General features: G+C 32.4%; 11 protein-coding genes across 32 annotated transcripts; 5 read left to right on the top strand and 6 right to left on the bottom strand.

The window, feature by feature from the left end:
* Window positions 1-41,862: 41,862 nt before the first annotated feature.
* On the bottom strand, window positions 41,863-57,115 carry LOC148614529 (mitochondrial tRNA methylthiotransferase CDK5RAP1-like). Its single transcript, XM_088588675.1, has 12 exons — window positions 56,765-57,115; window positions 53,707-53,810; window positions 52,818-52,953; window positions 51,801-51,929; window positions 50,459-50,540; window positions 49,280-49,400; window positions 48,350-48,580; window positions 47,019-47,172; window positions 44,488-44,618; window positions 43,299-43,448; window positions 42,612-42,749; window positions 41,863-42,099 (listed from the first exon to the last, which is right to left on the bottom strand). The coding sequence occupies exons 1-12, from the start codon at window positions 57,081-57,083 to the stop codon at window positions 41,980-41,982; spliced, it is 1,815 nt and encodes a 604-aa protein (XP_088444801.1). The 5' UTR covers window positions 57,084-57,115; the 3' UTR covers window positions 41,863-41,979.
* A 107-nt stretch (window positions 57,116-57,222) lies between these two features.
* LOC148614528 (threonylcarbamoyl-AMP synthase-like) lies at window positions 57,223-62,768 on the top strand. Its single transcript, XM_088588676.1, has 5 exons — window positions 57,223-57,419; window positions 58,688-58,883; window positions 59,945-60,179; window positions 60,414-60,550; window positions 61,660-62,768. Exons 1-5 carry the CDS (start codon window positions 57,323-57,325, stop codon window positions 61,721-61,723), a joined length of 729 nt encoding a protein of 242 aa, XP_088444802.1. The 5' UTR covers window positions 57,223-57,322; the 3' UTR covers window positions 61,724-62,768.
* A 1,458-nt stretch (window positions 62,769-64,226) lies between these two features.
* On the bottom strand, window positions 64,227-66,924 carry LOC148614527 (transmembrane protein 35B-like). Its single transcript, XM_088588677.1, has 3 exons — window positions 66,768-66,924; window positions 65,119-65,236; window positions 64,227-64,639 (listed from the first exon to the last, which is right to left on the bottom strand). Exons 1-3 carry the CDS (start codon window positions 66,848-66,850, stop codon window positions 64,331-64,333), a joined length of 510 nt encoding a protein of 169 aa, XP_088444803.1. The 5' UTR covers window positions 66,851-66,924; the 3' UTR covers window positions 64,227-64,330.
* A 4,212-nt stretch (window positions 66,925-71,136) lies between these two features.
* Window positions 71,137-75,187, top strand: LOC148614526 (baculoviral IAP repeat-containing protein 7-B-like). Of its 2 annotated transcripts, none has more exons than XM_088588645.1 (5): window positions 71,137-71,293; window positions 71,508-72,040; window positions 73,293-73,538; window positions 74,290-74,373; window positions 74,820-75,187. In XM_088588645.1, the coding sequence occupies exons 2-5, from the start codon at window positions 71,521-71,523 to the stop codon at window positions 75,098-75,100; spliced, it is 1,131 nt and encodes a 376-aa protein (XP_088444771.1). In that variant the 5' UTR covers window positions 71,137-71,293; window positions 71,508-71,520; the 3' UTR covers window positions 75,101-75,187. The 2 variants fall into 2 exon arrangements, with proteins under 2 accessions (XP_088444771.1, XP_088444770.1); XM_088588644.1 differs by having other exon boundaries at window positions 74,817-75,187.
* Window positions 75,188-75,330: 143 nt separating this feature from the next.
* Window positions 75,331-98,048, top strand: LOC148614525 (baculoviral IAP repeat-containing protein 7-B-like). Of its 9 annotated transcripts, none has more exons than XM_088588652.1 (6): window positions 75,331-76,824; window positions 81,623-81,679; window positions 85,205-85,721; window positions 88,708-88,953; window positions 90,943-91,053; window positions 94,394-98,048. In XM_088588652.1, the coding sequence occupies exons 3-6, from the start codon at window positions 85,223-85,225 to the stop codon at window positions 94,654-94,656; spliced, it is 1,119 nt and encodes a 372-aa protein (XP_088444778.1). In that variant the 5' UTR covers window positions 75,331-76,824; window positions 81,623-81,679; window positions 85,205-85,222; the 3' UTR covers window positions 94,657-98,048. The 9 variants fall into 9 exon arrangements, with proteins under 9 accessions (XP_088444778.1, XP_088444773.1, XP_088444772.1 ...); XM_088588647.1 differs by lacking the exon at window positions 81,623-81,679 and adding an exon at window positions 77,484-77,554; XM_088588654.1 differs by lacking the exon at window positions 75,331-76,824 and adding an exon at window positions 76,843-77,053.
* Window positions 98,039-106,152, bottom strand: LOC148614524 (uncharacterized). Its single transcript, XM_088588674.1, has 2 exons — window positions 105,982-106,152; window positions 98,039-99,231 (listed from the first exon to the last, which is right to left on the bottom strand). The coding sequence occupies exon 2, from the start codon at window positions 98,973-98,975 to the stop codon at window positions 98,589-98,591; it is 387 nt and encodes a 128-aa protein (XP_088444800.1). The 5' UTR covers window positions 98,976-99,231; window positions 105,982-106,152; the 3' UTR covers window positions 98,039-98,588.
* Window positions 106,153-106,210: 58 nt separating this feature from the next.
* On the top strand, window positions 106,211-109,826 carry LOC148614523 (uncharacterized). The gene is made up of 3 exons (XM_088588670.1): window positions 106,211-106,533; window positions 107,345-107,518; window positions 108,340-109,826. The coding sequence occupies exons 1-3, from the start codon at window positions 106,311-106,313 to the stop codon at window positions 108,531-108,533; spliced, it is 591 nt and encodes a 196-aa protein (XP_088444796.1). The 5' UTR covers window positions 106,211-106,310; the 3' UTR covers window positions 108,534-109,826.
* Window positions 109,827-110,048: 222 nt separating this feature from the next.
* On the bottom strand, window positions 110,049-118,956 carry LOC148614522 (baculoviral IAP repeat-containing protein 7-B-like). Of its 3 annotated transcripts, none has more exons than XM_088588667.1 (2): window positions 118,841-118,956; window positions 110,049-114,755 (listed from the first exon to the last, which is right to left on the bottom strand). In XM_088588667.1, the coding sequence occupies exon 2, from the start codon at window positions 114,734-114,736 to the stop codon at window positions 114,026-114,028; it is 711 nt and encodes a 236-aa protein (XP_088444793.1). In that variant the 5' UTR covers window positions 114,737-114,755; window positions 118,841-118,956; the 3' UTR covers window positions 110,049-114,025. The 3 variants fall into 3 exon arrangements, with proteins under 3 accessions (XP_088444793.1, XP_088444795.1, XP_088444792.1); XM_088588669.1 differs by lacking the exon at window positions 118,841-118,956 and adding an exon at window positions 118,020-118,621; XM_088588666.1 differs by lacking the exon at window positions 118,841-118,956 and adding an exon at window positions 118,577-118,621.
* A 1,021-nt stretch (window positions 118,957-119,977) lies between these two features.
* On the top strand, window positions 119,978-126,760 carry LOC148614521 (uncharacterized). Of its 2 annotated transcripts, none has more exons than XM_088588657.1 (5): window positions 119,978-121,824; window positions 122,116-122,212; window positions 122,828-122,854; window positions 122,890-122,937; window positions 124,232-124,329. In XM_088588657.1, the coding sequence occupies exons 1-5, from the start codon at window positions 121,807-121,809 to the stop codon at window positions 124,270-124,272; spliced, it is 231 nt and encodes a 76-aa protein (XP_088444783.1). In that variant the 5' UTR covers window positions 119,978-121,806; the 3' UTR covers window positions 124,273-124,329. The 2 variants fall into 2 exon arrangements, with proteins under 2 accessions (XP_088444783.1, XP_088444782.1); XM_088588656.1 differs by lacking the exons at window positions 119,978-121,824; window positions 122,116-122,212; window positions 122,828-122,854 and adding exons at window positions 124,808-124,863; window positions 125,083-125,461; window positions 126,020-126,760 and having other exon boundaries at window positions 122,895-122,937.
* On the bottom strand, window positions 125,455-128,231 carry LOC148614520 (uncharacterized). 3 transcript variants are annotated; one of them, XM_088588672.1, is made up of 4 exons: window positions 127,868-128,231; window positions 127,099-127,220; window positions 126,683-126,724; window positions 125,455-125,751 (listed from the first exon to the last, which is right to left on the bottom strand). In XM_088588672.1, exons 1-4 carry the CDS (start codon window positions 128,094-128,096, stop codon window positions 125,737-125,739), a joined length of 408 nt encoding a protein of 135 aa, XP_088444798.1. In that variant the 5' UTR covers window positions 128,097-128,231; the 3' UTR covers window positions 125,455-125,736. The 3 variants fall into 3 exon arrangements, with proteins under 3 accessions (XP_088444798.1, XP_088444797.1, XP_088444799.1); XM_088588671.1 differs by lacking the exon at window positions 125,455-125,751 and having other exon boundaries at window positions 126,587-126,724; XM_088588673.1 differs by lacking the exon at window positions 125,455-125,751 and having other exon boundaries at window positions 126,587-126,724; window positions 127,886-128,231.
* Window positions 128,209-135,539, bottom strand: LOC148614519 (uncharacterized). 8 transcript variants are annotated; one of them, XM_088588659.1, is made up of 8 exons: window positions 135,068-135,534; window positions 131,991-132,053; window positions 131,216-131,297; window positions 130,754-130,852; window positions 130,376-130,447; window positions 129,985-130,068; window positions 129,346-129,424; window positions 128,209-128,489 (listed from the first exon to the last, which is right to left on the bottom strand). In XM_088588659.1, the coding sequence occupies exons 1-8, from the start codon at window positions 135,116-135,118 to the stop codon at window positions 128,354-128,356; spliced, it is 666 nt and encodes a 221-aa protein (XP_088444785.1). In that variant the 5' UTR covers window positions 135,119-135,534; the 3' UTR covers window positions 128,209-128,353. The 8 variants fall into 8 exon arrangements, with proteins under 8 accessions (XP_088444785.1, XP_088444784.1, XP_088444788.1 ...); XM_088588658.1 differs by having other exon boundaries at window positions 130,328-130,447; window positions 135,068-135,529; XM_088588662.1 differs by lacking the exon at window positions 130,754-130,852 and having other exon boundaries at window positions 135,068-135,539.
* Between the last annotated feature and the right edge of the window lie 8,640 nt (window positions 135,540-144,179).

Below are 144,179 nucleotides of genomic sequence, written 5' to 3'. Positions count from 1 at the left end.
AAGTGTTGAACTGTGGGTGAACAGAATACGCTTTGACAACGACTTATGGGATGTTGTAGTACTATTGACAAATATATATTTTATTGTATGTGCATTTTATATTATTATTTAAACACTTTATTGCTCACCTTATATCGTATTTCCATATTACAATCTATAGAGCTATATCATATACCCTATACGACATCGGAACACATCTGAAGTACAGATAAATACTTAACACGAAATACCAATATCTATATCACCATATTAAATCCTTGCTAGTGACCTTTGGGTGATATTATGATCTATGAATTAAAACAGATTTTGACTTGTAATACCAGTTTTTAGAAAATAAAAAATGAATATTAAGTCGATGTTTTAAATATCATTTGATTTAGATTGTCCACCATGTGAAGTGTCAAGGAAAGGGAAGACCAAAGTTTAAAGACAAAATTCAAAAGCAAAGAATCTAATGACAGAATAAAGCGTAATATATCATAAATAGAAATAGAAAAATACAAGCTTAAAAAACAAAGATTCTTAACAGAAGTTGAAGAAGGGATTCTAATTACAATAGAATTTAAACATAATTTAGGAAATCCAAAACCACCCTTAAAATCGATCAGGTCAAAAGGAAATGTCTCATTCATTCATTGTACCATAAAAGTCTGGAAAACAAGAAACTGAAAAAACGTAGAAAATACCACAGCAATAAACGCATATGAATTTGATTTTGTGAATCGTTTTGATTAAAAGTCTTAGACAATGACAATAACACAATTTTATTTTGTTGACTTTCAGCATACAATGAATATTGAAAACTTCTTCCTTCGTGCACGTCAACGTATGTCAAATTCTGAGATTTGTATATTTTTGAAACCCAGGATTGAATATAAAATGTTTTAAGCTAGGGTTAAAAATTCTACTTTGTGCATGTGGCTATAGATATGTAATTCACAGTTTTTGTCTTTTGTGGAACGAAGCCATACTACAATTTTTTTTCAAGTTAATTCCGAAAAAAAAATTGTGGAAAATATTCGAACATTACTTTTGTTTTGTTACTTCTCATAGACACCAAAAGAGGCTGAAAAAACTTCAGAAAGTTTGGAATAGTAATCAAGGCAACCAAGTTTATAGAGGTAATCAAAAGAATGTAATCCAGGGACAAATACCAGACATGGACAACAGACATACACAACAAAGAACATAAAGTTACTAAAATCATACATACAAAGTAACAAAAGCAAATGAGCAACTCGGACTACACAAAAACTTGGAGCACAGACCAGGTGCACCGGTAGGGTAAGCATCCTCTGCTTTTCTAAAAACACCCGCCGAGTTGCTCATAAAAAGTCAAGTCCGAGGTAGACAAACGAGGAAAGGAAAACTATGACCCATTGGAGCTATACCTTTCAAAAGGAGCAAGAGATAATACATAGAGAAGCCGCGCATTTTTTGTATGGTCATGTGCAAATTGTTAAAGGTAAAACAGTAAATGAATAACTCATAAAACACTTTTGTCATGTCTGGTGTTTGTTTTCCAATCTGTATTTTATTTTGATTTTGATTGAAGAGAGCTTGGTTCATTCAATTCAAAGCTATAATTATTTCTATTAAAAAAATGTTTTATTATCCCAAATAAATAAATATATCAATTCATATGATAGCATAAAAGTAAAAACATGTTTTAAGACGGAAAGAGGATATTTTATGGAAAATAGTTTATAGGGTATGATATTGTAAAATGGGTGATGGTTTAAATCGGTATTTTATACAATCTAAGACTATGTTTTGGTAATTGATCAATCAAAATTATCCTTTGGTGTGCTTGCTCGTTCATTATCAAAACCAGAAGTTAGAAAGATTGTTGGCATTATAAATAAATGTGCTGGTAAATATACTGGTAAAATAATCGTTTTTTCTTCTGTTGTAATTATTACCCCATTATTCAATTATATGTACATCGTTGGGCTATTTCGTATTGATAGCAAAATTAGTATACTCAGCATATAAATCAACATTTATTGCTAGATATTAAGATGTATTTTTTTTAAATATGAATAAAAAATAAATGAGGACCTGAAGTCGAACCTTGTGGAACCGCATAATGTAGACTTTTTAATCTGACTGTATGAATTAGATAAGCATAATTTTATCACCTACATGTTAATATTTATTTTTCTGTATTAGTTAAGTAATATTAAGCAAATCATGTTTCTTAAAAGCAGAATATAGTTCCGATCGTTTCGTCCATATACAACCACTCAGAAAATATGCTTGTAAGGAATGTACTTGTCCAAAACCCGACTGTAGAATATTGTGAATTTTTGTCTTTCAATATAATATAAAACTTACATTTCCAAATCTTGTTTTTGGGGAACAAAGTAACGAAATTGGATATTATTTGGTAGAAACCTCTTTTTTGTTGATCTGTTTTCTTTTTGACATTTTTCAATTTTCAAAAAATACACTTCTATTGATTAAACTGCCAAAGAAGGGACAATAGCAATGGCAGTAAATCTCGAAACCTTTGGTATGATTTCATCCAACCAATACGAATTATCAATATTGAAAAGTTATTTATAGCCTTCAAACGGTCGGCATTCCAATGAAAACAAATTGTGCTCCTTTACTTGCTGACCTATTCCTTCACTCTTATGAGGCTGACTTTATAGCTGATCTGATCAGAAAGAAAGAAGATCGTTTGGCTAGATTCTTTAATCTCAGTTTCCGCTATATAGATGACGTATTATCTTTAAACAATTGTAATTTCGGGGATTTGATAGATCGCATCTACTCAAAAGAACTTGAGATAAAGGATACTACAGACACTGTGAAGTCAGCCTCATATCTTGACCTACACTTAGAAATCGATGGTAAAGGAAAACTATTGACCAAACTTTACGACAAACGTGATGACTTTTCATTCAAAATTGTCAACATTCCTTTCATCTGTGGCAACAACCCTTCGGCTCCTGCGTATGGAGTGTTCATATCACAACTCATACGTTATGCCAGAGATTGCTGAAACTACGCAGACTTTTTGTTTCGCGCTAAAACTCTAACAAATAGGCTTCTGGAACAGAATTATGTTGCTACAATATTGAAGTCATCACTACAGAGATTTTTTGGTCGTCATCATGAACTCGTGGATCGTTATGGTGTATCCATCAGCACCATGAAAACTGATTTATTCAACGGGTCATAGTTTTCCTTTCCTCGTTTGTCTACACCGGACTTGAATTTTTATGAGCAACTCGGCGGGTGTTTCTATAAAAGCAGAGGACGCTTACCCTACCGGTGCACCTGGTCCATGCTCCCAGTTTTAAGTCTTAGAGTCCAAGTTGCTCATTTACTTTTGTTACTTTTTATGTATGATTTTAGTTACTTTATGTTCTTTGATGTGTATGTCTGTTGTCCATGTCTGGTCTTTGTCCCTGGATTACATTCTTTTGATTATCGCTATAGCCTTGGTTCCCTTGATCACTCCTACTCATACAAACGTCTTGGGCTTTATGACATTTTCCGATACATTGCATCCATTTTTTAACCAAAAATAAGTTATTGCAGTACATTTTGACTACGAATGTCAAGGCTAAACCAAGTGACTGGTCTTGTCAACATTGTCCATTCAAATGGGGTCTTTCCGGGATGTTTAAATATCGTAGAAAAAACGAATATCCCGGTAAAGTCCCTGATACTGGTCCTAAATACAGTGAATTAAACTTGTAACTTCAATTTTTTTGTAGATGCTCCGGAATATTCAAGTAAATTGAACAAAAACGAGAATGATAAGGCCTTGAATCGCTGTCGAACAAGTGTAAACTATGAGGCCTTAAATTTTGAAACTTATAGAGTTTTAACAACCTAAATAAGATTCAATGCTATATCAGTCTTCCAAAGATCTAAAATTCCTCGAGAATCCATACTAACAAGACCAGAACCTTCTGATATTTCACAGTCTGGACATAAATTAAACAAGTGCTATTCCCTAAATGAAAATCATGTGAAAACATCAAATTTCTTTATTTTTACTAAAATAACCTTATTTTACATATAAGCATTGGAAGAAGAAAATTGAAATTGTTTCTTTTTTGTAGATCCGTTTTTATCTATATTAGTAACTTGATTAAAGTCTGAATTATGTGACCTTTTTATAGAAAAACATGTGTTTTCCAAATAATAATTCATTTCTGTCAAACTATAAAGGTGTTCTAAGATAGAAAATGTCTCTGAAACTAAATAAAAATAGCTTTTGAGATAAAATGAAAGGTCAAGGACAAAAGAAAAATCCGTATCACAAGTTTAGACCTTTAATGACATGGAATGACATATATAGTAGTAGCACGAAATATATTTGCTACGTTAGTACCCGTGGCAATGGTTTTCAACCTTAGATATCGGTATTTGCGACTCTGGTTTTAACTCCTTTGGTCTTGACATGACGTGGATTTTGTGTCCGCTTTTTTATCATTTCTAATACTATTCGAGATCATCTTACGTAAGTTTTTTATGGTGTTCGTCCATACTCCGAGGTTTGAGGGGAGCCTGGTTTGATTATTACTTTATTTCATTGTAAATGTTAAAGTAGTTATTTCATTTCTTTGTTGTGTGTGTCTATTTTCACTTTTAGTATTTATCATTGGAATATATTCTTTTGATTTTCGTTTGAATCTTTGTTCCTTTAATTACTCATTCAAATCTAAGTTTTTACCAGGTTCGATTATTTTTTAAAAATTTTCTCAGATTTTAGTTGTTGCAAACTCATGAAATATTCATATTCTTTTGCAAAATGAAACATGATATATATTAATTATAAAGCAGCTGAAAGTGAATTGTGGCCTCTTGTGTCAAATATGTCGTATTTTATTTAACTGATCTAAAAACACCGTCTCTCGGTTATCAGGGGTCATTTTATACAATGCAGTAGCCACGTTTTCTTCAATGTTGAGTATATAAAAAGAAGAAAATGGTTGTATAAAAATGTAATACCTGCAAAAACTTAAGAAAGGCCAACGTCAACGTCCTGATCGATTGTAAAGGAAAATATCATTTAATGTGATAATTTTTTTCTGCAAATACATGAGTTTGATAAAGAAAAATATTCATTTGATACTAGTAACTTCGTGTTATTCAGAAAACAGTGGCACATCGTCTACGAACAATATATTTAGCAAATACACGTCATGTGGAGATGTCGATAGATTTTTTGCTGCAATCCTGCCCCCTTTTTCAAAAGCCAATAAAAAGGCGGGAAAGTACTAAATTAAACATAATCTAAAACTATTCAACATCACACAACTAAGATTGTAGCACTGTGAACAAATTTACAAAAACTTAAGTTTATAATATATCACCTGACATAAGTTATGAAAAAATATTTTTCGTATTTATTTTAGTTATAACAGCTTATTATATGTTAAAGGGCAAGTTAGTGTTCAATGATAGAAATTTATACGGTAACCTTTTATTGCTAATTCTGTAAAACATTTTTAGAGATTATATTGGTTCATTATTAGAAGGAAGAGACATGTTTTACATTAACGGTTCTCCGCCAAAATTCCAGAAAAAATTTTTGCTTTCCGTTTTTGTTATCGTCACAAGTTTTGTTTTTACTTTGTGTCGAATGTAGCATCAATATTTAAAATCATTAGGCACATTTTTCCAACTCAAAGTAAATAATATCGCTTATACTTGAAAAAAACTATGATATTTTCATCAATATTGACAATACTTACAATCACAAATTTGTGTATAAAACAGTTTTGTTTTCAAAACCTTATCGGGTATATATTTATAACATCACAATATATATTCTCATATGATCTTTGATAAATTAATGGTTTTGGCTAATATTTTTACACTGATTAATAAAAATAGGAAGATCCTATTGTCATTTTCTTCGCTCCATTAAATCCATATTTGAAAATGGTCTATGTATCTTGATATAGGTCGTGAGAAAGCTTTTAAACTAATTCTGAATACATAAACCGATGATGAATCATTTGCGAAGTGTGTCTCTTATTCCTGTGTCTGAATGTGAAAAGGGAAAAAAATTTAATTACACTCCATTTCAATAGCATTGACTTTAGTTTCCCAATGGCTAACTACTCTTTTTGATGTAATAGCATTACAGCTGCTGCCGAATTTACACCTTATAAAAACATACGCTTTGCTAGAAATGACCACTAGGCCAGTTTACTTTATAGAGAGCACAGCAGTTCATGCAAAGGCTATGGGTCAAGGATATCTTGCTTGCTCTAAACTGAAGTTACCATGATCTTATTTTCCAATACAGCGTGTTTGTTTCTAATATGAAAAGGAAGGATCTGCTTACTCTAGTGTTAGTGTAATTTTATTATGTTCATTTTACTGTGTGTAATTTGTGTTCGTGCTTTGCAATTTGTTTTCTTCGTCAAACGTCTTTAGGTGGCTCTACTATTGTTTTATCTACGGATTCCCCTTGACTGTGTTGCCTACGATGAGCTACTTTATTTTCTGTGTTGCACTGAAATTACTCTTTATAAATTAAAGATTAACCGTTGAACTATTCCTTGCTAATTTGATTGTTTATATCTGGTATCATGAATCGTATGAGTCGTATTTCTTCATAAATCTGTCGAATATTTCTGAACACTGAAACTTATGTAGTAATGTTTGATATAGATTTTTTTTTAATTTTAGTATTCCTACTAAAAAACTCAGTGATCATTCTGACCGAAATAATCTAGTAAAGATTTGTGTAGTCTTGTACAGGGACCGTGATTTAATTGAACATTAATAGAATAAAAAATTTCAAAATTTCCGGCTTCCAAATTTTGTTGAAGAAAATTAAAGTTATTGATATTTTCATTTCTGCATTTTAATTATCTGTTTTTTTCTGCGTTTCGAAACGCAACACTGAATTGTCAAAACCATTTTCAAGCATCTATACTGCTTTATTAAAGTACTCGATCCATCAACAAAATGGAGAACGATACCTCTGCAAAAAATAAAGTAACACTTCACAAGATCTACAATTTTATTACAGCCTCCTTTTATAAATCAATTTGCGTCATGAAATAAGCACATGCTACCATATACAGACTTCAACTACAATAAAATCATTAGGATACAAATAAAAAACCTGCATCTTTTGTATGATTCATTAACCTTTTTTTCATGAGATCCGATTTAAGTGTCATTTTTTTTATTTTATTATTTTTTTTTGTACAAATGACTCCACCCAAAAATTCTTTGCGAAGACTGATTCATGGTTACCGTACATCAAGTACCTATAGAATTTGCACAATTTAAGGTTTTTTTTTGTATCCATTAACCTTGTTATTCCTTTACATCACTATACAAGATATTGTCTCAATTGTGGTTTCTAAATTAAAACACATTTTTTCTGGTCTTGGTGTTTGTGATATATTTTACTTATTTTTCTACGCCTTACAGTATTAGTGTATATTATTTATATAGGAACCTTTTGTACTTGAAATGAAATTACACAGGATTTATCGTTTTGTATACAACATACAACAAGCATGCAGGTACAGATGCGTATCATCCGCTTTCTTGTCACTGCTCACTGCATTGGAATGAATGTCAAAACCCGGAATATTTCGTCACCATAACCCGGTTTTCTATTACTTTACGTCACGTCATTTACAATGTTGTAATTTTTATAAATAATAATGTTATAACCTGGTCCATGCTTCTAGTTTTTAGTGGAGTCCGAGTTGCTCATTTACTTTTGTTCATTGTATTTATTATTTTAGTTACTTTATGTTCTTTGTTGTGTTTGTCTGCTCCCACTTCTGGCCTTTGTCCCTAGATTACATTCTTTTGATTTCTACTAGAATTTTGGTTCCCTTGATTACTCTTTCATCTTGAACTTGGCACATATTTCACACAGGTCAAGATCAATTTTGAAGGGCAACTTGTCAAGTAAGTTTTTAGTTATTTCTTCAATACTTTTTACCCTTGACGAAGGCCATCAGACCGAAAATTTGGGATCATTTTCTTATTTTGTTTACGTTTTATTTATATTATATTTGTATTTAGTTCATTTTCACCTTTTGAACGTGGTTCTTGTTCACTTATTCAATATATCTTTTTTTAAAAAATACTTTATTTCATCACTTTTCTCATTGTAATATATTTGGCAACATGCTTCAACAACTGAAGTATTTCAACCATTGAAGCCTATTGTATCAAGACAATTTTTGACGAAATGTATAGTTTGTTGAAACATGTGGCCAATACATCTTGAACGTAAAACCACTTGTAAACCGATGAATTTTGTAATGCAATACTTTATGACGTCATTTTGACATATACAATGTAAATATTGTAACAGCTCGTGAATCTGTTTTTATAACAAAAATATACCAATCACCTTTTTAGTTGGTAAGCTTATTTTCTTCAGTAAATGATACCACCGGTAATTGGTTTAAACGGATATATCCTTTTGATAATGTTTGTCTTTTTTATCATTCATATCTAGATTTTATCTATAAATCTAGTAGTAGTCTTTGAAAGAATCATGCAAATTCTGTAATATGTGATACACCCAAAAAGACTACACATTTCTATTCTTGTAAATAAGTTGCTTTATAGGCCTATATGATGAAATTTATAATTAATCATTCAAATCTATATGCTTTTAGAAGATAATCCGTATTGAAAATCTAATTGTTTCTGTTGTATTTTAGTGTAATTGACAGAGTTATCTTCCTTACTTTTGAATTCTACAGTACAGTATATATAATTTTATCTCCTACGAACAAGGGTTGTATGAAAAGCCACTTGTTAATTTCTGTTAACTATAAAATTTTAAACAAAATATGAAAAAAAATAATTCTTATCTGGAGTGCTATTTTATTAGTTATATATAAGCATGAATTAAGTTAAATCTAGCTCTTATGTTTAGGAATTTAAAATATCTATTGAGATCGTCTAGCTCCTACATCTATAGTAAATCATGTTTCAATGGGCGGTCTCCTTTATCTTATATTTTTGGTTATTTCAGTTACATAATATGAAAATAAAAATGGCGTTGAGTTATGAGTTGTGGTCCAAACGAATCCCTTTTTGTCGCAAAAGAAAATCGCCAATTGAAACATGATTTACTATAGATATAGGAGCTAGAGGATCGCAATATATATTTTACAATATACATTATCATTATAATACTAAGATATTTGTATAGAGTAATCAAGGGAACCAAGGTTATAGCGATAATCAAGAGAATGTAATCCAGGGACAAAGGTCAGACATGGAAAACGGACATACACAACAAAGAACTAAAATCATAAATACAAAGTAATAATAGCAAATGAACATCTCGGACTCCACTAAAAATTGGGAACATGGACCAGGTGCACCGGTAGGGTAAGGATCCTATGCTTTTCTAGAACATCCACCGAGTTGCTCATACAAAGTCAAGTCCGTGGTTGACGAAAGAATAAAGGAAAACTATGACACGTTGAACAAATCAGTTTTCATAGCGCATATGGATACACCGTAACGATCCACGAGTTCATGATGACGACCATAAAACTTCTGTAGTGATGACTTCAATCTTGTAGCAACATAACCCTGTTCTAGAAGCGATACAAAAAGACTGCGTAGTTTCGGCAAGGCCTGGCATAACGTACGAGTTGTAGATGTGATATGAATACTCCATACGCAGGTGCTGATGAGATGTTGCCACAGATGAAAGGAAAGTTTGTAATTCTGAATGAAAAGTCATCACGTTTGTCGTAAAGTGTGGTCAAATGTTTTCCTTTACCATAGCTTTTTAAGTGTAGGTCAAGATAGGATTGTTTGTTTGTTTGTTTGTTGGGGTTTAAACGTCCGCGCAGCAATATTCAGACGATGAACATGAAATTGATGATAAAATGAACATGAAATGATGAAATGAAAAAGGGATGGGACACAAGACAATGGGGTCGACAAATTTTGATTGCCTCTGGAATTAGGGAGAGGTGGGTAGGTTCGGGCAATTTAGCCTCCTGTGGCGGAGCCCTATGGTAAGTAGAGGAGCACAATTTGTGTTCATTGGAATGCAAACTGTTTGTTGAAAAACGCGTCCACCACACTAGACGAATATGTTGTCAATTAACAAATTCCAGCATTTTGTAAACATCTTCTTCTGCATATTTGGAAGATGATTTGGAATTATTTCTTACAAACTATGAGGAATCTCTACCAAGAACTATATATTTGTATCTAGGTGTACATCTTTTTTTGGAAAAACAACGCAGTATAATGTTTTTGTGCAAAGACAGTATTTTAACTGAGTGTGGGGAATAGAAGTATACAGCGTTGAAAAACCATAGTAAATATCGGTGAATTTAAAAATATCCAATTATTATTATAATGATAATATACATATATTGTGAATATCGACATTATTACCATGGAGGAGTAGATGTGCATTTTAATACTTGATCCGATAAAAGATAAAACTATATTCAATGCTCTTAAAAGCACTATTGCCCTTAATTAAAGCATTCCAGATGTATGTTAAATAAAAAATAATTCTGCTTCACTTTTGCTTATATTGCACCTCACTGCGTACAGAAATTGTCGTCTTGTTATTTCTGCAGACATCGGCTGGTTGTATTTCTCAAACAGAAATGCTTCTTTTTCAACTTTTTCACGTGGACGAACGGGTGATCTTCAAGCATGTACATGTATATGACACGCGAAATTAATCAAAACCCTGTTACATGTAATGTTGGGAACAAATGAATGTTTTCAATTCTGTCAGTGTTGATAGACCATCAACATCCCTAAAAAGGGCTTGGGTTAGTTTTCAATGTATTTAGTTCATTGATAAGTGCTCTTGAATAATGCAAATAATGTAATTTAAATTAGCCAGGAATCGATTATGTTGACTGTTTGGAAAACACTAGGAAAATACGTGTTATAACATGAAATTTTAAACAATACGAACTATCCTCTGATAAATTAATAATTATAGATTCTTGAGAAAAAGAAACATAAAGAAATAAAATTTAAACAAAAAGAAACAGAACATAAAAGTATTTAAGGGTCAGACTCAAACTAAAACATCTTCTAAGACAATGTTTGCAAAGTACAACTGTCAAGTCAGATGGGCTACGAACACTCCATAACAAGAGTGTCGTGAAAGGCTACTTTCTGTTTTTGTGTTGATGAATTTAACTAAAAAGTTATGTTTTCACATAAAAGCACTTTACCAACCATCTTGCGCTTTCAGACGATCTACGTTCTTTGAATCACAGAAAGTAAAAACAGTATAACGTAACGCTTGAAAACGGTGCTTCTTTGGCAATTTCAAACTCAAAGTATTTAATTTTGAGCAAAAATATCGTAATTGATTTTCGATGACTTTTATTGCTATTTTTTATTTTCCATATTTCTGATTTTTTTCACAAATGTGCATCTTTGAAAATAATACAGACTTTTTTTCTGCAGATTCTTGTGGATTTTTTGGACATTTGATTTTTTTTTAATTTGCCAGAGTTGTGGTCAGAATCCTAGCGGAAATGGCCTATGTCTTTCGTCGGACATTAAAAGCTGCAGTACGACAATAGTGTCCTGTAGTATCGATTGCACTCACTCGGACATTAGAGTCCCATAACTCATGTAAAATTTCTTTTACTCAAATGACAGTATGATAAGGTTACGTTGAAAAAAAATTTTTATTGTGCCTTGTAAGAAAGAAAATCAGTTTCTTCTTCTTCTTCTTCTTCTTCTTCTTCTTCTTCTTCTTCTTCTTCTTTTTATTAGTCGTGTGTGTAAATTTTGAAAGAGCAGACGGATAAAAATGGCGTGATTCGGTGACTGAAAGACTTCAAAATTACAAGAACCGTATTGACATTACATGTATATGGTGTTTATTTGTATACTTTAATATGATGTCGTACCAGCAGACAAAGCCCAACCCAACATTGTTTTTGTCTGCAAAACGTTTTATTTCCAATGTTTATTATCAGAGGTAGACGTAGAAAATAATAGCAGTGATAAGACCTATACTGCTACCACTCTCTCCAAAGAAGAGATTGTGGAAAACCATAAATCTGTGCTATCCTCTTTTGGTCTCTCTACCAAGGACGATGATTGTGATTTACCGTCTATGTACTGGATTCCTAAACTTCAAAAGAATCCATACAAACAACGTTTCATAGCTGGATCTGCAAAATGTATCACCAAACCTCTTTCAAAACTTTTAACTTCTATACCCACAACTGTCAAAGAGGGTCTGCAGTCCTACCACAACACTTGTTACTCCCGTAGTGGTATTAATTCAATGTGGATCCTGAAAAATTTGAAATATCTTTAGGAGACAATCAGTTCAAGACTATTATCTGAATATAAAAGCATTAAAACCTATGATTTTTCAACATTGTATACTTCTATTCCCGCCCGGTTGTTAAAAGAATAGGCCTGCAGCAGCGCTAAGCTTGTCGTAAAAGGCAACTAAATAGTGCTCAGAACCCTAGCCGGGGGTTAGGGCGCTCTGCTCACAGAGCAACTGGGATGTGTGTCCCAGGTGGTGGAATGGGGTACCCCTGGCGTGTTACATGCTGGGGTTGTCAGGCTATAATACGGAAAACCTGACGCAAACCATAGTGGTGCACCGTGTTGGGAAAGATGGCACGTTCCTCGCACGTTAAAGAACCCTACTTTGGTATTCTCCCGGAGTAGGAACCATAGGGCTCCGCCACAGAAGGCTAAATTGCCCGACCCTACCCACCTCTCCCCATTTCCAGTCGCAATCAAAATTTGTCGACCCCATTGTCCTTGTGTCCCATCCCTTTTTCATTTCATCATCATTTCATGTTTATGTTATCAACAATTTCATGTTCATCGTCTGAATATAGCTGAAATATTGCTGCTCGGACGTTAAACCCCAACAAACAAAAACAAACAAACTTCTTTTCCCCATACTCAGTTAAAATCAGTAAAAAAAAGATGTACACCTAGATACAAATATATAGTTCTTGGTAGAGATTCCTCATACTTTGTAAGAAATAATTCCAAATCATCTTCCAAATATACAGAGGAAGATGTTTACAAAATGCTGGAATTTTTAATCGACAACATATTTGTCCAGTGTGGTGGACGTGTTTTTCAACAAACGGTCGGCATTCCAATGGGAACAAATTGTGCTCCTTTACTTGCTGACCTATTCCGTCACTCTTATGAGGCTGACTTTATAGCTTATCTGATCAGAAAGAAAGAATATCGTTTGGCTACATCCTTTAATCTCAGTTTCCGCTATATAGATGACGTATTATCTTTAAAAAATCCTAATTTTGGGGATTTGATACATCGCATCTACCCAAAAGAACTTGAAATAAAGGATACTACAGACACTGTGAAGTCAGCCTCATATCTTGACCTACACTTAGAAATCGATGGTAAAGGAAAACTATTGACCAAACTTCACGACAAACGTGATGACTTTTCATTCAGAATTGTCAACTTTCCTTTCATCTGTGGCAACATCCCTTCGGCTCCTGCGTATGGAGTGTTCATATCACAACTCATACGTTATGCCAGAGCTTGCCGAAACCTCGCAGACTTTGTGTATCGCGCTAAAACTCTAACAAATAGGCTTCTGGAACAGGATTATGTTGCTACAAGATTGAAGTCATCACTACAGAAGTTTTATGGTCGTCATCATGAACTCGTGGATCGTTATGGTGTATCCATCGGCACCATGAAAACTGATTTATTTTTTATGGGTCATAGTTTTCCTTTCCTCGTTTGTCTACACCGGACTTGACTTTTTATGAGCAACTCGGCGGGTGTTTCTATAAAAGCAGAGGACGCTTACCCTACCGGTGCACCTGGTCCATGCTCCCAGTTTTTAATGGAGTCCGAGTTGCTCATTTACTTTTGTTACTTTGTATGTATGATTTTAGTTACTTTATGTTCTTTGTTGTGTATGTCTGTTTTCCATGTCTGGTCTTTGTCCTTGGAATACATTATTTTGATTACCGCGATAACCTTGGTTCCCTTAATTACTCTAGCATATAATGTGAAAGTACTATTGTTCGTGGGGTACTAATATTCGTGGTTTTCGAGGGTAGGCAAAACCACAAAATTTGGTTCCTAACGAAACGGAAATTTTTATTGATGCGTATACTGAGAACTACAAAACCACGAATTCAAATATCTACTAACTTGTGTTTCTTCCCTAATCCACGAAAATTGGTATCTACGAATTTAAGAGCTTTCAAAGTAAAAAGCTTTTAATGTTAGAAATAATAAAAGAAAAGAAACAAAATAAATTGCTGTACTACTAAAAACAGATGAACACACAAAAAGCTAACAGGACTGCAATGAAAATTACAAAATGAGGAGGAATAATAAAGTGTTAAGTGAGGAGAATTTAAGGAGAAAACACGGTCCGAAATTTAAAAATAAAATGACCAACAGAGAAAGGAAATAATGATAATACAAAAACAATCTTCACAAAAACATAGAAACGAACATTGAATATACTAAAAACATGGGAAAAATCAGGCGATCCAAAATGATGGATAGTTCTGGTTTTTTTTGGTTTTTTTTTTTTGGTTGTTTTTTTTTTTTTTTTTTGCAAGTCAACCGCCGTTGGAGGTTGTTTGTAATGTTACGGAAAAGAAGTCAATAGATTATGGCAACGATCGCAGGCGAATTTGTGATTGGCAAAGTGAAAATCAAACAAGTAAACGATTTAAGCAGAAATTGCCCCCATGTTTTTGTTCAAAAGTAAAGGTTAGAGTAATGTGCATATTCTTTGTGATAGTTTGAGGAAGTGATTAAACCCTAAAATGGATTGTTTTCCATTTACTTTTTCTAATCTTACCTGGTTCGTCCTCTGAGGCTGGGTACGAACCAATAATGGAAGATGACACAGATTTATGTGGAAAGAACCATATAGTGGAATGAATATTGTGAATTTGTCAGAGACAACAACTTTACTTGAATGACAAATGTCAGCTCAAGACAATCAGGCTTATCAGATAAATGAAATTGTCAACATAGGGGGAGCTAAATTTTAAGAATAGATCTCTTTTCGCACTTGTGCTGTAGAAAGGTTTGGATGAAGTCTGTCCCGTATGAGTGTATAACAGGCTCGACAAGAAAAGTTCTTCATAATGCCTATTCTTGAAGCAATTATTCAACTAAGTGGACAATTTAAATATATTATCTGCCACAAAAGTTCGACACAGTGATATTTTTATTATGTGTATTCTGATGAGACTTCTTGTGACTCCGCCTTGCAAAATGTGTTATGGAGCTACGTTATTGTAGCTTGCAATATGCTGCTATCGTTGCAGGACATGCTAACCCTTATGAAGCACCTTACGTCACTGCCTGTTTTTATGTGTACAAGAGTCTTAAGATCGTCTATTCTTCATGTTTTACGTGTGGGCCATGTATGTTGCTAGCTTTTGATTCTCTTAATATTCTTATATTGTTGGAGCCTTGCTGGATTTTTGCCTATCTATAATAGAAAAAAATAAATTATTTGACAAAAAGTTAAATACAGTGATATTTCCTTTTTGTCTGTTTTGATGTGAATTGATAGTAACTTTCTTAAAAAAAAAAAACAGCGTCTCCACCTTTATTAAGGTACAATCTTACCTAAAAATAAGCATCAAATAGATAAAAGTTTACATTTTAGTTTATTGACCCCAAGTCACAGGAATTGACGTCAGGGGGAAATTACTTCCTTGTGAGGTCGTAAATGTACGGCAGAATTAATTAAAATATGTTATAGTAATGGTCACTGTTTCACTATATCAAAGTAATGATATCGTCAATATTAATTTCCCCGACAATCACCGAAGCCCTGTAATTTTCTCAAGATATGTATTCAGCGTCTTCGCTGGGAGAAGCAGGTCTTTACTCTTTAGAGCTTGAAGTAATTTTTTTTTTTTCGCTGATTTAAAGCATTCTTTAAAAATCAATTTCAGTTATCATACAGTTTTTAAAAAGTAAAGAAATGTTAAATTTAGTATTTCAATAATAAATTGTAAAAATTTTGTTTTGTGTTTTCAATGTGAAGATTGAATTTTTCGCTATCAATACCTGACTCACTTAAGAAATCGCGTCAATACCCTATGATATATTTTGTGATCTACATGCGTAATGATACGAGATTGTAAACGGTGTTTTACTGCAGACAGTATGCTATAAGCGTGAAGATAAGATATCGACACTGTATCTAATATGTCTCTAAAATCAGAAACAACGTAAAATATGCTAACATCATCTCTGATAAGATAATGGTTAATGAAGAATATAGAATGATTAGTAAGCCTAATTGAGACTACTGAATTCACTGGCATATTTAATACGCATTTCCTTTTGTCTCTCTTTGTGATCGCTTTTTTTTATTCTTTTTGGGGGAGTGTTTTTTTGTTTTTTGTTTTTTTGCTTTTTTTTAATTTGGCTTTGTTTATTTTCTTTGTGAGTTTTGTTTTTTCGTTTTTTTATCTTTGTTATGAGACAGTATGGCTAACCGATAACATTGCCAGTTTTTATAACTTCTTTACCTTTTAGAGTTAAAAATATACATTTTCTTTAATTCCTTGTAAGACTTTAAGCTTTCTGTTTTCATTTTGTTGCCATGTTCAGCATATGATTGTATCCAGCATTGAACTACGTTTAGCAAGTTAGTACCTTCGTGCAGAAGTACAAATATTCGTGTGACATTAATTTGCAATAGTAGTTGACTCAAGCTGTGCCTGCTAATGCTCTTTCATCAATGTAAGTCTTGCCGAAACTAGGCAGACTTTTTGTATCGCGCTAGAACTCTATCAAATAGGCATCTGGAACAGGGTTATGTTGCTACAAGATTGAAGTAATCACTACAGAAGTTTTATGTTCGTCATCATGAACTCGTGGATCGTTATGGTGTATCCATCTGCACCATGAAAAATGATTTATTCAACGGGTCATAGTTTTCATTTCCTCGTTTGTCTACCCCGGACTTGACTTTTTATGAGGAACTCGGTGGTTGTTTCTATAAAAGCAGAGGACGCTTACCCGATGTCTGGTCTTTGTCCCTGGATTACATTATTTTGATTACCGCTATAACCTTGGTTCCTTTGATTACTCTTGGTAACCTTATTGAATATTAATATGATTTTAGCCATAACGATTAATTATCAAAAAAAATATTTCAATGCCTTACCTTACTATTATTAAAACATTAAAAAAAAACTACACGGTGAATTTTTTCTGAAAATTTTTTTATTGACTTGCATATGAATAGTCCATGTAATCAGTTTTGTACGAAAATTGAATTATGAATTTTATGAATACAGTTTGGCCAATGGTTCAGATTTAAAAAAAAAAAAAAAAGCAATAGTTTACTCTTCATTGTTCAAAATTTGCACGGTGAATTTTCTTAAAACTTTGACAAATTATAGCCCAGGTCTACTACCGTAAATTGTACTTTTGTTTTTGCGTTTTTTATATTAAGTTGGGTGCTAATTTTCGGGTAAATATTATTTTAGAACGTAGGAACGAAAAACATAATTTCACGAAATTGTTTACATATAGTTTGGTTAATAGGTTCGTTTTCTAGGTTTAACCTCAAGCCATTACATATTAAAGATAAACAGTTCAGTTCAGACTGACGTATATATCTTATTATCCCAGAAGGTCGGTCGTCAATGAACCTATCCTACAAATGTCACATACTTAATTAAATCTACTAGTTAAGGAGGGCGTCTTAGTTTAAACTGTTAAAATGAGAACATTTTTTATTATAAATATATTCTCGTTCAATTGAGTTTCTCACTTGCAATTACCCACAAATAATTCAAGTAGAAAATTTGTCTGAAATATTTAATCAAGATCAGTAGACTTTGCTTGCACGTTCCACTTTGTTCATTAGTGGCAACAATTTGTTTCAAATTCACGCCAATAGCTACAAAGTCATTGGGACTTTTGTTTCATTTGACAGAGCTTACTTTTTTTCCAATCGAAATCACCATCCATTTCGATCAGAGATACTTAGCAGCAAATAGAATTATGAAATGGCGTCGGTGACCTGCTTTCTATTGGCTTTCTTATCATGAAGACATGTGTCCTTATAGTTAAGTGTATTCAACATATATATTATTGACTTGATCAAATGTAAAGAAACAGAATTGTATTAATATACAAATATAACAAATGGTGTCTGGAGCAGTATTTGATTTGCCTGTTTAATTAATATTGGCCAATGTACACAAAAGTAACGTCATATTGCTTTTTTACGAAGGAACACCGTTTTCTCACTCAAGATTAAGTATATTTTTTACTGGTTATCCGCTCTAAACTATGTGTATAATGTCAATTATATATTTGTCCTGTAAGAATGTGCAAGATGAAAGTTTCTTTATGAAAAAAAAAACCTTTTGATAAATAAAATTTTCGATTCATTCTAACGAATGTGGTTCATTGCCTCCAATTTACCACATAATACTGAAATGGCAAATAAGTCTAACATTTCTAGTTCAATAACCTATGTCGTAGTGTTCTGTCTTATTTTTATGTGACACGTTTAAGGAAGCACGAATAATGATAAAATTGACTTATTACACATGAAATGTTACAGTTTCGTCTATACGCTACATTTACTCTTTGATAACTGAACACGGTTCATAAAGAATCATATTAGATTTCAAAGCTGATAATTTACTTGAGAAAAAATATTACATTTGTATCATTTGTTGACTACGTTGTTTGGTAAATTACGAAATTAACTTTCCATCAAAATGTCTCTTTGAAAAATGTTAGTCAGCTAAGTACTTTTAAGGCGAGATTGAAATTTTTGCTATCCTTGCTTTTTAAAATGTGTTGTGATGTGGTGCAATTGTGTTACAAATTAACATAAACTATTAATTTAAACCTTTCAATGTACACATAAGGAAACAGATACGAGGAATAGAATATTGTGCGCATATGTTTCTATTTGCCCATTTGTTTGGATAGGATAATGCACTAGCAACCTTTTCGGCAAAAATGAATCAATCTTGATACTGAATTTATGCAAACGTAGGAAAGCAAGTGAAAATGAGGGGAGTAGTTCTACTAGACAACCTTGCAATACAAAAAAAAATCGAAATTTTTACACACACACACACACACACACACACACAAACACACAAACACATACACATATAATAAACCAGATAAAACTACCTTAGTAAAATCATGGGATGAAAAGATTCTTTTTATCATTAATAGTTACCATATCGTTCGTTGTACCAATATAGCTAAACATACACCGTTTGGATACATCGAATTTATAATATGCGAGGGTGCTTGGAGTATTCCAATTATTTTTCGTACTAAAAGTTGGTTAAAACTTCAGTGGTAATCATATCATATCCTGTTGATAAAGGTTAACCTAACTCCTACAAATGCCTTTAGTATAATTTTCTTTATGCTTTACGATGCTTTCACAGGCACAATTATGTGTCGTTTTTATTTACAATGAACATGTATATATGTTTTGCTATCAGCTTTTATGCATTTTGTATGCTAATATTGTCGATGATATCTTTTTTTTCATTTATTTATGGGAAAATCCATGTATCTAAATCGCTTACTACTAACATCTGGTATAAGGAATGATAATTGTTAGCTTTTAAACTGTTATAAGGAAATGTTGGTATTTAGATTTTCTTGCATAATTATTATTAGTGATATTTTGATTATATTGAGGATTTTTTACTCGAAGCAGAAATGATTTATTGATTTCTTGTCTCTGACGATATAACAGCTTCAAATACCATTAAAAGTAGTAAAGAAGTAGTTACATCCGAATACTGGTTAATTTAGTAAAAAAAAAACCCAAAAAACAAGTATTTTTTAATTGTATTTTCAATTCATATACATTACTTTTATAACTTAGTAAAATAATAGCAAGTCTGGGCATCGGAAACCACTATCATTCAACATTACATTAAATCACTTACGATCCCAACAGTAGAACTTGTTATTATAGTGAATGGCGCCATGTTTCTAGTTTTACGTATAAAGTTGAAATTATTTCCATCAGAGTTAATGATTTATGATAGCAAGGTAACCATTTTTATTTATATCATGTCCAACTTTGGCTTTGAAAATCATTGGTAGGTGTTGATAGAAGAGATTTATGTTGTTATCTTTGTTGGACTGGAGAAACATAAAAAAATAAGATTTAATAGCGGAAAGATTGCAAACTATATTTTAGGCCATTGGGAAATAAGGCGCTATATTCAGTAATTTCAAATCTCAAATCTTGCTTACCTTACCCGTTCAAAAATTAGTATTTGTATCCGCCAATTATTTGTGTTTTCTCTTTTTTTCCTTGAAGATATGAAACATAATTCTTCAAAACAAGTAAGAAGACATGATCTGGGCTAGTAAATATCAAAATTTGATAGCCAGATGCTAAAACAACTTGAATAATTCTACAAATAAAAACGATATTGACCATCATAGTCCACGGACCAGATAACAAACCCCTCTTCTCTCCCCCCCCCCTCCCCCATCCCGGACACATTTTTGCAGACCTATATAAGTTGATAGATATGTACATAAGAAACTTAAATACGCATGTTTGCCAAAAAAGGAAGTGCAGCGAGCGTTGCCATGGATACCGGGGTCTTAAAGTAAGCCACAAGATCATTTAAAAATATTCGTCATTTTGCTTGCACAGAAGTAAACAAATTCTTCTTCTGAATACAAATGTCATCAAGTTAAAGCAAATCAATTCATCTTTACTGTTTGGATATAAAAACATGCTACCGTTTTGAAAAAAATGGAATGAAATTCAAAATTTTAACCCCCACCCTCCTCCCTTCAAAATCGATTAGTAGTGACCAAACAGTTCGTTTATTTGGCTAACATATGCTAAAATTGAACAAAAGTGAATAGTTGTGATACATTAAGGTCATAACAAAATGTTTGAAAGGCAGAAAATGTCTTATTATCGTTAAAAAAAATATTTGTGCCCATAAAAACTGCAAAAATAGGCAATTTTCAGATTCTTAAAATTTTGCGGTTAAATGGTTCATTTTCTTTGATATGCCGCCTACTGTGTTTGATACATTGCATCTAGCCCAAAGATAAAGGATTCGACTTTTTATGAGGAACTCGGCGGGTGTTTCTAGAAAAGCAGAGGACGCTTACGCTACCGGTGCACCTGGTCCATGCTCCCAGTTTATAGTGGAGTCCAAGTTGCTCATTTGCTTTTGTTACTTTGTATGTATGATTTTAGTTGCTTTATATTCTTTTGTTGTGTATGTCTGTTTTCCATGTCTGGTCTTTGTCCCTGGATTACATTCTTTTGATTACCGGTATCATCTTGGTTTCTTTAATTACTCTCTCATAAACAAGTATATTATGATATAACATTCCATATTTCATCACCCATTTTTATAAATATTTAACGATAACATTATGTTTTCCATGCCTGGTCTTTGTCCCTGGATTACATTCTTTTGATTACCGCTATAACCTTGGTTCCCTTGATTACTATTTCGACACTATATGATTGATTATCACAAATATACATACCAATGTAATCCAACTCCTTTATTAAAGGTTTTTAGCATTTTCTGTATAGTAAGCAGAAACTTTAGTATTTACCATTAGGTACTTAATATTTTCGGTTTTTAAGGAATTTCTCATTGGATGGGCAATGTTGGATTTTATAAATTTTCAAAATTTTCTTCAAACTAGAATGTCTTCGTTGGCTAACAGATTTTAAAGTATATAATTGAGACAATATTATTAATAACATCAGGCTCCTATAAAAAGCATCTGCAATTGATTGTGAATACTCGGAAATATCTTTTAAAAATACATATAAGAAGAGAGAACTTATGTTAAAATCCTATAATTAGTGACAATTTTGTTTTGTATCCATCTATTGCAACTTAAAAATCCATTTATCTCTATCAATGATAATGAAACCAGTTTCCGTCTTAAATTATAACATTTACCATACATAGCAAAAATCCTTTTTTTTCTTTTGACACAAGTATTCCAAATTCTTGTTTAATGTGACATATTTAAAAATATAATATCCGCTAAATGAGTTGAACCTTTTCTACTGACACTCACCTGAATTACTGTCTAAATGATGAAAATTAAAAATACCTGGATAGTCCTATAAGACACATTTATAACTTTGACTAGTCATCATATCCTTTTTTTCAGTGAAAACCACAAAATTTTAAAACAAAACAATTTAGTATTAACATTTCATTAACTTATTTTACGTTATTATCAAAATATCCAGACTTCATCGCAAAAAGTTTCATTTTATATCAATTTAGCTGCTTAAAGAATATCAAAAAAAAGTGGCCCAACACTTAGCCTTCTGAATCGCATAAAACTAATCTTCACTTCTTTTCCACAAGGCTGATTCCAAATTAGAATATGTAGTCATCCTTTTTAGATATAAAACCTTAAAGCAAGTTTTGGTTGATTTCTGCGTTGCCAATTGATAAAGCAGCTGTACAACTATTTGATTTTTTTTATCATGACTGCAAAACGTATTATTTCATTTTAAAAAAATTGATGTAACAAAAGGTTTTACCGTTTGATATTCAGTTTGATATTGAAACGTTTGAATGTCGAATATCGAACATCGAATATCCAACGTATTTGATCTCGGTATATTCTTCTGACTTCTGGTGTGCACACTAAACTGTAATCGAAAAGAAGCAATTACGTTTCTTAGTTGAAAACAAAAATTATAATATTCAAATTAAATCTCTGATTTTTTTCAATTATCTAAATAGTGTTCATCTTAAAGACACAATTTGGCAAAAGTAATTTGCCCTTCTAACAAATTGAAAACAAACTAAAATGGGGAATATTGTAATAACTTAAAATAATTGATAACATCACAAATCGAAATTCAAAGGAATAAAAGTGAAAACTTAATAGTCGTAAGAATATATCATCTATTTCAGGCAACATTTACCTGCAATTGTGAATGAACCAAATATTTGAAACACAACATAACTAAATAAGCTGTTTATCAATACTAGCAAACTACAATGTTGAGTAATACTTATTTGTTCAATAACTTGGTATAGCAGTTTGTTAGAGAGAGTAATTAAGGAAACCAAGGTTATAACGATAATCAAAAGAATGTAATCCGGGGACAAAGACCAGGCATGGGAAACAGACATACACAACAAAGAACATAAAGTAACTAAAATCATACAAACAAATTAACAAAAGTGAATGAGCAACTCGGACTCCACTAAAAACTGGGAGCATGGACCAGGTGCACCGTATCATTTCAGTACAAGCTCAAAATATGTAGGCATTGAATTACATTTAACCATAACACAATGAAAACCAACAGACATACTCCGTTTATTGTAGTGTGTAATATAAAAATAAAATGTTGTTTTAAACATAAATGTGAGATTTATTTTGGCTGTAAATATTTGCTGGACTATTTTATATTAGTTTCAAATGCTTTTGATTAGAGGAGATTAAAATGTTCTAAATATAACAATATCTTTTAGTTGATCTTTCTCTTATTAAAGTTATATCAGTTATATCTATGCAAACAAGAAAGATTTTGTTTCTAGGAAACCATGCGTTGAAATTATGCTTTCCTGCAAATATCGTTGGGATGGGAGTGGGGGTGTCGGTGTTTGCTCTCTGGTGATGATCTTCGAGTAATGGAAATTTTTAGGAAGACCTAAGCTGGGATTAATCTTAATCTTAATCTTAAACTATTTTCACTTTGGTAGGAAGCTAAACGCTTTCAAATAAATTATTTCAAAGTATTCAAGTACTTACTACAGCTCGAAGATGTCAAATACATTGTATTTGAATTTCAATCTTTGCTACAATCGCACAGTAAACCAGACTGTGTGTAGAAAATTGCAAAGGGAACAATATGTTTCAGATTTTTTTGTTGGTCAGCAAATATATGCATTATGTAGAATGCTTAAAAGTAATTTGATTGTTCCTGGATGTATTTGTGTTAATGTCACTTTTTTCGCACCCTCTTTATTACATGTTTGTACACTATGAAATATATAGTTCGTCCTAATACAATAATGAACACAAATATTTCGTCCATCTATATTTCCTATACTAAATGCAAGTTTATCCTAAATCTTGTTTACAATAATGGAACTCCAAAATCGCATTTCAAAGTAACGTTTCGCATTTTTGTAAGTTCAAGGAAGATTCGGTTAATGAAGTTTTTTATTCGTGTGCAGTAATTCTTCATCAGGATTTTTCTTTATATCATTTTAAAGTAGTCTGTTACAACTTCTTTCCTGTGTTCTGCTGTGAATAACAAAGTTCAATTATTAATGATATAACCAGTACCGATTAAGTTGTAGACAAATAAAGATGTTCACTAAACTGAGTATTGCCAAAGAAGTTAGTCAACTTATCTTCATGTTGTTAGTATAAGAATTTTAGGTGGTTACATCTTTGATATGATGGATCAATTTGGAAAATGTCTTATTAATACTACTAGCCTATACATTATATCAAGTTTTAAAACATTTCATCAATCAATATCAAAGTGGACAATGCAGATTGTCCATTTTCTGTTACAACAGTAAAAATGTCCAATTATGTATGTGGAAAATAATCATTTCAACTATATATTATCTGAAAACTGAGTATTTCGTACACTTTAGATGGATGTCATTATTTCATAAAATGACCCTTGAACTATTTTGGTTATGGCCCGTTTAGATGGCTACCATAATGACCATAATGATTCCGCAAATCTTAGAGTTGCCATATTACACAACATGTTCAGAAACCTTAAAACTACCCATAATACCTGCTTTTACGAGACTTTCCAATAAAACATCACAGAAGGCCAGACCGATATGTTTTTTTTTTATTTTTTGCAAAGCTGTTTACAAAGTATTTTCATAACTTGGTTTTTGGACGAATAAATAGCAGTATCATAATTATATAAAATTAACAATATTCGACAAGCCTACTAATTATTCTATTATGTTTTAAAAAGATAAGCTTATTGTTTATGTCTCCCATTTATTGTATTGATATATTTTTAAAAGGATCGGGGATTTATTTTAGGAACTAATTACAATACTTTTGCGTTCAGTTGGAAAACAAAATAGGTAAGACCATCCTAATTTCTTTAGTATCATTACATAACAATTATATGAAAATTGTTGCTCAATATCATATAACATTAGCAAAATTCGATTAAAATGTTGTGATCAAAAGGTAGTATTTTACATGCAGTCATAAAAGATTGGTAATCAATCATAATACAGTTCATAAATGGCTGAACTTGAACACTGTTTCCATCTGCATTGATAAGTTACTTCCCTTTAATGTCTTTTGTCTATAAAATGAAACTAGCATATCATACAAAAAAAATTAATAAGGCTTTACCTATGAAAGACGGAGCAATTAGTACCTAAATAGCGGCTTTGTTGCGATGGTTTGGGTGATGTCGACTAATAGAAATAAGACTTTCTAGAACACTCGAATAACCCACGTCATTTCCGACAGAACAGTTTTTAGCCGAAGCACGCAAAAAAATTGAAACACATTAAACACCTGAGCTTCATACAATAATGTAGCTCCTGTGACGTACTCTGGTACAACTTATCGGTGATGGATTTGGCTTCGATTTGTGTGATTGTTATTTTTTATTTTATGTGTCTGACTTCCTGTATAAATTAGACATCGCTGACACTTTGTCTCTTTAAATTGTGTTTATTCTAATGTTTACCACAAACATGATCAAATAACAAATAGACAAAGCCGTGGCATAAGTGATACAAATAAAGATTTTTTATTTGACATGATATACTACTGTATTAGACACCATATGTTACACAGATATTATGGACATTCCCTACGGTATAAATATTGTGAAAACTATTATTGGCCTGAATGAAACAACAGATTATTTTACTGGATTATTTTTTTATAAATTGTGGACCATAGTAAATGAATTAAAACTAAAATACCCAATCGCTTGATCACCCAAAAGAGTAATCAAGGGAACCAAGCAAAAATATATTTCAACAACGACTAGATACGGAAAAACGACATAGGCAACATAAAACTTGAAATAACCAAAATAACACATACAAAAAGATAATGTAAACGAGCAACCCGGACTCCATTAAAAACCTTGGGGTATGGACCAGGTGCGCCGGTAGGATAAGCGTTTTTGTCTGCTTTTCTAGAAACACCAGATGACGAATTTATTATTTTTGTCCCTTGTTTCCTTTTCTATAACCAGACATGACATACTGGGTAAACAACTCAGTTGAGGCTAACAAGACAGACGATCTTACCCATTTGCGGCATATGTTCCATGTTTTAAATACTGTGAAAGTACTATTGTTCGTGGGGTACCAATTTTTGTGGTTTTCATGGGTAGTCCAAACCATTAAATTTGGTTTCCAACGAAAAGGAAATTTTCATTGATGTGGATACTGATAACTGCAAAACCACGAATTCAAGAATCCACGAACGTGAGTTTCTTCCCTAATCCACGAAAAAATTGGTATTCACGAATTGAAGAACTTTCAAAGTATATAGAAGAGTCCAATCAACTTTCCTTATACTGGTTAATTTCAGTTACATCGTATACAAATTATGATATCAAGGAGATAGAGATTTAAACGTTCTTTCGATATAAATTGATTTGACTGATGGAATTTTAAATGACCTTCCAATTGATTAATTAAAATATATCCATGTAATTTTGACTAAATGATGGCAAAATTTAAGCAGGAAGGGCGGAAAATATCGGACAATGAGTCAGCTACTAACTATTAAAAATATATTGTTTTTTGTTTTCGAATTTAGCAAAAGAAACAGGATAATTGATTTTGGTCTCATACCTAAGCAAAATCTCTTTTTGGTGTATTGTATAAATTGCCTAAAAGGTAGGGGATTAGTACTAATGTGACAGAGGTGTACAGCGAGAATATTCCTCTGCAATGTTCGCAATGATAGCATTGCTGTCAAGTAATTTCTATTACAAGAACGTAGTGCGTTAATCTCCTTAATATTTTGGGTTGTTTATCATCTTGAAACACTTTGTTTTGTTTTGTTTTTTTTTCATGATGATTTAAGATCATTTAAGATGATGATTTACACTAAAATTTAATGCTGACCTCTTTGTCCCTATTGAATATCATTGTATCTGTTGACTAGGTATCAGATATCATGCAACGATTGATATAGTCAATCGTAAATCGCTCTTTAGAATTTGCAATTAATTATACAAATATCTATATATATATGAATATTTATAAGGCAGTAAAAGTTGTACAATTCGGTTAGTATAACAAACTAATCCTGCAGGAACACGATAATAGTGCACGTGTCTAGACAATCGAGAAACTTATTAAATATGTGTACTTAAATAGCATTTTATCAAAGCAAGTGTGAATTCATGATACAAAACAGGCATCCTTTTTTGCATAATTGCCAGGCTTTTTTCTGTAAGCCACTTCGATTATCACTTGTCACCTGAAAACACAAAAACCAAAGACACATAAAATTACAAATTGATCTCTGCTTCTTCTCCATGTTTCGTTGATATTGCTTTATCGAATCTTACTATATTCATATGATTTATATAAATCAATTATGTATCTAAAACCAATTAAGAGTCTATTGTGTTAATTTAATGACCTAATGGTTGTAAACTAACTCAATGGCATTGGTTACACCATGTTACACTTACACTCCAACGTTTCTGCATGAGCAGCGTATTCGTCACGGTTAAAAACACTCTACTTTATACTCCATAATCATTGTTAATTTGTTGGAATTATCAATATTGTTAAATCATTAGTCTATACTCTCCTTCAACCTTTGGACGAACATTTACTTTAAAGTAAGAGTTTTGCTCTTTTGCAGTCACAGCATGGCTTTGAGGATATCCTGACAAATTGTACAATTCCCCATGAACATTTCGTAACAGTTTTTATCGACATACGATTCGAAACTGAAATGCTCCTTTACACTGTATTACCTCATAAGGTGTGTCAGAAAATTCAAGTTTCCACTCCATGGCTTCCTGCTCTGGTTTAGCAGCTTTAGCGAATTGTTCTATTGAAATTGGGTTTTCAAGAAGCTGCCATTTAATACTTTCCTCGGCATTATCATCCATATAGAGAAAGTGTTCCTTGACAAAGTCAACTGGCTATGTGAGAAAATAAAAGTCAGTAAATCTTTCTATAACTCTGCGACCATGGTTTCCAACTAGGAAACCAGAACCCCAAGTTGACTCTACAAGCTGCCATTTGTCTTCAAGGTAAACAGCATTCCACGCATGGTCTGTTTGATGGTGGAATGAAATAACATTCCCTGGTTGATGACCAACTCCTTTCAAATATCCATTAATTTTCTTACATTTTACGTCCACAGCACCGAAAAATACTGTTCTATAAGGAGCAAAATTTGTGTTTCTCATTCATTATCAAAGAACTGGGATTGAAATGAAAATTGATAGGACACAATGACGAAAACAATTCGCATTAGTGGAAGTAATGAGAAGTAAATTGTAATACACGAATAAAATTTAGGATAAAAAGGATATAAAAATATTTGGCAGCTGTTTAGGTTGGTATGTCAAAAATTTAATTGAAATGGAATTATAACTGATTCAGGGATTTATTTCGCGTAGAGCTTAATCAAAATGAAACACATTTAAGAGACATATTCCCATATGGAATAAAAGATAAATATATTATACATTGTATATTTTTCACATGCAGTTTTCAGTTTTTATACTTTGACATATATGTAGCATCAATAAGGATTGTATTAATGTGTCAATATTTATTTTAGAGAGAAAAATAGTAATGACCTATTTTAATTTTGACAGTTTTTGTTGTTGTGATTTTGTTTTTGTTTTTTATTTTTGTTTGTTTGTTTGTTTGTTTGGATTTTTTGGGGTTTTTTTGGTTTAGTTTTTAGTTTTTTTTTGTTTTTATATTTTTTGTTTTGTTTTGTTTTTGTTTTTGTTTTTTGTTTTTGTTTTTATTTTTTTGTTTTTTGCTTTTTGGTTTTTTTGGGGGGTTTTTTGTTGTTGTTTTGTTGAGAAGTCGCAATATTTAATCATTTTGTAATTTATTGGTGAACTCTGAGCTTAAAAGTGTTTTTTTTAGATAACTCACATGCATAACCTGTAAAATAATGTAGCAAACCTATCACAAACGGATTTCTTTGATTTAAGAACGTCCTGGGGATCACTAGATGTAAAGATCCCACCTAATAGTATGTCAATGTCATAGCTGAAATGTTAGTTTCTTGAATATTAATAATTTAACGTAGCGGATGAGAAACTCAACAGTAATCATTCATCATATTTCAAATTTAAATTAGGGCAATATGTCAAATTTAGTTGATGCCTGTCAATTCTCTGCAGGAGGTAAACTGTACTTCAATATAAGCATGTATTAAATGTATTGATACAAAGCAGTGTTTTGTTTTGTTTTGTTTTGTTTAGGTTTTGTTGGGGTTTTTTTCTGGATTTGTTTTATATGGTTTTAGTTTTTAAAGAAAAATACATCTGTAAAATAAGTCAGAATTAGTTTACACAGTAGATTTATATCTATGTTTTTAACTCAAACAGGCATTTACAATGTTTCGAATTATTGGATTCTTACTAATTTATCTTAACTATTGTGCACAAAAACCAGAGAAATTGTTTGAACTTTATAGAAATTTCACAGTGGTCTTTTATGATGATTAAACATTTATAAATTCAAACATATATCGCCCTGGCTTTATCAACATCATCCTTTGGTGGTCTGATTAGATATTCTGCAAGGCTCTCCACTGATACTTCAACATCTTTTGGAGTCTATAGAATGTTGGTATTTTAAAAGATTTGAGAAGTAACATCCCTAATATATTTCAATAAAAAAGAGAATGTTCCTTATAATTGAAGTGTAATAACAAAATTACCGAACGGATGAAATCTTTGTCAGAATTTAAATGGAATAATCTAAGAGGAAAGTCCGTATAACAAATGGCAATAGCCAGGCATAAATAAGAAGGTTTGAAGACCATCGCAATGGTCCTGACTTTGTACAGGCATTTCAAAATGAAAGGTGGGTTGAATCAGGTTTTATAACGCGCTACACCTCTCGCTTCCATTACGGTTCATTATTTCCGGTATATAATGCCGAATATCTAAAGGAACAATACTTAACACCGAGGTATTGCGTAAAATCAGAACTATAAATTCTTCTTTTTTCAGTTTCTCTGGAAAGCTTTTTGCAATGGCTATAATAATAAATATCATTTTGTGATTACAATCCATATCAAATTTGGTACTAATAACTTGAACATAAATAAACTTCTGTACAATTTGTATATTTGGAAAGAGATTTTGTAGTAAATGCTGCAAAAGAAAAATGGCATGGAATGTTTTCATTTATATAACTTGCTCATATTGTTTGATTTTGAATGACTCATCTTTAATACAAAGATGGTACTACGAGCTGTTACAATAACTTAACATCTTTGTACCTTCATCAGCTTATAGACATGACTATGTAAGAAAAAGATACCAATTATACAAAAACAGAATCAGTAATGTATGCCGTAACAGATTAGTTATATTTAATTCACTATATGATTAAAAAGTTTCCTTTGAACAACACTGTAATTTAAGACTTCAACATGTTTTGAATTTAAGTTGAAATATACTTTTTTGAATAAATACTTGTCATTGGACGGTTATGAAAATTCGAGAAAAAAAACGAATTAATGTACAACATTGGTTTATCCTTCATAGGCGAAATTATACCTTTCGAGCATGGTTGTCGATACTCCCGAAATCCCTCTTCCTCTCTTGTATTGATAAAGTCGAACTTCCACACCCCATATGTTGCTTTTATGCTACAATTCAATGCCAAATGAATATATCCCATATTCATACGTGACTTTTTGAAGTTCTGTATTTTGTACTTTGGTAATCTTTGATTTTCCTTTTATTTGTCTTGACTACTTTATCTTAACTTCCTGTTTAAATTATATAAATAGAAGAAATGACTTGGAATATTTGTAGTATGTCATAACCTATAAGTCATAATATATATATACATGTATTGAATAATCATACAAACGTGTTTTAAAATATTGAAACAAATGCGCGTGCTCGGCGATAATTTTTTTGTAATACCGCGTGTTAATTACATATTTTCTTACGTTTCTATTGTCTAGATACCAATTTTAAGTTTCTGTTGTGGTTTAATGATACTGTTCTACAAACTTTTCTGCTTTAGGGTAACAGCGTCATATTTTTTAATATCGCATTATTTTTTTAAGTAAGCATTTTGATATTTGTTTCAAAAACCTCGTTTACGTAGCCACATTTTATAGCTTCTGTGTTCCTTTATCTATGTGTTGAAAGGAAATGCTTTTTTTATAATGATTAAAATCCATAATAGATATTATTTGTTTGCATGGAAAACAGACATACACAAAAAAGAACATAAAGTAACTAAAATTGTACATACAAAGTAACAAAAGCAAATGAGCAACTCGGACTCCACTAAAAACTTGGAGCAAGGACTAGGTGCACTGGTAGGGTAAGCCTTCTCTGCTTTTCTAGAAACACCCGCTGAGTTGCTCATAAAAAGTCCGGTGTAGACAAACGAGGAACGGAAAACTATGACCCGTTGAATAAATCAGTTTTCATGGTGCAGATGGATACACCATAACGATCCACGAGTTCATGGTGACGACGATAAAATTTCTGTAGTGATGACTTCAATTTTGTAGCAACATAACCCTGTTCCAGAAGCCTATTTGTTAGAGTTCTAGTGCGATACAAAAGTCTGCGTAGTTTCGGCAAGTTCTGGCATGACGTATGAGAACACTCCATACGCAGGTGCCGAAGGATGTTGCCACAAATGAAAGGAAAGTTGACAATTTCGAATGAAAGTCACGTTTGTCGTAAAGTTTGGTCAATAGTTTTCCTTTACCATCGATTTCTAACTGTAGGTCAAGGTATGAGGCTGACTTCACACTGTCTGTAGTATCCTTTATCTCAAATCCCAGAAATTAGGATTGTTTAAAGATAATACGTCATTTATATAGCGGAAACTGAGATTAAAGGGTCTAGCCAAACGATAGTCTTTCTTGCTCTATAAAATATGCTATAGCAACAAATAGTAAAATGCACAATGTAGAACTATTTTTGTTCTGGGGCAAGTACCTACAGCAATTTGGTTGGTAGAAATAAAATGCAAACAGAAAAAACACTAAAATTACTATGAATTGATATTGTAAGATTGTACATATTAAGCTGATGTGTGCACTTTAAACGGGGAACTACATGTCATAATTTTTTTTTCTTTTTTTTTTTGTGTCTGCACTTTAAAAGTCTTCATCTACTCATCTAGTAAGTACCAGATGTGATTTGCTTTTCTTAAATAATGGCTTTACACTTTACATCTATCACATGTCTGTAATTAGTTCCTTGATTGTCGAGACAACATTACTGCAAATCGCATATAAAAATATCTTATTCAGATACATTTCATTCTTCACGATCACTTCTTTTTTTCAGAAATTATAATTTCTCATACACGAATTAATTGTTATATAAAGTACAGCATTTTATTGTTCTTTATTTTAGACAGTATTGGAATCTGGATTTTGACTTTCAAAAATTCTTGGATTTTGAAAAGCATGTTATATAAAATGAATGAGGCACTTAATTTGTTCAACCAAAACATTATATCTTTGACCATGACTTTATAATTTACTTTTTATAGGTTTGTTGAAATATATCTTTTTATTGTCTCTGCTAGTCTTAAATTTAGATTGACAGCAAAAACTTCCTCAAGATATATGAAAATAGATAATTCAGAATGACTTTTTAGCATTTTTATTCATACTAATCAAGTGTATAGGACAAAAATGGTATCAAAAATTTATAAATTTTTGCTTTATTTAAAAAAAGACTCTTTTTCTAACAACTTCATTTCATAACAATAATTTGTACAAATGTTTTCACTTTTCTCTAACATATTTCAATCCATAACTGATGCTACATGAAACAACAGACTAAAACAGTTTGCCGACTAGCCGGCCGTTTATGATAGAAACACTCGAAACGCTTGAATATTCTCTTATTTTTACCTTAAAACACTGTAAAAAGTAAGAAAAATGTACATTTACATCAAGTATACAGTGTACTTTTAGTAATGTTGTCATGTTTCTATGTAGTATTTTCAAGTTCAATTTGCAGTTACATGGGTTCTCGCCGTGGTCGTATCTAGAATATCTAATCTATAAAATGAAATTTGAGTTTGATTTTTTCTGAAATACTTTAAACAGCGTGGTTCTATTAAATATGTATATTTCTTCTTCTAGAAAAAAAAACATTCATGATTACTTTGCTTTAGTCAATTTATACCGTCCGTCATGCCCCTGGTGTAACACATTTATAGAATATATAATTCTAAGTCATTAAATATCCAACAGTAAATAAATGTAAACAAAAAAGTATATACTTTACATTTAAGTATCAGTCCATATAAAATTCAGACACTGGATATGGTAAGGTGATTCATGGTGTATATAAACCCATGGATCAGATGATGCTTTTTTTTTGTCTACATTTGCTATATTTCAATGTGACAATAGTCCTTTCTGTATTTAGGTCAGTATTTTGCAGAAAACTACACTTTAACCTCCAACTAAAATCTACCAAATCAAACCTAATCAAGAACGATAACTCTTATAAATTGCTAATTTCATGCACAATCTATATAATTTTTATCTCAAAAGCGCAACAACCAAATTAAAAACTAAGACTGGTTATGTGATCAGTAACTGTGTCTGAACAAGAAATAAAACTGAATTTGTTGGTTTTTGACATACATGAATCACCTCCTGTCTGATTTTTAGAAAGACTGATACTTAATAGGATAAGCATTTTATAATTGTCACTAAAGATTATTTTAGAACAGTTTTTGGACTAAAATAAACATACTGACATGTGCTCATAAAGCAGAAGGTCAATTATGTGCATGTTAAAAACGATATCTAAAAAGAACATGTAGAAATAACTGTTAATTGTCTCAGATATTTCTATATTAAAATTTACTGCAAAAATTATATCAGCATATTCACAACCGTACCACAGATGGAGTGTGAATAAAGTTTCTTCAGTATTATTATAAGGGTTAAGTGAGAAAATAGCAAAGATTGAATCGTAGCTAGACTTGGTTACCAGTTGCAAAACTAAACATTTTGTCAGTTAGAGTGAGGTATTGAAAATGGCTTTAGAACTTCTTCGAAAGCAGATCAAATATTGACCAAGAATGTGCAATCCTACTTGCGTCGCCTTTTTACCATGTGATAGGAGATAGTCAATAAATTCCAGAAATATTATGTAGTGTTTCGTCCGGAGACGGGCTTTGTATAAGCTATGCTTGTTTCCTTGTGTTATTACTATTATGTTTTGTAATTTATTGTAATAAAACTATCTCTGAATAAAATATATTTAAACCAAAAAAGAGGAGGTAAGTATTAGGCCCGCCTAAAAAGACATCTTTAATGCTTAAGTTATTCTATGACTGACAAAATATGTTGTTTTTTTGGGGGGGAAACAGTCAACCAAGTTTGTATCGTGGAAGATATATCTTAAGCCTTCCTTACAAATTGTTGTTGAGGTGTATTTTCTATATGAATAAGCTGTTTTAATGTTAAAATATATATGATAAACAAATAGTTGGAGAAGATACTATACTCACTTTTAAAAATATAGAAAGCCTTTCAGGAAAGTAGATTTTTTTGTATTTTGGCTACTCTGAAATGTGTCAGGTGAATTATCCTTGTCGCCGGAAAATAATATCATCGCTTCGGCTATATCTCTTGCCTCTCGATATTTTGGTTTTTATTTTCCACCGAGAACAGTACATCAACAGAAAACATCAACTGATCTAATTATATCAAGTCGACAACTCTGAAGTGAATCAAATCTTTGATGAATATTTTCATTAAACAAATTGCCTAATTGTTGAAGGTGACCTTATTAATTCCATCTATTTAAATGTATTAACTGTGTTCGTAGAAATAATGCATAAAAACAGAAGGGTGCAATATTTTGTATTAATCACTGGGTGAAAGCAACGTCTCTAAGAGACCACAAACTCTTTACCAATTACGTGAACTGAAATAGTTCAAAAACAGTTATTAACACAGCTGTAACTACCGAAAATATTAATATTAAGCTTAATTTACAAAACTGATGCAATGTGTCAAATCTTCCCAAAAAAATACCTAGTTCTCGTTCAGATCACTGCGAAAGTTAAAATGTGAAGTTTTTGATGAGGCTAAAGTTGAAGATAACACGTCTTGAATACTGTGCCAAGGAAAATCTCCGTCGCACATACAAAAAAAGAACAAAGTCGTCCAATCGCTGTTATACAAAATGACATGGGTAGGTTATGCCTGAACCGGGAAAATGGAACTAAATAGCAAGGGCAAGACAAAAGAAAAAAGTTGCGAAGATTCTAATTGACTTGTAAATGCCCTGGTATAATTACAAATGCTAGTAAGCTTAAAAAAGTCCTTGTGAAAAACATAGACGTCCTTCTGGCTGCAGAATATAATGTTGTTTGCAATTTTTAAAATACGTTATGACATATACACAAAACGACTTATGGTTGGGGAAAAGGAAAATGCATGTATATTCATTGAATGAAAAAATGACAAACGAGAACTGCGGCTATTCATAAGATTAAGCGAGTAATGGTATAAGCACTGCACGTGGTTTATACTACTTTATTGTAGTTGTTGTCATTAGATGGTGTGTTTAGACCGGGACATGGAATGTGAAACGCTATTTACTTTTGGTAGGATGCATTACAGTGATTTTGTCTTCCAACAACAGTGTTAAGTAACTTCCATAAGGAAAATAGCGAATTTGCAATTGGCCTATTATAAGCCTTCGACATATTGCCTACTTTGAAAGGTTGTGTTCAATTTTTAAAACATCAAGTAAGCAAACTTTCACTGAATATTATACATGCTAATGGAACAGTGTGCGGAGTATTTGAAAGATTGGTTTGTGCCATACATTGTCGAAGAGATAATCACAGTTTCTTTTGATAACAGGGCATGATTGTCAAGCTTTGACGAACCATAAGTTTCCCAAGGATTTCTAAATTCAGCAGTTTTCCATGTATTGTATTGACTTAAAAAAAAACTCGTTTATTTTTTTGCAACCTTACATAATCACTGAATTTATTTCAAATTACTGTTTGATTCAAAGAACACTTGCATGATTTGTCTCATTTGTTTTCAATTTTGTGAGATTACTTTTTGGAGACTACAAACCAGATATAGACAAGTAGGTGTAATATGTCGAATTTAATTGTTAGGTTGAAACTGGATGACCTACAAGGTTACACCATAGAAAGAAACCAATGCACTGATCTCAAACCTGTCCAATATTTTAGGACATTTACAAATATGTAAACACAGGACGTTTTGACACAATTATTTTTATAAAACTTGCAAAGACATTTAATTGATACCTGCCTTAAAATCATAACTATGCTTGTTTAAATCATACTACAGAAAAAAAGATTTATATTAATTTGGTCAAATGTATGGAATGAGTGAAAAAAAGAGATTATTTTGAGAAGCTTATAACCAAAACAAACGAAAGAGAAAGTGAGCATGTAATAATTTAGGAATTAGAAAGACTAATTGTAAAACAAGTTTTTAGTGGTGATTAAGGAGCAATCATTTGATTTTAGTGCTATTGTCAAATCTATAATAAAAAGCAGGACGATAGTGTTTGTGGAAAAAAATCCAGGATAAATAATTGGGTAAAACAAAAAGGAAGACTGTAAGTGGTAGAAAAAAGTCAGGATTGGTTAAAAAAAATCAAAGGATTGCTTCCTAACATGCTTGAATATTGGATCTATTGTTTAAATTGTCGATATAATGTTACTTTTACTGCAACGCTGACTTTTAAAGATACTAACGGTTCCGAAACACTTTCCACTGTTCATAAAAATTGTGATCCTTTCGCTATCTGCTAGTAAATTATCAAATACAATCATGTAAACTGCAAATGTCATTACAGTAACTATAGATACTTTTATATTGAACTTGGAAGTACCACACACAATAGGCATTTACTTAAATTTTTCACTCCTGTAAGGCAGAGATGATTCACAACTTACTCCAAAAAAAGGAAACACAAAACAAAACATATCCTTTAATCTCAGCTTCCTGTGTATAAAATATACTAAATCATTCTTCATTTCATTTATCTATAAGAGCTTGAGATATCGGACTCTACAAAAACGCAGAAGTCTACCTCTTATGTTTACCGACACAGAAGCTAAACTATAAGGCAAAGGCAATGACTTCGATTTTCTCTTGTCAACTGGTAGCACTCTAACTGCGCCAGTGTTTGAAAATATTTGTTCTCACTTAAGAGACAACAAAATTCCTATTTTTATTGTGCGAGATTTCCTTTTCTTACCCACGGTTTGAGACAGAACACGTACGTTTTCCATTAAAAAAAATTGAATGAGGAACTGATTCTAGCGGTAATGAAAAAACATGTTATCCAGGGACAAATACCAGACATGGAAAACGATCACACACAACAAAGGACATAAAATAACCAAAATCATGCATACAAAGTAACAAAAGTTAATGAGCAACTCGGACTCTACTAAAAACTGGGAGCATGGACCAGGTGCACCTGTAGGGTAAGCGTCCTTTGCTTTTCTAGACACACCCGCTGAGATGATCATAAAATGTCAAGTCTATGGTAGACGAAAGAGGAAAGAAAAACTATGACACGTTGAACAAAGAGTTTATTACCGATCATATCTTATCAATATCGAACATGTGACTGAACCTTCGTTTAAAAAAATAATTCTGTCGAGATCGAATAATCATTTCTTGCATTTTGCTGATACTGTTTTGACGTGACATTAATTTTACACCCTGGTCGTAAGTTTTCATTATGATAAATATCTATAATCTGTCATAGGTGTTATTTCTATTTGAACGGACGACCTTCCAACGGGTAAATATGATGAGTGTCACATGAAGTGAGATACCTACTCTTCCGAAGCACGTTCGTTTTCCCTCTGATTGTCAGTCGTGTTCGTAATATTCGTTCCTGTGTGTTATTTGACTCGTCCATTGCCTGCTTTCTTACCCTCGTTTTACATACTGGTACTCAACTTTTGTATGTTAGTTTTGTTTCGTGTGTATTTCCCGTATAGTAAGTACAGTACAGCAATTACTTTTGTTGCATGTTTCTTGCATAACTCTTCGTATTCCAGCTCCAATGCACTAGTTGTCAATCATTTTGATGTCAAATCATAAACTGACAATAACATTATGCAATTTTAATTGAATATCGTTAATGATACCAATAGTTTAGTACAATATGAGCAAATCTGATAGTCGAAAATTGGACCTATAGAGTGATACTCGCAGCTAGGCTTGAAATTCTGTTGCCATCTTTGAAATACACAAGACATTTCAAAAATAACAAATCTTTACCGGTTATTTTTTTTCCATTACCACCATCCAAAAATACGGTTTGTACGGAAAATAATTTGCCTTTGACCTGCAGACAAAGGTCACAAAACAAATTATTTACATTAGGTACATCATAACACGTACTTCTATGTGTTAGTGTCTGGTTGCTCCATTTACCGAAATATAAAATGCAGTTACAAATCCTGGTTTTCGGCTAACACCTTTCTGATTCGCTACATCGAAGTTTTTATCTATCAGAGCTAAAACGTCATTAAGTTTTTATATAATCCCGTCTCCATCTGTTCAATAAGTATGTCAGCATTTTGAAATATAGGACTTTAAATCATCCCATCATCAATACTTCATTACTGCAAATGCGCTTAACATTTTTCAAGATTCGTTCGATGAGCAGCTGAAACTTCAGTTGAAATTCGATTTGAAAAAAATGAAATCACTCCTTTGTCTATCGGAGTGCTAGTTCTAAAGCTAATTGATGTCCTGTACTGTTTTATCAAAATCCATATTTCTCAAACAGAAATCATGCCGAGCCGTCAAAACAAATATTTTTAAGAATGTCAGTGTGTCAAATTTAAAAAAAAACAGATGAACTTTACTCGACAATGCCCACGCCTTCTTGTACTCTAATGCTTTTAAAAGTAATTCATATATCTGTAAAAGAGTACAAACAAATGACTACATACTATTATGAAAATCTCTATATTTAGCACTATTAAAAAGCAATGACACCTAGGATTCATAATTTAGTGGTACATTATTTGAGTCAACAAAAGGACATTAACTAGGATTACTTTGAACACATTCACAATACAATACCCTACTACTGTTTTAAATGGATCAACACATATATTTTCTAAAATTTCCAATTAAAACTTAAATGTATTAAAAAAACCCAAACTTATTCATATCAAATACATAAAAACATATGAACGAATGTTTAGCAGGACAGAATTGGAATCTCATACTGGCATTAAAAACACTGGCATACTAAAAGAAAAAACAATAAGAAACTTCGTACCAATTTTGTATCCGTAACTACTCAAAAAATCAAAAGAATAATTCCAAAGATTAAAAAGTGAAAATAGACACCAATAACAAAGAACATGACCAAAATAACCAAAATAACAAAGTAAATCAGCAACCGGGGCTCAACTAAAAACTAGGAGTGTGTACTAGGTGCACCGGTAGGGTGAGCGTCCTCTCCGCATATTTGTCTAGAAATACTCTACGAGTTGCTCATAAAATATGACGTCCGGAATAGAAAAAGGAAAGAAAAACTGATGACCATAAAACGTTTGTAGTGATAGCTTAAATCTTGTAGCAATATAACCCTTTTCCTGAATCTTAACTGGAAGAAATCCAGCACAGTACAAAATTCGGCAAGCTCTGGCATAACCCATAGAAACTCCATATGCATCGCGTTTCTCATATATTTAGGTCAGGTTTACTGTTCATATATCTCTAAGAGAAGGTTAAAATGCGAGGACCACTTCCTAATGTTTGTAGTGTCCGTTATCGTACGTTCTTTTGGGTAGATGTGATGTGTAAAATCCCCGAAACTAGTATAGCTTAGAGACAATACGTCATCTATATATCATAACTGAGACCAAAGGATCTGGCTATATGGTGGTTTTTTTTTAAAGTCAACCTCATAAAGAGTGAAGAAATAGGTCAGCAGTGTATTGCCGACTGTCTGTTGAAAAACTCGTCCACCAAAACTGGACAAACATGTCGTCGATAAAAAATTTCAAGCACTTTGACCTTTTCGGTATATTAAAAAGATTATTTGGAATCGTTTTACAAAGTATTAAGAACCTCTACCAAGTAATACGTATTTGTATCTAGGCGTTCCATCATTATTTAGAGTAAACAACGGCGTACAATACTTAGAGTCGGGATTTCAACGGAGTAAGGAGAACAGTAGAATAAAGAGTTGAACAAGCATAGATGTTGATGCTTTTATATTCTTATACTATATTGAGTATTTCTAGGTCTCTCGAGCCTTTCAGGACCTACCACTACGGGAGGTAAGACTGAAAACCCTCTATGACAACTGTAGGTATGGAAGTTAACAGTTTAAAGAGAGGTTTAGTAATACACTTTGCAGACCTAGCAATGTGGTGGTGTTCTATGAATTCTTGAGCAATTTTAGAATCCAATACATGGATGGAAGATCCCAATCATCGTTTTTAGTAGAGACACCATAAGAGGATAGAGTGGAATTATGGTAGCAGTTAAAGTACCCATTCTGAACATTTTACTTATTTGTCAATGTGGATAGACAAGTTTTTTTTTAACAAATAACTTATTTCAACAAGGAAATTCATGCCTTCATCCTTTTCGATTCTAGATTTTACTGTCAACTTAGATGAATTGAAGTGGACCCACAACTCCTCCTAAACCATTAAATGGATATTTAGAAAGATTCAAAAGCATGATAATTAGATAGTATTATTGTGCACCCACAATTATCATTCTGATCTAAATATTTCGGTGTTTCCTAAATCAAATTTAACAGAATTCTTTCATATTTAGATGGGTGGTAGGGTTTTGTTTCCACGACTCCTCCAATATTATTATTTTTATGATTTTTTCAGAGAATGATAATCAGGTAATGCCACTGTGCAACTGCTTTTTTATTTCTGCTCCAATTAATTTTAAGGTTTCCATATGAATAAGGGGAAAATTATGACCTACCGGTTCCTTATACCTGACAGTCATTAAGGGCATATTTTTTGCAGGCCTTGTTTACAAGACGTGGTAATTGGCTCAAACTTCTGCTAAAAAAATAGTATTGTCAATGAAATACCCTGATGTAGAGGAAAATATCAGTGCATCCATCATAACAAATTCTGTAAAAATATACAATACACACTACTGAAAATTCCCAAACATGTCCTGCACAGGAGATTACTTTATAATTATTTACTTTGGCAATGTTGGTGACATGTACACTACTGCATTTTGAAATTGCACGTTTTTAGAATTATATATTTTTTTTATGTATCAGGTACTAATTAATATCACACAAGCTTTCAATGTTCAGCCCTTTTCTATCATCCATTTTCCTGTAAAGATGTTAATGCTTGCATGATGTGCCTTCAAATTTGCCTTTGATGTGCTTGTGTGTCCTTTTTTACCTGGATTTCCCTGCCTTTTCCTAAAGCTGCACGGAACAGATGACGCTCACACTACTGGTGGAATAAGGCAAAACTTCCAGTGCAGTACTGATATAAATCTAATAATAAATTAAGAGAGCAGGCACATAATTGGTACACTGACTGCACATGGTTCCCACAATAACACAAATTACATGATACACACTCAAAACTCTCAAGCACAAAAATATAATTCTTGATGTTTCTATATTTTTATCATCCTTCAAAGCAATTGACATGCACTCCCAAGAAAAAAATTAGAATATATCAATATCAATGATCATTTTCTAAACATTAATTTTTGATAAGTTTAGACTGCTGTGGCATGAGAGGACTGTCTAACATCTGTTCCATCATTTCTGTAGAAGTCACTTAATGTTGTATGGTATAAAGGTATTCCATGTAAAACCTGAGAATTTGCTGACACAATCTATAACACAAGCAAAAGCAAAATTATATTAAATATATAAAGTTTATCATCAGATAAATATCCTTATTCAAAACAATAACACACAATTTAAGTTTTCCTTATACCTTTTTACCAACATCACAAAACATTTTCAGCAGTAAAATGTAGAAAATGAGCATAAGTATATTTAACTTTAAATTCTGGTGTTGCTTAACATTTGGCATCCTATAATATTATGAAGTCACATACAGTCCTGAGTTTTCTATTTCAGGATATTTTGGCAGGTAAGTTTATTTTCTAGATGAATTTCATACCTGATCTTACATTGCCATATTTATCTCAATGAATTAAAATAAGTTTATACCAATGTTTTATGTTTATGCATCAATCGTTTATACTTAAGATCTAATTCATCTTTTCTGGGAGTAAACATTCCACAAAAAGTCAAATTTTAAGTCCCCAAAATTCATAGGAAGAATGATCACGTAAAACCATAGAAACTCATACACACAAAATAAAGACAAACACATTACCTGAACAGCTATGTAATCTCCTCTTTGTAGCAGTTTAGAAGACTGCCCATCAATACTGGGAATCTCTTTATTAGGTATTATTACTTTAGTATTGCCATCATTTCTACCAGCCATATCTAAAGCTGATCTTCTACTCTCCTGAAAAAATAGCAATAAAAAAATTTCATTTTTGAAAAACAATGGAACTTTGTAAATGTATTTTTAGGTCTAAACCTACCCTAGGTAAATGACATGTCAATTAATAAGTACTTTCACTTCACATGTTTTAATCACTGAATTGACATGCAAAATTCATATTAAATGATTAACTTATATTTATAGATGACATATGATCAAGTTGGACATGACCTTGATTTCTTCCAGTCAAACTTATCTAGATAGTGTACGTGCTTGCTCATTCAAGCAAAAAATGGAAAGGCATGCCATGCCACACATTATTTTCTTTATGAGCAAACCTGTAATTATATATTTATTTATATGCAACACACTTGGCCAAAAGGTGATGCTTTCATACCAATTACAATTTCATATTTAAAGATTGATGTGTGTTTGGCTCATAGATCACAAAGACATTAAACTTATAATGTAAAGAAAATGTGTGAAAATCGGGATAACAAGCTGTTTCAGCTTGCATACTTGTCAAGACACATACTTTTGATAGAAAAACAACACATTATTTAATCTCACCCCTTCAATAAGTACAAGTTGTGTTGTTCCAATTTCTCTCTGGTTCAGTTCTTGAGCATGCTCCCTGTATAAATCTCTCAATTCTATATGCCGTCTACTCTTAACATCATCTGGCACATTATCCTGTAGCTTGTGGTAAGCACTAGTCTTCTACAATACAGAATGATTGGATAAATTGTTTGCAAATATTTTTTCTATAATTTTCTATTTTTTTTTTTTTCTAATAAATCTGAAACAAAATTCCATTGGTGAATTGTTGAACAACTTTTTTGTATGTGGTTTTTGTTGTTCAGCCAAATACCAAATTCATACTCTTATACTTTTTGGAACTATGAATCCACACTCCATTTACCAAGAAATTTTGACAATCCACAGAGAATTGATGTCTATCATAATAAGTTGCTTCACACTGGTTCAAATATGTATTCAGAAATTATTGGAATGCCTCAATAATTGCAACAAAATCAGACTCACACTTAGCTCTAAAAATCATAGAACAATAGCAGCTTCTGACTTAGCATTAGATTTTTTGTAAATTTCTTTTTATTTTTGAAGTGTATGGAACACAAAAAGTCATCCAAAAGGCAGAAAAATACTGCTTGTTTACATGCCTACAAATCAATGGCCATACATTTAAAAATTTTAACAAGTTTAAAAACAAATATTACCTATAGTCTCCAAACTGATCAATGCAACAATTTGACAGATGGATGACTGCTGACTGAATGATCAATAACGGATCAATAACCCATGACCAATGACCTACATGTATCTGATTACTGCTTTATTATAAAAAATGATGGATGATTGGTTCATGTAAATTTCAGAATTTCCATTAAAGCGAATCAGAAAAAAATTCTATATTAAATGGACCTTCGATTCAAGATATTAAATCCAAATATTGTATTTTGTTAAAAATAAAACGAATATGAAATAAAAGTAATAAATTGATGCTTATATCTATTCCATTTAGTTAATACGTGTATAAACTGATAAACGAAACAATAGAATCCGTGAAATATATTTACTGATCAGTGGTTACATGATGCAATCACCAGTTTAATAGATAAGTTTGACGTTTGATGACTGATAAGAAAGTGATTTGTGATCGATGACCAATCACAATAGTAGTTGCACAAATCGGTGCAGGTACTGTATAAATGCTGGTTTACAAATTATCTTTTTTTACCTGCCTCATGCTGTATGGGAAACAGAAAACCATATTGTATCTAACCTCCCTCATCAGGGAGAGTGTGTCCTCATGTTCTGGTTCTGTCTCCTCACAGAAACCTGCTATAAAGTCACTGGACAGGGAAATATCTAGAACATATCAAATACAACAGTTGTAACTGGAAACTATAAAAAGTAATGATAGAAGCTAAGCATAACAAGAAATATGAGTGATGGCTCTTTATTGATAATCAACACTTTCCAGGAAATTTGTGTCATTTCAGCAAACAGGAAGTAGACATCATATGAGTACAAAAATGCATCCTACAACCTATAGGAAGTTTGTTAAAAATATCAGCAACCTTTGATTAATAGTAGTGGAGAAAAATGTAATAAAAATTGTGAATAAAACTACTGTAAATGGAAAAGGATCTTTTCTACAAACAGGAGGTAGATGTCATATGAGTACGAAAACGCATCCCACAATACAGTATACTGAGAACTATATATGAAATACCAACAGCCTGTGATTTACAGAAGATGAGAATTTGTTACAAAAAAAGAATGTGTTACAGAATGTCATAATGACCAAATGATGGAATGACAGACACAGGAAAAACAGTAAAGAGGGGGTATAAAGAGTACACTAAGAATAACATCTAAAGATTATATTACAAAGAATGACAGACACAGGTAAAACAGTAAAGAGGGGGTATAAAGAGTGCACTAAGAATAACATCTAAAGATTATGTTACAAAGAATGACAGACACAGGTAAAACAGTAAAGAGGGGGTATACAAAGCACACTAAGAATAACATCTAAAGATTATGTTACAAAGAATGACAGACACAGGTAAAACAATAAAGAGGGGGTATACAGAGCACACTAAGAATAACATCTAAAGATTATATTACAAAGAATGACAGACACAGGTAAAACAATAAAGAGGGGTATAAAGAGTACACTAAGAATAACATCTAAAGATTATATTACAAAGAATGACAGACACAGGTAAAACAATAAAGAGGGGTATAAAGAGTACACTAAGAATAACATCTAAAGATTATATTACAAAGAATGACAGACACAGGTAAAACAATAAAGAGGGGGTATAAAGAGTACACTAAGAATAACATCTAAAGATTATATTACACAGAATGACAGACACAGGTAAAACAGTAAAGAGGGGTATAAAGAGTACACTAAGAATAACATCTAAAGATTATATTACAAAGAATGACAGACACAGGTAAAACAGTAAAGAGGAGGTATAAAGAGTACACTAAGAATAACATCTAAAGATTACATTACAAAGTAATGACTGTTTCCTGACATATCGAGAAAAAAAGATAACACTGACCTTGTACTATCATCCTCTATTTTGCCTTTCATGGGTGTTTTGGGGCATTTTATTTCATTTTTGTCAAAAAGCTTAAAACAATTTCTTATCTGAGTTTTGTATCATTTTCTTTTAATGAACCATTCATAAGATGCCATAATGTTCTTAATACCTTTTACATTTAAATATCACTCAGAATGCTGGTTTTGAAGTCTAGTAAGCTACAAGATTTAATACGGATATTAATATGATTTTAGGCTATACCTATGAGGGAAGGACCTTTTTTGAAGGGATGTTGCCAGAGATGAAAGGAAAGTTGACAATATGGAATGAAAAGTCACCGAGTTTTTTGTATAGTTTGGTCAACAATTTTCGTTTTACCATCAAACTTTATTGATAATGCATTGTTATGTTATCACTGATATCTCAACAAACAGGACTACACTAGACTTCCTATAACACATGATGGGTGTCTGCATTAAAAGTTCAAACAATCATATCCTATTTGTAATTAAGTAGCTGTCTTTGTAAGAATTATGCAAAATCTGAAAAATGTGATACACCACAAAAAAAGGCTGCATATTTTTATTTTTCTAATTAAGTTGTTTTATGGGTTTATATTATGAAATGTGTAATTATTCATTCAAATCTGCCTGCTCTTAGGAGAAAATCAACACTGAAAATCCAATAGATTCTATTGTATTTGAGTTTTGTTAACAGAGTTATGTCCCTTAATTTTGAAATCTACAGTGCATTACATAATTTTTATCTCCTAAGAACACTGTTTATATGAAAAACCGAATGTTAATTTCTATTTACTATGGCAATTCAAACAAAATATCAAAAAAATAAAAATATGTAGGCTTTTCACCCATGAAACACATTTTGCATGATTCTTATCTGGAATACTACTTTAATTCATTTCCAAAATATGTCACTTCCAACAGAAAGATTTAGAGCCATTCATGTTTTGACAGAGAATCTACATATGAAGGACAATGCTGATGCTCTGTCCTTACTAACAATGCAACATTGCTCTAGATTTTCAACTTCAATCCTATTTATGGATTTTTCACTTTAAAAATGCCTGTAAAAAGATACACTCCTGATCAGGAACATCACAATGTTTACATGGTAGGCAACAAAGTGAGATTCAGTACAAATTCATAAATTTAGCTATGAACTGATTTCTAAATGTGATTTCTTATACCTGGTAGTTTGTCTCTAATCCTGTAGATAAGATCCAAGTATGCTTCCCTAGTGTACCCCCTCCTCATTCTCTGTAACACAGCACTGTTACCACTCTGAGCAGGGATGTGTATTTGGTTACAAATGTTAGGTCTTTCTTTTATCAACTCTAAAACCTGTCAAAGTACATGTAGAGATTAAAACATTGCAAAAACTGAAATACAGTGAAATGCCTATACTTACAAAAATAGCAAAAACAGACGTATAATGATAAACAAAATGTTCTGAAGAAAGAACTACTGTCAAATATCATAGTTGAATCATGTCAGTGACGTTCCTTAGTTTCTTATTATAACGTACCTATATTGTTTACTTCAATTTTTGAAATGTCAAATAAACAACTAGAATACAGTGAACGATCACAATTGCTTTTCACTGTTTATTTACCAGTGAAGTACTAACCCTAAAACCCCCATTCACGATAACTACAAAGGAAATTTTACAAAGAGTAAAAAAATCTAACAGACTGAAATTGACAAGAATCTGTGTTACATTAAAAAAATATCTTATACTTTTCCTACATGTAATAGTTTTATGCTTTGTGATTAAGCAATGTTTACAGCTTACATTTTCTTAAATTTTCTTATATAAATAAGTCTATTTGCTTAAGAACAGGTCACCATGCATGGGTAGAATAAGTTCACATGAAAACTATGTGGTTTTATTGTGAAATTCACATAACAAAATTTTTATGTAAATATATAACATTAGATTAATGCAAAGTCTTGAGTCACACAAAATGTGTTAAATTCTGGTTTTTGCTTGTTTGTTAGGGTTTAACGCCGAGCAGCAATATTTCAGCTATATTCAGGCGATGAACATGAAGTGGATGATAAAATGAACATGAAATGATGAAATGAAAAATGGGATGGGACACAAGGACAATGGGGTCGACAAATTTTGATTGCCATTGGAAATAGGGAGAGGTGGGTAGTGTCGGGCAATTTAGCCTCCTGTGGCAGAGCCCTATGGTTCCTACTCCGGAAGAATACCAAAGTAGGGTTTTTAACGTGCGAGGAACGTGCCATCTTTCCCAACATGGTGCACCACTGTGGATTGCAGTCAGGTTTTCCATATTATAGCCTGACAACCCACCTGGGGCACACAACCCAGCTGCACTGTGGGCAAAGCGCCCTAGCCCCTGGCTAAGGTTCTGAGCACTATTCAGTCACCTTTTACCACAAGCTTAGTGCTGCTGCAGGCCTATTCTTTCAACACCCGGACCTGCACAGGGCCCTAAATTCTGGTAAAATCATGTGAATGTATTTTGTAATTGCATAATGTATTTCTTACTTCATCAGGAAAATCTTTGGGATGAGGAGAGGTGAATCTAATCCTCATCTCAGGGTCGACCAATGAAACCTTGTCTAACAGATCAGCAAACCTCCTTCCTCCTTTTTTTGGTTTATAGATAGTTTTGAAGCCTGCGGCAAGTTTGGTATTCTCATCACTATGATATGTGGAGTCTGAGATATCTCTATAGCTGTTTACATTCTGTCCTAGTAATGTTACCTCCTTAATACCCTGAAAATACGTGGAAATAAATATCATTATATATCATTGATTGTGATATTTCAGATATTTCATGCATTTCAGGAGAGTTTAATTTTCAAATAGACCCAGTTATGTACTAGTCTGATATCCAGAGGCAAATTTTAATGTGATAGCTCACAGGTAGGCATGTCATCCCACTAAAACACATTATTCTGGCTCAGAGACATACAGTAGTCAATTTATCTCATATATGCCACCTGCTTGGCAAACAAATGGTGACTTCCTAATCATAGGTATGATTTAGCCAAGGTTTCAACATGATCTCCAACAATCACGGCAAACTTGCCATCCAAAGACCACTGAGGTAGTTAAAATACATTCAATACAGTTTTCAAAGATTTATATGCATAGCCAAATCATAACTGCCACGTAATAAATTGCTTCAATTGTGTTAAATTTGCTATGTTAAGTCTAAAACCTCCTGAATTATAATAAGGATGACGATGACAAATACATGGAGCTAAATAATCTTACAAATTTATAATTAGACCAGCATTACCAGACCAGCTGAGATCAGAGTGCTGATACAACAGATATGGGAAGGCTGCTACTATATTTTTGTGTATGGCATTTTAAGAGTGGCAAAGGACAAAAATGTTCTGAAAATCTTGCTTAGGTTTGACTGTCATTTCCAAAATTCACAAACTGTGTAATCAAACATGGACAAACCTGATCAGATAATATCCTGACTTCATCTAGTATAGATTCCATAGGTCTACTTCTCTCCCGACCTCTGGTAAATGGTACTATACAGTAAGAACACATATTGTCACATCCTCTCATTATAGAACTGAAATATGCAAATAAAAATCATTAAGATATATTACACAAAGTCATGCCAGTAGTAGGCTAAATTTCTAGGATTAAAATGAGTAAAATATTCAGAATAATCAGATTTCTTTAACCAGTTTAAGAGATATTTATAGTAACTGTTAACAAACATATGAAGAGTATTGTATGACAAACAAGAGGCTCCCAGGAGCCTGAATCGCTCACCTTGTTCAATTTTGCATTTCAAAGGCAATAAATTTAACAAGAAGTTGTCCAACAATTTTGATTCACGAAGTCTTTGGAAGGACTTATCATAATGATCATTTCTACAATTGAAAGTTTCTTTTAATCTATCACAAATATTGACTGAAAACTGTTAAAAAAAGTCATTTTTCCCCTTTCAAGAGCAGTAACTCTTACAAGGAGTCATCTGACAACTTTTATCTCTGAGACTTTTGTACTCCTAATAATATGGATCATTTCAGCTACTGAAAGAATTTGGCTTAACCTAACGGTTTTGGAGATATATGCTAAAAACTACTGTCTGACCCCTACACTGTATGTTCTATTTTTAGTAATGGCTGCCATGTTTTTTGACGGATCAAAAATCCCCATACCAGCTCTATGCAGGATACATCAAGGAACATTCCTACCAAGTTTGGTTCCAACTGATCAAAAAATGTCACAGGAGAAGATTTTTGAAAGAAATAACATTAAAAACAGCAAAAATCATTGAAAAAGGGCAGTATCTCCAACACGAGTCAACAGTATAAAACCAAAATTTGACCAGAGATAGATCTCATCATGCTCAATTAATTTTTTTTTTATACCAAGTCAGTTCCATGTCTAACATTAATTAGAGAATTCAAACATACTGTATCTTTGACATAATGTAATTGTCATGGACTGTAATATAATATCTGTACAGAATTATCTCCCTTTGCACACAACAATTGTCCGTTTTTTTTCATACCATCAAGAATAAAGCTTGAAAACTCAAATAACAAAGGCAAACAATTAGCACCTAGGTATACATAGCTTGTACCTGAAAGTACTTTCTATACATGGTTTACTTACACAAATGCTGAGGGGGAATTTTCATTCAATCTGACTGGCATGATATCTGCATAGGTTTCATCAAGTGACAACAAAACATTTACTGAAAGTAAAAAGTTCAGGTAAATTGAAGAATTCTGTTAGAATCAGGCAAATTGGAATATCATGAATCATGAATCATGCTCAGAAAAAAAAACATGAATTTGACAATTTGAGCACATGGTTGATGGTCTAGAGGATGTAGAAAAGCGAGTTCAAAGTTACAAAAAAAAAGATAGGAAAAGTGAGTTATTTCCCTTTGATGATGAAATTGCAATGCATTTTTTATAGTTTATACCTCAAATTACTGACACTTAAAAAAAATGCAAGCTTTTTCTGGGTTTCAGATACCATTTTGAATTTGGTTTCATAGAAATACTTGTGTGCTTTTTTTTCAACCACGATTCACCCACTGCCTGATACTTATAGAGAGGGCAATGAATATCTCAACCATAATGTTTCCATTCTAGTGTCAAAAGTATAAACCTTATTTTTAATTATAATATTAATTCCAGTATCATTCTGTCTATTAGGCCAAGAAAAATATATGTCTATTTGAGGTTACATTGAAGGAAAAAGTATGGTAGGTACATGTAGATAGGTAAAAGCATCTTATTTTTCAAAAATTATTTCAAATAGACACTTAAGGGAGGAGTTCTTGACTTTAATAGTGCATAACCAAAAAATGATAGTTTAGCACCATTTCAATGAAAAAAGTACAATAAAATGTGCTTGGATATGCAGAAAAAATAGGGTAGGTAGGGTAACCTTAAACAAGTTTTTTCTCGGGCGTAAAGGGTATTTCACCGGATATCTGATAGGTAATCATATGCGACCTTTTTGTATGTAAGAGACCCTTCAATTAATCTAGTGTTCACTTACCTAAAAATGCTGTATATTACAAGATATTTTTTACTAATCATAGTGAAAAACAGTGTACAAAATATTGCTAGATACTCCAAGAAATTCAAATACAATTTACTAAGCCCAACTTTCACAGACATTTATATTTTTGAAAGCAATGTTTATTAGAAATCTTCTGTAAAGGTTTCATGCCAAAACATTTTTTTTCATAAAAAAAAACATACAATTTTATGAATTACTTACATATGAATAGTCTACTTTAACCACTATCAAACTGCGAGAATGTATTTGAGCCGAGACTAAACACGAATTCTAAAAATATTTTTACAACATGTATTTCTATATTTTTTTTCATGAATTCACTAAACAACACTAGAAAATGCTTTGAATCATAAGTTGTGGCAAAATTCTTATTGTGTCATTTTGCTTTGTATGACTTTTTTTTAATATTCCTATGTACCTGCCGTTTGCCCTGACTGAGTGACAGCTAACATACGAGGTAGATCTTTGTAGGCATCAGGACCACAGACCAAGTCAACCATCTTTTCCTGTTCCAAAATTTTTGATTTCAACCTTTCTGCCATACATCCTGAACAACAAATATTACAACAAAAGTTCTAAACAAGGATAAGATAAGAGGAACAACATAGAAGAGTAAAAGGACAATAATGGAAGTAAAATATGCGGTAAAATAAATATGTGTAATGGTAAAATCAACATTTGTAAAAGTGAAAATCTGTGAAGCTGCAGATTCATTCCCAAGTCTTATGCTTACTCTCAATTTTAGTTCATAATTAATTTTGCAGGTCTACATTTGGGCACTGGCATCATTATTTTTAAATTAATCAATTCTTTTTTTTATAAATACATGTATGCTATTAATTGCAAAATGCCTAGCTCTTGATTATTCTTGACTTGGCATGATTCCATGACCCAAAACGAGATGCCCAAAAGTGTACAACCATAAAAAATTTTAAAATTTGTTAAAAATCGTGTATATTTCTGAAATTTATTGACATCCACAGAGTAGTACCTTCCCAGTAAGTTAAGGTAAATACATGTACATTGAATGGCAATAACTATGAATATCTTTTCTTCTAAAACTTTTACTGTAGATACCAATTAACATTAATTACATTAGCTGTAGTGTAAACATAGTAGTCTTAATGAAATGATTGTAAACATAGTAGTTTTAATGAAATGATTGTAAACATAGTAGTCTCAATGAAATGATTGTAAACATAGTAGTTTTAATGAAAGATTGTAAACATTGTAGTTTTAATGAAATGATTGCAAACATAGTAGTTTTAATGAAATGATTTTAAGCTACCTTGCACATTTTTTTATTCTTTTGTAAAACTGAACAAGTAACCACCTAGCATAAAATTATATATATTCCTGAAAAAAGCACTGTGTATTTATTCTATTTATCTGTTTCCAGCATTGCATTTGAAAAAAAAAAATGTTGTGTACTTGCCTAGGACGCCAATTTTCAATGGGGGTAAATGCTTTTGTCGTTTCCTTTTTAAACTCCTCAGAATACCCAGTTTGTTCCATATTTTCTGTTCAGCTCCCTCTCGTATTGAACATGTCATCAGAAGTACAATATCTGCCTAAAAGTAAAAGAAATAAATAAAAACTTGCTAAATAATAGTATCAGACACAAATCACACAGAAACTGAAACATATCAGTCAGGAATTGTGGACATACATGTTACAGTCAGTATATGTTCCATTCCCATTGTACATGTATTATATCAGAATTTAATGATACATGTATTATCTTGTTTGTACACAAGAATTGAGAAATAAAAGAAGTTAAATAATCTTATATGAAAGACATTTATTTAATATCAAGATTTCAAATATTATTTTGTACAATTTTCCCCTTGTTTGCTACATAGACATTACTACTTCTCCTTTACACCTTTTTTTTACATACTTTGGACCTAAAGTTTGCAACATCCACTGTAGACAGTACATGAGTATTATAAGGTTTTTGGTTTCAGAAATTTTTATATGGGTTCTTCCATTAAAAGATATGAGGTACTCGGAAAGGCATTTTTTCATAAGAGGAGCCAACCGTAGAAGTTCTATTGATGTTTAATATTAAATTTCTTTTGTCAAGAGACTTGAACACCCACCTATACACAAAGACAAAAAGTGCCTTCCCTCCTCCCTCATATATATATGTTTTACTGGAACAACCCTAATACACAAAAGTAGATGTATGTTGTATAATAGAAGATACAATTTAATAGTGCCCTCACAAAGACGGACTTCAGATATAACGATAAAATTATTATGGAAACAGTTTGTACAGTGTAATATGGACCACTCTGCAAGAGCCATGAGTACACATATACCTTCTCTAGTTCAGTTGTTCTAGTATAACCACTACTCTTTAAGACAGACCATGAAATTTCTACATCACTAACATTCATCTGACATCCATGTACATCAAAGAAAACTGAAAAATTTTTAAAAATAAACTCAATATTTTTATATATGTACACCAATGATACCAAAGTTTGTATGAAATTAAGAAACTGACCTAGTGTCATAAGATACACCCCCAAAAAAAAACAAATGGCTGCTAATGTCCATGGAACATACCGGTACTATGTAACAGAAATTTAATGAATGATAGTTTATACGAATTCCTTGATAAAAAAAATCATTTGTTTTTTAACTCCAAAACAAAATTTTGATTGACAGTAGACAAGATACTTACCAAATTTGAATTCAAAATTCCAAGTACAAAACTACATGTACATGTAGAACTATTTTTTTACAAAATGCTCTATGCAAATTTAAAGAATTTTGGTGAATAAAATATGTGCCCAAGCACATTTAGAAATAGTAGCCTGCCCGCCAGCCCAAGATGGCTGGGCTAGCTAATTTTAGCAAAAATCTACATAGCCATATAGTTAATATATTGAACTAGAATTTGAGTGAGTTTCCTACCCTGGCCCAAGACCTCCTGTCTAAAATTACACCCTGGATCAAATCATCCAGCGTTATATGGTATTGTGACTTTATTGGTGTCTGGATACAAAACAATCATATCGCAATTTTTACTGAGGTGAAGACACTAAAGAGAACAAAATCAAGCCTACAAGGATTCAAATGGTCATCAAAAAGACATATTCCAAGGGTAGACAAAGGGTAGACAAAGAAAATAAGACACACACAAGAAAGAACATGAATTTATCAAAGTAACACACACATAGAAGCAAAAGTAAATGAGCAACCAAGACTACACTAAAAACTGGGAGCATGGTGCACCAGTATCAGGCCTTTCATTAAGAGGCAGTACCAGGTACTTTTACCCTTTTAAACTACCATAAAGTAACTCCAGGATTTTAAAATTTCATACATTTTTATTAAACAAAATGATGAAAAGTACCTCCTACAAAACCAAAGGTACCTGCATTGTAAAAAAATAATGAAACCCATGCAGTAGGATAAGTGTCCTCTGCTTTTCTGGAATCACTCAATTATTGCTCAATAACGTTCCCTACTTTGGATAAGATCAGCTATAAAATCAGTCTCATAGGAGTCCGTGAAGGAAGATGTGGAGCATTATTTGTTTCCATTGGAATGCTGACCATCATGAATAGTATGTCCCCAACACTGGGCAAACATGTTGAAAAAAAAATTCAAGAATACAAATCCATTTTATTACATCTTCAACAGAGTGGAGAAATTAAAATTTAGGATGATGGAAGTAATAAATTGATTAATTCATTTGTTCAGTGATAGTGCTTTAATGTCTTATAGCGGATATTTCATGCATATCAGGATGAAAAAGTTGAACAGATCCTGCAACATGCTGAGCTTGACCTTTTACATTGTAACTTATTGTGCTACATGCATTGTACATGTAGCTAAAAGAAGCAAAATCCTTCTCAACTCCAAGCCAACAACTTGTCATTCTATCTTCTACATGTACATTTATATGCAATGTTCCTGATAGAGAAGTAGTGACTATCAATACTTTAAAATGTCTTTGGTGTGATTTACCCAACACCTGCAACACTTGTGGCAACTAAGCTATCTCATGACCACAAGGCCTACATTATAGCTAAAAGAGCAGTTTTTAAATCAAAGAAACTACTGTGACAAAACCCCCACCTAAATGTCCTTAAAGAGTTTACAAAAATATTTATGATAAATCACTATTGTTGATACAATGTAATTCACAATGAGATTTCACTTACAGTACAGCTTACAGCATGGTCTGATAAACCAGGTATGAATCCAATATATAAATGTACATGTACAACTCACTTACTGATTAATGAATTCTGGTGTCAAATAAAAGGTCTTAACATGTACATTACAAGAAGAAAATTGTCAATGGGAAAGACCTTTTAATCGTTTTACATGCAAATGAAATACTTGTTTTTAATATGATACTTATGCCTTACTTACAGAGAGGCGATCAAGCAAAATTAAAAATACCCACAAAAGACAACAAAATTCTTAGGAATAAGTTCATGTAGGACTCAAGACAGTTTTGATATATACAATGTACATTAACAAAAAGGCAGTGGCTCCTTGTCCACACATTCGTAGGTGGGAATCCTCTTCAGGCTAATCGTCCAAACATCCAGTGTGCATCAAAAATATAAGGAATCGTGACATAAACGCCCGATTCATAATGGAATTGTTGTTGAACTAATCCACAAATATACGACTTTTAATATCATCACAAAGTGTGTTCACATTTAATAAACTGAACAGTTTTCTGTTCATGTTATATACTAGTTTGACTGTGTATTTGATAGTGGGAGCAAGCCCATGTGCTTGAAAATGGACAGGTTCTATGTTGGTCAGACACAGAACAAGTCACAGAAGTTATGATGACTGGTGCCAAAGTTGATGTATCATCTTTACAAGATGTGTTTTAAAAAAAATAATTAAATCTTGGCCGAATATATAAATATCCCACATGTTAAAAAAAGGCATGGAATGTTCTAAAAATTTTAATTTCAACAAAGAAGGACCAGTGCGAATGGATATGTTTCACATCTGCTGTCTGGAATGGCAGAATTATGATTTAAAATGAGCTAGACTGAATCATGCGCCTAAACAATCTTTCTCAATATGCAAACTTTGTTTTTCAAATAGTCTTTCAAGTTTGTTAAATGTGTATTTTGTATTAATTCTAAATTAATTTTAATCGTTGTTTGTCACATGTCATCAGTTGCGATTTAAATTGTATTTGTATCATTTTGTATATATTAGTATAAAAAGAATTTCTCACAATTTTCACATAACTAACATAAAAGAACTGTTTCCATCATGATTCCGTGTGTTATTAACTAAAATAGGATGTGTGGACAATTAGGCTGTAGTGTAGAGGCTCACCGTCCACGAATGCGTGGACGAGCAGCCACTGCCTAACATAAAACTTGCCTTTCCGATTATCTCCATTTAAGGATTGTTCATCAATATATGATGGTATTGCAGATTTTAAATCTTCGTCTAGATTTGACGTTTGTGCTTTTTTGTGATGGTTAGCAATGAAGTGTTCAAGAGGTGGACCATTTTCCAAGGCCGATTTTCTTTTATTCTGTTTTCCACTGTTTTCTATCCCCTCAAACACAGTTACAGTCTTAGAAATTGATCTTCTCTGAATGCTTCTGCAATGCTTTAAAATGCTGAACAAATTTTTGCTGCGAGAACGCTGCTTTAGAAGTTGGCAAAAATAAATCTGCCCTTGCTGTCCAGCCATATTCTTCGTGATCTTTCAAGCCTTACCATTATTTTATTGGGAAAACTCCGAGAAGTCATCTAGCATAATTACTTGGATCACAACAGCGTTTATGTGTACGAAATGTTCTTAAATCAGATGTAAAATAATTAAGATGATTATTGACATTGAATATTTGTAAACAAAACACGTGTGTTGAGAAACTTATGAACACGAAATGATGCAATGTTGTAAAATATCTCATTTTAATAAGAAAATCAATGCGTAGCAGACTTCTACAGTCATTGACAAAACTTACGTTGTGTTGTAGACGTCACTATTCAACTATGAATAAGATCGTAAAAGTTGCAGAAAACGGTACGTTCACATATTGTTACTCTTGTAAGGCGATGCATGGACATGGTTGTGATAACTCAATCTTCACATAAATTTGTAGTTTATACATAGTTTTAGGATACTTCATTGTCATGTCATCACATACCTGTGATTTGGTTTTGGTTGGCAAAAAATCCATTTAGTGGCATGGGGCATCAACTTATCATTATATTTTTTTTTCATTTTTTAAGATAATTGAAACATTCTTTTGGTTTCCTACACTGCCAGTAAAATTCTTTTTATCCATGGAATTTTTAAATAATTATTCAGTAAATAGACTTTATGAGCGTAAAGTTTTAAAAATAATTTTACATGAAAATCGAGGTTAAAATATTTATACCATCTCAAATTTATTTATCAAGTGCATGTAAAAGACTTATACATGTAAATCCCCATAGAGAATATGAATTATTTTATCTAAATGAAATATTTCACAAAACCAAAATTGGATATAAAATGACAAATTTATAAATTTTTGAAAATTGGGATTCTAATCATGAAATTGTCAATTGTTTATTTATTTGTTTATTTGCCAACCAATTTGACACTTAATGATATGCAAATTAGTGAATATGACATCACAAATGAGATTGGCAAACTCTCCTATATTTAAAAAATGCAGGTCTTCTTAAGACTATATTCTGTATTCTGTGTTGTCTTTTTTAAAATTGTATAACTTCTAAACTGTGGCCTTGTAGGCTTGTACAGGTTGGATTAACTAGAGGCCAACTGGGCATATCAATTAATAAATAGAGGTGGCCTGGTTCCGGTGTCAGAGGATATTCAGACTTATTTTTAACATGGGGTGGCTAGTCTTTTCATTGCTTGTCTAGACTTTCCTGAAAACATGGAAAAAGTAATCAGAGAACCAAGAATCAAGAGGAAATCAAAAGAATGCAATCATAGACTAGACAGGGAAAACAGACACATACTACAAAGGACATAAAATAAATAGAATAACATGTACAAAGCAACAAAAGTAAATGAGCACTTTGGACTCCACTAAAATCTGGGAGCATGGACGGTTTGAACTGGTTTTGCTTTAAAAAATTATTAGTACATTGTAGGTTAAGAAAAATAGATTTATTGTGTATTTTCTATTTCTGTCTCCTCCAAAAAAAAATTTGGAAATGGAGGTACATGTAGGGTTGGAAAACAGGATACACACCATTTTGGCCTTATTTCAGATGTATATGTACATGTATATTCTTCTTATCTTGACTTAATAAAATGTATTTCCTTATTTGTAGAATTTGAGGACTTGGTGTCCATTGCAGTAAAAAGTTTGAAAGCTGGAAATGTAATTGCTGTTCCAACTGACACAATATATGGAGTAGCAGGTCTTGCTCAGAATTCTGAAGCTGTTGATAAACTGTACCAAATAAAGAATAGAGACTACAGTAAGCCTGTTGCTATCAGTGTGGCTGACATTTCTGATGTTTACAGGTAAACAACAGTGTAATGGGTTTAATTGGATACTTTTCGTGCTGGCAAAATGTTTTTTGATGTTTTACTAAAACTTAAACAAATCAGTATTGATTTGTCTTAAGATGGAGTCCATGCAAAATCCAGCAATGGGTCACACATGACAAATTTTGTTTTCCAAAAAAGTTCTTCCATTTCATATCATATATGCATCCTTTTTCAAAGTTGAATGTTAGTTTTTTTTTATTGATTGCAATGTTTAGAGAGAAATAAATGACATAGAAAGCATTGAAATTCATTGAAAAAGGGAGATAACTCTTTCATTTTGTGCAAAATTTGGTTGCTTTCTTAGGAAAGTTTAAAATCATCTTCTGAGCCATCCCTTGTCTATTTAAACAAAAAATCTTTGTACTGTTTGACATACATATGATATATCCATTACATTCCAACAAAACAAATTAGTGGGATAAAATTCATCTGGTGCCATCCATATCATAGAGCCTCGTAAATGTACAAATGTTAATATGGTTAAGATAAAAGTTATTACAGTCACCCTTGGTGAATATGTGACATTTAATAACTTACCTTGATAATTTTGAAAACTCCCTTTAAAAATTTCCTAGTGCAAAGGCATTATTGAATGTGTAAAGTTTTCTTTCATTTTACATGATAGTTCTATAATTTAAATTAGTGAGTTAAGACCAATATTTTGGGACAAACTTGTTTTGTTCTTTTCTATGGTGAATGAAGAAAAGATAGATATCCTCTCAAGTGTGATTCTCATCTAGTATTGTCTGTTTAGAATAGAACAAACATTTACAATATGCTTTGTAAGAATACAACAGTTAGTGGAAAATATATTTAATTTAATAAATAAAATATGTATCCCTGGTTTGACAAAGGCACACGTAAGAACAATTAGTTGGGTTGCTCAAGGAGGACTTTTACTGTCTTTGAAAATTTTTCATTATAATATCTATACATATAAGAAGTAGTAATTTAGAATAATGATGTAATTACTATTTAGTACCACTATTTATACTCCTTGGTAACTTGCAATGTGATGATTTATTGCTTAACAGATGGGGCCAAGTCACAGTACCTCAAGCTTTGCTCTCAAAGCTCCTCCCAGGACCAGTAACAGTTGTATTAAACAGGACACCAGATCTGAACTCAGAACTGAATCCGAAAACATCTCTTGTTGGTATAAGGATCCCAGATCATCAGTTTATCAGAGAGGTTGCTCGAAGTTGCCAAGAACCTTTAGCTTTGACTAGTGCTAACATTAGCTCTGCACAAAGTACTCTACGTGTACAGGTAATCAAGTGAGAATGAGTCCTGTAATTTTTTTATTAAACTACATAATACACAATGGCATTTAATGATATAAATAAATGAAATTATACTAAAATCATTTAATGGGATAATAATTTCATTTTTAATTTTTTTTTTTATAAAATTTGACAAACATACCCAGTAGCCCTTGAAGATTTTAGACAGAAAACTAAACTCTAGTTTTTATAATTTAGTTTAGTTTTATATTGATTCCAGGAATTTGAAGAACTGTGGCCGAAATTAGACAGAATATTTGATGATGGTATGTTAGGAGACACATTCCACTCTAGACAGGGATCAACAGTTGTCAATCTATCACAGAAAGGGTACTATAAAATCATTAGAGATGGAAGGTAAACAAAAACTTTACATACAGTCATCTGTTGTGATAAAATAAACTAACCCAAACTCCAATAATAATAAAGTAATTAATTGAAAAGAGTGAATACCAGTAACCAATATATGATCGTGAGTGCCGAAGAATGCAAAAATTTAACAAGTGCGTGAAACAAGTTCTGCATATAAGTTAATTCTTCTTGTGTTCTTAGCAACATATTTTAAATTCAAATTATTAACAATTACCAATCAATTAGATAGATTTACTCCAGTATTTATTCCTATTTTTGACATTAATTTTGAATTTTGTGATCAGCAGATTGATATGTTGTAACATTTTGGCAAAGAAAGTCCAAGAATGAAATTACTGAACTCATTTTCACAATGTAAATTATCAAAATGTATTACACAGGAACATTCAGTAAATCATTGCTGTCAATATGATAATAAGCTCTCTCTAACATCTGAATCAACCTTATTAGATCATGCCGAAGTTATCTTGTTTGGTGACAATCAATACAAGATTTTAAAAATTCAGAACAAATAAAAAAACATCAATTAAATGGTATATTAGGATAAAACCCTAATTAATTGGTAAATAGTTATGTACAATATATTGAAGTGAGACATGACCCCATATTGGTTTATATGTTTGAGGAACTCCTCATAAGACCTGAATTTACTTTGAATTGATTGAAACCTACAAAACCAGTAAAATCCTATTCAATTAATATTAGTTGAATGAATTATGATAACAATTTGAGTGACAAAAATTGTGTACACCAAACTTTAGAATGCAGCTCCATGTCATCTGAAACACAAATTTGAAATAACTCGTCATTACCTAACCACACAAATATATATGCAATTAATGTGCCTCAGTCCATCTTTCACAGAAAGTTGCCAAGAACCTTTAGCTTTAGTTCTGACTTCAAATCTGGTGTCCTGTTTAATACAACTCTTACTGGTCCTGGGAGGAGCTTTGAGAGCAAAGCTTGAGGTACAGTGATAGATGGACTGTGTTATTAACATTAATGTGCCTCAGTCCATCTATTTATTTAGGGTTGTTGTACAGTATGGCACCATACAAAATCTAACTACATGATATGTTTTCTTTCATTTGTAGTGCTTTGAAAAGTACAGTACAGTTATTAAGTAGTTATGGACTAACTGAAATTTCCTGCAGCTGATATTAGCTTTAATTTAGGTCTTTACTTACTTCTGTGTAAATAGTTATCACAGTCCATGAGACATTTTCAAACTGGAGACTTGAGGAAATCCAGGGCACCAGTGCAATTCACAATATTATTATCTTATTTGGGAATGGAGATCTGCCTAATACTTTGATAGTCACAGAGAAAATGTGTAATTGTTTTACAACTTTTGTCTGTCTTATTGCACCAATTTTTTTTTGTAATTTCAGTAAATAATTGTAGTAATCTATTTTCACAAAAAACTGTTGAAAAAGTGTAATTTGTGGATGTATTTGGTAAAATCTTCATTGCATAAGTTATTAGAATGGAAGGACTTGAATTAGTCTTAACTGAATCTGTGTTATTAACATTTCTTGCAATACAATTTTTTATACCCTGTTACACATGTTGCAATGTACACATTACCGGTATGTGCTACCCTCTGTTTTCAGCTAACTTTAGGTGCTTGCCTGTTGTGTATGAGCAAATTGTAAGGATTTTGTTCAATTTTGCAGAACTATCAAGTTTGTATTGGTTTGGTTTGATTCCTACACATTCCATTTAAATGCACAAACAATGTTTGTTTTTAAACTTCCTATACCCAGATGATAACTTGAAAATGGATTGAAGGATCTTTTTCTCCATTTACAAACAAATGTGATCTCACAACAGAGGGTAAACATAGGATCCAAGACTGCTTTTAAACATTTATATTTTGAATGCTTTTTTAATTAAAACTTTTTCAACTTACCAAACATATATACAAAAAATACATGTCAAAGATAATTTGTGCAAAGGTTGCTCCATTTCTGTTTAAACTTATTTTTTTTTGTTTCTTGTTTGGTTAGATTTATTTATGGAGGGGCTACCAACTGATGTCCCATTAATATGTGTCTTAATTGTATCACATGCACAATTTTATACTTTATTAAGCTTTTCATTTCATGATACATGTAAGTTATATGCAATATTGTCAAATCTGAAATTATGGTCTGTTGACTTTTAATTATGAGCAAATAAAATTAGTGGACTACATGTATAACATTGTGATTTGTCAATGTTATAATCCTCATTTATAGGAACCTTGTTTCTGGACAATAAATTGAGTGATGGATGAAACTCCATGAAATTGTATTAGTTAGATGTTATTATAGGTCATAAGGAAGTTTGGCATTGATTTTGAGGGGTTGTGCTCTGAACTGCACAGGACTTTGGAGGAAAGGATTTTCAGGTTGTGCCAAAGCAGGGTCTAAGATTTTATTTCATTTGACTTAATAAAATAAATTTTTAGGGTTCTTTTATAAGCTGTATTTAAGGGTATATCTTCAGACAAAGTAAATGTCAGATTTCAAATGCATGTATTGAAGTTCATTTTTAAACACAATCAAGTAGTCAATTATAATATCACAATCTTAATTCTAATCTGTATCACCCTTCAATGTGTTATTCAAGGGCAACCTATGCAGTCATATCAAGGTGCACCTCATGCATCATTTTACTGAGAACTATAATTTTGAAAAAAATGAGGATTTTCTACCACAGCTTAATTCAACAATCAGTCATTTCTAGCTGCAAGAGTACTGCAGAAAATTCTAGTTTAATTAAGTTTTTAGAAGTGTTGTATCAGTTTAACTTCAGGTAATTGTCTTCTAAGGATATTGTATCTTAATATATGTGTTTTTTTATGATTGAATTTTCATTTAAGTACTTTCTTTTGACTAGACACTAAAGCAGGAAGCTAGGTAGACATTCGGAAAGTATATACCGGACTTAAACATGAAAACATAAGGTATCTGGACTTGAAATGACATTTTCTGTCAATTGCATTTTTTATCAGATAAATAGGTTATGTGATTAACAAGAATCCTCTGTACTGTTAAAGTACATGTAGATCTATTCCTTAAAAAATGTTGAGGTTTTAAAACATTTTGTTTCATAGATAAAAGTTAATTTTTTAACAGAATTTTTTTTTTAATTTTGAACTTGAATTAGTGATGACAATTATCAATGATAGTTTATCAATATCTTAACAAAGTTTTACTTAAGAATTGAATGTTTCATTTTTGATGCTCATCACCGCATTTCATGTCCGAAATGTGCAAACACTCAATGCTTTTACACGTCGTTGAATCATAAAAAAATAAACATTTAATTCTTATAATTACTTCCGTATGTTTCTCTCATTTTATTTCAATTTTATGTAACAAATTTATATAGAAAAAAGGCAATACAGGGTTATAAAACAATAGTCCACTTAATTGTGGATGTGGCCGATATAAATATCTCAAAAATGTGTTATTGACTCATAAAAAATTCATGTGTAAAGCCGATTATCAAATGAGATTAGCACATTTAAATGATATGCAGAGTAAATGTAGTTATTTCTATATGTATTGCACAAAACACACCTATGACATAATAGCAATTTCTGATAAGAAGGTTTTGAATGTTATAAATTTTAGTTTTGATGTTTATATACAGATGTATATCAAAATCCAAATGTTATTCTTTGTAATGTATTTTATTTTTTATTTATCAATACATGTATCAAAATAATCTGAAACATTGCAAACAATTAAATAATTTCTTATAAACAAAGTCATCTTAGTCCTCTTTATCTTTTTCAAATTCTGACTTTCTATTTCCCATTCCATAAAAATAACACAATGTTAGAAATATTATGACAGGAAAGAATATCTGGCTATAATCTTTGAGGTTGATAAAAGTTTGTACAGCGCCCAACATCAGAATTCCAAGAATGATACAGGCAGTCTGGCGTACCTCCTTGAAGATAAGTCCAACAGCAGAACAGATTTGCCATGATCCAACAATAATTTTATATATGATGGGATCTGGTACATATCCAAACATCGATGTTATGCATACTGTGCTGTACTCTGCAAATCTTCTGTCCTAAAAATGGAAAAAAAACAATTTATTTCATCAGTGTTAACATGAATAGTCAACATTGATAGTTTAGTAGTAATGTCAAAAAAAGATACCATTATATCAGGTGTTTGCTTGTAGAAAAAAAAACATTTTGGCTATAAGTCTTTTTCAGATGATTTTTTTTGTGTGAAGTAAATGCATATTCTGTGAAAGTATTATTGTTCATGGTTTTTGTGGGTTTGGTAAACCATGAAATTTGGTTTTTATTTATCATAAAATGTGTTGGCTAAATATTGGTTATCCCCCTTTATTTAAAAAAAAACGAGTCCATTGACTTTTTTTTTTTTCTTAGAGGAATATTTTATTGTTCAATTTCAATGATTTGAAGCATTAATCATATTGTAAAGAAAAGATTCAATAAGTTAGCATTTCACTTTATGTATGCAATGCCTGTTAAGTTTACATGTATGAAGGTTCCTAATGTAACAGTTAAATAGACTCACTAAAGCAATGGTTGATTCAGGGATCATCTTTGGGAATATCTTGATTAACGAATCTACAAACAGCATGGTAGATACACTATATAAAGCCAATCTTTCTAATGTGTTCCTCATCTTGATCCTGAAAGTAATTATTTTATCTTTAATAAGTATTGTGCATAGTGAAAGGAAACTAGGATGACATGAAATTTGTAAAAGCATTTCAATGTTTACATGACATCAAGAATAATAAGTATGCTAAAATCCACTAAATTAATTTACATTATGTATGGAAGAGACCTGTATTTTAATGAAACAAATCTCTGTTTTCTTCACCAATAGTAGTTTTATATTAATCATCTATCAGTCATGCTAATAAAAGTTGGAATATTGAACTTAGTTTTAGGTTTGTATGTCCTTTGTTTTACTAATTGCTCAGGGGTGGATCCAGACACTTTGAAATGAGGGGTGCCAGCCAGTTTCCTACGAAAAAGGGGTGCTATCACATTATTGACCATTTTATATCAATTTTACCCATGGAAATGACATTTTTTCTAATAAGAAAGGGGTACCACCCCCTGCCGCCCCTCTAGATCCACCTCTTGCATTATAGGAGTAAAAGGTTTTGCATGTGGATTTTTTTTTAACTTGGTGCTACTCCAGCAATGCTAGAGGTTGTCTGGCAAGCTATTTTCTGACTTTGTGCCATCGTTGGGGTATAGGTATAGAGGAACGGAAATCCAACCTCTTACGTTGTTTGAGTAACTTGACACAGGGAGGAAAGGAATCCAAAATCATTATACGCCAACACAGTTGAAAGTGGCGGTTCAAATAAAAATTTCAATGGTTTTGTACTTTTTCCCTCTAGATAAATAAGTCATGTAGAAAGTTTTGCTCTTATTTATCAAACATCTGGATAAATCACGAAATCAATATCATGCATTTAGTTTTCACCTAGATATAACTTAAAAGCATCTAGACAAAAAAAATATTAAAGCTTTTAGCAGAAACATCTAAGTACTTTGTAAAACCATTGAAACTGAGTGATGCAATCTACTTAAAATTTAATTTGGCACATGCATGTCTGATGCAGTATTTTAATCAAATTGATGAGTGGTGGTCCACATCAAATTTCGACCGTGATTTTAAGGTACGAAAAATATAGAGACTGAATTAAGCCGACAGTACCTATAATTTCCTGAAATAAAAGTGTATCTTAAGAAACATCTTTATTCCAATTAAAAGGCGCATTGATCGGCTTTATAAACAGAAATGTATATTGTCAAATATGGTCCAAATGCTTAATTCCATTTTGAAAACGTTTTATACCAAATTCTGGATATATATATATATATATACTCGTGTAAACCTGTATATCTGTCCGTCTATGCACGTGTCTTAGCATTGCTAAAACCAGGGGCGTGTCCAGGATATTTGAAAGGGGGGGCGTAGAATAAAAAAATTTTTGGACCTTTTTTGGCTTAAAAACATAAAATAACCCCATTTTAGACAATTTAGCTGAAAATACAACCCCTTTTGTCAGAATATACCCAGTATTGTATATATAGTAATATACCCCCCCCCCCCCCCGGTATATTTAGAATGGCTATGGGGAATCGAAGTTAGTGTCACACAAAACAACCAAAATTCATGTATTATACTGATTTACTTACCGTTTTGGTTGTTTAAAAAAGGTGTCCAAGACACCTTGATACGATTTTAAGGTCTTTTGACGTTTTGTTTTTGACATCGACATCTGGATACTAATCGCAGAGTCGAACACGCCGGACTCCGAGAAACGAAATTTTACGGTTGATGATGACCCATCAAATTGGGGAATCAGTATAAAAAGAAATCAGAGTATGTGTTTAATTAATGAATATGATAAATTGCCATCATTCAATACAATACTAGCAGATTATAACGATAGTTTTTTTTTTTTTTTTTTTTTTTTTTTAAAGGGGGGCGTACGCCCATTACGCCCTTACCTGGACCCGCCCCTGGCTAAAACCCCCAGTTTATAGTTTGCCTTAAATTACAACCGGAAGGATGTTACCTCTAATGAAAGTAACCCAACCTGTCAAAGTTAAAAAATAATTTATTTCACAATAGTGAAGAAAACAGTTTTCGTAGTTACACTGAATATTTGGTTCTGACTTGTCTTCTTATTTTTATCTTCTATGAAATTAACTTTTAACTTCAAATTTAAAGTATCAAAATTTCCCAATTTGACAAAAATGATGCACATTTTTCCTATTAAAAGAGGATGAGGCGGTTTGAAAAAATGCGAACAATATCACTGACCCAATCACATAATTTATTTTGTATAATGTCAATGCAGCTTTTTATTATTTTTAGTTGTTCTTTAATCATTTACTATTTTATCTCCAATTTACAAACACGGACTTCAAAAATCTCTTTTTTTCTGACCAAAACAGTTTTAATCACAAGTACTTGTATAATGTGATTCCACTTAATTTATATCACTTGATCTGGTCTTCTAGAAACTGTTAAAACGCGCATTCAATTACACAATTTCTAAAAATTGCTTAGATTAATTAGTAACATAGTGATTGGTAAGCCAATGCATATCATTATGTATATTAACTACATACGGAAAAGTGTAGTAATAACAAACGGAAAAGACCTAAACTTACCCAGATGTACTCACTTTCGTTTTTTTTCCTTTCAGCTAAGAGGTCTGAAATTTTATGATATCCTGTCCTTTCACATTAAAGTGGAAACTTCCTGGAGTACAAACATGTTTCTACACATTTCCCGAGGGAATGGTCATTAAGCATTACAAACTCTTCCTCCAATGCTATACACATGTAGTTTCCTTGTCCATGTATAAATCGCCGGCAAACTTCTAGTATATATGTAATGTTATTCTTTTTTTTCTTCTGTATATATGGTATTCTGTATTGTCAATGCATGTTCTAGGTTTAAAATATTAAAATACTTAAATTCATTGGATGTACTGATTTGATTGTTTGTTTTTTTATACTTTGGAGGTCTTTTTGTTTTGTTTTGATTTGTCTTGTTTTTGTTTTTGTTTTTGGTTTGTTTTTGTTTTGTTTGTTTGTTTTTGTTTTGCTTTTTGGTGGGATGGGGGGGGGGGGGGGCTTGCATCATGTCATAAGTTTCTAGACCTAATACACCAAAATGTTCGAAGTAATACTATCTATTTGATTCATCAATTAACAGTGGCGGATCCGTACGGTACTTCGAATGGGACTCTTGTGGCTTTGTGCTCAAAATTCAATTTTGTACAGACAAATGTGAGTTATGTTCAACAAAAATGAGTTCAGATTAACCAAATTCATTCAAATTTAAATTTTGTCATACAAAGTATAATCTTTCAGTGGACAAAAATTACTTTTGTCATGACAAAATTCATTTTTGTATCACAGAATTTACTTTTGTTATCTAATTTTGATATTGGGTAACAAATGTCAATTCTGTATGCAAATTAGTTTAGTTTGGATTCTGTGAACTAATATGCAAACAAAACTGAGAAATATTATGACAAAATCAAATTTTGTTACAAAATTGAATTTTGTGTTTACGAAATTGGATTCTTTCATAACAAAATCATTTTATGTTCTAAATTCACTTGTTCAACCGAACATAAATTATTTATGTGCAAAACTCTGCTAATTTTCTGCAACTACTATTCAAACCCAAGCTACGTCTCTATCACTTTTAATAAAATAATAAAACACATTTCTGATTTCGTCAGGCACGGTGACCATGTCGATTTAATATTTAATTACATAAACAAAACATATTGAAAATAGAATTAATGTCCATAACTACATCACTGAAACATCGGAATATATCCACAAAACGTCCTGCCCAATAAATACACTGGCATTACAGTATACCTAAAAATAAACAAATATCATGATTGACAAGAATTCTGACACTGTTGTTGATGCAATACAGTGCCCCCTTTCGGCCTTTGAACTCATTGCCTTTATGAGATTTTTTTTTATATATGTGAACTAACAATGGATAGTGTTATTTTTCAACAATCAAGAGAAAATAACTCTTCAACAGCAAAAGCAAATTCCATTAAAATCAAACCTGAGCTTCATTTTACAGCAGATAATAACATTTTTGCATTACAGAAAGCTACTAAAGACATTCTCTTTCTATCACCTGGAAAATTGAAAAAAAACTTCGTTATTATGAATTAAAGAGTAAATAACTAATAATAATAAAAAAAATAGCAGCAATTTCCATCAAAATGATTTTATGTAATTTTCTATGTCAAAGGGCCATAAATTCCATATAAATCATTTTGCCGCAATAATATTTAAATTTAATTTGTAACTTGTCATGATAAGACTAGCTAACAAATATGAAATCAATTGGATGAGGCATTACAAAGAAAAGTCTGGAAAACATAAAATTTCATGAAATTTTCTATGTCCAAGGGCCATAACTTCTGTAAAAATCGTTCAACCATAATGTCATTCGAAGTGAACTTGTAACTTGTCATGATAAGACTATATCCCAAATATGAAATCAATTTGATGAGGCATTATAAAAAAAGTCCGGAAAACCAAGTGTGACTGACGGACTGACAGACTGACTGACAGACTGACGGACGGACGGAGTTCAAACCTAAGTCCCTTTCGGCATTTGCCGAAAGGGGACAATAAAAATGAAATTGACCTCTTTATTACATAATTCATAATACTGTAAATATGTCTACACTATAGGCTAAAAACCACTAATTCCACTTCCCATAGGCTTCTATGCTATTTTCACAATATTCAATGGCTTCTCTGGACTTTACCTTAACTTTAACCTGCAGAGGACTATATATCAGCATGATTCTACATATGTCAGCTCACAATCAGTGCAGTACTGGTCACCGGAAGTGAAAGGTCTATAAATAGCATGGGAAATCCCAGTGTTTTCACAAGATAGGGGTATATTTAAAAATCATTATGGAGATTAGGCTTCACATGACAAGAAGCAAAATGCACCTATAAAATGTACAGAAATGTTTTTCCTTTCAGAAACTGTTTAATTTTTTTTTAAATAAGATGAGAACTTTTTTCACAGCACTATGAGGAACAGGGGTAATTTCTGCGTAGGACTATTTTTGCGTATGTTCCAAATGCTCATTGGTTGAATTGGTGGTCTGTAACCTATATATGTACGTGGTCACCGCCCAACCTAGGTAACTGAAAAAAAACGTGATTATCTCCTTTACATACTACCCGCGAAATTCAAACTGGTTCTTTCCCAATATAGACAATATAAACTACGTAACTGAAAATTACTACGCGTAAAGCACATAAATATATTTTGCATGCAATTTAACACAAAATTCACTTTTCTGTCACAAAAGTCATTTTTATGTCCCAGAAGTCAATTTAAAGTTACAAAAGTAAATTTTGCATGCCAATTAGTTTACATAATCCTTTAGATATGCAAATGAATTCACGCTTTTGTAAGAAGGTCTCTCATTGTATATAGTAACCGCGGGTCTCGCAGACGCAGGTTTCCGATTACTTCGAGCAGTGTTATATATACTTTATTAGGTATTACTTACTTTTGCAGAATAGCGCATCAAGCATGTGATATGCCCTCGCTCCAACTAATCGGAAACCTGCGAGACCCGCTATTACTATATCCAACGAGAGGCCTTCTTACAAAATCGTGATGCGAGAATTCATTTGCATGTCCATAGGATTCTGTAAACTAATTTGTATACAAAAATGACTTCTGTGATATTCAGATTCTACTCAGATAAGTTAATATTTGCATACCTATTTGACAAAATTGAATTAAGAAATTGAAGTGGTCATTAAACAAGTCTGTATAATATAGTTTTGTACGACAAAAATGATTTTGTCATGATAAAATTCAATTTTGTGTACACAAAATTGATTTTGATTACAAAAAGATCATGTCCCTCCATTCGGCGCCCCATAGATCCGGGGTTAGAACCTCACTATTTTGTTGAGAAAAACGTTACGTTTGTGCAAAATTTTGAACCAAAATAAGCAGTTATTTGTCCGGAACTTCTTATTTATACAACGGCATCGTTCATGGAGTTGATCCATTATACCTTCTGTGCATGATATTTTAAATGACCTGTAAGTGGGTCAGAAAACATGTTTACAATGATTGTCAATATTCGAGCGCATATTTCATACAGGAAGTAAAATGTGAGAAGGTAAAATAGTTTCTTATTTTGTTTTACCTATAAAATCTGCTAGGATATTTGATTTCTAAAGCGGTCATATGTAGTTCATTTGCTATAAAAAAAAATCATACATGTCCGATGGTACATACATTTTGTAAATATTTCCTCACTCGACCCTTAATTACAGTTTATCAGTTTATATGTAACTTGAGTATATATATGCGTGCTCTGGTATCATTTTCAGATAATAAACTGGTATGCCAAACTTAGACAACCAATGTAATAATGACGCCCTTGATGGTCGGGGGGTTACCCATGACTGTGGACATAACCATTGTCGAGCAGACGACAATGCGTGTTCCAATCATTTGGTGTATGAACGGTACCGACTCCAAACATTTGATAATTTATGGCCTGCGACAGCTAAAGTTGACAAATACGTTCTAGCCAGGAATGGCTTCTACTACATAGGACCAAGTGACAGAGTGCAGTGTGTCTACTGCAAAATCATACTATCATCTTGGGAGACAGACGACATTGTAGAGGAGGAGCACAAAAAACACGCTCCCCGATGTCCGTTTGTGAATGATCCTTCTCATACTAGTAATTTCCCCCTTCCTTACCGAAGACTGAACAGCTCAAACGTCCACCACCAAGGACCAAAACACAGGGAATATGCCGAGAGGCAGATAAGACTTATGTCGTTCGAAAGCTGGCCGAACAAAACTCGACGACCCACACCAGGTGAACTAGCTGAAGCCGGATTCTTTTACCTAGGTAAATATTTTCCAGAAATGATTGAGGAGGCCCCGAGATCGATTTGTGGGAGTCCCTTAATAATTAAAGACCACCATAAATGATGGTAATATTGTCTTATTTTGTATGGCATGCAATATTTATATATTATTCCAATTTGTAGAAATCTTACATTATTTAGAAGATATCTTCTATTTTTTACAAGATATCTTATATAAAGTACAGTTTATAAGATATCTTGTAAAAAGTATATACATGTAAGGTGTCTTATACTGTTTATAAGATATCTTCTATAGTTTATAAGATATCACATGAAATTAAGAAGATATCTTCTTTTTTATAAGATATCTTATAAAACATACAAGATATCTCACAAAATCTTATAAAATTTTGTTAATCAGATACCTTATATAGTTTACAAGATACCACATGAAGTTTATAAGATATCTCTTAAACTTAATAAGATATCTTATAAAGTATATTAGATATCCAATAAATTTTATGAGATACCTTATATACTCTATGATATATCTTATAAAATATTTGTAAAATATCTTATTGAAAATAGAATATATCTATTAAAATATATATGATGTCTTATATCCTTTATAAGATATCTCGTAAACTTTATGGGATATATTCTATTAAAGTTTAATCAGATATCTAATGCAGTATATGAGATATCTTATAAAGTTTGTTGTATGTCTTATAAACTGTATAAGTATCTTATAAACTATATCAGATATCTTGTAAACAAAATTATATAAGATATCTCATATCGTTGATAAGATATTTCATAAACTTTATCAAATATCATCAATAGTTCGGAAGATGTCTCATAGAAATAATAGATATTTATCAAATTATATAAGATATCTGCAAATTTGAATAAATATAAATAAGACGTGCCATAATTCCGCGCCTCGTACAAACTCGTTCAACATAATAATGACTATCAGTTACTTTGATTCTGATTCCAATCTAAATAAAATCTATTGAATAAAGTTTGTGTAGTAGAAGATCCCATTTTCATTTGTATATTTTTTCCACGGAGGGGGGGGGGGTTGCTCTCACTTTATACTAAAGGGGCTGCATATTTAATAGTGGGCGCAAGCCCCTGTGTTTTTTTTTCTCAGGAAATATCATTTTTTATGGGAGAAATGTTCTGGTTGAGTAAAGTTGTAACGTATCATAATGCTGAGAAAACAACGACAATTTTGAGCTTCATATAAAGTGTCATAGGACAGACGTTTTGGAACTGTTTTTTTTTCAGGCCATAATGATTATGTCAAGTGTTTTTACTGTGGAGGGTCGTTGCGAGACTGGAAAGAAATTGACGACGCTTGGGGTGAGCACAGAAAATGGTTTCCGCTGTGTCTGTTCGTTGCAGAACATGACCCCGCAACCCACCCAGAACTACATCGTCATATTCGTCGGACCCTTAGCGAAATCGCTATTGCAAATGGGTACAGTGAGGAGGAAATACAAAGCTTCAAAGAATATACTGAAGAAAACCGCCGTATGTAAAACCCTTAAAACATTTTAACTTTTATAGGTATTAAAGATTACCTTTTTTTTTTTAACACAGAGCGTTATATTAAGTTTACTTTACACTTATACCTGTATCAACGGCGAATCCAAAAATATCTAAAAATGGGTTCTAAGCTATTATTCGCTTACTTTTTACTAAAAAAAAAACTTTTCTCTTTGGTCCGACACTTTGTATAGTTCAACGCTACATGCTTTTGCTTTGTCATTTCAATTGCATAATCAAACCATACATGTTATATTTGGAAGCAAAGCTGAACCGTCAGTCATTTATCTCATACCTAAACCCATGCATGATAAAACTATGTCATAAACAAGATGACTCTATATTCTGAGCCATGATTGTTTGCCTCTTAGGTGTATTTTTTTATCTCCCGATTCATACGCTTTTTAAGATCAATTAGCCGATTTTCCATTTACTTGTTTCATGCGACGTGACATCAACACACGTCATATGATTCTAGAAAAGTGAAGAATGCTCTTTCCTCAATGATGCAAATGTTGCACGATCCCAGTTTGTTTTCCTTCCCTTTGTTTGTGCTTTATTTTTGTTCCATGGGTTTTTAACTTTTTAACTTTTCATAGCTTTTAACCGTCGTTGTATGCTCCTGTGAATACTTTCTAACGTAATTTTGCATTAAACCTTGATTTTTTTCACGAAATTAATTGTCCACCGATTTGGATTGGTTTACTACTTACGATTAAATTTTGTTTTTTGCCAGTTCCCTACCCAGTTGAGTACAGTGAACTCATCGGTCAGCTAGAACAGTATAGAGGAAGGTTTCAACCGGTTCAGGCTTATGGAGGTATGAACCAATATATATACGCTTTGACAATCAGAAGGTAATTGATAAAGTGCCCACTGTAAACAATTGCAAATAAGGGGACGGACAATTTTCAAATTAGTCTAGTTATTGAAGTATAAAACTTTAATTATTGCAAATATTTCACAGTACAGAAACGGAAAGAAAACATCACAATTTAAGACTGATTTATATCTTATGTTCACAAACTGACCGTTTTACGTATTTTATACAGACACGTGCAGTTTCACATTCTAATTAACTGTAAAAATCACGGAGATGTTCCATTTTTTAAATATATTTTGAACTGTCTGCTGTACATCCTTACAGTATTTTGTTCAAAAACGGAATTGCCTTTGGCTGTAGGCCATCCCCTTTACATGATCATTTTTTTGCTTTGTGGTTTAATTCGTACCGGTTTCTGCTTAGTTATTTTTTTTCTTTAGTAGGTGAAGGACACCCTCAACCTTCAGCACCTCTAGTTCCAGAGGTGGGGATTAATCCCTCTGTACCTCAGGTAGCAGGACAGGCTAATAAAACCTCCTCTCCTAAAGTTTCCGATGACATTCCAGATCGTTACCTTTGTAAAATTTGCTATGAAAAGCCACTAGAAATGATGTTTCACCCGTGTAAACATGTTTGTTGTTGTCAGACATGTAGTGAACAACTTGTAAACTGTCCTGTCTGCAGGACTCGTATCCGTGGAAGACTTCAGATTTTCTTTCCATAGCATTAACTGTTCTATATATACGCTTTATTTGTGGTGGCATTGATTTCAGTGTACACACATACGAAATTAAAGATACAAATAGGAAAAGTGTGTTTGCTTAAGCATCTATAACAGGTGGGCAGTCCCTTGTGATGATTTTATTTCATTCCACTGTTCTAAATACGAAAAACACATATTGATTGATTGATTGATTATTGATATCATAGACCTGTAATTGAATACAGGTCTATGGTGGTGGTGTATTATAGTATTATTGCGTAAGGTTTACCATATTGGCTTAGTTATTGGTCCGAGGCTAGCCACATCTGAGTCGTAGCTGGAGTCCAATATTTCCTGCCGAGGACCAATAACTCGTGCAGTCAATATGAAAAACCTTACGCTATTATACCTTTATTGACTAACTAGTCAAATACGTTAGGCCAATATGGATTTTAACCAGTTCAATATGACGTATTGGGCGGGTAAATCCCGTATTGGCGCATTTTTATATTATGTGTTAATAAATATGTAATTTCATATTGGTCCTCTAATAGGTTTAAGGGCCGTCGAGGCCAATATGATTGACCGAAACCTTTAACAGGGCCAATATGATTGACCGAAACCTATAACAGGGCAATATGATTGACCGAAACCTATAACATGGCCAATATGATTGACCGAAACCTATAACATGGCCAATATGATTGACCGAAACCTATAACAGGGCCAATATGAAATTACATATTTATTGACAATTTTATTCACCAACTCGACTAGATGATTTCTAGAACAGTTGTTTTCATGTCTTACCAAGAACAATTACATGTCGATTTATTCGGTTTATTTACATTAATCAGTCTTAAATATCCTTTTTGTATAAAATGGAAGATTTTTTTTGGGTTTCTGCAGCTTTCAGTCCTGGTGATTAAAGTTCATGAAATCCAATTCTAACTCAAAATGGCAGTGTCAAACGACCGGATGTTATGATGCCGTATTGGCCTTGGTTTGATCCATATTGGCTCCGTATGGATGCCCGGTTTGATTCATATCAATTGATCAGTTTTTGACATATTTTAACGTATTTTGGGTAGTTGGTTAAAAATTTGTTATCCATTAGCAGTTTTGATCTTAATTAGGCCGATATTTGAACTTTAGTCAATAAATATATATATTGCGTTTGTGTATCTAATTGGTGTAGTGAACATCGCCTATTAACGAAATGTATTTCAAACCCAGAATCTGTACAGCGGTGGATCCAGAGGGCGGTAAGGGGGTTGGCACCCCCTTATTCATGTTTAAAATTGACAAAAATGGCAAATAATGGCCCCTTTTCAAAGTGTCTGGATCCGGTCCTTTAGTTTATAGACCTTTAATTACAGGTCTACGGCAGAATGAATTTTAATTAAGGTTGTTTTTTTGTGTGTGTATGTAAGTGATGAACATACAATTATATTTCACTCTCCTATTTGAATTCTTGTGGATTTTTACTGAGTGGTTATCTGGCTACATGGCCAATAGATTGCAAGTCCCAGTCATATCCAATCTAACAATTCCTTCCCGATAACAATAATACGCCCGTTTCAGTTTTTAGATGGCGACGGTCGTTAGGGTGACCATTTTGGTCGTTAGACATCTCAAACCAACTAACATTATATAGTAAAAGTTTCCACAGTACTGGTAGAAAATGCTGTTTACTTGAACTGTCAGGCAGTGACAGCAGCAACAATGATTTTGGATCCCTAACTGTAATTTATATATTCAGTTCTAATAACCAACGACATAATCTGAACACTGTCCTATTCATGTTTAAATTATTTTAATACCGGTTACACCCCGTACTATTAAATGACTTTCAAAATAGGTACTGGAAACTATGGGTATTTCCCCTCTTATAGATTTTTATCGTAATAAATTCTTTAATAAAATCATTTGAATTTACTATTATGTTTACTGAAGGGAGGTGCATAATATATGGTAAGATTTGTTTTTCTTTTTTTTTGTTTTTCCACGATTTTATCTGGGGAGATCAAAGAAAATTATAGAAAAAAAAACACTGCAATAATTGTTGATGCAATTTCATATTTTTCATTTAATATGGACTAAGCATTGCCTAAATTAGCGAGTACTATGAGCTTTACCATACATGTACCGTCTGCAAGACTTGAAACATTAGTCATTCTTTGTTACTTCCGGGACATGACTTTTTTTTTCGTTAGTATATTGGAGAACCTTAAGGGAAATTTATAAAGTAAACGTAATAACTGTAGAGCTCACACCGCTTCGCGGCGCTCGCTACTACATGTATACAGTATATCATTTACTGTTATATGTAAAGAATTTTTTATGATACATGTTGAACAAGCCATATAAAGTCTTGAATCTTGGATATTAACAATTCATTTAGACAACATGAGGATATGACCAAAACAGACAGGAAATGTTGATACGCTGAAAGTTCCTGATATATTATAAAAGGTAGTTTATATTAAAAGTCCCTGATAATTGGAATGAAATTGTTGTGAAATTTATGTGGCTTTCATTTAAGACATTGACATATGGGCAGCATGCTAAAATATAGCTGCATAATATCAACCTTTCAGTCATTTTATTAACTTATGATTTTTGTATTAAAGAACCCTGAAATATATCTGAATGAGAAGCTCATTCCAATGTATTCTGTTTTTGGTAAATAAGAGTTATGGTATGTTCATCTTAAATAAAAACTCTCTTCATAAGCATCTCAAGGGCCCATAATTAACCTAATACTGGAAGTAGATATTTCAAAAGTCAAAATTGAAATTTTTCTTAACCTCAGATTTCATAAGATTGCATAAAAATTTCTGGGTATTTATTCCATGATCAAAATTTCAGTTTTTTTACATGTGTGCAGATGTTATTTTAATGAGTTTTAGTTGCTAGATTTATAGATGTATTTAGCACGTGCATTAATACTGTGATACTTGATTAATATTTGATTTGATAGTTGCAGTGTTCAAATTTAACTGTTTGCTGACTATGAGACTCCAGCATTAACTTAATTGGTTGGTGACTGCAGCCTCAAACCTTGGGTCTCACTAACCACTTCTAATGTTTCCATTACTTTACATGTTAAAAAAGTAATTTTCAAAGTCTCAATGTGAATTCCCAGGACAAATGATATCTTAAAGTTGCATAACATTGCAAAGCTTTGAAAATAAGGCTTCCAAAATCATTATGCTAATGGTACGATGATTGTAGAAATTCTTCACAAAATTTACTTGAATAAATAATACTGAAAATTCACATTTTTACCTGTTCTGCTAACTGACAGCATGGAGGCAAATTACTCACACATGTAAACAATATTCATAAACTTTTGTAGTTAATTACATATATGATTTCAAAGTACACATTCTCAGCTTTATTTTGACTACTTTTAATCATAATACACACAAATAATGCACTTACAATGCATATGTCTAGATTCAGTGTGTTTTTGGTACTACATAGGGGGGTGGCCATTTGACCCGGAAGTGGTTAGTGAGGCCTTGACTGAAGCCTCCAAATCCTTGACTGAAGCCTCTGAATCTGTATAAACTTATTAAAGTAGTGGTAGCATGCTTAATTGAAGCACACAAAGCAAGTGATTCAGATTTTATCACTAGGACCCATTAAGTAACACTTAATAAATCATTTTGTAAATAATATTTGCTTTAAAATGATATATAGTCATGTATTATTCATAAAGTACTATATAAAGGGAAATAACTCTTTAAATTTGAGTTTTTCATGTGTATCCTTTTTCATAGCCTTATAGCAAAATGTTATACATCGGTAATAAAGAAGACTGATATTGTGAAGTGTAATTAAACATCTGAAATAAAACAACTTTAAAAATTATGTGTTGCTGATATGCATGTGACACTCACTGCCTGTTTTTTGTATGGAATGGTTCATAATTTTAATTACAATTCTGTTGTTGTGGTAATGAATCCTGGTATGGTATTGTGGCCTGTGAAGTTGCCTTGTGAAATTGTTTGAAATTTTTTAACTATACTCTTTACTTCAAAAGGAAAATCATTGTTTAATTTTGTTATGAAGAATTAATAGCCCAACACGTAAGGAGTGGAGAAAAGCCAATGATTTTATGCTTTCTTTTTCTGCAAGTTTTAATTTAGATTGTTTTAAGTTCTTCATATAAATACGGCTTATATACAACATTTATAAACAATTGGATAAAAATGTGGCAAAAAAAAGACATATTTTCATAGATGTTTCAACTTCAATTGTAACAGTATTCTTGCATATACCCTGTCAATAGCAAAATCTCTCTCTGATGCTGTTACATGAGTTATCGTAAAAATAAAAACATTTCATGGTAAAACATAATCTTTATTAAATGCCTATATACCTATTAGGTTGGAATTTATTTTCATTAAATACAGTTACTGGTAACTCACTGGTAGTCTTTGTTTAAATGATCTATAGACTGCTTATTTGTTATGATTTGGATATGTTGAAAGCTAAAGAAGAGCAAAGTTTTGGCTCTCACTTGCTTAAAAAATTGAGAACATAGGACTGAAAACTTCTGCAATTTATTCAAATTACAAAAATATCTAACCAAAAGAGAGTATTTTTTTAGAATGACAAAATCCATAATTGACTTTAACATTAATTAACATTTCAAATTGTTTTTGAATGAGGTATTTTTATCAATATCTAATTGACAAATTGATATTTTGATGAATTGTTTTTGTCATCTCATTTTATAATACTGTTTTCTTTGTTTAAGAAATCTAAAATGCTTTGTCCAAGATATAAAACTACAAAAAAATAAGCAAGCTTGAAAGCAATTTGACGTCAGAGTACTGTGAAAGTACTATTGTTCCTGGGGTACCAATTTTCGTGGATTTCGTGGGTAAGGTAAACCACGAAATTTGGTTCCCAACGAAAAGGATTATTTTCTTTAAATTGTATGACAGGATCATCAATACCACGAATTCAAGAATCCACGAACTTGTGATTTTCCCCTAAACCATGAAAATTGATACTCACGAATATAAATACTTTCAGAGTATATAATAATTAGGAGCTGTGACATGGATTGTTCTATATTGTATTCCTTCTGAAGCTGTATATGATATTGTTCTGCATATGTAGATTACACAACATTATGCATCAACTAGCATACATGTATTTTTACAAATAAAGGCTAAATTATATATGACATTTACATTTGATACAAATATGATTTTGGATACTAGTAATCCCACAAAAAAATGGAAATGCAGAAAATAAATTATATTTATAAATACATTTGCCCTGTTGAAATAAAGTTTGACTCTATACTAATTGCGACTGAAGATATTTTGATTCTGATTGGCTGGAACAATCTGATAAACTTGTTTCCTGTTTATTGAGAGATGCAATTTTAATTGAATTTTTGTTGAAAAATATCTGAAATATCCTCAAAAACATCCGTCAAAATCTAATGGTTGGATACTTCAAAAATAGACTCCAATTTCCTATCAGAGTTTCAGTTGAACAAGGTAAGTAACTTTTGCTAAAACCAATAATTAAGTCAAGATTTTTAAAAGTATTCTTCCTTTGCTTTAAGAGACAGATCCTGAAGAAGACTGACATAGTTTGATGTTATAGTATAAGTTGCTTCCTTTATAAATCACATTGTGAGCTATTGTCTCCAAAACAGATTTAACCAAATTCTGACATGGGGTAAAAATGTTCAGCATGATGAGATCTGTTTTTGGTCAAATTTTTGTGTAAATTTGTTGAGCCATGTTAGACGCATTGCTTTTTTTTTAGAATTGTTTTGGCTATTTTTGATATTATTACTTCAAAAATCTTCTTCTTTGACACTTCTTAACCAATTAGAACCAGTCCTGAATGTTCATCAGGGTATTTTGCCTAGAAGTGATGTAGATATTTTTGATCCATTGAAAAACATGACAGTTGTTACTAAAAATAGAACATAGGGGTCAAACAGCTGTTTTTCGCATATATCTCCAAAATCATTAGGATAAGCCAAGTTTGACTGAATAGGATGAAATCTATCTTGGGTCATATTTTCATGAAAATATGTTGCCATGTTGGAGTTATTGCTCTTTAGTTTGTTTGCTTTTTTAATGTTATTACTTTCAAAAATTTCTCCTCTGAAACTTCTTGACAAAACTCAATGAGAGTTGATATGATTGTTCCTTGGGTGTGAGTGTTAGGTGAGTGTTTTAATCTAAAAAAAACATGGCTGTGTTTAAAAAAAATAGAATGTGGCTGTTGAAGCCAGGTGACTGATTAAGACTCTTTAGAGCTCCTAGTTATTTGTAGTGAAAATTTGACCTAATATTCTTGATATCCTGTATTTTAGGGAGAAATAGTTATTCTTAGTATTGATTGTTAGCAGCAATATTTCAGCTATATTCATACGATTCTTAGGAAGAGAGTATCTAATAATTTGTGTCCCAATACTATGTGGGGGATGCCCTAAAGTAGTCTGTCTGTATGTACCAAATATTGTCTAGGCTGTAACTAAGTTTTCTTTTGATGTAGGCCTTTGATGTTTGGCATGAGGGTAGATCAGCTCAAGACAATGTGGCAGGAAACAAGGTCAGTGAACTTGATCTTGATCGTTCACCTTTGATTTTGCACATCAGATTCCTGTCTGGGCTGTAACTTTGTTGTCTTTTGGTGTAAGCATCCGGTATTTTGCATGAAAGTTGATCAGCTTAAATCTGAATTCTAGCATTTTCCAAAGAATTATATTCCCTATTCAATCTACCATTTTCGAAAGTGTTATCTTCCTCATTCTGTACTAAATGCCATTGGAAATTTTTTTTCAGCTTCACCCATTTTATGGTGAATTTTTTCTTAACTAAGTATAGTTTCTGAATCCCAAACTCATTAATTTCTTTACGAATAGTTTGTAGCTTGGGTCATATTATGATTAGATTGACTGGATAAGTTGCAATGTACAAACATGTTTTTGCAAATTATTTTTGTCTCAGCATCATATACTTGAAACATCAGTGAACAAGATATAATGATTGTAGTTTTGAGTTTAGGAAATGGTCCTTCCTTAAAATTGTATTTATCATTATTATATCTGTTATCCGTGGGAGTTCTTATTGTAACAAGCAACAAGATACAACCACACAATTTACCAACTCATCTTAAACTACTGAAAATCTCCGTTATTTCCCTAAACATTTGTAGTTCAAGTACATTTAAACTTTTCAATAGAAGTCTACATGTGTTGTATTACAATCCTGACAAATGTAAACAAAGGAAATAATAAGACGTCATTTGTTTAGGATAGGAAATATTTATTGGTATATATACTGTTTAATCACTGTTGAGACATTTAAACAAAAAAAAAAACTTTGTAAAAATAAGGTATGTCACTTTAATCAATTGTTTGATAGACATTTTGATCATTACCTTCAAATTATTCTAAGTGCATCTTAATCTTATTATTTCCATGCTCTTTAAAAAGATTTGAAAACTGCATAATACTTCCAATGCTGTAATGGTTAAACTTCTACATGTGTAAAATTAACTAGACCCAAACATGTTCTTATTTATTTTGTGAGGAAAAGAAACATCTAGAAGATGATAATTTTCAGAAAAATGGCAAGTGCATGTAAGTTCAGTTTTGTCAGTGTAAATTACTTTATAAGTTAAGTTTTGAACTTAAGTCTCTGTTTTGTTTATATGCCAGGTCTACTGCATTTAAATAAATCTTAATTGTTCTTAACTTTAAAGGTCATATCAGAAATTTAATTACTAAAAATTATTCACTGTGCTTGCTACATATTTTCCCTGTAGCCCAGTAGAGGGACATAAAAATAATCTGTTTCGCCTCTCTATCACGGTACAGTGTACTAGCAACTACTGTCTGACCATTGAATGAATTTTGTTGAATTCAGTGATTTTAAACCAAGTACAGTATAGTATTATTGAAGTTACTGTGATCCTATGTATAAGTGATCTGATTATCCTATTAATAGTTTAGAACAACTATTAAAACATATGTTGTTTTTACAATTTATTTATTCATTTTTATATGACTGCAACAAAGTTGCAATCATATACATGTGATTGTATGGCACTGTAGACACCTAGACACCTGTTTGTTGTGTGATAACTTGAAAAACAGTTTGTTGTTGTTCATAATAATTTTACAAGGTTCCAAACCACAAAAGGAGGGTATCTATTGAATATGGGGTTTATGGCCCAAACTGATTATGAATTGGGGGGGGGGGGGCAAAACAAGCATTTCAGAAATTTAACTACCTTACTCCAGTAAAAGCATATGGGTGATAAAATAATGTTCCAAAATAGTCTATAGAGGTCACACTAAGCTTGGATGAACCTACTTCAGAAAAATATGAGTCACTGAACTTGATTTTGTTATAATTAACCTTAAGGTTGGCAAAATTTCACTATATTTTATATAGATTATGTAAGGAATTATCCCTATTTTCCAAACTATTTAAAGCCTGGTTAGAGTTTCTCAACAATTTGTGAAAAGAATATTTATCTCACATTCTTGCATGTTTAAAAAGCAAGTAAGGGTCACTGTATTTTTTATGGAAATATTCCAAATACGTTAAATTCTTACTACATTTCTATGGGACCTTTTCTTACCAAAAATCTCCCCTTTGAAAGAGGCTTTCTAGAATATATGCTTGTTATTTAATGTGTATAATTATGTATCAAATCTTTTCACAAAATGAATTAAAGATAGATTTATTACATCACATCAAACACTATTCCTCATGGAAAATGTGTATTTGCAAGATGACCAAAAAAAGATGTTCTATGTTGTAGGCATGATCAGCTTTAAGTTTAATTTAGTCTCATTGTTTTACTGCTGTCAGCTGGGTACTTATTGTCACAAAATTATCAGCAACCCTTCATGAGAACAATTTGAAATTAGCTATACAGTTCCAGCTTGGTGGATTGTGGAGTGTGTAAGCTTTTCAGCTTGGCGGATTGTGCCTGTGTGTAAGCTTTTCAGCTTGGTGGATTGTCGGTGTGAAAGCTTTTCAGCTTAGATTTGCTTTATCTTCTTGTGTTACTTGAGGTTTTTAATTCTTTTTTACAGTTTTGGAATTGTTTGTTGCAAATATCTCATTAAGTTACAAACCCACAGAAACAATTTCCTATTTGTAAATGAGCTTCAGCTCAATGGGTTTTTATGTTGCAAAAATCTTAGGAACCCTTCAGGGACACAGTTCAAAATGTGCTACTCAGCTTCAATTAAGAAGTCTTTTACAGACTTTTGGCCATGTTCCACTTCCACTTCCTGCCTCATGTTCTTTTGAATATTATGGATAGCAGGGGCATCTCTGTCACATGGACACATTTCTCAAAGTTTTGTCTTCCCCACTTTTTTGGGGAGACATTTAGTTTTTATTCTGTGTGTCTGTCACATTTTTGTAAGTACAACACCTCAGAAACTACAGCACCAAATTCTATGAAACTTTGTAGGTAGTACATGATATGTAGTTGCATATTACTTGGAATTTATGATCCACTGGATTTTGTGGGATTTATTATCCTTTGAACTTTGGGATGGGGAGACATTATTATATTTTTGAAGGAAAAAAACAAGTTTCAGTTTTCTGAATATAAAATTGCTACAAATGCAAATAACATATAAAATGTTGTATAAAATAAAATTTAGTTTCTCAATTAGATCTACAGTACATAAATTGATAAACTAAACTAATTCTAATACATACTGTCAAACCTGTGCTACATACCGCCTGTATTCAGGAATAACCTGTCTTTCCAGATTATAATTGAAATATTTCTAAGTAGTGCATTCTGTGTTAAATTAACCTAGATCTAATGACCACATATTTTGTGACAATGATTTTGCTCTCCATAGAAGTCACAGGACAGGTTTGACTGTATATGTACAGGATCTAAATTATACAATATAAATTGGTACTTGTCTGTGACCACATAAAACAGTTAGATAATTTTTTGAAAGGAAGAAAAAGATTATGGTGCATCAGAAATCAATGTTATCTCAATCTGACTGATTAGATTTTGCTTGGATAATGAAAGTGAATGCAGTTTATGACTTACCTAGTTTCACATAACTTTTTTCACTTTTTGTAGATGTAAGTATACAACAAGATGCCCGAGGTGCTACATGAGGATAGTGTTGATGGTTTCCACCATTGTCATAGCAATGACCTGCTACATCAGCATATTGACCAAGATGATGTTCTCTGCTTTGAACAGTACAGATTGGATACTTTTTCAAACTGGCCAAATTATGCCAATGTGAGCAAAAATGAATTGGCAAAAGATGGATTTTACTACTTAAATGAAAATGACAAAGTGAAGTGTGCATTTTGTAATGTTGTTTTGTTACAGTGGGAAAAGGGAGATAATATTCGAGCTGAGCATCAAAAGCATGCTCCACGCTGTTCGTTGATTGTAAGTCCCAACACCTCTGGAAACATTCCATATCAGCAAATCCAAAACACAAGTATTCATGAAAATAGACACAGACAACCTAAACATTCTGAATATAAGAGTAGGGCATTACGGGTACAGTCTTTCACTAATTGGCCTCCTGATGTTAGGCAACAACCAGAACAACTGGCTGCTGCAGGCTTTTTCTACTTAGGTAAGTATATTGTTCCCAAACCTTTCGCTAAGTAACTCTACATCTATGTTGATTTAGGTTTGTAGAAATTTAGTGAAATATCATTATTGTTACTTTATAAAGAAAATTTTGAAAATAGTTAAGCTTATGGCTGAAAACATTTTTGGCACTGAATTCTTCATTAAAATAAATGAATCAAAAAAGTAACTACAGATATTCATTGATAAATTGATTTTCAAGTCCTATTCATACCGTTGCTTAAGTAGCTGTCTTTGTAAGAATCATGCGAAATCTGAAAAATGTGATACACCCCAAGAAAAGGCTACATATTTTTATTTTTGTAATTAAGTTGTTTTATGGGTCTATATTATGAAATGTGTAATTATTCATGCAAATCTACCTGTTCTTAAGAGATAATCAGCATTGAAAATCCAATAGAGTCTATTGTATTTGAGTGTCATTTACAGAGTTATCTGCCTTAATTTTGAATTCTACAGTGCTTTCTATACAATTTTTATCTCTATGAGTATGGGTTATACGAAAAACCTAATGTTAATTTCTGTTTACTGAAGCATTTTAAACAAAATATCAAAAACAAAAAGTATGTAGTCTTCCCAACCATGTATTACATTTTGCATGATTCTTAGCTGGAGTGCTACTTAAAATAAATCAGGTGTTTTGATTTAAACTTATTAAAGTTAATCATTAGGATCAGATAACCATAATTAGCAAATAAATATTGCCCTTGTATATACACTGCATTTGATTAATGTGAAAATGTATGCTTGAGCTGTTTTATGACACCAGTTTAATTAAGTTTTTAGAGTAGGAGGTGCTAAATTCTAAACATTTACCCATGTGTTGAACTTAACGTACTGGTACATGTACTGGTATATACATGTATAATGTATACTGATGTGTAGTAATTTTTGTACTATAAACATGTCAACTTTTTTGTTAAAATGACATACATCTTTAATGGTGGCTGATTTACACTTTCATGTTATGTATAGAAATTATGTATAGTCTGCTTTCAACTCAATGTAATATACTGCCTATCATTTTATTCGAATTTTAGGTGTATGTTTTACCTATATAGGTTATCTAAGATCAAATTGGTTTTAGTATATGATAAATACATGTATTTGTTATACACAACCAGTACAGTGTTTAATATATACACTACAGGAAAAGTTGCAACAAATGTTTTTCATTTGTTTCATAAGACACATGAAAACCATAGGTTTGTCATGTGTTTTTCATTTGTTTCATAAGACACATGAAAACCATAGGTTTGACATGTGTTTTTCATATGTTTCATATGACACATGAAAACCATGTTTAAGACCAATATGACAAATATTATGAAAATCTTACGTTTAGGACTAACAGCATTTATTTGTGGTCATATTTGAAAGTTCAGTTACATACATAGAGTTGTAATAAATTTTATTCAAATGTAAGTTATCATTTAAGGATGAATATAAAGCATGGTACATGTACTTATTTTTAAGGAGCTTGCAAAGGGAGATAATTCTCCAGTTCAATGATACTGTAAATTAAGGTTGGACACTAAAACAATACATACATGTAGAAATATTATAGATGCCTGAAGCTTATAAAGGGAGATGTTGTACTTACTAGAGCTTCCCTTTTTAGCTATGTGAGCTATTGCCATCACTTGGTGTCCATCATCGTCAACTGTTGTTGTTGTCATTAACAATTTTTCTAAACTCTTCTCCTCTGACACTACTGGACCAATTGGAACCAAACTTGGTATGAATGTTTCTTGGGAATTCCTGCATAGAACTGATGTTGGGATTTTTGATCCATCGAAAAACATGGCCACTGTTACTAAAAATAGGACATAGGGGTTAGACAGTAGTTTTTCACATATATCTCCGAAACTGTTAGGTTCAGCCAAATTATGATGCAGGTTAAAGTGTTCAGCATAATGAGATCTATCTGGGGTCAAATTTTTATTTTAATATGTTAAGGTATCACTAACCACTTCGGAGTCAAATGGCCACCCCCATATGTAGTACCAAAACACACTGAACCTAGAAATATGCATTGTAAGTGCATTATTTGTGTGTATTCTGATCAAAAGTAGTCAAAATAAAGCAGAGAATGTGTACTTTAAAATCATATTTGTAATTTACTACAAAAGTGTATGATTATTGTTGACATATGTGAGTAATTTTATTTGCTTCCATGCTGTCAGTTATCAGAAAAGGTTATAATATTGATTTTCAGTAAAGGTCTCACTAACCACTTCTAACGTTTCCATTACTTTACATGTTAAAAAAGTAATTTTCAAAGTCTCACTGTGAATTCCCTGGACAAATGACATCTTAAAGCTGCATACCGTTGCGAAGCTTGGAAAATAAGGCTTCCAAAATCATTATGCTAATGGTACGATGATAGTAGAAATTCTTCACAAAATTTACTTGAATAAATAATACTGAAAATCCACATTTTTACCTGTTCTGCTAACTGACAGCATGGAGCGAATTACTCACACATGTAAACAATATTCATACACTTATGTAGTTAATTACATATATGATTTTAAAGTACACATTCTCAGCTTTATTTTGACTACTTTTAATCATAATACACACAAATAATGCACTTACAATACATATGTCTAGGTTCAGTGTGTTTTTGGTATTACATAGGGGGGTAGCCATTTGACCCGGAAGTGGTTAGTGAGACCTAAGCTATGTTGGAGTTATTGCCCTTTTTCAATGTTTTTTTTGCAATTTTTAATGTTATTTCTTTCAACAATCTTTTCCTCTGACACAACCTGTTCAATTGGAACCGAACTTGGTATGAATGTTTCTTGGGGTATCCAGCATAGAGCTGGTGTGGGGATTTTTGATCTCTCAAAAAACATGGCTGCTGTAACAGAGCTTATTTGTTAGCAAAAAAATCTGAAGTTTCAATCCACATGGTATCCATTGACTTTAGTGATTATTTATGAAATTTTGTTATATATTTCTAGGTACAGGAGATGCAGTGAAATGTTTTTCTTGTGGTGGTATTCTAAGTAGCTGGGATGACCCAGACAACCCCTGGGAAGAACATAAACGCTGGTTTCCTTCTTGTCCATTTATATTAGAAAACGGCCAGGCTAGTTCTAATGTACATCAGAGATTTCTTCGGAACTCTGTTGCCTGTACAGCAAAAGAAAATGGCTATTCTGATGATCTTCTGTCAATATATGATTTGTACTGTGAGCAAAATCAAAGTAAGTAATTTACAGACCTCCCAGAAGAATTTTTATTTAATACTTTAAATAGAAAAAAATGCACATAAACTATCTCCCTTAGTTGTATATATTTTTTAGTTATTTAATTATACCCCTCGCAAACAATTTTTAATGGTTCATGTATAAATTGAATTCACTCTGTCTGTCTATGTGTCTGTCTACATTTCTAGTAAGCGCAACTCCTCCTAAACTACTGTAAGAAGTATGATATTATATTGGAAGGTTAGGCACGTCCTCAAAAGAATTTTTAAATCAATATTGGATGGCTCCAACTTATGATTTTACATGTTAAAGCAAGGTACATGTAAGTGCAACACTTCAAAAACTCTGAAAGGGATTTTTATTAAATTTTATAGGAAGGTTGAGCATCATATGAAGATTTGAATTAAAAAAAAAATACTAGTAATTACTGTTTGGGGACACTAAAGGGAGATAATTGAACTTAAGGGTTTTACGTTTATCATTCAACTCTATTAGCTTTATGATAAGCGTACAAAAATTTCCTTTGGATCAAAATTGTAGAACAACTACTTGTTAGAGTTATTGCCCTTGAAAGTTAAAAAAATGACGTTTTTCTGCAGTTTCAAGCAATATCTTTAAAACCATAATAGATAGACAGAAACTTTTAGTTGATGAAATGTTCTTCATGATAAGTCCTATGTATTCTTTATTTCGTTGAATTGTTGGATGACTCCTGATGAGAGTTATGACCCTGGCTATGCAAAAAATAATGTAGTTTGCAGTTTTTATAAGACCACCAAAAATTTGTGGTCGTATATTGGTATGACACTGTCATCGTTATTGTCATCATCTGTAGACACTTGGTTTTCATGAAATATCTTGAGTATTAGTTGGTTGATCTTTATAAAAATTTATTACAAGGTTCAAAACCACAAAAGTAAGGTTGGTAAAGATTTTGGGGGTTAGGGCCCCAACCATTTTAGAGTTGAAAAGGGGACTAAAACAAGCATTTTATGGAATTTTAACTCCAATAAAAGTATATAGAAATGTCTAAATATTGTTCCACAATGGTCAACTTAGATCAATTTTTGGGGTAAAGACTCGAACTTTTCAGAAATTAGGGGCAAAAAGGTGGACCAGAAACTTGCATTTTCCTGATGTCCAGGCAATAACTTGGCTATTAATGAATGAATATCTTTGAAATTATATTACAACATGCCATTCCACAAAAGGAAGACCGGGATTGAATTTTGGGCTGTAACTTGAGCCAAGTAATAAAAAGGGGCCAGAAACAAGTATTTTTTTCTAATCCCTGCCTATATTTTTCAATCAGATTTCAGATATCTCGTAAGGTTTTTTTGTTATAGGGGGAAAAGGGGACCACATCCCAATAAGTTGGTGAAATTTTGAATTTTTTTTTTTTGATTCCATATGAAAATCCTAGCCAAAGTTCAAGAGCTTTAAGAAGTATGCTTACCAAATAAATCTTATCATTTACTGTTTTTGAGATAATGAGGTACAAAGTGATCCATGAATGCACCCTGAAGCAGACCTTTATAGTAAAACTGAATTTCAAAATATTTTGCAATATTGTATCCCAATGGGTTGTTTTTTGTCCATAATGATCTGTAAGTCCCTATGTTTATTGTGTCAAAAACTAATTTTGTGTCCACAATTGCTTCAAATGAATAGAGTTCAACTTGCTATGGTTGTATCATGCTGCACTTGATGAAGCTTTTATTAGCCAATATTATGAGAAACATAATAGATAAACTCAGCAAACAAATTGATCCTGATAAGGCCTACACAAGTCTTCTTTAGGTCAAAGTTATAGGGTGACTCCATCTTTGAGTTAGTGACCTTTCAGTAGCAGTAGTCTGTTAAATGTGGGATTAAAATAGCTAGAAATGTGTTTAATCGACCTATGAAATATCATTTCTAATGGTGATTATCCATCTTAATGAATTGCATGGTAAATGTACTAGTAATTATATATTTTTGTTTTAGTTCCATATCCTGAGAGTTATAATGAATTAGTTGACCAGTTAGAGCAGCTGCGAGTAACTCAACAAACTGGGCAACAAGCTGCCACAGGATTTACTGATGAGGTTTTTGCTGGTACATACTTAGCTTGACTCTCAAAATATGTCAGGGTTTGAACCAAACTTTTGGCTTGGTACCCCACAACTTAAATTTTGGTAGCCAATATGTATAGTTCTTTGCAATCACAGTTGACCCACATCAAATTTTTGGGGCCATTGATGAGTGGGTCCCTGCTAATTTCCATCCCTGTATGTAGCATTTTCCTATCAGTGAGGCAAAAAAATGAGTCAAATATTCATTTGATCTTAATATGTATCCTTCATGTCTACTTCTATAAGTGCTCCACCTCATGGAAATGAGATTAAAGCACTCCAAGAGACAGTATACATCGTATTGAAATGTGATTGGTGAATTTTGTTTGTTAAAGTGTTGATATAGTCATGTTTTAGCCAACCTGATATGCCCTAAATATTTATAAGTTAACGCTTAAGGATATTTTATGAATATTTGAAGACTGGATAGTGCCCTCATTTTGCCAAAACGCTAACTTCTATACAATTTCACTGTAAGGTTTTATGGCCTAATGTTGTAAAGGGATTTTTTTCATGAAAAGAAGTCAATACCTGTAGTTTACAAAAAAGTGGACAAAAATAGAAATCAGAAGGTTTTGAATATGCCTTAAATATTTATAAGTTAACACTTAAGGATATTTTATGAATATTTGAAGACTGGATAGTGCCCTCATTTTGCCAAAACGCTAACTTCTATACAATTTCACTGTAAGGTTTTATGGCCTAATGTTGTAAAGGGATTTTTTTCATGAAAAGAAGTCAATACCTGTAGTTTACAAGAAAGTGGACAAAAATAGAAATCAGAAGGTTTTGAATATGCCTTAAATATTTATAAGTTAACGCTTAAGGATATTTTATGAATATTTGAAGACTGGATAGTGCCCTCATTTTGCCAACACGCTAACTTCTATACAATTTCACTGTAAGGTTTTATGGCCTAATGTTGTAAAGGGATTTTTTTCATGAAAAGAAGTCAATACCTGTAGTTTACAAAAAAGTGGACAAAAATAGAAATCAGAAGGTTTTGAATATAATATATTCCAGTTCAAATTTGTATTAAGACCGGATGTGTAAGATCATATAAGCTCAATATGAGTATCTAGACCATATGTCTGAACAAAATCTGTTTAAATTTGTGCACAATCAGTTGTAGTAGATTCAAGTTTTTAAACTTGGTATGAATGTTCCTTAAGGTATTCTGCCTAGAACTGATGTGGGAATTTTGGTCCATTGAAATACATGGACGTTGTTGCTAAGTACAGAACAAAGGGGTCAGACAGCAGCTCCAATACTATGAGGTTTATCCAAATTCTGATTGAATGAAAGTGTTCAGCATATCGAGATCAATTGATGATTTAATTTTCCTCCAAATCTGTTCTGCCCTGTTGGAGTTGTTACTCTTTTTAACTCACCTGGCCAAAGGCTAAGAGAGCGTATGCCATCACTTGGCGTCTGTCGTCATCGACGTGGACAAATTTTTAAAAATCTTCTCCTCTGAAACTACTGGACTGACAGGTTTTAAACTTGGCGTGATTGTTTGTTAGGGTGTTTTGCACAAAGTGACTGTTGGGATTTATGATCCATGAAAAAAACATGGCCACTGATACTAAAAATAGAACATAGGGGTCAGATAGCAGTTTTTTGCAAATAACTCAAAAACCATTGCCTTTAGCAAATTTCTGGCATAGGAAAAATTGTTCAGCATCATGAGATGGACCTATGCCAAAATTTTCAAAACGATTTGTCAACTGATGTAGGAGTTGTGGCCCCTGAAACAGTTTTTTTTTTTTGCATTTTTTGAAAATCTTCTTCTCAAAATCCATTGCACAGAATTCAATGAAAGTTGGCACATATGTTCCTTAGGGTATCCCACACAAATTGACCATTGGGATTGTTGATTCATGAAAAAACATCGGTGCCTTTACTAAAGATAGAACATACAGGTCAGATGGAAGTTTTTTGCAAAAAACTCAAAGACCGTTGCCTTTAGCAAATCTCTGGCTGGGGTTAAATTGTTAAGCATCATGAGATGGATCTATGCCGAAATTTTCAAAAACATTCATTGACTAATGTAGGAGTTACAACCCCTGAAAAAGTCTTTTTGTTATTTTTTTTCTTATGTACAACTTTGAAAATCTTCTTCTCTAAAACCATTTAAGATCATTGAATGAAAATAAACATGATAGTTCTTTAGTGTATTGTGCTCAAAATTACTGTTGTGATTTTTAATCTGTGAATGGATATGGCTGCCTATACTAAAAATGGAACTTAGGGGTCATAAGACAGGTTTTTGAAAAAAATTTCAAAAATTTGGCAAAATTCTGGTTCAGGTAATCAAAATGCTATGAAAAGCATTTCCTGCATTTGACAATTTAGTTGATTTTAATTTAGCCTGTCTCATTTCTCAAGTTTTTCAAATAAGCAAATGGTTGACCAGGTGAGCAATTCAGGCTCTCTTGAGCCTCTAGTTTGATGTTTTTTGCTATTTTAAATGTTGTTACTTTCAAAAATCTTCTCTGATACTACAAGACCACAAAGGTCAGACTGAAATTGACTTTAACCATTTAAGGATCATTTTTACCAATTAAGGACCAAAAATGAACCAGAAACAAGAATATGCATGTAGACTAGAGATTAACTTGATTACAAGTAAATGGATCTCTCTGATATTGTGTCTCAAGTGGCCATAACCCGTAAGGAAGGCTGACATCAATTTGGTGGTTATGACTTTAACCAATTAGGAATCAGGGCAAAAAAAAGAATACTTCGATTTCTGGTCAAATTCTTATCCTATATAAATTAATTATCTACTTGCAATCAAAGTTAAAAGATGTCTTTGTATCAATCCATACACATCCCAGGGATGTATATTCATTAATACAGAGATTCAGGTTCAAACTTGGTGGTTTTATCAAGGTGCAGCCTATTAATTTTTATTTTTAATTTTGACACATGATGAAAAGTTAAGATGCATAAAAGCATATATTGTTAACAGATTGCTGTTGATTGCATTAACTAAAAACCTTTTGTTTTTTTTTAAAGTTAGATATTTGGAAAACCATTTATACAACATATTATTTTGTGTTTAATAAAAGTGTAATGGTAAATAGATAGTTGTTCTTAAATATTAAAGGAAATTTAGATTTTACATTGATTTCCAATTATCAAATGATTGCAGACAATATTTTTAGGGTCAAATCATATAGGTATATATGAAAAATATGCATAGTATACATACAGTCCAAATACTCGTATGATCAGGAACATTTATATATATGTGCTAAAAGAAATTAAGGCTAACATATTATCTCATGTGTATATTCATTTTATTTTCTATTTTACAGAAACTCCGGTAGAACAAACTGCTCCAAGTTCAAGTCAGAAGAGGGAAGGACTTAAGTTAAAAAGATGTAAGACAATCCAGACACAATGGAGCACTGATGATCGTTTTCAATGTAAAATTTGTTATGAGAATCACGTAGAGGTGATTTTCCTACCATGCAGGCATGTCTGCTGCTGCCAGAGTTGTTGTAACAAGTTAAAGGTCAAGGAATGTCCTATCTGTAGATCAAAGATAAAGGGCATGCAACCTTTATACTTTGCATAGACTTTTATTACGTGTGTATTCTGTTGGAGTATAAATGTAATTTGTTGACTGGTATAAATTTTATTTGTTTTGGAAAAAAAATGATTCTGTTAGCAAGTATTTTTAATCAATGAATATAGCTTGAACATCTTTATACTGGTTTCTGCTGAAAATATAGGTCTTAATTGTAAGTTGAATTTAGGGTTCAAACTCCCTAAAGAATAATTTTAATTGAAACCTAATGCAAACAAAAAGAGGTTAATGTCATTGGATGTTAACTAATAAATAATTTACTTTCAAAAAGGAAATAATTTTTTTACAGATTTTTTTAGCTTGTAGTTCTGTATGGATTATTAATGCAATGCTACACCTGCAAATAAAATGTACTTAAAATCATGTTTCTGAGACATTCTTACAAGTATGAAAATGCATCTGTATGATAGAAGAAACAATATTTTAAACTTTGTGATACTTTTAAGAGGAAGAAGAACAAGCCAGATTCAATTATTGAAGTGTATAAATATTTCAGTGTTTTATTGGTATACTTTGATCTATACACAAGATGTTAGTTCTTTTATATCTTGCCATACTTTTCTTATTTTTACTTGTGTCACCAAATGTGAAAGCAGGTCTTGTAGCTGCTTGACCTTGTCTGTTCATCCACCCTTGACAAACATATGATGGTAACACAGGACCAGACCTGGTATTATTGGGCTTATTCTGTTATAAAAGATCATTATCACTGTTTTTCATTTTTGTCCATTTATTGTTCAGACTGAAGATTTCCTTTCTCAGCATAAAAGAGTTAGATTTATCTCTAGAAACAAGTCAATGTACTGAAAACCTACTGATTTTGTGGAGACTTTATTTTGGTCCTGAGGATGTCAACATTTTATTGTAATCAGGCAAAATGGGAAACATGCATGTAAAACCCCACCGATCTGACAATATAAGTTCCCTAAAAGATGCTTTTTCTAATTCTAATTGAAAAGACCATTATTTGATCTCTGCATCAGTGGATTTTCTCAAAAATTTTTCAATAAAATGTTAGAATAATGTGGTTTTTCACAGAGTTATCTGCCCCTGAAATGTTCATTGTCAGTGCATTTCAGTGAATACCAAAATGATCTTGAAAATTGTGCCTTTTTTTCTTTATTCTGATGGTGCAAATAGTCAAATTAAACTTTCAAAATGGTGGGTTTTGTCATAACATGCTTCATCCACTGCTTCATTCAGTTAATATCCTGGCTATCACTCCCTCAAACATTTCTTGCACAATATAAAAGGACTCATTTGCAGAGTTTTCTTTTCTGTAATGTGAAAATATGTTGGTTTACAGTACATTAAGCCAAAATAAAAAATATCCAAGATTCTGATCCCCTTCAGCCTGATTTTTTCACCCTCCCCAAAATAATGATGTTTTGCCCAATTTATGTCAATTTCTTTCAAGAAAATCTAGGAATTTTTCTATTATGGCCTTAAAGAATGAATTGTAGATGAAATTTAACGCATCATTATTGAAAGAGTTTGTTATATTTATTGTTACAATATATTTATTAATTTAATTAATAATTCTCAAAATAGATATAAATAGATTATTCATTGATTCTTACTGATTCAAATGTTTTTCTTCTTTCACCATTCCACAGGATAAAAAATGAGAAAATCATTTTTGTTGTGAAAAATAGAAATGATCTACCTATGCATTAAGTATTGTTGAATATGATAGTTCTTCACTTCATATTTCATTAATTTATGTTTTATTAATGTTTGTGTTTATGTTTGTATATTGATTTGTTTATTAATTGCAGATAAATAGTTGACTTGGAAATATTGTTGTAATAAATATAGAAGATATGAATTATCTTGAATAATATTTATCACAGATATTTCCATGAAATTATATTTGTATCAAATTAAAAGATTGACAAAAGATATATGTTAAATTATCTGCAAAGTAAATTCCACTCTTTCAAGGTGTTAACTCCTGTTAACTTACATATTTACTTGTAAAAATAGGAGATGTTGTATGATTGCCAATGAGACAGTCAAACAGGTCACACACGGTCTTCAATGATGGGCAAAACCCATACCATATAACAAGATGTAAAAAGCCACCCCCCCCCCTGCCCCCCCCCCAAAAAAAAAAAGAAAAAAAAAGTGAAACTATTAACAAATGACGAAAATCGACCTAACCTTTTTTTTTTTTAAACATAAAACCACAACATTAGTTGACTTGACAAGGAACAATGTTTTAATTTTAATAGTGGACTATATTATCCTTTAATATAATATAATATAGTATAGTATTGTATAATATACCATAATATATTATTCAATTTATTGTATTTTATAGTCCTGAGATGTGCAGTTTTGTCCATTAGCTAATAACAGGAAGTACAGGAGTACTAGGCCTAGACTAAATACCATTTTCCAGCTCCCATTGGTCCTTGTGTGCATTGTCACCAGAAATTTGAATTTGTTTCTGTCTTTTACCATAGTGCTTATTAGAAAAAGAAATGATTTATTTAATGGTGTTGAATAGAACTTTGTATTTGTCTTGAATCCTGTCAAAAACATGATAAACAATTATTTACTTCTACTCCTAAAACATATGAAGTTGGGATTCCATTCGTCCATATTCAACTTTGCACCAAGTCAGAAAATAGATTTCCAACCACCCTTCAGCACTACTGGATTAAGCATTTTCCATTGTTCTAAAAAGTTACTAAATTTCCCTCAAGTATTTGTTTATTTATGTATGTGCCATGTTTGGACAGACAGAGAGAATACATTCAGATATAATATTCATTCGCTTTATTTATAATATGCTGGAAGACATAAATGCTATAGTATTATTGCGTAAGGTTTTCCATATTGGTCTGAGGTTGTCCATATTGGACTGAAGCGTAGCCGAAGACCAATAACTCTGCCAATATGGAAATTATGGCCAATGTGGATTTTAACCAGGTCATTATGATGTATTGAACGGGGAAAACCGTATTGGACGGCTAGATCCCGTATTGGCGCACTTTGTATTTAGTTTTGTAGTGGCAGTTTTTATCATAATTAAGGTAATGAACGGTAGTCAATAATATGAAATATCCTTACATTGACAATGGTCCTGGACTGTAATCTTTAATTCCAAGGCTTATGATACAATGAAAGGAAATAAAAAAAATTGTAGAAAAATAGATACCTGTCTTATCATATCGCATGTTGAAGGGCTTGGTTTCTACATGTTTACTATACCAGAAATTATTTAACTGAATAATATATATTTTCATGTCCGTACCAAAAAATATTATGAAAACATGTGAAATGTGTCATCTTTCAACTAAGCACCCTCTAGAAAGTATATATTCTGTGAGGATTGTTTTTGCATTGTCAAAAAATAAATTATTTATAAATTATGATTTTATGTGTTTTTTAATATTATGATTTATGAAAATCTTTCCAATCGACATCTTAAAATGGTCTTGTTGATCGTTTCTTAGTGTAAGATGGACATATATTTAGCTCAACTAGTCAAGGATTTTTATAATAGACTATAAAATGCCTAGGCATAGCTTACCAAGTTTAATCACAGGAGCTTGCTCCCACTATATCAACCAGTGGGGCTGCATATTTGATATTGGGAGCAAGTTCCTGTGGTTTAATACTTGTGGTGAAATGGTGAATCTAGCTGTATCTAATGACAAATAATCGTAACAGAAAGTCATTGATTTAAGGAGGAAGCGTCACTATGAGTGGGAAGTGAACACTGATGTTCAATTTCCAATCACAACATGGAGAACACATCTACCAAAGACATTTGATAGTTAAAGTTTGTAACAAAACATTTCAATTCGTAACTGATGATTTGTACAAGTAATATATGCCGTGTAAGTAAATTTGATCCCTGGAATAACTACGATTTATTGCAATGATGAACAAGTACTGGTGATTAATGCTTATTTCAACGTCACATCCCCATTTCTCCTTATAAGATGGGTCATTTCACTTCCTCTCATTATACGAACTTCACTGTACACTTCGAGCCTATCAGGGTGAGGTTTGACCGTAAATCCTCCGTACATACCAGGCACAGGAAAATAAAACTCCCCCTTTTCGTAAAGATAGGACGTCAACTGAGGTAAGGAGGATGTGACAATGTCTTCAACTCGACTTAGAATGACGTCATGTAATGCAGCTTCCATTTTAAAAATCTCTTGAGCAGTGTCCGTTATGCTTTGTGATATTTTTAGAAGTTCGAGAATCTCGCTATCTAATTCGTTCCTATTACTAATATCAAATGATGTTTTGCTCCTTGCTGTCCGTAATGTTTTGGAAGCACCCATTGCTAGCAAGTCTTGAATGACGTGTTAGGGTGCCTTTTTGTTTGCTGCGTGGTGTAAAGGTGTCATTAATGATGAACATGTAGGTGCTTCTTTCTTTGAGGGAAGACGAGTAGAGTTGATTTAACTTTCATCATCTTGGAGTAACTTGAGGAGGAGCTCCCGCTTTCCACTTGCTCCTACATCGCCTAAAATGTCTTTTGATTTGCTGTATTCTTCTTCAAATGATTCACTACATTCATTGATTTGGTATCTCATTCTAAAAAAACAGCATATTATACTACCCATTGTAGTTAATTAAGCATTTACTAAATATGGAAGACTGTTGTCAACATTGGTGTAAAATAAAATGGAGGATTTGATGACAAAATACAACACATACATACTATGTCCATAAAATCAATAGTAGTTGGGACCCTTCAAAAATTAGTTGAACTACAGAGCAGCTTCTGGAAGTAGTTAAATTGTACAATTATGACAAACGTATTGATATAGTACAAATATGAAAGTGTAATCAAGGGAATCAAGATTCTAGAAGAAGCTTTTTCTAAAGATTGAACTGTATAATTGACCATGAACTGTGAGGACACACTTCTGACAGTATATAATTGAAAATAAATATTGAGGACGCACTTCTGCTAATAATTGGTCACAATTATGAAGACATTTCTGACAGTAATTGATCACAAAATTATTAGGACACACTTCTGGCAGTAATTGAGTAAAGGACACATTTCGGACAGTTTAATTATGATCATGAACTGAGAGGACACAATTCTAACAGTAATTGGTCATGAATGGTGAGAACACACTTTTGACAGTAATTGGTTATAAAATTTCATGACACACTTCTGACAGTAATTAGTCATGCATTTTAGGACATACTTCTCATAGTAATTGGTTATTAATTGTAAGGATATACCTCTGATAGTAATTGGACATGCATTTTTTAAGACACACTTTTCCCTGGATAACATTCTTTTGATTACCGCTATAACCTTGGTTCCCTTGATTACTCTTTAACAGTAATTGGTGGTGAATTTTAGGACATATTTCTGATATTAATTGGTCATGCATTTTTAAAACGCACTTCTGGCAATTATTGGTCAAATTTATGAAGACACACTTTTGGCAATAATTGATCATAAATTATGAGGACACACTTCTGGCATTTATTGATAATTAACTGTGAGGACACATTTCGGACAGTTTATGACCATGAACTTAGAGGAAACAATTCTAACATTTATTGGTCATAAATGTTTAGAACACTATTTTTGTTTGGTTATGACTTTTTAGGACATACTTCTGGTAGTAATTTGTCATAAATGTTGAGAACACACTTTTGTCAGTAATGGGTTAAAAAATTTTCTGACAGTAGTACATACATGTCATGCATTTTTAGGACACTTTTCGCATGGTTATGAATTGTAAGAACATACTTTTGACAGTAATTGATTATTAATTTTTAGTACACACATCAAATAGTAATTGGTCATGAATTGTTAGGACACACTTTTGACAGTAATTGTGTTTATGAATTTTTAGGACACACTTTTGTCAGTTATTGGTTTTGCATTTTAAGAAAACACTTCTGATTGTAATTATTCATACATTTTTAAGACACATTCCTTACAGTAATTGGTCATGAATTTTTAGGACACACTTTTGACTAATTGGTAATGGATTGTTATGACATACTTCTGATAGTAACAAGTCGTGCATTTGTAGGACACACTTTTGATAGCAATTGGTCATGAAATTTAAGGACGCAATTTTGACAGTTATTGGTTATGAATTGTCAGGACACACTTCTGATAGTAACTGGTCAAATATTTTCTCACAGTATAATTGGTCATGAATTGTAAGGACACACTTCTGCCGATAATAAGTCATGAAGTGTTGGAAAACAATCAATAATGAATCGTGAGAAAGTAAATTAATTGTGGAAATAATTTGTTTAATAAATAATTGTGTAAATCAACTCTTATGCGCGTGGTCTAACAGCAGAGGCGGATCAAGGACTTCATATTTGGGGGAGGGGCACAAACTTGTTTTGTTGAGGAACTCCACAAACACAAATTACTTGACAATTTCCAATATTTCAAAGACAAATCAATACCGATTATTTCGTATTCCTATACTTCACCTATTGCATCCAAAATGTTTAATTATAAAAGGTTATTGCAAGACCTCGAGGTTGAGGACTTCAAGGCTAAACCATCAGACTGTTCTTGCAAAAAAACTCTCCATTCAAATATGGTCCTTCCGGTCACGTCATTACGGGAGATTTAAACATCACAGAAAACGAATCTCTCCTAAGGTCCTTTCTGGAGATCACAAGTAAGCTCCATAAATTGGAATTACAAGTATAACTTTACAATTCTAATGGATGCCGTAGAGGTCTATGCAAGAAAATGGATAAAACGAGGACTAGAAGATATACTGATTCACTGTCTGAGTGTGTAAAGGCTGTGAGGTCTTTAATTTTGAAACGTATGAAAGTTTTAAGTATGTCAAAAAGTGTCAATGCTACATCAGTTTTCAAGGACCCTGATGTTCCAAAAACATTGTCTACTATACATGACAAGTGCGTTGTCGTATCAGCAGACAAAGCCCAAAACAATATTGTTTTTTTCTGCAAATATATTACATCCAAGTCTATTATCAGACGTAGTACATAATAGCAGTAATAAGATCAATACTGCTACCACACTCTCTAAAGAAAATATAGTTGAAAACCATAAATCTGTACTATCCTCTTTCAGTCTCACTACCAGACGATGATTATGGTCTTTGTACTGGATTCCTAACCTCCACAAGAATCCATACAAACAACACAACATAGCCTGATCTGCAAAATGTACTACCAAACCGCTTTCAAGACGTTTAACCTTTATCTATATGCACAGCTGTAAAAGATGGTTTTCAGTCCTACCACGACACTTGTTTGTCCCGTAGTGGTATTAATTCAATGTGGATCCTGAAAAATTCGAAAGATCTTCTGAAGGGAAATCCTCAATTCAAGATAATTATCAGAATACAATAGCATTAAAACCTATAATTTTTCAACACTGTATACTTCTATTCCTTATACTCAGTTAAAATCCCGACTCAAGAACATTATTCATCGTTGTTCCTCCAACAAAGAGGGTAGAACTAGATATAGATATGTAGTACTTGGTAGAGATTCTTCATACTTTGAAAAAAAAAACTATTCCAAATCATCTTCCAAATATACCGAAGATGTTTTCAAAATGCTGGAATTTTTTTTGACAACATATTTGTCCGGCGTGGTGGACGCGTTTTTCAACAAAAGATCGGCATTCCAATGGAAATAAATTGTGCTCCTCTACTCGATGACCTATTCCTTCACTCTTATTAGGCTGACTATATATAATCTTATCCAAAGGAAGGAATATCGTTTAGGCAATTCCTTTGATCTCAGTTTCTGTTATATAGATAACGTAGTATCGTCAAACAATCCTAGTTTCGCGGATTTGATACATTGCATCTATCCCAAAGGAGTAGAGATGAACTGTGAAGTCAGCCTTATATCTTGACCTACATTTAGAAATAAGTGGTAACGAAAAACTCTATGACAAACGCGTTGACTTTTCATCCCGTATTGCCAACTTTCCTTTCGTCTGTGGCAACATCTATTCAGCACCTGCGTATGGAGCTTTCAAATCAAACTCATACGTTATTTCAGAGCTTGCCGTTATTATGTAGACTCTTTGTACCGCGCTAGACTTCTGGAACAGGGTTATGTTGCTACAAGGTCGTCATCATGAACTCGTGGATCGTTACGGTGTACTTATCGGCACCATGAGAACCGATTTATTTAACGTATCAGTTTTCCTTTCCTCTTTCGTATACTCCGAACTTGACTTTTTTCAAGAAAAGCAGAGGACGCTTACCCTACCAGTGCACCTGGTCCATGCTTCCAGTTTTAGTGGAGTCTGAGTTGCTTTTGTACGTTTTATTTTGGTTATTTTATGTTCTTCGTTGTGGTTGTCTGTTTTCCATGTCTAGTCTTTGTCCCTGGATTACATTCTTTTGATTTCCACAAGATTCTTGGTTCCCATTACAGCAAAACCTTTTTAAACTGAGAACCTGCGAAGAACTTATGAAGTCCGTTTATATCAGTATCAGTTTGTTTTGAAGCTGTATAAACCGAAACTTAAACGAACGAAACAAGTTCGGTTTAGACAGGTTTCACTGTACCACCATACGTGTTATAAAAGGACAATTAGGACTTCACCAAACTATTTATAGTAAAATCCAGGATAAATGCTCTTGACATTTCAACAAAGGACTGTTGTGTAAAAACTAATATATCAAGTCCAACTTGATGTGATCTCAAACTTTTCGTTTATGGTTCCTTTGTTATCTCGATGAACTTAATTGGGGAAGGATTTCCAATAATAAAGCAACAGGAAGATGATTAAATCATGTTTTACAATTATAAGGTTAGTCACAAGTACATCGAAGTGGAGCGTTTCGTAGAAGAACAGATAACCGGATGGAGGAAACATTTATAAGTCGTTTAGCCTACCGTTTGTCGTTGTAAACTTTCTTCCCAAATAATCTATGACAGAAAGCCTATCTTTGACAACCATATATAGATATTATGCGGTACAAACACATAATTTGAACATGGTTTCAATTTTAAGACCAATGCTCACAAGAACATGATCGATTTTGTGATACGAGTAAATAACTGGATGTATGTCAACATAAATCATTGTGGGAAACACAAAGTTTAACACAAAAACTATTTAATGAAGAATTATGTGTATAATATAGACTATGCAAATTTAGTAGCCATATTGATAGACAAAAGCCAACAGCAGGCCCCTACATAGGCGGATCCAAGGCGGCCTCAAGGGGCCGCCCCACCAGGTCAGAAAAAATTAGGTTGATTATATAAAGGAAATCATTGAGCCATGACAAATTTTCCCGACTTTCGTAGTGCTTAATCATTCTTAAAAGCTTATTTAACACTTTTTGGTTCCAGAGGGGACTGGGTATGGGGCGCCGAATGGGACTCTTGTGGTTTTGTACTCAGAATTCAACAAAAATGAGTTCAGATTAACAAAGGTTATGACAGTTTTTACTACAAATTTAAATTTTGTCATACAAAGTAATCTTTCAGTGGACAAAAGTTACTTTTGTCATGACAAAATTCATTTTTGTATCACATACTTTACTTCTGTTATCTAATTTGTTTATTGAGTAACAAAAGTCAATTTTATATGTAAATTAGTGAACTAATTTGCATACAAAACTGAGAAATATCATGGCAAATTAAATTATGTCACAAAATTCAACTTTGTGTTTACAAAATCGAATTCTGTCATTACAAAATCACTTTTGCATGCAATTTAACTCAAAATTCACAAAAGTCACAAAAATAAAAATAATTTTTATGAGACAAAAGTCTATTTTGTGTCACAAAAGCCAATTTTGTATGCAAATTAGCTTACAGAATCCTTTGGATATGCAAATGACTACTCTCATCACGATTTTGTACGGTTTCTCATTTGATATAGTAACCGCGAGTTCTATATTGCTTACTTCGATATATCATAAAGGTGATGAGCTTAGCTGCAAAAATAAGTAATACCTAATAAAGTATTACCTACTTTTGCAGAATAGCGCATCAACCATATGATATGCCCTTGCTCGAAGTAATCGAAAACCTGCGAGACCCGCTGTTACTATATCCAATGAGAGGCCTTTCAAAGTCGTAATGAGAGAGCATTCATTTGCATATCCAAAGGATTCTGTAAACTAATTTGCGTACAAAATTGACTTTTGTGACACAAAATTGACTTTTGTGACACAAAATTGATTGTTGTGACACAATATTGATTTTTGTGACACAAAATTGAATTTTATCTCACAAAATTGAATTTTGCCTCACAAAATTGACTTCGGTTATTTAATTTCCATATCAGGTAACAAATGTAAATTTTCTATGCAAATAAGTTAATATTTGTATACCTATTTGAGAAAATTTAATTTTTTCGTGACAAAAATGAATTTTGTCTTTTCAAACTTGAAGTGGTCATTAAACAAGTCTGTATAACAGTTTTGTACGACAAAAATGATTTTGTTATGATGGAATTCAATTCTGTGTACACAAAATTGATTTTGATTACAAAAAGATCAGTGGTCCTTTTCACAAAAAATCGTAAGTGTAAAATTAGTCGTAAGTTATGACGTCATAGTAAATCAAAGTATTGTGACATCATAACTTACGACTAATTTTACTCTTACGATTTTTTGTGAAAAGGACCACAGGTCCCAGTCGGCATCCCGTATTGGGGGTATGTTGTCATGGGTATGAGTCCCGGGTTTATAGTGCACTTCTATTTCCATTAGTTCATGTCAAATACAACATTGGTATCAAGTTTGAATGACATTATTTAATGTAAATACTGCATAAATATATGCATATTGTCCTGCGACGTTCATCTGCAAGTGAATTCATCATTTTTTCAATTGTTTATTTCTTTTTTCCATTACTCAAATATAACAGTACTCAAATTCTGTGTGTCACCGTGAGAACAGTTTACTGTTACATTTTAAATAAGGAACCATGGGTAGTAATCCCCCTTTTATTGTAAAAAGTGTGATTTTTTTGTCAAAAAAGAGCATTAATAATAAGCCTGGAATCATCTTTTTCTTGACCCCCTTTCAGAAACTATAGATCCGCCCTGCATTTTATATTTGTACAACCAAGGCGTTAAATATATAAATCTTTTGTCAATATATAAAATTCTGAGCTATTTTTTTTCTCTTCCGGGGGTTAATACTTTCCATATTTGGTCTGTATATTGTTTTTCTGTCTTTTTTTCAGTTATTTTCTTACCAAAATATCTATCTCGATCATGGACTATGGTATTTGGGTTTCGATTGCTGTCATTTTTGGTTACCCTCGTTCCCTTTTCTTGTATAATGTATAATAACAAATAAAATCATATCCACAAAAAAAAACAACCTTTCTATAGGGTACCACCTCGTCTGTGCACCGGTTTGTGTTTGAATTTCCTGAACTGTATACTTCAGGTGACTTTTTCTGGGTAACACAACTCGGGACGACTTTATCTACATTAAATAATAATAATATTGGCACAGACTGATAAACAGTGATATAATATCTAAGTCGGAACATATATGATTCATAACTGTACTGTAATAATGAGATCTTATAACCCCTATATACAATTACATGTAAATAAATGAGGTTAAAAATTCAATGCATATTACACATGTCCATTAACTTTATCGTTCACACAAAACAGATGAAGGGGTAGCCGAAATTTGGCGATGCAGCTTTATCGAAATTTGTTCATCTGCGCTTCAATCTTGACAGTATCGGCAATATTGACCCATGGGCTTGCCACCGGTCTACCATATTGGATCTACCGTATGATTCCCGGAGTGAAGCATAGGAACAAGACAGCTGATGTTCTGGCATATGAAGGACTGTTTAAAGCTTGCATTGAGTACGACGATGTTGTGGTCAAGCATATAAAACAATGCATAAACAGTGAGTAGTCAGGGAGTTATTTTTTTAATTTTATTTTTGTGTACGTATGTCAACTTTGTGAGATTGTTTACATCGTTATCACACACCTGTCAAGTACTGGAAGGTTTTTGTTAAACGGTTGCTTCAATCTTGCATGGAACAATGATGACAATTGATGACTTCTGTTTAAAGACTATCATCTTCAATTCAAAGTATTCAAAATTCAATTACTTTGGTGTCAATCAAATGCAAAAAAATCAAAAGAACATACCGTATTATAGGAATTTCACTTGGGTACAGGTTGGTATAGCCACAAGAGTCAAACCCTGAACACTTGAGAGAAGTATGGAAACACCAGTCAAGCCAGATACTGCTATGAATTTTGTTTGCAATGTTTGACTCAGGAAAAGATTCTCACAGAATCGAAGTGTCTCTTTTTTGGTCCCTAAAACTTAAACGGTTTAGGTCAGGACAAAGAGAGAATTTGTGATTGATTCTGGTCCCTATTTACTTATTTGCAAGCCTTCCTTTAGTGGTATTGCACCTTAAGTGTGGTACAATTCTTAAAGATCTATATCCTTATTTACTCATGTTATTACATGGACACCAAATATCTATGGACGAAGACAATGCTACAATTCTATATGACCGCATTTTTGCGGTCATATGCCAATTTTTTTTAAATTTTAAGCATAGCATTGTAGGTATGTGCTTGGCCAAATCGTGTGTTTTTCCCTTCAGCTAATACCTCTATAGTAGATATGTTATTAACATATGCTCTGATTCGATTTCCTATTGTGGGGCTTATGTAATTCCTCTGAGGTTTTTTCAGCACCAAATCGTAACTGGTTACTGAATGCACCACATAAAGATTGGATAATACCAGAACGGTATCTAGTTGGATTTGCCATGGGTTGTTTGGTGTTTGCATTTGTAATGGACATTCTGGTTACTCTGGGTTTACTCAGAACAAAACATATGGCGAGTGCTAGCTGTCTGTTATCGGGTAAGCTTATCTGAACATCGCAATTAAAAAAACAATGAAGAAAATAAACCGTGGATCTGTATCCACCAAATAACTAATAAACCAAAATAAAACTATACGACCAAAATATCACAATTTACGGTACTCCAGCTTTCATATGCAAGGCATATTCATCTAATCAGAGGGTAGCATTACCCCTACAACTTAAGAAGTTGGAACTTCGTTTCTCCATACTCCAACGTTAGAGTGGCATCAAGTCATAAAATAACTTACCAGACGTCAGTTTCACAAAAAGTGAAGTGTAATATTGATCGTGTAAGTTATGACGTAACAATGCTATTTTCTGTTATGACGTCATTACTTACGATCAATTTTACACTTACGACTTTTTGTGAAACTGTCGCCAGCCGTTGGACGTCAGAGCAGTCTGAGACTAGAGTAGGAGTAGCGTACGCAGCGTTGAATCTGCATCTTTTAATGATTGTAAATTGGGAGTGTCCGACTGCCTAACCGCCTTGGTGGTAGCGTGTTCGCCTCGACTAGGGAGGTTGTGAGTTCGACCGCGGCGCTTTAAAATTGGTAGTCACTGCTTCTCCGACACGTGATATTAAGGCTGCTGCTGCTTAAAAAAACATTTTCGCGCTTGCACGAAAACAAATTTTCTATGTCAACATGAAATCCTAGGTCTCCACTCGAGAAGAAAATGGTCCGTGCCTTACATAAGACTATGCATAAAACCTCATATTTAAAAGTAAAGACAAGATTAAGCGTATAGCCAGACACATTGAGAATAATGAATATGATGTTGCTTTACAATTTGGTTAATATTTTATATTTTTCAGTGTGGTTGATCTTAATAGTTCTTGTGATATATGGATCCAAGTCAGATTCAACGTCGTATTATGTGGCATTTTACTGTGAGATTATCTCCTTAATCCTAGCATTCATCAGTTCTTGTCTCAGACTCACCATCTGTAGGGGGGAGAAACATGGACCCTACGATAGAATTGACGACAGACGTCGGATTAACTCTTGATGCACAAAATACATGAACAAAGTGTTACAAATTCTGGAACAATACATTGCCGTAACTACAATGCATTTCTTTCTAATCGTGAAATAACACTGTTGAAATATTTGTGAGTTACAAACGACTCATGTCGAACGTTTTTATTCCAGTCTATGTAAAAGGGCTTTTGCTAACTTTCCCAGTTTTTTCTTCATTGTAGCAGGTTATGTAAGTCTCGTTCTAGTTTCATTTTCTCTACCGGAATTTCCGAATGTAGAACGTATTGAAAACCGAAGACCGACCTGTATTTTATTGTTTACTTCTGGGTCCTCGAAACGCTGTATAACAGTGCAAAATCTTCTATTATATGTTTTTTCTTAACACTTTTATCATGTAGAAATAGATATTTGTCATTTTTGTCGGTGTTTTTTACACAAAAAGATGTTGAACTCAACGCTCTCTAAATGACAAATCTCCATGCTTTAGAATGGTAGACTAGGACCTATTCTCGTGAAATCACGGAGTCACACGACGAGACTTACATACTCTTATTAAGATTTTTATATTGGGCGATTATATTATAGCTGTTCTCTGACAAAATGAGACTAAATTATATTGAAACTAAATGACATTATGATCATAACATTTTAACAAACAAAAAAATAAATAATAATAATAATAATAAAAAATATATAAATTTAACCAGGCTCGACCCAAAAACCTTTACACTACCATTGAATTACTGAGTAGTGAAAATAGTCGGTTGGGTTACGAACACTACACAAAAGTTGTGTCGTAATAGCTGTCAAAAAAATGTCAAAATGTATTTTCAACGACTTTTGTTGCGAACTTTTGCACTATTCATCCATCAGATTTTTCAAAAATATGCATCTTTTGGGGAACAATGTTTTTTTTCTGCAGTTTCTAATGAAAATTTCAGACATTTGTACATATCTTTGAAATTGGCCCTACATGTGGTCAATGAACAAGGTCCTTTAATTACAGTAACGGTTTTTTTTTTATTAACATCAATTGACTACTTTCAGTCCACTGCTACACTGTACTAATAACGCAATTAGGAATTGTCTTCAAATGGCACACAGTTTTTTAAACAAGGTTATGGTGCATGAAAAAACACCCCTAGTATAAAAGTGAAACAGGGAGTGTATATTAGAATATAAAGTCCTTGAGTGAAACAAATGTTAAACATGCTATTTGAAGATTGGTTTTCCAAATTGTCCTGTGTATACATGTAAATTTGTAAGAGATGTTCACACTGACTCAAAACACTTAATTTGTCTAAATAATTATCTCTCACAACGTTTTGTTAATTTGTAGTCATTTAGCCTTTGTTGTGTAGACATTTATTGTGTATCTAGCTCTATATTTTCTTCACATAAGTAGCCTATTGTGTATCAAGCTCTATATTTTCTTCCTTCAGCATGCATTGTTGATATTTCTTCTTTGTATTTGCTGATCATATGTTTCCCCAGTCACAGGTGTTCATTGTATCTTGGCAACTGGTTATTCATTTAAACACCATTTTAATGCATTAGTGTTTAATGTAACTAATGTGTTATTTTAATACAACAGCATTTCAAAACAAAAGAACTTTAGAAGTTTATAATCAACAATAATAATGGCTAAGTTACTAGCAAGACTAATAAATCATGAACTTGGTTCATCAAAGGTAATCAAAACAATATAGACATATACAAGGAATAAGCTTTCAGTCCGGACAGAATAACATACAGAATAGCTGACAATATCTATTGTGTGTTACCAATAGGCATAATTGTTGAATCAAATTGTGACTACTTCTCTGGGAAAGTAGGCTTAAGCCCTTAAAACTAACATTTGAGGGGCAATTTAGGGATATTAAAAAAAGCTTGTTCCTTGTTAATAAATCAATGAAATATAAAAATGTATGAATTAAAGGTTTCATTAAAATCAACCAAGCAGTTTAGGAGGAATCTTTTTCATCCCAAACTTTCTCCCCTTGCTTTTACATACACAGGAAAAAATGCAACATGTTTTCATGTTTCAAAACACATGGAAACATATGTTAAGAACCACTATAGACATATATCTATTTTTGCACATCAAAGCTCATAATTTCTATATTTTGCCAAAATCCAAGTGAAAATATAGACATTTAATGGTTGAAATCATAGGAGAAACATTTGTTTACCTATTGATCTTTTAATGAAAGATTAACATATATTTATATTTTAATGGAAAACATGTTTTTCATATGTTTTCATGGTGGTCCTAAACATGTTTGAAACACATGAAAAATATATGTAGCAATTTCTCCTGGGTACATTGTATCATGCTTAACCTTCTAAATTTGAAAAAAAAGAATACAAAACTATATAATTATCAATGTTGATTAAGCAATATTTACCTTTTTAGTTTTATAATAATGATATAATGTTCTTATTAATAACAAAATAAAAATACTAGGATAATATACTACAAAGTAGGCGCTAAAACGACAGTGTGTGGGTAACCATCAATTCAATACACCAAAAAAACCCCAAAGTAAATTTCATGATAAATACAACATAGTTTTACATGACATGACGGCTTTTAAGACTTAACATAAACTTTCTGAAATCTAAGTTTCTACCAGAAAAATGTAAAGTGGAATACAAAATCCATAACTTTACCTAAGGCTTCATGCCATTTCCATAAAGGTATACAAATGTACATAGTTTACTGTTAGTATGATAATCTGTTGGCACATGTATCCTGCTGCTTGTAATGTCAAATGCACCTACAGGTACATCTTAGTCCTCCCGAACAATTTGTCTAGTTAAGCAAAATAGGCAATAATACCATAAATACCTTCATATTGAGACAGCAATCTTACATAATTCAAAATGAACTAATGTCTCATACATGTACGTGTCCGAACGGTTGCATCAGGACTCAAAATAATTGTGATCCATGCAGACCATTACTCCAGAGCTCCTCAATCATTCTGACCCAAAGGAAAAAAAGTAGTACAAGTGGGGTGGATCCAGACACTTTGAAAAGGAGAGGTGCGAGCCAAGGTTCCTCAGAAAAAAGGGAATGCTAGGACATTATTTGCTTTTTTTGTAAATTTTTTGTTTACACATGAAAATGACAAATTTTCCCATAAAAATAAGGGGTGCTAACCCTCTGCACCTCCCCTTGGATCTGCCACTATACACTTTCTATAATAACATTACTTGAGCAATGCTATAGGTTGTCTGACAATCTACTTCAGACTTGGTGCCATTGGAGTATGGGAAAATGGAATTCCAACATCTTACGACAACTCGTAGGAGTATACTTGCTGACTTTGCAACTTTTTAACATCCCTGACTACCTTTTTGGGTCTTGCATGGACAGTTGAGTGTACCAACATATGACTTACTATATGTTATATGCAAAAATATCAATCATATATATTGCATATTTCAATATGATGTACACGTTTTTCAACAGCATTAGAATCAAATATAAAAGATGATCTTAATGCAAACATTAATTATATACACTCAATACTCAAAACCAGAACTACAGAAATAAGAAGCTGAATCCATCACCGAAAGGTTCTACCATGTGCAATACAAGAAATGAAGTCTCAGTTCTTCGGGGAATTTGAAATTTGTAATACTGCAAATTTTCATAAATATATATCTGATATAATTCAGGAGTCAGACAAGTCTGACTACTGTGTCAGTGAATACCCTTAGGGCCTTTGGTCCAACAGCAATATTAAATACAAAAATACTATCATATATATTGCAATTTCGATATGCTGTACACGTGTTTCAAGGAGTAACCTCTCTTCAGAGATATAAGAATCAAATGCATACATGTAGGAAGATTTAATCCAAACAGTTATTGTACACTAGAGACTCTAAACAGCCTGAATCGCTCACCTGGTCAAAAATAGTCTTTATAGCTTTCTAAAGCTGGCCTCTTGACCTTTAAAAACCATACTGTTGTCACAAAAATCATTTAATCAATACAGAACATCTTAGTTATCCACCCCGTTTTCATATTATAAAATAAATCTAATTGTCATTTTTTCTCTTCAAGGGCATTAACTGCAACATTGCGCAACTGATCTTTTAATTATGAAAATTTCAGCATAGGTCGGTCTAACCATGCTGATCAATTTCCCTCTAGAAAATTAGGCTAAACCCTTCGGTTTTCAATTTATTTCGACAAGTTGTCAATTTTTATTAGTGGTGGTCAGGTTTTCGACAGATAAAAAACTGTTAAGAATATGATATTCTTTGGATGATTATTATCCTAACAAGCATTCATGCAATTTTTGGTTAAAATCCATCCTACAAATTGTCTAAGGGGAGATTTAAAAAAAAATCCATTTGAGGACCCATAACTAATTCATTTGTCAACGGATCTTTCTGAAAATTTCGGAATTCACTTACATGTAGGTAATTCCATCATGCTGAACAAATTTTAATCCCTACCAAATTTTAGCTACACCCAGCTGTTTTTGAGTTCTTTGCACAATTCTTCAATTTGCCTCCCATGGTCTATTTTTAGATACTGCGGCCACGTTTTTCACAAGATCAAAAATCCACATGCATAGATTGCTTAACATATTCTACATTATATTCATACAAAGTTTTGTCTTAATCCATCCAGTAGTTTTAGAGGAGAAGAGTTTTTGAGTTATTTGCATAATTCTACAATTTGACTCCTATGGTCTATTTTTAGTGACGGCAGCCATGTTTTTTTGCCAGATAAAAAAATCCAACATAAGGAATGTTAAAAATACCCGAGGAACATTCATGCAAAGTTTGGTTACAATCTATTGAGTAGTTTCAGAGGAGAAGATGTTTGAAAAAGTTTATGGACGTCGGACACATAGTAATGGCAATAGCTCACCTGGTCGTAAGGCAAGGTGAGCTAATAAGAAGTACTGAAAAATAGAAAGCCAAATCCATCACCAAGTGGTTCTACCATGTGCACAACAAGGAATGAAACCTCAAGAGTTTTTGGGTGTTTTGAAATTTGTAATCATTTTTTTTCATAAATATGATAAATGAAATTTGATATAAATCAGGGTCAAACAAGTCTGCCTACTGGATTGTCTACATGTTAATATCCAGCAAATTGGCACAATAAAAGACACAACTCTCTCTTCTACTAACTGGATACATCATGACTAAGTTGAAAACATTTCTATAGAACACGAGATTTGTTTCATTATGAAAATGCTGTGAAAGCTCCAGTCACCAATTAGTTTTGACCATTGTACTTTTTTTTCAAAAGCCTTCCATGTGAGAGAAATTATTTCTTACATTATTACTACATGTACTTGTACTTCCACAAAAATGACTTGGTGCCTTTGTCTGGTATAAAAAATACAACACTCTTACCACTTTATAGATTTGGAGTTTTGTTATATGAAAACATGTAGTTCCAGACTTCTCTGAAACTTAGTTTGCTTAGGGATAACTAAAATTTCGTAGTTAAGAAAGGCATGCTGAAAAAAAATGTAATAATATTCAGTTTTTACCACACTTGATGAACCACCGTTTATGTTCATCTGCAGGTACATCACCCTCCTCCCATGCCTCTAAGATTCCTCCACAAATATAACACTGACATTTATCCTCTACTCCCTTGTAGAAAAGATTTGCTGCTGCAAGATCTTGGGGTTTCAAAAAATGGTTTTCTGGCCATCCTTCATAGCTTTCCAATCTTGACTGGTAAGTTGAATATTTGGGGTGTTTTAATTCAGGGACCCTTTGTGGACTAGCATTTGATCTTACTGTATTTCCAAACAAGAATGGTTGTGAACAATCAGGCTGATTTGGGTCTTGAGGTGCAGCATCATCTCCTGGGTCAGATCTGGGAGCAGCATCTTCTTCAATATCATTAAATACGTCTTGTGGTTTAGCATCATCTGATTCAATATCATTTAGATGGGGACATTTTGGAAAATGTCTAGCATGTTCTTCGTGTACTTTATCACCATGTTCAAATCCACTTAACACACCACCACAATATGCACACTGCACCTTGTCACTCATTCCCATGTAATAAAACCCATCACGAATTAAGTCTTCTGGTTTGATAGGAAAATTTCCTGACCAATCATTAAATGTTTTACGTCTGTTGGATTCGACTCTTAGAGGTCGTAATCGTTCAAGTGGATGTTCTGGTATAACGTCATATCCACGATGTCCTACCCTATTACTCATGATGGAAACCATTTCTGACCCAAAGGTTCACCTAATAAAAATATTGAAACAACATTATACTTTCCTACTGTTAATAAACTACAAAAATATCTGAACTTTTGAACGCCAGTAATTGTCTTTTAAGCTTCCAGTGAAAGAGTTGCCCCTATATACTCAAGTAACATAAAAAAAATAAACTAAAGATGAAAACGAAAAAAGACATACACAGGCCGGAAATTCTTGACTCAGACTGGGACAAAAAAATGTGGCAGGGATTAAGTACAGATCTAAATGCTGAAAGGATTATTGTCACATAAAAGTATAGCATATGTAGACCAACATCTCAGCAGTTTTAGCTTTGCTGAATTCGGGTTTGATAAGGGGCTGTATTTCCTGTGCTGAAATTCATGAGACATCAACCAATTGGCCCAAATTCTAATGACTTTTAAACTCAGTCAGCCGAAAAAGTAGTACTATAAAGACATAATATTGTAACTGCTTTTTGTAATAAGTATAAGAATATTATCATCAATAGAAACCTAAACTGAAGTGTATCCGAAAATTTACAATGTTACGAAGCTTGACTAAATAATATGTTAAATTACACATAAACTTGAAAGAAAATTTTTTAACAGACGTGCCAGATTCTTGGATTATTTGTTGGCATAGAGGACTCGTTATACCTTTCATCTAGGTTACAATAATACTGAAATTCATATATCATTAAAATTAAAATTTAAGCCGTTGTGGAATTCATTATCTATTTATTAATATCAATAAATCATTTATTGATATCAATAAATTATTTCTTGATATTAATAAATTGTTATTTATTGATATAAATAAATATAACATATTTATTCCCATGTTAATAAATATTGAAATCAATAAAAGATGTATTAACCCAATTAATCAATATTTGTCAACACGTTATTAATCAATTATTGATATCAAATAAATAGATGAATTATTAAGCTGGGTAAAAGAGTACAAAGAACTAGAGATGAAAAAGGGTGCTAAAGCAGACAGAAAGGCATACAGAGGTTAGTAGACATTAGCAAGGAAATTCCAAACAACAAATGTACCTATCAAAGATCGGCAAGGTAACACCCTGTCAAAGGAAGAAGAAGTTTTGAAATGCTAGAAAGATCATTTTCAGTGAGTCTTCAACATGAATGACCCAGAAACAGAGGCAGCTAAAACACCAGCTGAAAACATGCTTGATATCAACACAGAACCACCTGACATCAACAAAGTCAAAAAGGCACTGTCTGTTCTAAAGTATGGGAAAGCTGCAGGGATAGATCAAATAAATGCACAGCTTATAAAGGTATATGAACTTCAAACAACTCAAATTCTTTCCAAGATATTACAGAACATATGGTCAACAGAAAAAATACCATTTTTTTGGAGGAAGGGGTTGATTGTAAATTTACCTAAGAAAGGAGACTTGACAAACTGTAACAACTGGCGAGGGACCATATTGTTGTCTGAGACAAATAACTGAACAGAGTAACAAGTGCAATTCAACAGTCTAAATCAATTTCATAGACTTTACCAAGGCTTTTGATAGTGTAAACCGACCAGCACTATGGAAAATACTAAGTCACTATGGAATTCCAGACAGACTCATAGCCATCATCAGAATGCTCTATGTAGACTTCGGTGCTCAAGTTATATTTTGAATCAACCTTGACCGAGGAATTTGAACTGAAGACTGGAGTGAAACAAGGATGTCTGCTATTTACTTTCTGTATTGACTGGATCATGAGCGAAACAGTAAAGAACAAGAAAAGGGGCATCACATGGATGATGACAGAAATGCTGGAAGATCTGGACTTCATGGATGATATTGCGTTGTCATCTCATCACCATCGAAACATCCGAGACAAAACAGAAGACATGAATACCACAGCTAAACAAATTGGATTGAAGATTAGTACCTATAAAAACTAAGATCATGTAAGTCAACCCAAAGGCTGAAGAGACCGTCATCCTGAACGCTGCAGGCATTGAGGAAATGAGTGAATTTGTGTACCTCAGGAGCAATTTCACTGCTGATAGACACTCTGGGAAAGATGTACAAGCCAGAATACAAAAAGCGAGAGGGATGTCTGCTATCCTAAAAAACATCTGGAAATCCACCAAAATCAGAATCAGCACCAAATTAAAAATCTTCAAAAGCAATCTCTTTGAAGTATTATTTTATGGGGCAGATACATGGAAGACCACAAACACCATCATTAACCAACTGGATGTCTTCCAGATGCCATGTCTTCGACAGATCCTGCACATATTCAAACAAAAAACTTCATGAGAGAACTAACACCGTACCTTTATCTAAGGCAATACAAAAGAAGAAATAGAGATGATTAGGACATGTTTTTAGGATGTACCCTGATTCCGTCCCAAGAGTGGCTATGGGATGGACACCACCAGGCAAGAGGAAGAGGGGCAGATCAAAAGGAACATGGAGACAATCCACTGAAAAGGAGATGGACAGAGGTTGGACACTGGGACAAGTACAGCATTGGTCCCAAGACAGGAAATATTAGAAGACTCTGGTGACGGCCTTATGTGCACTCCAGCACGAAGAGAATTACATGTAGGTAGTTTAATAAATAATCATCAACATGTTACAAATTTTATCTTTTTATTGATATCAATAAATTATTCATGCACATGTTGATAAATATTTATTAACATGTTATTAAATATTTATTAATATCATTAAATGTGGGAATTTCCACAACAGCTTGACATATCTTCTGTTCCAGTATCATTTCATTTGAGATAGATATTGTCAATTGAACAGCACATTCATCAGACAGTCTAATATGTTATACATCAATTAATCAAATTCTGACAATGTTGAGTATACAACCTTGTTCATGGCAATTTCAAGTTCACATTGTCAATTGAGATGCAAATTATTAATTGGGACGGGTTAGAAAACCTAGATAAATGTTCATCTTAATCAGACAATTTTGAATTTCCAACAACATACTTTTTCTTCTTCCAAAGTGTACACCATGGATTAAGGTATTTTCATGAACATGCACAGGAAAATCTGTAGTACCGAAATCATACATGTATACCATATATACTCCTACAATGTTAGTGGTTGTAAGCCCTTCCTCCATCAACCAACCTCTTACTTTTAAGCACCATGTTGCAAACAATTTGTTCAAACATTCTTTGAAATCGGCAGAATTATAGTAAAATATTAACAATGTACCATTGAAAACATTTCATACTGTTTCTTAACCCTAACATGGGAGAAGGTGACTAAACAGAAGAAAAACAAATGACCTACCTGATGAGAAAATCCAGCAATCTGGAAATCCTTTGTAAAAGCTGTTTAAATGAATTTCACATTTCGTTTTCAGCATTTTGAATGGATACATTTGGTTAATAATCTGATTGATCAAAGTTTTATTCAATCATACAAATGGCTTCAAGTGTTTTGGAATTATTGCACGGAGTGTTGATGGTGGATGGACAGACAACGTTCTGCCATAAATTGATGAACATGCCTTAGCCTCCAATGACAGCATTATAAATTTATTTGAACTTCCTTGTTTCTGTTCCACATTAGAAGAAAATGAAATACTTTAGTAAAAATTATCTCCCCTTAATTACTGGCCCTTTCCTTGTGGATTTGGACCACAAGCGTTATTTTATAATTACATTTCTTTAACCGACTCTGTTAGGATTCTTGGTTATGTCGTTGTTCATGTTAATAACATTGTTATGCTTAAAATGGGTCCTTTAATTTGGAAAAAAATAAAGTATTACAGCAGTAGATGAAAAAACAGATGTTTTGCCTAATACTATAAAAAAAAAATAGGGTATATAGACAATCATATTTACCCTTGGCCCTGACGCTGATGTGTGGTAGAACACAGTCACGGGAACGGGAAGGGCATATACAGATATCAAGCTACAAAAAGATATTACGTCACCCTGGGAATTTTCACAAATTCCGGTTTTATTTTTATACTCCAAGATACCTCAGATTGTTTGCGTTTTTTTGCGTTTATTTTTTTAATTACTCGACGGTTCCTTTCAAAAACTTGCCATTTTATTCATGTCGTTCTGTACTACGATTCTCATACAATAATTTCTAGTTCTTACCTCCGAGATTGAAAAAATTCAATATTCCGCCATCTTGTTTCTATGGATATTTTGAAATGTTCCCTATTATCTCACAATTGAAGAGCTGAAAAGCCATGATTTCCCGCTATATTTCTGCTCTTTACCTTCAGTAAAAGAAAAAAAACAGAAGTTCCGAATGAAAATGCGACAACTGGTAATTAATATGAGACTTACCATATAAAGAGGTATATAAGCGGACATTATATGTCCCAAAACGGAATGCATCAAACAGTGACGTCGACACAATTTGTGGACCTGATCAAAACAATATGGCGGCGCCCATCATCTAGCTTCAGGTACAGCTTAAAGTGAAAAATACTTGCAATACAATGGCTAAAGTTAAATAATTACAATGTCAGAACCTGTGAAAAAGCTAAATTGGTAACAGATTACGTGCATGCTCCAATTACTTGGCATAAATTCCGGTTCTATCATTTTTATACAGTGCTTTGGTTGGATTTTGTAGTAGAAATCACTAAAAATGATTCAAAAATATATTTTTTGTTCAGGGGCACAATCGCCAATTCGTTTGCATTTACAGTTATATTAAAATTGGAAATATTATGTTGACATAGGGACATAGTCATAAAACAGATTTATACCTGTTAAATCTAGGACACAAACATTGAACTATACATGTTATTTCACATACAGCAGATTTATAAATTTATATCTAGAACACAGACATGAAACAGGACAAATGATATATATCTAGAACACAAATATTGAATTGGATCTATTGTCACATATAACATATATGTATGTATATCTAGGACCTCATGTATTAGTGGTATTTGACTGGATAAAATTTGTCACAATAGAACAGACTATATTTGGACCATTTTCTATCTATGGAGCTTGTGTATACATGGTTAAAAAATTGTTATATGAATATTGGGAAATGAATTAATTTGAGATAAATAATGTTATCTGATTGGTTAAAATAATTCTGTGTTATCTCAATGGATAAAAAATTATTGACACGCTCCTTTTAGTTAATTTCAGAGCTACTTTTCTCATTTTTAAAGATAAAAATATGTTTTAAAATTGGCTATGATGAAAATTTTGTCTATCGAAATAACGTGAATTTTCCATCGGTATATTTTGTTTATTGCAATAAACAATATTCACATGGAAAATTAATTTTATTTTTCAATAGACAAAATTTTTTTTAGACAATTCTTAAATGAATATCTCTCTTTGAGTATATACATGTATTGCACTGGTGCCAATATGAAATATGAATATGTATATCTAGAACACAAACATAAAACTGGACGTATTATGTCATATAGAACAGATACATGTATATCTAGAACACAAGTATTTAACTGAACATAGTTAATCACATAGAACCAATTTATACATATGTCGCATAGAACTGATTTATTCATTTATATCTAGAATACAAACATCGAACTGGACATATTATGTCACGTTGAACATATATATGTATATCTGGAACACAAACATTAAATTGGACAAATTATGTCAAATAGAACAGATACATTTTTATCATAATCTTTAACACAAGTATTTAAATGGACATAGTAAGTCACATAGAACAGATCTGTACATGTATATCAAGAACACAAACATTTAACTGTTTAAATTATATCACAACACAGGCATGAAACGATTTATTATGTCACATATTACAGATACATATATATCTAGAACACAAGTATTGAACTGGACATATTATGTCACATGGAACAGATACATGTTTATCTAGAACACATGTATTTAACTGGACATATATAGTCACATATAACAGATGTATACATGTGTATCTAGTATTCAAACATTAAACTGCCCATATTATGTTACACAGAACAGATACATGGACATTTAGAACACAAGTATTGGACTGGACATATTATTTCACATAGAACAATTTAATACCTGTATATCTAGAACACAGACATGAAACTGGACAAATGATGTCCCATGGAACATTTATATGTATATTTAGAACACAAACATTGAACTGGATTTATTATGTCACATAGAACAGATACATGTTTATCTAGAACACATGTATTTAACAAGACATAAATAGTCACATAGAACATATTTATACATGCATATCTAGTACACAAACATTAAACACAACATGTTTTGTCACATGGAACAGATACATGGATGTCTAAAACACATTTTTTTTAAATGGACAGGGTAAGTCACATAGAACATATATTAAATTATATCATTGTATCATACGTTACAACACAGACATTAAACTGGATGCATTACTTCACAGAGCAGATACATGTATATCTAGAACACAATTTTTTAAATGGACAGGGTAAATCTTATAGAACAGATACATGTATATCTAGAAAACAATTATTGAACTGGACATATTATGTCACATAGAACAGATTTATACATGTATATCTAGAACACAAACATTTAACTGTTTAAATTTTATCACAACACAGGCATGAAACTTGACATATTATGTCATATAGAACAGATGCATGTATATCTAGGACACAAGTATTAAACTGGACATAGTAATTCAAATAGAACAGATTTGTATATGTATATCTTGAACACAATCATTAAACTGGACACATTATGTCACATGGAACAGATACGTGTATACCTAGAACACAAACATTTAATTGGATATATTATGTCACATGGTCCAGATACATGTATATCTAGAATGCAAACTTTAAACTGGACATATTATTCTATTTTCAGAAGAGAATAATGGCTGCAGATATTCTCAAGTTGGGGAATCAAAGTATGATTTTTCTAAGATATTATAACTAAAAGGAGAAAATGGCAGGGATTTATCAAAAAAGGGTAGACCAGAGGGCATTTCCTGTGTTCACAGGGATCCACAACATTTAAAAACCTTCCCTAATGATGTTGACCAAGATGCAGTTAGTTCAGATTTGCCTTTATGTATTAAATTCTAGGAAACAATCTTTATGCCATTCAAACTTTTTGTATGTCCCATACGCATTGCATTTTGATTTATCTTAAAATATTTTTTTGCATGAATATACTTAATGAGATCTTGAAATATTTTTTTGGAGAAATATACTTAATGAGATCTTGAAATATTTTTTTGGATAAATATACTTAAGGAGATTAATGTTGTCACAGGCAAGGCATGCTTTGGTCACTTTATGTTTGTTGATATTCAATGAGATTATCCTATACATGTACATAGAAACTTCAGTAAATTTGACAATCTACTTGTGGTCAGGGTGCTGTTACGCTTTTTTTCTTTTCAGGGTGAAGAAGATGGAGAGGATCTTGAATTTACTTTGGAATCTCAAACAGATCTTGAAAATGGGGAAACATACCTTAATTTGTTAAAAGAAAACCGTGGTATTTTCTGTACAGAAAATTGTTATAAGACCTTTCTATTACAAGACTTTGACAGTAAAAGGTCACAGCTAAAAGTAAGGTCAAAATGATACTTCTGTTTTATGTTATCCTACATATTCTATTTTATTACTATTACTTATTTTTTCAAAATACAATGTGCTACTTCATTATTTTGGCTGAAACCAAACAAAAAATTCAATCAAGCCACTTAAGCCAGTCTTTAAAAAAAACAGTATAACCGCTCTCCCCTATTTTTTTATTCAATAGATCCATAAGAATTTATTTTCCTAATTTGAGGATATGATGTGAATGTCCATGTCATTGAAAACCATGCAATACTCTTAAAACTCAATTCAGCTTAGCTTAATACTAATATTTTCATACCATTTAATGATCAAATATCAGAGGTGTGAAGTGTTTAATTACCTATATGAAACTATGTATTGGTTTAAATTTGAATTGAAACATTTCAGAAATGGTAAGAACATAAGTATAATGATAATTTAAAAAAAAAAGAAAGATTTATTTTCATCTCAATATTGCTCAATATGATAAAAATATAGTTTCAATTTTGAAATTTCAAGTTTTTACTTATTGGAATTTGCTTTTCTCAAGATCAATGTTGTTCCATGGTGACTGGCAGTGGGTTTATGTACGCTCATGCGATGTTGCTGGTATGGAATTGATAGAATGTTGCGGACAACAAATGGAAGTTTCATATGCAGGTTTGTTTATATAATAATATAAAGTAGTATTTGCTTCTGACATAAGATATTTCAGTATCATCAGTAATTTACAGCACTGTGTAAGACATTATTACTAGCACAGTGTAGTTATAGATATAACTGCCTTAACATGCACTAGCTATACATACATTGGACGGACATAAATTTTCTCAAATATGTACAGTTTTTTTGTATTTCCCTGTGTTGGCTCATAAAATTATATTTTTAGCACAATATCAACTGTAATTTTAAGGATCCAAACCAAGTTATTCACAAATTTAAGTTATCATTTCACAGTTATATTTATATAGCATTGGTCTCTGGGGAGTTCATTGACAGCATAAATGATATTTTCTAAATTTATCATTTTTCAAGATCGTTAATATTTCCATCATGCAACTATAAAATAGAGTGACACCTGTGTATTGACCAAATTACCCACATTGATAAATAAGTTTTTATGTCATTTTGACACTAAGTTAACAAGTAAAGTAAATTTTGTACCAGCATTTGAACTTTACTGACTTTTACTGTGTGCATTTAAGTCATGCTTTAGTGGTCAAGAGATCGACATTTTCTCATCATGCATGATTACTGTAACTGGTGAATTAGGTGATTGTTAACACAAAATTCTTACACCTGTTGCATATTGTAATTAGTTAGGGGTAATAAAATTGTCACTTTCATGTCATGTTACATGCTGGGGTTGTCAGGCTATAATACAGATAACCTAACCGCTAACCATAGTGGTGCACTGTGTTGGGAAAGATTTCACGTTCCTCGCAAGTTAAAGAACCCTGCTGTGGTATTCGATAGGAGTAGGAACCTTTGTGCTCCGCCACAGAAAGCTAAATTGCCGGACTTTACTCATCCCTCCTTTTTCTAGTGGCAATCAAAATTTGTCGACCCTATTGTCCTTGTGTCCCATCCTTTATTTTTTCATTTCATCATCATTTCATGTTCATTTTATCATCCATTTCATGTTCATCATCTGAAAATATCTGAAATATTGCTGCTCGGACCTTAAACCCCAACAAACAACAAACAAGCAAAGACCCTTTAAATTTGTCAAAGTTTATTTGTTTGAGGAACATTTATTACACACGTCACAGATTTTATCAGAAAGTGTACTGGTGTCAATAAAGCTAGACGGCCAAACAGTATACCCATAGTTTTCAGTCTTATTACCTATATTTCAATATAATTTATATAATATGTATAATATATGATTTTTTTTAGACATTAAATTGGTCTTTGTACTTATATTTTGATATGATTAATGATTTTTTTTTAGATTTTAAATCAAGAATACCAGGTTGTTTACCACAGATGTAGTGTCCACATTATTAGCGCAATTTGATGCTCAAAATATGATTAGTCCTTCTAACACAGGTAACATTACTTCGTTGGAAAATTCCCATAAGTTTGTGTAAAAAAAATTATGTCTTCACTAGTTGGAAAGGACATTTGAATCCACCAAATTATTTTTTTTTCCATTTACAGAAATTGTACTCAGAAAATTGGTATCTACTATTGAGCAATAATACTGCTACAGTATTTGCTTAATTACTTTATATTGACTTAAAATACTTTGAAATAAAAGTGTGACATAAAAAGTGCCAAGCAAATAATAAGTAGTCTATTGTAATGTAGATGCATGTATATCCAACATGGTATATTTCAGCAGACAACTTACTGTGTACACATCACCGTAGGTTCTGTCAGTACATGTAGTAATGTAGTAGCAATTTATGTCTATAACATTATATTGTAAATAATCACACTTAAGTTACCCTGGATAAATCCAATTTTATGAATAACTGAGTTCTAACCAATACATTAAAATTTATTTTACTTTCATTGTTTATAGAAGAAATGGAAGATGAATCCATCATTAGTGAAGGGAACATTGAAGATAGGGTAGAAGTGAGTTGTTTTCATACATGTACAAATGATACCCCAAAAAAATTATTTTTATATATTGTTGTCAATTACACTTGTGATACAGTAATATTTTCGTTCCATTGTGGAAAGATAATAATGAATCAAATTTAAATATGATTGCAAATACTTAATATATTGTTTGGCAGAAAAAATTACATGTTAAAGACAACATTTGTAAAAAAATACATGTATTATTTATAGGAAATAACAGAATTGAAAACTGACTTGTGTTTGGTTAAAAGCAGGAAAGGTGTGGGAGGCAAATGTCTAACCTGCAATGCCTGTGTAGTGAGATGTCATCATCTTGATGTTTATTACCGACATCATAATGAAAATGACAGTCATGATAACAGTAGCAAATCACACCACCAACACTGCTACTCCTCAAAAAGGATTCCATTTCATGCTAGTCCTATAGTGCAAGACACTTACAAGAGAGATCTAACAAATCAATTTGTTTTTGAGGTGGATGTTATTACCTTAACACCAGAAGCAGATGTTTGTCATCAAGATCTTGTTATAACTGATGAAAAAAGGTGTACTTGTTTATTTGTGATGAACAAAATTTTAAAAGCAAATGGTAGGTCATTTATTTTTTAAAGATCCATAATATAGATGCCAACCATTCCATTCCCTAGTAAATTATATGATCTTTGTTTGCCATTGTGTTCTCCACCTATATAAGGAACATAGAAGAATGTTTATATATTGAGAAATCGTTATAGGTGTTTGAAATGGTGTCCACAGCTGTATTGTTTTAATTTGTTTTAAAAATCTTCAGGTCATGTAGGTGCTTTATTGCAAGGTGTTAAGATGCTCTAATGTAAGAGCAGAAATGAGTCTGATTCAGCTTTCTCATGGGTCATTGACCTACAAATATAAAAAAAGTATGTGTACACAGTTTTGTTGTGATTTTTGAAATGAAGAATACATGTTTTGAGAAAAAAAAGTACATATATTAACCAAATAGATACATGACATAAAAGAGTATAAACAGTACACAATTCTGAACAGAGCAAAACACACACAAGAAACTCTTTGTATTAGTACGACTCAAGAGGAATGAATATTGATTTCAGTTGATGAAAATTTTCAACACTTACTGAATTAAACTTGTTTATTTAAAATTATCTTTCAGCTTGTGGACCGAGTTACAAGTTGAAGAGCTATCCACAGTATGTGACATTGAATTCCCAAGTGGTTGAACAATCAAATTCTAGATTACAAAGGACTAAAGGCTCACTAACATATATGACTCAAGCAAATTTTGTTAAAAACCAAATAACAAATAAACCATGTATCCAACAAAGAATCCAGTTCCAGTATCTCATATTTAACTGTATGGCAAATTTATCATATTCTTGGATTTTTATGTTTTCTGGCCATTATGTTTATACTTTTTGGACCATAGTAAGATTTTCACAATTTTGCTTTTCATGATGTTTTTTTGTAAGAACAAGGAATTCATTCACTGCCCTCCTGGCTCATATTGAGTGCTATAGTAGTTGAGTAGACAGACATCTCATTTACTTCACATTAGTTGGTCTGACAGTGTACCTGAATTTTGGTGGTTTCTTTTTAAGGTCTTTTTCTTATATGATTGTTCTACATAATTTTACAACTATGCATTTAGCAGTATTAATATTTGGTTTAGATGTACTGGTAAATGTTTTCCTTACTGGTCAGCCTTGGCACTCTGTAAACTCTAGGTCCCTTTCCTTTTTTTTGGTAACTTACAGTCCAAAAACCAAGTTAGATCTTCCCTATTTTTATATTTTTAGATTATAAAAGTAATACTCACTTCACTACTTCTTAAAATAGACGGCATGTAACTATCTATGATCTGCAAAAAATATCAATTAATAAAATTTTAAATGTACATGTGACTATTTATAATCTGCATAAATTTAAAATCAAATTTCATGTGAGCATTGCTCCAGGTCCACCTCCTAACAACTACATAGCAAACTTGTAAATTGCTTATACAACACATCAAATCCTTATTGAATCAAGAATTATAATTTGTTTTACCTACAATAACAATAGACAATCCCGTTTCCTGCAATTGAAATGGCAGGCATGACTCCCATGAAGTTCAGCTGATTATTGTAAAATGACATACGATGTGCTTCCTGCTTAATATTAAATTCAAATTCCTAAAATTTGGTTCAGTAGATCAGAGGAAATGAGAGACACAAATTTTAAACAAAAATTTACCTCATCTGTCAACCTCTCTTTTATGGAATAGAGATTGTAAAGGGTGATCTTAATACCCTCACATGCTGTATAGAGTAAATTGGATTCTCTTTTACGGTTGAAAAAAATCACTTCTTTAGCATCTATATGAGAAATGAAACATGGAATTATACATGTACATGTATGTAAAAGCAAATGTAATCAAGTAATTTTACCTAAAAACTAAATATAACATCAGCAAGATGGATTTTTCTTTTTATATGCAAAAAATGAAATGCCATAAAAATGAAAAATAAAATTGCTTAATTTAAGGCCAGAAAAATGTATATATACTATGGAAAGGTACATTATAAATGATACAGACTAACCAGGTATGACTCAACAGGTGTACAGAATGAGAAAGTTTGAAAATCAGTCATTGAAAATATACAATATACAAATTGTACAGTATGGTTAAAAAACTAAATATGAAGAAAATAAATACTGTAAAATACAAGATCATTTGCTTCCAGAGTGAAGCACAATACACCCACCCAAACACACCTTTACCATTTATATCAAGTTTTACATATTTTTTTTTAATTTACATCTCGGGCAGCTTTTCTAAACTTTGGTAATGAAAAAATCATCCACATAAAGTGACCTATTTATGTGCCAAATTAGATTTCAATCCACTGTACAATGCTCTGTTAATCTTGCAGACAATAAGGTGAACAGAAGGAGAAAAATGGTTACTAGCAAATGATCCTGTACTCACAAATTATATTTTAAAGTCTGAAATGGTACTCACATCTCAACAATTTCACACCTGTTGTCTCCTCAGGAATCCGCTCTACCTCTACTTCTTCTGTTGTCACCAAAGTACCTCCTGTCATCACCTTTGCCTTTTCCCCTTTTGTCACCTCTGCCTCTCTCCATGTCATCATCTCTGCCTTTTCCCATGTTGTCACCTCTGCATTTCCTCCTGTCACCACTTCTGCATCTCCTCCAGTAATCACCACTGCCTCTCCCTCTGTCATTACCTCTGCATCTCTCCCTGTTGTCACCCCTGCAACTTCTCCAGTTGTCACCTCTCCCTCTCGTCATCTCTGCCTTTCCCTCTGTTGTCACCTTTGCATCTACTCCTTTATCTCCCCCAGTCATCACCTCAGCTTCTCCTCCTGTGATCTCCTCTGCCTCTCTGCTGTGTATGCCATCTGCTCCTGCCTCTGCTTGTTTTGTCTTGTTCTCTGCATTTACCAGTGTCGTCTCCGCTGCCTGTCCTGTCAACTCTGCACTACTTTCTGTCATCACCTCTTCCTCTTGTTATACGCTCTGCCTCTCTATCTTCTGCCACCACCCCTGACGCTCTTTCTCTTGTTATTACCTCTGCAACGCCTTCTCCTGTCACCTCCTCCACTGTTTCTTTAAAGCTACATAGAAATAAACAAAAAGTCATGAAGTAGTATATCCTTTACAACTATGATCGTACCAAAATTGACAATGCTTGAAAATACAGTATTTATGCTCATTTACAGCAAATAAAAGTAATCAAACGAAGAAAACCATCATTTGTCTATTAACCAATAAATATCGAATGAGAAAGTACATTTATGAGGATGGAAACAATAAAATTCAATTAGTAAGATGGTTAAAAAAGACATCATATTTCTAAAAAGTATCATAAATTTTGTTATCATTTAAGCCTGTGTAATAGGCGTGCTTTAAGATAAAATGTAAATGAATCCTTTTTGTTCTGATCCAAGCTTGTTAAAACTTTACAAATCAGGAAAATGTATCCATGGAAACTCTAAAACAGTTCTGATTTAAATATAAAACATGGGGTTGCATGTGATGTCATATGCGATTGAAAAAAATTCAATCTGGACTGACACAATATTTAAAGGGTCCTGTTTAAACTTAAACAGTAAAGACACAGAATGAAAATTAATACTTCCCATGGCAATGTTTAAGCACGGGACATTAAATTTGAATATTAGGGTTGCTCCATTAAAACATACATGATACCACGAAAAGGCACTTTTATTCCTGGATAACACTTAATAAAAGCAAATAAGATTCTCATGTATTGCATATGCAAATGAGGCCGCTGAAATACCAAGCCACAGTAGCAAAGTGACTTCCCTTGGTGTCACCTGTCATGTATGTTTTAATGGAACAGTCATTACTTGATAAACAAACACAATCAAAAATTAAAAACTAACATATACATGCAAAACATTAAATAACATTCAGCATGCTGAATAAATCCTGATACTCAGCACACACATTCTATATCTATCTTTGCAGTTCCTTAAATAGGACCCTATAACCTTCCTCAACTCCTTAACATTAAGCCTTTTAGAATCTAAAGGGTAAAACATATTAGGTGTTATGATATATATTTACTATTGAAGCTATTATTTTTCAATAATGTGATACTGAACATCACCAGGGTTTTACCAGAATTGATTGATTGAATATTGTCAGGAGTACTGCAAAATGAATCTGATGAAATCAGTAAGCAGAAATGGAAACGTTTAATCTGAATATAGAGTTAAATCTGAAGCATTTCTGGTGCAGTGCCATACCCAATTTTGTCGTGAAAGCTATTTTTAAACAATTTAATGTGCCCTAAAAATTGAAAATAGTGACAAAAAGTGCCATGTGAAAAAAAATTTACCATGCCCTTTTCTAACCCTATATTCAATACCAGAATAGTATAAGTGATCATTCTTTTTCAATAAATACCTTGCAAGATGTGGTAGTGTTTGTCATCATAACATACAGAAAATTTATTCATTGATCCTTCCCACCAATATTTGATCTAACTATGGAGCAAAGACAAAAAGAGCTTAATTTTTCAAATGTGAATATTGTAATATAATAGGATTTTAACCCTTGAAATGTTATATCAATAATAATAACCTGCAGTTGAACTGTTTGCTGAGCAGAATCTCACCTCTTCTGGCCACCAGGAAGGCTGGTTCTCCTCTCTATAGGCATGTTTACCTAAAATAAAACCATTGAGGATTAGATAAGTAAACTTTATAATTGAAGCAATACATTATAATATTTCTGTTGGCCATAGGTGGAGTGCCCCTAAAATTGTTTCTTTTTTTCTCAGGACATTCGATATGATACAAAAGAAAATTTCATCAGACCTAACAAATTTTACCACGTAAAATGTAAACAAAATCATCCTCTTCTTCTATTGAAGCATTAAATTTCAAATAATGAACATCCATAAAGATAAATTTTGTGTTATAACCTTTAATTCCATCCCGCGCCAGCATGACTGGTAATAGAAAAAACATACTGTCCCAGGTATATTTGGAGGGATCATCATACGGTAGCTCTAGTACCTCTTGATCAATGGATATATCAGGTTCTACAATAAATAATAAAAATTATAATTGCACTGAACACCAGAAATACAAATTTAGACATTTAATGAAGGAACTTTCTGACAAGAATAAAAAAAGTCATATATCAGTTTTATTTCCAAGGAGAAAAAAATTGAATAGAAGCAATCTTAAAAAATTGTGAAAATTAAAGCAGTCTGTTAATGGCTAATAACTTTTACAATTCTTGTTGAAACCCACTTCCTGACAGTTTCATGAAATTATAAATAAAATAAGCATGGATATTAACAAAAGTAAACATGTTGTGACCCAGCTAAATAGTTTTAATATACCTTTTTGATGTTGAAGGATAAAAGCTCTTTGGAGTGCTGTCTTTTTAAATTTAGAGATTACAACAGGATCCTTAAAGAATGGTTTCATATGGTCTGGCCCTAAAAATATTTGCAATTCTTTTTTAAAAAAACCAAAAAATTCATACAATCATTTGTGGTTTATGTTAAAAGTTATTACTATAAGATTATTTTACATTAAATAGAAAATGATACATCAAAACATTCATAAAATATTTTTAGTTCCATCTTTCAGGTACATATTATTGAACAACCAACAAAGGAATGCTAAAAAACAAATTGTTCATGTACTAAAATAAAGAAAAATTCCCTCAAAAGTCAAGGTCAATTGTATATATGTCCTGCACAATTCTGCATGTTAATTGTTTGGGAAAACACTGCAATGATATGAACTGCTTGGGATAATAAGAGTTTTATATAAACAACAAACAACTTAAAACATACCTTCTGCTACAATTTCCCCTTTCCTCAAATAGAACATGCAGAAATTTGGAGGTGATGCCTCATCATCATACCAATTTCTTGCCTTCAAAAAAATAAATTTCATTGGACGTATATGATAAAAAAAAATGAATTTCATAACAGAATAAGACAGAAAATGGGGAATAATCATGTCAACGAGACAACAGCCAGACTCCCCCGCTGCACCTGCCACCTTTGAAAGACAAGAGGCACACGGTATAATAATTGGGTTCCGTTGTCCATCTGTTTGTGTGGAATCAGGTTAACCTATAGGTTTAAGTTAGTTTTTCATGGACTTTGTATAAAAATTCACATAAATATGAGCATTGATCTAATTGACAACCAATCATGGGCATTTTTGCGTTCAAAACATACTTGATGTAGAAAATTTATATGTGTCATGACTTTTAGGATTTTACCACTGGTCTGTTTTAATAGCGTTTTCAGCAGCAGGAGTTCAAAATTCTTCAGAGAGATAAATGATCCAGGACTCTTTGGATTTACAATTCAAATGTCCCTATTTGGAATAGAAAAGGGTCAGGTGTTAAAATTTCATTATCAGTATGGAAGGCCAGGACTTTTTGGTTTTAAACCATGAAGGTACACCTTTTGAAATGAAAGGTCCCGGACCCCAGATCTATGCAATGAAGTCTAAGTCCAATGGTATTTGCCATTTGTTTTGTTTTTTAACAGAATATCATTTCTAACATGTCAACTCTTGTTTAAATACAGGAAGCAACTATAAAAATCAGCATACTCTCTTTACAATCAGCTCATATTGTCTTTCCAGTATTCTTTTTGTGCTCCTTGCTTGAACATCCTACAATCAGTAAAATTATTGCTATCATTCTTGATGTAATCTGATACTGATATTATTTAAAATGAATACAGCTGAAGCAGTCTTCTCCTAAAGCACCATGGATATATAATATTAGTTGTAATTGTAAAAGCATAATGTTATAAGATACATATTTCCCCCATAAATGTGATGCTATACTTTCAGGTCTATGATTTGCACTAAAACTAATAAACACTATAGAAGAAAAATAAGAGAGAGAGATGTTAACATAAATTCATTACAGAAATTTTAAATCTAAAAAAAAAAAGGTTATTATTATTGCAATGATGGCCACATACACAATGTATGTGAATTACACTTATAATTCAGTAAATCATAAATTTTATGAATGATAGCATGGCTTAAACAAATTAAATGGGCCAAAATTAACTTTCCTTTGACTTGAGAAATGCCATTTTCCCCAGTTTCAATATCCTATAAATAAATGAATAAAATTCAGTATCAATAATTGAAAAAAAGTTTTTATAAGACATTGTTAGTCGCTCATAAACTACAAAACATTGTATGTCAAAGAGTTTACTTTTCAGAAAAGTTGCAAAAGTTGACATACAAGATTTTGGAGCAGCAACAACATTATGATGTAACATTAGATGTATAATAGTATCATATGTATCTGTTTTATGTGATATAAAATATCTGTAAAACCGGTGGTAATACAGTATCACATGTATCTGTTCTATGTGATATAAAATGTTCATAAAACAGGTGGTTATATAGTATCACATGTATCTGTTCTATGTGACATAAAATGTCCATAAAACAGGTGGTAATACAATATCACATGTATCTGTTCTATGTGATATAAATTGTTCATAAAACAGGTGGTAACACAGTATCATGTGTATCTGTTCTATGTGATATAAAATGTCCATAAAACAGGTGGTAATACAGTATCACATGTATCTGTTCTATTGATATAAATTGTCCACAAAACAGGTGGTAATACAGAATCACATGTATCTGCTCTTTGTGATATAAATTATCCATGAAACAGGTGGTAATACAGTATCACATGTATCTGTTCTTTGTGATATGCATTATTCATGAAACAGGTGGTAATACAGTATTACATGCATCTGTTCTATGTGATATGAATTATCCATGCAAGAGTTGGTAATACAGTATCACATGTATCTGTTCTATGTGACATAAATTGTTCATAAAACAGGCGGTAGCACAGTATCATGTGTTTCTATTCTATGTGATATAAAATGTCCATAAAACAGGTGGTAATAAGGGACATGTATCACATGTATTTGTTCTATGTGATATAAATTATCCATACCACAGGGGGTAATTTAGTATAAAATGTATCTGTTCTATGTGATATAAATTGTCCATAAAACAGGGGGTAATAGAGTATAACATGTATCTGTTTTATGTGATATAAAATGTTCATAAAACAGGTGGTTATATAGTATCACATGTATCTGTTCTATGTGACATAAAATGTCCATAAAACAGGTGGTAATACAATATCACATGTATCTGTTCTATGTGATATAAATTGTTCATAAAACAGGTTGTAATACAGTATAACGTGTATCTGTTTTATGTGATATAAAATGTCCATAAAACAGGTGGTAATACAGTATCACATGTATCTGCTCTTTGTGATATGAATTATCCATGAAACAGGTGATAATACAGTATCACATGTATCTGTTCTTTGTGATATGCATTATTCATGAAATAGGTGGTAATACAGTATTACATGCATCTGTTCTATGAGATATGAATTATCCATACAAGAGGTGGTAATACAGTATCACATGTATCTGTTCTATGTGAAATAAATTGTTCATAAAACAGGTGGTAATACAGTATCGTGTATCTGTTCTATGTGATATAAAATGTCCATAAAACAGGTGATAATAAGGGACATGTATCACATGTATTTGTTCTATGTGATATAAATTATCCATACCACAGGGGGTAATTTAGTATAAAATGTATCTGTTCTATGTGATATAAATTGTCCATAAAACAGGGGGTAATAGAGTATAACATGTATCTGTTTTATGTGATATAAACTGCCTGTAAAAAAGGCAGAAATACACTCCCTTTGGTTCTGTATATCTATGGCAAGAAAAAGCATCAATATCAGGTTTGTACCTCCATTTTCAGGAGGTAAAAAAGAGCATAATGGCCCCTTCATTTGAGTATACTTGTATAAATGCAATTGAGAGTCAAACCAGTCTCGGAAAATATTTGTTAGTTTTGATAATTAAATACAAATCGAATGATAGCTTTGCCAGGATAGGGTTGGGTGTAATAGTCTGCAGTATGGTGTAACCTGTAAGCCCTGGCAATATTTTCGTTCTACAAGTTTCTCTCAAATATAACAATTAGTATACTGCTTTAGGACATATATCATTAAAAAATTTACCATATTTGAAGGTTATAAGTATAATATATCAAATTAGAGCTGACAAAAATTATCAAAGCTGCTTTGGGAGTGTTAAAAGGTTTCACCTTCATCATATTATATAATAACATGTATCGGCTGTACTGTTGAAATTTTTATCGCTCTATTTTCATTTTTGATATATAAACTAATCTGATTATAAGACATGTGTGTATGATTGCTTTACTATCATTTCCAAAATTGACAGGTAGTCGGGGTTCTGTAAAATGTAGTTCTGAATAGGATTCTGTTCCCTTGTTTATGAATGAGAAAAGGAAAGCAACGATTTAATAGTAATAATACCAATGATCAGTCATTCAAAGCAGTGCAACGAACCTACACCTATACATATTTTGTGTAAAGATCTGCCTCAGTGTTGCAGCAAAAGTATTTTAACACGTTAATGAAAATTTCATTTTAGTACCTTACCGTCCTTAGCTTATTATTTCGATATTTATTAGTCCCTTTATAAGGACATGCCCGCTTTCTTATTAAACTGCATGAAAAAAAAGTCTAAATATTGTAAATACAAGTTCGTTATTGTAAAAATAGATTACATAAAATATACCTGAGGCTGATCAACAGGGGAATTCATATCTACATTCAAATTTTCCGTCATTTTGAAAAAAATGTCTCGGTGCGCATGTCTTGTGGTATACGTCACTGTTTTGAGTATTCCGTTTTGGCAAGTTATATGTCCGTTTATATACCTCACATAAATTATTAAATCAGCAGGGAACCAGAAATATGGCGGGAAATCATGATATTTCAGCTCTTCAATTGTGAGGTAATAGGGAACATTTCTAAATATCCATAGAAACAAGATGGCGGACAAACAATACGTTCAGTGCAAAATTCTCGTAGGAAAAATAAATTTTGAATTTTTTCAACCTCGGAGGTAAGAACGAGATATAATTGTATAAGAATCGTATTACAGAACGACATGAATAAAATGGCAAGTTTTTGAAAAGGACCCGTCGAGTAATTAAAAAAATAAACGCAAAAAACAGCAAACAATCTGAGGTGACTTGGAGTATAGGTATAATAACAGTATTAAGGGGAACCAGTCGCCTGCACAAACCAGAAAGTAGTCCGTAAAAAACAAAGTAGTCCTTAGGATGGATTGTATATTTTTTGTGATTTAGCCAGTATATGCAAACTGGGTATCATCTTAAAGCTTACCATGTCAGGTACACACTGAATACAACAGTTTTGAACTCCGATGTAGAGAATAATTTGTCAGCGTCTAGATCTTAAGCCCATTGATTTGTCAAATTTCCAAAAGGAAAGTAGTATTTTTAGTACTGTCTACTTTCACTTCACCGTTCTTTCTTTGAATCATTAAAGAGTAATGAAGGGAACCAAGGTTATAAGGTTATAGCGGTAATCAAAAGAATAAAATCCAGGGACAAAGACCAGACATGGAAAACAGACACACACAACAAAGAACATAAGTAACTAAAATCATACATACAAAGTAACAAAAGTAAATGAGCAACTCGGACTCCACTAAAAACTGGGAGCATGGACCAGGTGCTCCGGTAGGGTAAGCGTCCTCTGCTTTTCTATAAAAACCCGCCGAGTTGCCCATAAAAAGTCAAGTCCGGGGTAGGCAAACGAGGAAAGGTAAACTATGACCAGTTGAATAAATCAGTTTTCATGATGCTGATGGATACATCATAACGATCCACGAGTTCATGATGACGACCATAAAACTTCTGTAGTGATGACTTCAATCTTGTAGCAACATAACCCTGTTCCAGAAGCCTATTTGTTAGAGTTCTAGCGCGATACAAAAAGTCTGCGTAGTTTCGGCAAGCTCTGGCATAACGTATGAGTTGTGATATGAACACTCCATACGCAGGAGCCGAAGGGATGTTGTATGCTTCAAATTTTATGACAGAGTCTTTAAAGGGTCCCCTCTATGATAAAACCTGTTAAGGTTCATTTTAACAAATTTTAAAAAAGATTTGGGCATTGAAAATAGCTTAATTCAACATAGAAAGTAATGGGACTTTTAATAGTGGTTTTACACCTAAAGGCTTTCTAGTGTTATCTCGGCCATAGAACGTTTCGGCCATTGCACTTTTCGGCTGTAGTCCATTTCGACCATGGTTTTCAATATGCAATCAATTATGTAATTTAATTGTTAAAAAAAAGATTGCAGTTGACTCATCACTTAATATATTAATCATTATCAACATATGCTTCTTTTGTCGTAAAATAGTTTTATTAGAGTAAAAAAAATTATCGTTTTTCCTTAAAACAAAGAGTTAAGTATAGACATATATATAAATCCTTGCATAAATATAGACGTTCGAAGAAAGTACACGAATTACATAACATAAGTGCCGATGACATACAAACAGCAAATCTCTGCCTAAGGATGATTTTGCATCACAAAAATACCTACAGAAAGATGTAGCAATGGATTGGTATGCTGAAATGGAAAAGACTTGGTTCTTTTTGTATTTGAATGTTGTATCACATCATGATTAAAACATCATTAACCCCATTAAATTCGATAAATGGACAAAATTTTGTGACTGAAAGTATAACCAATATCATCAACTAAAAAGACAACTTTTGTATTGGACAACACTAGAGACAACGTACTAGAGACATTGTGCTGTAACTAAATTTAATCATAGTTCTATGCTAGAAACTACAAATAACAAGATTCATTAAAAAATAATAATAATGTTTTTACAGAAGTCACATTCTTTAAACTTACATGGAAGATTTTGAAAATTTAGATATGAAATAATTGGGAAATAAACTATACCTTTTTCCAGTGACTTTATATTTAAGAGTAATCAAGGGAAACAAGGTTATACCGGTAATCAAAAGAATGTAATCCAGGGACAAAGACCAGACATGGAAAACAGACATTCACAACAAGGAACATAAAGTAACTAAAATCATACATACAAAGTAACAAAAGCAAATGAGAAACCCCCTGCTTTTTTACATAAATGTATGCTGAACATAGTGGATTTTTTTTTAAAGTACATTAGAAAGAATCCGGTTATCAATAATTCGTATAAATTTACAATTTTCTTAATACAATTTTTGCTTTAAGTTTTTTTACGAAAAAAAATTGTTGCAGTTTATTGATACACTTTATTTTTATTTCGTCATCTTGAACTCGTGGGATCGTTATCGTGTATCCATCTGCACCATGAAAACGGATTTATTCAACGGGTCATAGTTTTCCTTTCCTCGTTTCTACCCCGGACTTGACTTTTTATGAGCAACACGGCGGGTGTTTGTTACTTTGTATGTATGATTTTAGTTACTTTATGTTCTTTGTTGTGTATGTCTTTTTCCATGTCTGGCCTTTGTCCCACGGATTCGGCCAAGTTGCGACGAGTGGACATTGACCCAATCACAACTACTCGACCATTTCCGCTACACTAAAAAACAGAAAGGCTTGACCGACAGAGGGAGCTGAATTATTTCAGTATGTGTTACTCCTACAACGTAAGAAGTTGGAATTCCGTTCCTCCATACCCCAACCTCTTACTATCGAGCGCCATATTGCATAACGCTCATTCCGCCGTTCCTTGAAATCGACAGAATTATAGTTAACTATTTTCCATTTAAATCGTTTTATACAGTTTCTTTACTATTACACGGACGAAGGTGACTAAACGAAAGAAAAACAATGACCCACTTGATGAGAAAATCCAGCAATCCTGGAAATCCTTTGTAAAAGCAGTTAAAATGAACTTCATATTTGGTTTTTAGCTTTTTGAGTGTTTTTTTCCCGACCGGTTGGTAAAATTACGGATTTTAAAATTGGCGAAACGAACATATCAAATAACCAACGAATTGCCTTTACCAACTTTGAGTTCGTTTTGTCAAAAATATATTGTATTCCGTAAAATTAGTGACCTAATTCAAAATTGCTGGTCATTTTGACAACTGTCTTCATTACAAATGTTTTCTAGGTATTTAACAAATATTTAGGATTTTTATCGTTCGATTTCCGGTAGGTTAAACTTCTTTTATGTAAATAAAAGACATGAAATGTTTATCTAATTAACATTTGAGGTGGCTTTCAACATGTCAGATGCTAGAGGTTAGGATGGCACCAAGTCAGAAAATACCTTGCCAGACAACCTCTAGCATTGCTGGAGTAAGCAATCTCGGACTAGTTACAGCATATTCACGTTTAGACAGATATAATAACCTTTTGTCTAGTTTTCAACAACCTTTAGGTGCTCATTACATTGGAACAATTTTTTTCGCTACTTGTTACCCTTCTGAAAGATCTTAGAGATTTCGGACTCGAAGGAGGTGTCGACCCTTTTTCGATAAAATACAGATTGTCCAGTATTATATATCTGACGTGGCCAAATTCCGCCTTTTCATACCTATTAAATCTGAACCTCTTCTCGGTGAGAATAGGAAATGTATACATATTCCATTTTCCAACAAAGGAATAGGTGATATTCATCATAATGAGGTAGTTTCCAAAATTCCACCATATTTTAAAAAATCAAGCTACAGATACACTAAGACAATATAAATAGTGAAATTTTCAACCATAAAAAGTCATTGCAGAATGTATTTGAATGTATTTGTTTGCAAAGCGCATTGCTTCAATTGCGTATTAAGGAATTGGGTTTTGATAGTAACATCCCAGGTAATGTCACATACAGGTACCAGTATCGTATTGCATATCCCTGAGCGGGTGTACGTCAAAACATGGATGCCATAAAAATATAGTGCATTTTCTTTTTGCCTTTCTACAAACTAATGTTTTGTCAAAAGACATGAACAATGACTTAAAAAATAGAGCAAACATCACACTGTAAGATGAAGAACTTTTTTAAAAGAAAATCTAACATAATATCATAAAAATGTTCCACTGAAAAGGTTGGTTTGGTGAGTGCAAAACGAAACTGAAAGTAGGGAAAATGGCTATTTATAGTTCAAGACTACTTTTCTGTCCAATCTTCGTGGACTCACCCTATTTTCTTTGCGGGAAATTATTTTTTCACATGTCCTTAGAAATGCTACATAAGTGAAAGTTTTATTGAATCAATTTACATAATTTTTAAAAAATCCTAAAAATATGCACTTCACTATAGAAGTCTATGGGAAAATTAATACGATACTGAGACCTACAGAAGTACTACTTTTGATAAAGATGAAATCCTAAACAACTATAAATCATTCATGTCTTCTCTCAACATCGAAACAAAATGTTAGGACTTACCTTACTTGTATTGGATTCCCAAACTTCATAAGAATTCATACAAAGAAAGGTAAATAGCAAGATCTTCATCTTGCTCCATGTATGAGATGTCAGTTCATCTTACAAAGATATTGTCCGCTGTGAAAGTTGGACAGAAAGCTTGTCGCAATACCACCTGCTCTCGCAGTGTCGTTAATCATATATGGATACTTTACTTTTCTAAAGATTTACTTTAAACCCTTAAATCCCGCAGCTTTTCGGAAATTAGTTCTCGCCAAACTTTTTACTTCTCAACTCTTTACACTACTTTACCACATCATAAATTGAAATTTCGTTTGAAAGGACTTGTTCGTAAAGCTTTTGCTGTTTCAAAAAATTATGTTGTTCTTGGTTATAAATCCACATATTTTTTCTGAAACACCGCAGAGGGGAAAATGTGCTACACAGAAAAGCAGGTATGCGATATGCTTGATTTGCTCATTGATAACTTATTTGTCACATTTGGAGGAGCTACTTTTCAACAAGTTGACATTCCAATGGGCACCAACTGTGCTCTTCCCCTAGTCGATTTGTTTGTCTGTTCACTGGAGATTGACTTCCCTTAAAATCTCGTAAAGAATAAACATTTCAAAGGTGCTAAATCCTTTCACTTTACATACAGATATAGATGATGTATTGTCCATCAACAACCCTTCTTTTGGTAAACAGTTAGTCAATATATCCACCAGAGCTCGAGATAAAGGAGACTACAGAAACAGCTTGTTCTGCACCTTTTTACACCTACATCTCGAATTTGACATCAATCAACAATGGTCATCTCAGCACTAAGATTTATGATAATAGAGACAATTTTAATTTTAATATCATACATTTTCCTTACCTGTGCAGCAATATCCCTTCATCTTCTGCATATGGTAGTTATATTTCACAATTGATTCGCTACGATAGAGCAAGTAATAACTACTCTGATTTCTTCCTTAAACGCTATAAGTATCTGCGTAACAGATTCCTGAATCAGGGGTATGACGAAATGCACCTTAAAAGGTCTCTTACCAGATTCTTTTTAGATATCAGTCCTTGGTTGAAAAATAACTAGTTTCTTCTGAAATAATGAGTAATGTGTTTTTTGTAATTGTTTTGTGTGCTGGTGTGACCGCCGATTTACCGACAATAGCATGCAAATGCTTTTTAATCCCCACTGATATGTACACCGCAATGGAAGAGGGAGTTTTAGCGCGTTGTAAAACCTTGATTTAAGCCACCATTTTGTTTGAAATGCTTGTACCAAGTCAGGACCATTGTGGTACCAGCAACTCCGGTTGTGTAATATCTATCTTGCCTGATTTATTTTGGATTTGACTGGATTATAAATCGGATAGTGTTCGGTTATTTTGTTGGTACCAGGGTAGGAAACTGACTCAATTTCTAGCCAGTCCTGAATACAATTTTTCAATATATTTACTATATGGCTATATAAGTTTTTGCTAAAATTAGCCAGCCCTGCCAAAAAATAGCCAGTCTTGGACTGGCGGTCTGGCTACTATTTCTAACCCTGCCTTATTAAGGTCAGCAAGAATAAATTGTATCTTGTTACTTTCGTATTTCCATGCGTACACTTGTTCCTGATTTACCTTTTGAACTTGGGATGCAACAGAAAACCGCGGAACCATGCAATTTATTTTTAAGTTCCGCTACTTCTTGTCTTAACTGCGAGTTAAGGTTACTTTGTTGTTTTACAGCTTTCAAATAATCTCGAAGAAAAACGACTTCGCTATAGTATCACCTTTTCTTTCTCTATCCAAGGGGACGTGGCGAGACAAAAATTTAACCGAACCGATCGATAGGACATCGTCGTGCTGAATGAATGACTTGGACGAAAATCCGCCAAAAACCCAAAATATTTTAAGCGGGAAAATGTAAGAACGGGTAAAACCGTAAGAATGATGCAAATACCCAGGAGAAATTAATTTCATTCTAATTCAATACTAAAGAAATGTATTATTTAAATCAGCTGCTATGATACGGAGCATAAGGCAATGCAGCGTATCATAACAGCTGCTTTTAATCAGATTGGATGTGCAGTATGTTTTTGAAATATGTCCAGAAAAAATTCATAATCTTCACAGGACGAAGTTTTTGACAGGAAATTTTGATTTTGGTATCGGATATGAGTACAAACAATGTTAATTTTTTTCGAAGTTGTAAATGTCTATCAAAAAAAGTTTTACACGTTCTATTCCTGCATCCGTCCCTGGCTTGAAAACTGTACTCTTACTCGTGACGACGACCTGCTTTCACCGTTTGTGACATTATATGTGTACAGAAATCCCTTTTGGGAAGAGTGTAATACTCCCGGGGTTACTCCCTTTACACAGTATACGCGGGATGTGCATTTTTATGGATCCATTCTTCAGAAATTTTAGCATGCAGATCTTTTTTAACCAGGAAGACATATATAATCGGTACATTATTACCCATTTTTGTCACTTGTGAATGATAAATTTTCCCATAAAAAGGGTATCAATCACCTGCATCCCTGAATCAGCCAACGTATTTGTTGATGTAATAAATTGTTCTCTTAGATTCAGGTATACATAGGGACCAGGGGTATGACTTAGGGTATTGATTGATCAAGGCTTAAGTTCAAATAGACACGAGTATTTTAAAAATGCACATCCCGTCAAAGCATTTCAGAGTAAACCCCTTCCCGAATAATACCCCATGGTCTGTAATAAGGTACAAGGAGTAATGGACTTACTTAAGTTGTTCTCTTTTAGTGCAATAGGAAATACCTGAAATATTTGTTCTAACTTATTTCTTTACAGGCTTTTGGTAGTCTTAAATGCGTGAATCAAAATTTCACAATTGTTATTATTCAAAACATGACAAAAAATGCGGGGGTGGAATTATGAATGAAAATTAAGTTGTCCGAGTTCAAATTTCGGGTTTACATACCAGTGTCATAATGCAGAAATTATTTTTAACAGGTAGATAAAGTCACTGATAAAAGCTATGACTTTAAAAGTAGTCTAGTGCTATAAAAATCCCTGACAAAATTTTAAAAAAGAATTTGAAGGATGGGCTTCAAATTATGGACTTCAGAATTTCAGTGCCAAGCAGTACACTGGAAAGACAGTAGACACAATACTCTTAATCAAATGTATTAAAACATAAAGGGTTTCTGACCTGTCTTCAATTTTTTTTTAAATTTCTAACTTCTGAAGAATACCGGTACATCTTGCATCTTTAAAATACATTTCACATAACAGGAGCGGATCCGCAGAGTATTATTTGTTAAGTTTTGCCTAAATTCTGCACGAAAAGGGGGTCTTTCCGATGTTCCGATCCCAAGTCCCCAGGACCTGCCTTTGCATAATGTTCTTCATGTAAGAGTACTCACGAAATTTCTAAAAACCCTCCAGTCCTATGGTTAAAATTTCAAATGTCCCCTGGGCAAGTTGTTGTATCCCTGGCTAGTAGCAAATACGGGCTTTTGATTGGTTGGTTACCCGTCGGTATAAATCCCATACCCCTGCCTGAACAGAAGTACTTATCCATACTACCAGGTCATAACGTAGAGAACTTACTTTGCCTAGTTTTTAAACACTATTTATTCCATATACTAGCGGGTAGTGGGTAAGAAAAAGCTGTACTGAAAAAAAAAATTAGGGAGTTAAGAAAGTATTCTAAACAACACATCAAAGTTGAGATTTTCTATAACAGATTTTCGTATGGATTATTCTTTCTCCAAACATGAAACACACAGACAAAACACAAACACAACTTAAATATATCAAGTTATAATATTCTCAGGGTTACCCCTAACTATTTGAATCCCAAAGCTGAAATTGATCGTGCTCAAAATTTTTATCCACATGTGGGTTCCATATAAAATTAGCCACATCATAAACGTTAGACTTGCACTTCTTTGCCAACAATAAAGATAACATTATTACAGAGGATTTTGGAGCCTTTGATTAATCATGTAATAACAGATTTTTTTTTATACATCAGAAAATTTTGATTATCTATATATTTCATTATTTTACCTAGGGAGTGTAATATAAAGTCCCTGTTTCACCATTGCATGTAAATGATGAAGATAGTGAAACAATGGTTGCCAGTTTCTGAACATGTGCAGTAATAATACACTGTTATCACAGAAATATATTGCCTGTTGCAATGGACATTTTAATCATAAGTTGTGACATTGTTACTTATTATATATATTAGGATAATTTTTCCTATTCATACAATCATTTGACACCACCAAAGTGGACCAATTCCTCAGGTATAGTTTATTGTTTACATATATGGGACTGTGAAGAAATGATTTTTAAGTAAGGTTAAAATTTCGAAGTCAACAGACCTTTACTGCAGGGGCATATGTACGAAAAAGATACAGAATTGAGATATAGTGATGCTTATTCAACTGTATACCAAATATAATTGACTTAGCATGAACAATTCATAT

Source organism: Perna viridis, chromosome 6 (genome assembly GCF_037379345.1).
Source record: "Perna viridis isolate PV_CMFRI_1.1 ecotype Kerala chromosome 6, ASM3737934v1, whole genome shotgun sequence".
NCBI classification, from domain to species: Eukaryota; Metazoa; Mollusca; class Bivalvia; order Mytilida; family Mytilidae; genus Perna; species Perna viridis.
Note: the sequence above shows the minus strand (reverse complement) of the source record. Positions and strands in the feature narration are given on the sequence as shown.

Coding starts and splice junctions, on each gene's coding strand:
- LOC148614529 (XM_088588675.1), bottom strand. CDS start 57,083: ATGGCTGGACAGCAAGGGCAGATTTATTTTTGCCAACTTCTAAAGCAG. Junction 44,619..47,018: donor GATTAGAGACAAACTACCAG/GTATAAGAAATC, acceptor GATATGTTCTAG/ATATTTCCCTGTCCAGTGAC. Junction 42,100..42,611: donor GAGATTACATAGCTGTTCAG/GTAATGTGTTTG, acceptor CTTGTGTTATAG/ATTGTGTCAGCAAATTCTCA.
- LOC148614528 (XM_088588676.1), top strand. CDS start 57,323: ATGCGTAGCAGACTTCTACAGTCATTGACAAAACTTACGTTGTGTTGT. Junction 58,884..59,944: donor GACATTTCTGATGTTTACAG/GTAAACAACAGT, acceptor ATTGCTTAACAG/ATGGGGCCAAGTCACAGTAC. Junction 60,180..60,413: donor AAAGTACTCTACGTGTACAG/GTAATCAAGTGA, acceptor TATTGATTCCAG/GAATTTGAAGAACTGTGGCC.
- LOC148614527 (XM_088588677.1), bottom strand. CDS start 66,850: ATGTCGATGTCAAAAACAAAACGTCAAAAGACCTTAAAATCGTATCAA. Junction 65,237..66,767: donor TTTTTTAAACAACCAAAACG/GTAAGTAAATCA, acceptor AATTACTTTCAG/GATCAAGATGAGGAACACAT. Junction 64,640..65,118: donor CTGAATCAACCATTGCTTTA/GTGAGTCTATTT, acceptor TTCCATTTTTAG/GACAGAAGATTTGCAGAGTA.
- LOC148614526 (XM_088588644.1), top strand. CDS start 71,521: ATGCCAAACTTAGACAACCAATGTAATAATGACGCCCTTGATGGTCGG. Junction 72,041..73,292: donor AGCCGGATTCTTTTACCTAG/GTAAATATTTTC, acceptor TTTTTTTTTCAG/GCCATAATGATTATGTCAAG. Junction 74,374..74,816: donor ACCGGTTCAGGCTTATGGAG/GTATGAACCAAT, acceptor TTTTTTCTTTAG/TAGGTGAAGGACACCCTCAA.
- LOC148614525 (XM_088588646.1), top strand. CDS start 85,223: ATGCCCGAGGTGCTACATGAGGATAGTGTTGATGGTTTCCACCATTGT. Junction 85,722..88,707: donor TGCAGGCTTTTTCTACTTAG/GTAAGTATATTG, acceptor ATATATTTCTAG/GTACAGGAGATGCAGTGAAA. Junction 88,954..90,942: donor GTACTGTGAGCAAAATCAAA/GTAAGTAATTTA, acceptor TTTTTGTTTTAG/TTCCATATCCTGAGAGTTAT.
- LOC148614524 (XM_088588674.1), bottom strand. CDS start 98,975: ATGGGTGCTTCCAAAACATTACGGACAGCAAGGAGCAAAACATCATTT.
- LOC148614523 (XM_088588670.1), top strand. CDS start 106,311: ATGCAGCTTTATCGAAATTTGTTCATCTGCGCTTCAATCTTGACAGTA. Junction 106,534..107,344: donor TATAAAACAATGCATAAACA/GTGAGTAGTCAG, acceptor AGGTTTTTTCAG/CACCAAATCGTAACTGGTTA. Junction 107,519..108,339: donor TGCTAGCTGTCTGTTATCGG/GTAAGCTTATCT, acceptor TATATTTTTCAG/TGTGGTTGATCTTAATAGTT.
- LOC148614522 (XM_088588667.1), bottom strand. CDS start 114,736: ATGGTTTCCATCATGAGTAATAGGGTAGGACATCGTGGATATGACGTT.
- LOC148614521 (XM_088588656.1), top strand. CDS start 124,308: ATGATTAGTCCTTCTAACACAG. Junction 124,330..124,807: donor GATTAGTCCTTCTAACACAG/GTAACATTACTT, acceptor CATTGTTTATAG/AAGAAATGGAAGATGAATCC. Junction 124,864..125,082: donor ACATTGAAGATAGGGTAGAA/GTGAGTTGTTTT, acceptor TATTATTTATAG/GAAATAACAGAATTGAAAAC.
- LOC148614520 (XM_088588671.1), bottom strand. CDS start 128,096: ATGACAGAGGGAGAGGCAGTGGTGATTACTGGAGGAGATGCAGAAGTG. Junction 127,221..127,867: donor AGGTGTGAAATTGTTGAGAT/GTGAGTACCATT, acceptor TTTCTCATATAG/ATGCTAAAGAAGTGATTTTT. Junction 126,725..127,098: donor AAGAGAGGTTGACAGATGAG/GTAAATTTTTGT, acceptor TATTTTTTGCAG/ATCATAGATAGTTACATGCC.
- LOC148614519 (XM_088588658.1), bottom strand. CDS start 135,118: ATGACGGAAAATTTGAATGTAGATATGAATTCCCCTGTTGATCAGCCT. Junction 130,448..130,753: donor TATCCTTCAACATCAAAAAG/GTATATTAAAAC, acceptor TATTTATTGTAG/AACCTGATATATCCATTGAT. Junction 128,490..129,345: donor TGCAAAGATAGATATAGAAT/GTGTGTGCTGAG, acceptor ATTTCTATGTAG/CTTTAAAGAAACAGTGGAGG.